This window comes from Platalea leucorodia (genome assembly GCF_965183815.1).
Source record: "Platalea leucorodia genome assembly, chromosome: 2".
In the NCBI taxonomy this organism is placed as follows: domain Eukaryota; kingdom Metazoa; phylum Chordata; class Aves; order Pelecaniformes; family Threskiornithidae; genus Platalea; species Platalea leucorodia.
This window is the reverse complement of record NC_138824.1, coordinates 29,001,610-29,145,334: the sequence shown is the minus strand read 5'-3', so window position 1 is coordinate 29,145,334 and position 143,725 is coordinate 29,001,610. Positions and strand designations below refer to the sequence as shown.

General features: G+C 44.2%; 1 protein-coding gene across 1 annotated transcript; it reads left to right on the top strand.

The window, feature by feature from the left end:
* The first annotated feature begins 22,072 nt into the window (after nucleotides 1-22,072).
* On the top strand, nucleotides 22,073-88,848 carry FOXO1 (forkhead box O1). The gene is made up of 3 exons (XM_082303819.1): nucleotides 22,073-22,852; nucleotides 83,968-85,324; nucleotides 85,722-88,848. The coding sequence occupies exons 1-2, from the start codon at nucleotides 22,247-22,249 to the stop codon at nucleotides 85,309-85,311; spliced, it is 1,950 nt and encodes a 649-aa protein (XP_082159945.1). The 5' UTR covers nucleotides 22,073-22,246; the 3' UTR covers nucleotides 85,312-85,324; nucleotides 85,722-88,848.
* The last annotated feature ends 54,877 nt before the right edge of the window (nucleotides 88,849-143,725 follow it).

Sequence of the window (143,725 nt, the reverse complement as noted above, 5' to 3'; positions counted from 1 at the left end):
TATAAACCCACAAATTATAAGACAAAAAGGGGGAAAATAAAAGGAAAAAGAGGAAAATAAACTAAAATATAAGGAATACTTCAAATATAGCCCAATTTTAAGCTGAAAATGAATGTTTCGGCAGCATTGCTCTCAATGTGATCAACGGCTGTGTTTTGCTCAAAAAGGCCCTATGATCATTGAGTTTAAAACCCTGGGAAACATTGCTTTAATGAAATTTTTGGAAGTCACTTTTTTTTTTTTCCCCCTCTCTCCTGAAAGCAGCTTAATATTGCAATTTTTTAAAAAGGGTTGGTTTAGGACAGTCACAAGATACACAGGCCTGAGTATGGCAGTGCTGTATCAGATTGGCAGTGATGCTGAGCAGTAATGTCCAGACCTGAATCGTGCAGGTATGCTGAGGGTGTAAATTCGAGTTTCCAGTTGCTCCAAAATCAGAAGCAGCTGCCAGGTGCGTGAAAGGTTGGTTGCCTGAATTCAAGACTGAAGTCGAATTCGTTCCTCTGCCATTGCAAGCTGTGTGATTTACTAACCAGAGGGGCAGAGAGGGATGAAGGCTGCCTAAAGCCACTCAAGGCACCCCCACAGCCGGTGGGGCTGACGCAGGCGAGCTGCCCCGTGGGTCCCGCCGGGATGCAGCGGGGAGGAGAGGGTCATCCCAGTGCTCCGCAGAGGCCCGTGGTCCCACCCGCTGTTAATTTTCCACTTCCCGCTCTCTCAGACCTAAAACATCTCCTGCTTCGTATGAAGCGACTTCTGCTTTAAAAGCAACAGGCAAGCCTCCCTGCTGCGAGGGCTGCTGTGGAGGATGCTCAGCGTGTCCTCCCCCTCCATAGGGAAAAGACCCCAATATGAGGGCATTTCCAAGTGTGAAAATTCTTAACAAATGAAGCCAGGCTGCTTTCCCTATCTAATAATTTTTAAAGACCTGGTGAAGCAAGCTCGGTGGTCTTTCCAGGTGCCTGCTGTGCCTTTCCGGCTTGCCCAGAGCCTAACACTGCGGGTTGTCACTCACTCACAGAAGCCATGGAGGCCTGACTCTGTGCGTTGACTTCCATGGGAGCTTTGCCGTTAATGTTATTGCTCCCAGCATCAATCCCCGTGCAAGACAAGACCAACGCCCGTGTTCGGGGTGTCAGGCTGGGGCCCTTTGGCTGCTGGGTTCCTGCTGGAGGAGTCTTTGTGGCTGTGCATCTGCCAAGGAGAGATGTTGGAGGGGATGTGCCTTCTTCCAGGCTGCATCGACTCTCCGGGTACGTGTGTACCATATAATGTGTAGGTTTGGTTTGAGCGTAACTGCCACCCGAGGCAGTTTTTCTGCAGGGTGGTGATAATAGGACTGACTAAAACTGTAACTAAAATACCCAGCCCTGATGTTTTGCTGTTGTGAACCGAGGGGCTGGGAACAGCCGCCTTTCCAAAGCCTTGCCCTGCCCTGGGTTGCACAGTGGTTCATTTTCTGCATGGAAAAATGATGGTAAAGAGGGGAGGGGACCAGGCCTTCCGCTTTTGAAGGAATGCATTTCGGTTCAGCACCAGGCAGCAGGGGAGGTGGGCTTGGGTGGGCTGATGCCCAGCCCGCAGCACCCCAGTCTCCAAGCCATGGCGCACCCAGCTGCACACCCCCCTGGCTTGGGGCTGTAGCTCCCACAGCTTCTCAAGTCCCAGATTCCAGAAAATTTTAAAAGAAACCTGGGTTTCTGTCTCAGCAGTGGTTTTATTTGGAGGCTGGAAGAGGACATGCAAGGCTCATTCCCAATTCTCCACAGCTGCTGGCAATAACTCGTTCCTTGTCTCTTCTACTTCTGCAGCACATCCCCCAAATGGACATTTAATTAGATGCCAATGTAGGAAGCAGACAGCTTTCACCCATCTTACCACCACTGCTGAAGTATTTAAACCGTACTGCGGTGCGGGGGGCATTCTGCATCCCTCCCTGAGCTTTCCCCGGGTCTCCTTTGGTTGCCAAAGCGCTGCATCAGTAACAGGAGCAGGCTTGGCCATGGCCAAGGAGGCCAAAGCTCGAGCTAGCGCCTGCTCAGGGGACGACGGGAGGTGTCTGTGCTCCTCTCCAGGATCTCCAGTGCCTTGAGACCCAGCAGCATCACCTCTGGCCATCAGCCGGAGCCGAGGGGGTGAGCACTGCAGCTTTCCCTCTTGCCCAGCCCTGGGAAAAGTGCTGAAACCTGTTAATCGGATCTTCTCCCTCCTTGCCACCACGTGGAAATGGGGAAGGGAAAACCTGCTCCCCTCCTCTCCTGGCTGGGATGGGAAAGCGAAGCTGTATTTACTTTCCACTGCCTCGTAGCTGGAAGAAGGATGAGAAAAGAGAATGTGGAAAGAGAGAAAGGAGAGGCTTGGGGCACGGGGATCCTCATCAATGCCCACACTGGGGTCTGCCGAAACCTGAAATGGGCAGAAGAGGTGAGCAGTCTGCAGTGTGGCACCCCCACTTGCAGAGAAAATGTTTACTGAGTCGTACAGTAACAGTGCAGGGCAAACTGGGAAGGCGACCCGGAGAAAATTCTGTCCCATCTGTGGCTGTGTCAGGGGTGTTGCTGGATGTTATTTATAACATTTAATTATTATTATTTTTACTTGTCCCAGTTCTTCCCAGCCAGAGAAGGTCACTCAAGCCATTGCTCAGGAAAGAAAATGACGTTAAGCTGGTAAAAAAAGAGCAAAATGCCTGTGGTTTTTTTTTTTTCTTTTCATAATTTTCTCACTTTGGTGGGCACTGAGATTTCCTGCGCACCTCACCTGAACGAGAGCTGAGCGTGGTGGTTAAAAAGACGAGAACGGGTGGAGTGGTACAGAGATATGCAGGTGAGGCTGGGTTAATGCGTGCCAAATAAAAAAAACCCCAAGACTCAATTTCTTGGTGACAGGCACCAGGGGTATGTGCCAGGGCGGTGAGCGCTGGGGCTGTGGGAGGGGGCAGGCAGCCGGGCGAAGGGGAAGCTGGCAGAGGGAGCGCAGCCCCTGCCTGCCCCCGCCTATTTCTGTGCGATGCCTTGAGTGGGATGACACCCTCTTGGAGAAGGAAACACAGCCCTTCCACCCAGACAGGATGGGTCTGGGCACCAGATGGGACACGCTGGTGCTGGAGAAGCTCACTTGTGGCAGCAGGTCTGGAAGCAGCTCTAGGGTTATTGCCGTGGCTTGCCTCTGCGGCGTGTGGGAACGGTCACAGGTGCTGAAAGAGCACCCCATGCATCCAGCTTGTGTGTGGCCTGAGGTTGCCGGCATCACGTACCCAAGTCAGGAGGAGTTCTTACTGCTGCAAGAGGAGGCAGAATCAGGCATAAAATATGAAACATGGGAAGAAATTTAAATCCCATGGCAAGTTTCCCCTACTTTTTTTGCTCTCCCTATACTTAAAAAAGAGAAGCTGAGGGGCTTGGGGCCTTCCACAAGCATTTACCTTGGGCTGTTGGCTCCAAACCTACCCTATTTTGAGCATAAACTCCCTACTTTGCTGTGGTCTGGTGTAACGGTGTCGTGTGGGACGAGCAGTGCCTCCTCTGCCCTGGCAGTGTGACCCTGCCCAGGAGTAAATGACCGCAGCGGCTGTCAAGTAACTACAACAAAAATTAGATGTTGCTGTTAACACACCTCTCCTCACTCCGATTCTCATAATTAGGGCAGATAGAGCAGCTCCTAATTTGAATAGTTTCTGTGGCTCCCCTCAGACAGCCTTTGCAGCAGCAGTCCCTGATTTTTACTGGGCTATGGAAAGACATTACCCTTTTCTGAACTATTTGCTAGACCTGCTCACCCCCACAAATGGTGACACACGATTTTACTGCACAGAAGCTAAACATAACAAATCAACAAATAACTCGTGGTATCTGATAATCCAGGTGACGTAGATGTATAATTGCCTAGAAACTTACAGGAAAACACTCGAATGCTGGGGGTTTTTTTGATGGTGACAAATGAACTGTGAGTATCAGGTTGCATGCTTTGGCTTTTTGCAGGAATGGAGATAAAGATTTGAGTCCAGGACATCTAGGGCTAAATCAGTTCAAAGGTTCCTGATGAGGATTTGTCTCTGGGAGGAATGTGCTTCACTCCCCATTAAAACGGTCCTACATGGAGATAGCGATGCTATGCCATCCCATGCCACCCTAGAGCTCCTGAATCCCCCCTGTGAACAAGACCCATCGTTCATGGATCATGAAGTCAAAGTGAGGTGGCATTACCCTCGAATCCAATATCACGTGCAGCACAAGCTGGGCGGCCTATTAATTTCAGCTAGAGCAGCTTTTTTTCAGAAAAAAAACACACAAACAAGCCAAACATTTGGGACTTAATAATTTCCAGCAATGGAGAGTCCACAGCATCGCTGGGTAAGTTGTTCCAGCAGTTAATTATGCTGATGAAGTCAACTGAGTTACTGTAAACTCAAGTTATACCAGTGTGACTGAATACAAAATTTGGCCTAGTTACCCGAAAGGAGCAGCACTTTGAAGTCTCTGTATCTCTTTAAATAAAATTATTCTCCAGCGGAAGATGCGGAAATGCAAGACTTTTCCTCTAAAGCATACCACAGCAGTCAATCGGTCTCCAGTATACTGCTGGAATATTAATACCAAATCCAAACTGCACCCATGTTTAAGACAGTTAATTGGACTTATTTTATACATAAGTCTGTCTGTCATCGTTAGGGCTATATTGCTGCTGGCTGTGATAACATTTTTATCTGTTAGCTTCCAAGCTGCTACGACTAACACCAGCTACTCATGAAATGAGTCAGCTAACTTTCCTTTTAACCGTTTGTTCTGCTCCCTGAAGGTGTTATGAATGTTGTGGTATGACAAGCTGGTTGACACTCATTCCTTTAAAGCTTATGTAGCAATTTTATTGTCACAATAGGCTTTCTAAAAAATGGGGTCATAGTTTTGCAGCAGCTGGGCAAGAAACAGTTCCTGCTTCAGTGTGAAGACCCGAGTGAAAACAATTGATTTATTTAAAAAGCATTTCATGATGGAAATTGGTGTTACAAGATCCAGGTTTTTGCTCCCACAGGAACAATTCTTACAGGCTATCTGAATTATCCATAAACTGCCAAGGCAGATTTATACTTAAACTGGATTATAAGGAAATACACTGCAAACCACTGCAACAAATCATTGCTAATCACAATCAATGGGAATGATTAAAGCTCTGAAATCTCTCCTGAAGTTGCATTAATGAATGAGAAATTGCATGCAAACGGCACTGTGGTTCTCAGGACCAGCCAGATGTTGTGCCTCTAGTCCCCCTCATCTTGCCCAGCACATTGGAAGGTTTTGCCTTGAGCCGATGTCCCAATAAATGGCTTTTCCATCCCAGGTGAAATCTCCGTGGGAGGACATTTATCCCAGAGGAAAAAGGAATGCTGTAGCTTGTTACACCCTAAAAACATGTTAACCCCTACAGACTAGTTGCACCCTTACTCAGGTAAAATACTTTCAGACTAGCTAACTTATCTCTTCACATGTAAAATGTCTGTGGTATTCTTCTTAACTTCCTGTGCCTAGCTGCTGGTGCTATGGTTGCTACACACAGCCAAGAAGCTACGCTTTCCCACCCCAGATGTGAACAGAGAGCTCCAGCATATATTTTTTTTTTTTTGCATACTTCGCAGAAATATTTTGAAGCTTAAGAAGTCTCTCGGATTATGTTTGTTCAGTGTTTCAATAACCTCATTCGAAAACGCTTGCAAAGGATTATTCTTCTTTCTGGTCCGCGATGATTTACTTATTCCTCCAACTCAATGTTTGCTTCACGCTGATTATAAGGGCCATAAAACTATGGCACTGAAATGCATCATTTCTAGAGGCCTCTTGCTCTCTTTGCTGGGAGAAAATGAGGAATCACACCCCAGGGGATGCTTCCTGGATGGAGGACGGACTCTGCTCTCCCGGGGCTGCAGAGCGGGGTGACAAGATGCAGCTGTGCCAGAAGCCCACTGTCACCAGCGCTGGCTGGGAGCGGAGGGGGATGGATGCCTCTGGGTATGTTCATGGCTGACAGCATCTGAGGAAGGTCCCATAAAGTGTAATCCTTAATCCGTCTCCTTGGGAGCCCAGAAAGGCTGACGTAGTTGGTGGGACGTGGATGAATTTGAGCCCTTTGAAGACAGAAGAGGACGACAGTTCCTCCGTGCCTACTGCACTGGTGTGAACATGGCCTGCACGACAGAAACCTTTTATAATAGCCCTGTGGTTTATCCTTCACCCAAACCATCCAAAATAAAAAAAAGAAGTCCCAGATTACCCAGCACCTGCCTGCCTGTGCTCCCTGGGAGACAGACATGAACGTCCGCTGCCTGCTCCAGCCGGGAGGCAGAAGATGTGCCTACAGGCATCAGTGCACACGCCTGGAGAGACACGGTGTAATCGCTGAGTGGTGAATACAAGTTTACCATGTTCTGGGATCCTTTCCCACATACACCCACTTTATATGCTTCTTTCCTGTTTAGAGGGGTGATTTTCTCAGCCCATAAACACCCCCATAATGAGATAGCTTTGTGCAGCTCTCCCCTGTGTGACAGAGGTAATGGTAATGATGTCCAATGTAAAGAAACCTGTGCACCACAAGACCTGTCCTCTGGGCTGCTCTGCTGCTGAGCGGCCTTTTGAGGCCATCTCCTCCAGCCGCTGTGCCCCAATAAACCATGTCGACGCCGTGTCTGCAGCACTGAGAGCACCATCAGCGCAGCTGACTTTCGCAGCTGCTGGAAGAGACACTGCTGGGAAGAGATGTCAACACCTGCTTTAGGATGCTCCCATATCCCAGCACAGCACGGATGTCTCTCAAAGGCTGGGAGAGGTGACCCAGATCCAGTGCATCATACCTCCCCAAAGGGTGGTGCTGCAAAGTGGTGCTTCGTGACACAATTGCTTCTTAGTGACAGGAATGAGGTAGGTGTGTTTTAATGAAGAGCGGCTTTAGCTTCACCGTGAGTCCCCGTGTGGGAGGATTGCTCTGCTGAGGGTCAGTGCTGTGGGTGGGTTCACCCCGCTCCTCCGCACGGCCACCGGCCCCAGGCGCTGTGGGATCACCCCTCTGGCTCTGGCCAAAAGTCACCTGAAACCTCTCCTTGCTGGTGGTGCCGGTGTTGGTTAAGGAGGCGATGAGCTGGACTGATAATTGTGTCTTCTGTAGAACAATAGATAAGCAAACATTTGAGGAGGAAGAAACTAGTGAGGGGAGAAAAAACCCCTGTATTTCTCATGGTATCAGGAGACTAGTGCTTGGCTAACAGGCCGATGTGAGCTGGGGGTGTTTCAAGCCAGAATGTTCTAACAGAGCAAAAGGGCCAGCTGGTCTTGGAGGCTGATCATCTTCCTCCTTTTGTAAAAGACGAAGAAGGCTGTCTCCCCACTAGATCTGCTTTGATTTAACACTCACCTGAAAGGAATCAGGAGTGCCTCCACAAGCACCTTATGCTTCTGTGAGCCTACAGTTCATCGCTACAAATGTGCACGTGGTTCTGCATGTGCCAGAGTTTCAGCTCATGGGGTATCACAAAGCATTTTCTGCTTAATTTTTTTCATAGTCTTTGTAAGAATTCCCTATTTTTACCCTTAGCTGTTACCTACTGAGTTAAAGGGATGCACTTGCAGAGGATATTCACCCCTGGCATTCATCCCAGGTTACCTGGGCGGCTGCCTGAGAGCCTCCATGTTTGTTCTTACCTTCGTGAGCCCTTGTCCCATGCTACAGCTTCTCTCAGAGAAACCTGGCATCTGACCCTAGCATTGCTCCTCCATTCCTGTGAAGAGTTTTATGGTTTGCATGTTCGAGGCTGTGTTCTGCTTTTCTGTCTATATCTAGTTCACAAATACTCACTGCCGAAACGATCCTCTAACTCTGAGCTGACCATGAGATGCTGTGTTCGGCAAAAGCAGGTTCGCTCTTCAAAACCTTTCCTGCTGCCTCTTGGTGCAGCATCGCTTTGTGAATCAGTGTCTCACTTCTAATGGCGAAGAGTCCCATTCATAGTCCAGATGTCGTCTCTGGCACTGAACATAGCTGTCTTCTGAAAGGTCTCTCCTGCTCCTCTTTAATCTTTCCCTTTTTAACTATGCGGGTTGTGCATGCTCCGCTTCTCAGTAGGTACTAGAAGCCCTTGTCTGAAGAAGACTCTTGCAAAAAGGTTTTGCTTCTTTTAAGTGAAACAGATCTTTGGAGAGCCAGACGCTGCTAGCGTGTGTTTCTTTCCATGCTTTAGACAGTCTTCCATGCCATTTTCTGTAAGTTCATTCTCAGTGCGTCTTGCCTGTGTCTCCCTGGACCCTCAGCTTATACCCCCTTTCTGCACACATTGCTTTAAAGTAGTTCTTCCTACCTTCATGAAAAGACATGAAAAATCCTCTCACCATGTTCAGTGCATTCCTGGGATGCTTTGATGCCCTGGAATCCCTGGTTGCTGCTGTGAGGTTCCCACTCCGCTGGTCACCCTGCCTCCCCATCGCTCTTTGCTCTGCCTTCACTTCTGATACGAAATCAGCATTCTCTGCTGGTAGATAAGGTCAGCCCTGTGGCAAAGCAGCTTGAAGACGAGTCTTTGTTATAATAACAGGTTAACAGGTGTTAAGGGAGCAATCTGAGAGGGGGAAATCTACCTTACCCTGTAGTACCAGTACCGGCTGACTCCATCCGCAGCTCTTCCAGACAAGAATATTCTGATCTCCTAAAGGCCATTGGTAATTCTGAGTATAATCCATGCAGGCGGATCAGACTTTAAAGTCCTTGTCAATCTTCTCTCCCTTTCCACTGACACCAGACCATTTTCAGGTCAACATATTAATTTTTAAGTTGCTATTAAGTCTACAACACTGGCATGGCATTTTGAAGTAAATTCAGTAGCAGAGGTTGAACAACACTCACAGATTACTAAATTATGTAGCTTTTCTCAATGCAAAGTACAAAGATGCTTTTAAATAATAGTCTTTTATTAATACCATCAATACTATTATTACACGGTACTATCAAACATACAATTTTACATTTAGCTGTGAATTCATTTTCCAGAAAAGAAGATGGTTTGCAGTTCCAGCTGAAGATCTTTCTGGTTAAGAAATGGTGTTGTATACAGCATGGCTGCTGCCTTTGATTTCTTGTCTGGAATGATACAATTCACCTTTGTATAAAGAAAATACATGCTCTCTCAGTCTTCACTGCCGTTGGGCACCTGTAAGCCATCTCAAAACTTAGCAATATGTGAAGGTTTTCCTTCCAGAATTGAAGCGATGGTGCTAGCCAACACATTGTCTTCAAACACAGAAATTGCCTCAAGAGTATCAGTTGATATTTGACCGAGATTGGATCAAACATTTGACAGGCCTTAAAAAAAAAAGGTAGTTGATCGACAACTGTGAAGGCAGATTACTTTTTTTTAATGCTGCTTTGAGGGAGGGCTTTCTTGGTCAATGTCCTGTCAGTAGTATGACTGTAAAGTTGGAGCCAGAGCCAAAGCTTACCAACTCTTTTGCTCATTGATGTGCTCTAATGTCTGATTTTGTGAGGGTTGGGATTACCCTTGGAGAACGAGCACAGGCTATTGAAGCAGCTGCACTCTTATCTCTAGCAGCCTTCAGGAAGGGTGGGCTTTGCACCCAGCTGTAGAGGTGTGAAGGTGACTCATGTCCACGTAAGCACTAGCTCCTCTACGTTGTTCCCATCAAGTCAAAACACAGGACCGCTCAGCTCTCCTGGCTTTCAGGCCAGGCTTTAAATAAGTGAACTTTCTCTGTCTGTTTTTCAACTGTAAATGGAGCTGAGGATGGTTGGCAAGGACCTAAACATTAAGTTTTAGATGCCTGAGTCATAGCAGGTGAATCTTACCCACACGTTGAACTGCTAAACGAAGCCACACACAGGCTCTTAAACACCCATCTCCCCAGAAGCCTTGGCCAGCACAAAAACGACTTGAAAGCTGCTCTTCCACCTTATGACTGGGAAGATTGCAGGTACTTTCCCCTTTGCCTGGAGATATTGTTCGAAGGCAGCAGAGGCCCGTTTTACCGCCATAACAAGTTAATTAACTCCATTTTCCCCCAACTAAGCTGAGCAAAGGTTTTGTGCAAGCCACATGCACTATATTGAGAAACAAGGCTTTTCTCCCACATTCTTGCTGTGCCCGCAGTGATACGGCTAACAAAAGCTGTTGTCTTCTCCAAAGGAAAATCACACTTCTGAATTGTTTCCAACGGCCCAGGTTGCTCTTTTGGTTTCTAACTAAACTCGCTGCATTAGAAGAAATCCCTGTCGCAAATTGCCTGCTTCCCTCACCAAGCTCTTGTGAATCATCCATGAGGGAACAACGCAGCGCCGCTACCGTGCTGAGCGCAGCAGCTGCCAGGCTGCTCTCCTCGTCTGCTGCAAGACGATGCCCAACATGAGCATTCAACAGCTTTCGTGGGTCGTTCATATGACTTTCAGAATTTTTGGCCTTTTTTTTCCCTCAGTTGATTCAAACAAGATATGCCACCAAGGCTTTGCAAAAGAGGTCTCCAGATACTTTTTCATAGCAGGGTTGCCTATGACAAGAAGTGTAAAAAGCCTCTGCAAATCAGAAAACTTATTCTGCGGCGCAATCTGTGTAGGAAAAAGTTCAGTCGCCACTTTTTGTGCTTGGCTCTGCCAGTGCAGATTCAACATCTCTCAGCTTCCATTCCTGTGAAGCACTCTCAAAATATTTGTCACAGACTGCTTTTGCTCGAAACCTACGGGAGCAGAGCAAGCTGTGCAACACAGCATGCCAGCATGCTTGTGAAAAATCCCTTCTGGATGCCTGTCACTGCTCTGCTTAGCATTTACCTTTGCACTCGCTATAGCCATTTTCTTGACCTTGCGTTTACCTCCATGGCACTTACCCACTTCCTTGCTCAGCTGCAGATCTCGTTGGCTGTCTCAGACATCATTGCACTTGCAGCAGTCCGTCAGCTAGACAACAACCCCACTGAGGAAGAGATGTGCTGATTTCATCTGAAATTGGCACATGAATTTGGTTAAAATATCAAAGAAAGAATCCATTGACATAGGTGTTTTTGAAGACCTGTTTGCAGGACTTCACAGTCGTTACTCAAATAGATGTTTTTTCTGACCACCATAAGAAAATCTTGGGTTTGATGATGGAGGAGGAGTCGCTACCCATGCTGTAACAGCGGTGCTTGGGATGAAGAGTTGTGTAATTGATGTGCCAGTGCTCCACAGCTGATGTTTTGCAAACTACCCATCTGGCCGCTGAGCTACTCTGGCTGCTGCTTTCACAGCACCAGCAACCACTGGGTCTCCTTTCTCACCTGTGGCTGGATCAAGCTGAAAACCAAGGACTGGACAAAGCTGATCTGGATGACTGCTTCTGCAGGGACTTTCCTCTGGGCTGTGTTAGGCCATAGAGTACTGTCTTGTCCCTGGAGAAACAGGGAGAATCGAGGCAAAAGATTATAATGCAAACCTGTAATGCTGCAAAACTGCAGTAGGGCAAAGACATATTCCTGATGATCTGTCAGAAAAGCAAACAAAAATGAGAGCTGTTCTGGTGAGTCAGAAATATTTGACCATCACTGTCTGCAAACTACTACCTTTGATAACCAGTCAGCTAGTGAGAAATCCGATGTACTCAACAGTGAGTTTTATGATCATGTCCCCTCTCAGCTACCAGGTTTTGATAGCTTTTTAGGAACATGATGACATCTTTTTGGGCTTCTTTGCCCTTGTCCTCTCTCTTTGTTTTCTTCTCCTTTTCTTATCTCAGCAGTTAGGCCCATTCTTGAGCTACCTTCCCACCCATCACAGAGACCTCCATAAGATGACTGAACGTCACCGTCTTCACTCTTTCTCCCTCTCTTCAAGCTGCCAGACGTTCAGCACTGGTTAAAGTTGGTGCTCTGGAGGGGTCTGAATGATGTAGATACCAACAGTGTAAGGTAAGAACTGTAAAATGCAGTTATTGTCCATTGGTCAGTCTCCAGGGTGACAAAGCTGGAGACTGTTGGTGACAAACCAAGTCATCTCCACAGCCCTGGGGCTCTGGGGAGGGTCAGTCCTTTCCTCACCTCTGTGCTTTTTGGCAGACGAAGGCATGGAGCCTGCCTCGTTTGGGGAACTGACTTTGAACAGGTTACACGTTGCTGTACTGGATTTCAAGTGTTGCTCTGGAGGAGGCTGTACATCCGCTTCACGCCCTAAGTGCCCCTCTGCTAACAGGGGGTTGAGGAGGAAGGGTCTAGACAGGGCCAGACCGGTGCCTGTATTTGCACTCCTGATTTAGTTCCAATATTTAAGAACCCCCTCATTAGATTCACATGATGGAGCAGCAAAGAAAGTGCCTATTTATGGAGGCTGAGGAGAACCCACAGAGATGTGGGTTGCTGTTATTTGAATGGTGCCTCCTGACATCACGAGTGGCTGAAAAGGCTTGTTCAGGAAAGGCTTGTTCAGGAACGATGGAGAAGGCAGCTCTGCCTGGCTGTGTGAAAGCCTTAACACAACGCTTTCAGCATCTAGAATTGCATTTCTTGTCTTTCGTGATAGAAGTCTTATTTTGCAGGAAGTTTCATGTGCAGAGAGGGTAATGCTTTTTGAGTCTTGTGAGAAAAAAGTGACTTTTCAACCACACCATGGTGATTTTACAAAGAGTAAGATTAGGTGTACACGTAGAAGAGAAAAAAAAGAGCTGTAAGAAAAGGTTTCGCTAAAAAAAATTATAGGAAGATATCAATTGAAAGGAAGACACATCTGGCAGATCTGGAAAAGTAACAAGCAGTTCTGCTTTTCTGCACTGAATTTCCTGTAATGTAAAAATGCAGTTTTGCAACAAAACTATACAAGGCTCAAGTTTTTAACAAATCAACATACATTAAGGAATTTTTAAAAATTCATTTTTGTCCCTTGCCCATTTTATTTTGACTCCTGAGTCCTTCTTCAACTGTGTATCCAAATGCTCAGCGGCCATCACTGCTGGGTCCTCCCAGGCAGAACGCTAGCAAGAAATGCTGAGAGTGCCTTGGCATTTATTCAGGCGGGTCAAGGCGAGAGCAGCTGGCTGCCTGATATACCACTTCATCAAGAGCTGTCAGTACCTGGCATCCCTGAGCCCGTCAGTTGATGCGTCATGCCTGGCTGTTTGGGACGGAGCAGTGCTGGGAGAGGGCTCCTTTGCTGGCTAACTCCAAATCTTGAGTCTTTTTGCAGCACTGCCTGGCTTTGCTGGAAACACCGCAGGGGAGTGCAGCCTGGGGGTGCTTACTCTAGACTTGTGGGTGCTGCAGGGCAATGTCAGCCGTGCCCCAGGATTAAAGGGAAAGGAAATGCTGACTGGCTGATGCATGGCAGAAAGCGAGGCGCAGGACCAGCTTTGCTCGACCAGGTGAACTTCACTGCAGCGTAAACTAAGGAGATGCAAAATTACTTCTGACCGCATCAGGGGCAGGAGCTCTGGATCCGTTCACCCATTAAATCTCTGCAAGGCACACTGTGGTGGGGGCGTCAGTGTGGCCAGGGTGAGCCCTCTGGGAGACACCCCTGCAGACCTGCCCTGGGCACCTGCGGAGGTTGCCCGTTGTCCCTTGGAGGCACAGCTCTGGGATGACGGTCCTTCGGTGCCTTTTAAGTATTCTTGTGGGTTCTTTGTTTTTTCAAAAACTCCAGTTCAGGGTGCTTTGATGCACGTCCTCTTTCTTCATACATGGGCCAAGTCTCATTTTTCTCCTTGCTTTGTGCTCATTTTCCTCCTTTCTATTTTTTTCCTTTCCTTTCTTGCTGTTTTTTCCCTTGTTTTGACTTCTTTTTGTGATTTCCTTATCTCCCCCCACCCTTTCCTTCTTGTCGTTTTCCTCTCCGCTCACTCCTTCCCTTCTGCCCCTTCATTGCCTTTCCCATTCTCCAGCAGCTCTGGCACCCATCGGAGAGGGAGAGGCATCCCTGTGAGGCTGTGCCTCAATGAACCGATCCCCACCCCAGCAAAGAGGGGATTCCAGAGAGTCCAGTTGCTGTCTGAGACTCTGGTTTTTGTTTGCTTGGGGGTTTTTGGATTTTGGGTTTTTTTTTGTTGCAAGCTGCTTCATCGCCAGCGAGGTTGGTAGCCACAACTGGAGCAAAGAGTGAAAGTGGGTGGCTTTCAGGGAGCCACTGCTGATTTCTTTGCAGTTGCAGCAGCATTTCTGTAACGTGTGGGTGGACGGATCTGAACAGCCCCACCATTTACCCTTTGCACCCAATGATTTTCTCCCCCGTCGAGCACCTTCCTAAATCTCATTGGAGAGCCCCATCTCCTTCTTGGATAAGAAGAAAAGCCACCAAGCTGCCGCCTGCCATGTGCCTTCCTATTACTGATCACATGGCGTGAGCTTTTCTGATCCTGGTTGAGGTTCACTATTCGGGGTTCGGCAGCTGCAAATGCAAAATTGAAACTGCTGGTTGCTCTTATCTGTTTTCAGGCTGGTACGTGGTGTGCCTGTGCCTTTAGGCAGAACCTGCTGCTGGGACCTGGCTGGTTTCAGTTTCATCAGTATATTCTTCTCGCAGGCCAGGCATAAGCAAGGTTTGCATTTGCAGCACCAGATCTCAAAGCACTTTTAAACTTTTAACTAACAGGGTTGCAATGGGCAGACATTTTTTATACCCATTTTACAGAGAGGTAAAAAAAAAGCACAGACTTCTTGTGTTTCACAAGAAGAAAGAGAAGGTAGCTGCCTGGGGTTGTCGTCCTTCTGCTTTGGACATTTACACCGTGGACAGTATTTGTACACTACAACCCTTACCTATTGAGCATCCTGCCCAAACACTGCCTTCTGTAATGTGTTAGTCACCAGCAGCGTAGGAATATACACATATATGTCAAAATACTGTCTTACTATTATTGTCTAACCACGTGTCCATTCTATATAAATCTAGCGTAAAATGTATATAACGATACCATACATATGCATTGGTGTAGCGTATACATAATGCACTCATTTGTATGTAAATACAGTTGCATACATATATAAACATGCTTTTCAAGCATGAATTCAACAATGGCAAAATATATTTGTTTTTAAAAGTAAGCCTTTATTATGCCAGAGCCTCTGTGCTGATTCTGGCTATACATTCTTTTTCTCGTTGATGACAGGTAGCTATCAGTTTTCCAGTGAAACAAAGGAAAAGAAGATGAAATAGTTGTCAAGCATTGCATTGTACCATGCCATGAATTTTCCTTCCTACAGGCTGGAGAGAAACCACTGATTATACCGTAACTGTCAAGCGTCCTGTTTTTAGTTTGTTGCTCAAACACAATAAAATTATTTAATATACAAAAGCTATCATGCGAAGCCAGTCAGTTTTTCCTCCAGCAATATATCAAGGAAAACAAGAAATGAGAAACGCACCTGAAAATGTTGAAACATTGACCGTAGGATGTGGGAGAATATTGTAATAGATCATATTTACGACAAAACAGAAACCCAACACCCTGGAAAACATACATACCACTTGAACTGTGTTTACTTCCAGGCACATTGGCCTTTGCATAGGGGTGGGCCGGGTGATTCAGCTGAATCTGAAACCTGATAAACTCTTGCCTTCTGTTTTTACATCACAGCCAGTGATTGCACATGACACATTAAAAACAGATATCGCTACGTAGACACTACCTTTGGTATTTATCGTATTGATCCTGGTAAGGATCATTTCTCAGGCATACTGTACTTCAGTCTTTCACTTATGGATGTGTATATGTGGGTGCAAGGGGTATATGTTTAAATGGGAGGTCTTGAGCCTAGATTGTGAGAGAGTCAAGAGGTGAATTTGTGTCAAATATTTTCTTCAGTTTACCTTCTTCTTCTGTTTATGAAATGTGGCAGCAGACTGTGGTTCCCACTAATGTACGCCTCACTTGAGCTTGTTCAGTGAATATGGTTTTGACCAAATGCTGAGCCACACTTAGTAGGAATTTGAGCTGCATTAGTTGCACCAACCAGTAAAGTCGTATTATTGTTTCTTTTCTTTGACTGGAAAAGCATACCGGCACTTTTGACATGAACCCTTGCACAGGGAAATTTAAAATTAAATTCCTATTCCTTCAAATAGTGTGATTTAGAAATGGTTTCCATGAAACCTTGCCCTGAAATCTCAATTGTTTACATTTTTGCAGATGCTGAGGACAAATGAGTTATGAACAACATCAAAGGAAATTGTCCAAAAATACATAGTAAATATTTTTGCTAGCTATTTTTAAAAAAAAATATACTTTTTTTTTTTTTTACTAAATCCTTTTAAAATTTATTTAACTAAATATTTATTGTGGCATTTCTTTTAAGCCAGGGTTGTCTGACCTCAGCAGCCACTAGGTTTGCACTAAGATTTTGGGAACCCACCCCCCAGCAGCTCCATCTGCCAGTCTGGAGAGCACAACCCTGCCTTCGCCCCTCTTGTTGGATCCCTTTCGCCCTTCCTCCTGGCAGCAGTGCCCGCCGAGCCCTGCGGCTGCTCCCTGCCACTGAAGCTGCTATAGAGAAATTGGGGAAGGAGGAGGAGGTTGGCTCTGGGTTGTTGCTGTCCAGTTTGGAGACTTGCCGCTGATTGCTGGCAGTGAAGAAGAGGAGGAGGAGGAGGAAGAGAAGGAGGAGGAGCATGCAGCGGCTGCGGCAAGGGCCCCAGTTGCAGCAGCCCGGCTCCCCGTGGCAGGCAGCGAGGAGGTGAAGGAGATGGCGTTTGGCTGTTTGGGCAGCTCTCGCATCTCCAGCCGTGGTTCCCCATCTCCTCTGAGAAGGAGTGGGCTGTGTGGAGACTTTCTGGGGGCTGGAGCTGCACCACATTCTGCAAGGATCTGGCAGTTCTCGGCTCCAAAACACAAAATACGTCCAGTGAGGCGGGCAGGCAGCGCAGCCAGCATTTACTCAGCTCTCCTGGCCCTAATTTCAGCCATACAGATGTAAATCCAGAAGGCCCTTGCTGCCTCTCCTGGGAGCATTCTGGATTTTCACCTGTGTGTAGCAGGAGGTAGAGCTGAGACAAGGTAACTTCAAACCCTTCACCAGCAAGGACCCTGAAAACTCTTGGGTGACATGAGTTTTTTTAACCCTAAGGACTGGGACTTGGTAGACCTGGCTTCAAAGTCTGTCTCTGCACTTTCTTCCCCTGTGTGGTCCTCTGCATATTATATGAGTTCACAGTGGCCCAATTTCCCCCCTGCAAAGTAGGACTAATCATTTTGCCTTTCTTTTGCCATCTCTTTGCAGTGCCCCATTAGCCCGACGCTGTGTGGCACGGCCCTTTTCTTACTGTTGAGCTCAGGAGGGCTGCAGCCCTTCTGGGGCGTATAGGTACTGGCATACATTGGATAACAAGAAATAATGTAAAAGTTTGTGCCAGGCAAGGCTGAGCGCCATTTTTTTTGCTCCAGCAAGTCATCCCTTGAGATCAGCATTGTCCTGCCTGTCACTTCTGGCTTGCACCGAGCCACCAGACACTTCTGGACCCCTGAAAATCCAAGGGACATAGAATCATAGAATCTTTAAGGTTGGAAAAGACCTCTGAGATCATTGAGTCCAACCATTAACCTAACTGCCAGGTCCACCTCTAAACCATGTCCCTAAGCACCACATCCACATGTTTTTTGACCACTTCCAAAGACTGTGATTGCACCACTTCCCTGGGCAGGCTGTTCCAATGCCTAACCACTCTCTCCATGAAGAGATGATGGCAGTGATTACATGTTTTCCATGTGCTATAAAATGTGATGGGTGGGATTTGCTGGCCTGAAGGCAGCTGGCTGAAAATGAGTGTGCACTACTCAGAGCGAGAGCCTGGCATCCCCGTGGCCGGACAGCTCTGCCATCTGGGGTGGCACATCACCTGTGGGGGGGACGTGTTTCCCTCCATCGACCATGGAGTGACCCTAAATGTGACACCCACTTCTCCCTGGGCCAGTTGGCCCCGAACCTGCCTGTGGGTGCTGCTGTGCAAGGTGGGAGACGAAGGGCAGGATGGAAAGGGAGTGGGGGCATTAGCACCATCAAATCATGGCGATGAATTAGCAGATCCTTAAATTGCCTTTGTGGTTTGTGTGGTTGATGGGGAGAGATGTGCACTCCCAGGACGTAACTCACAGCAGTGAAGTTAAGCTCCTGCTCCGAAATGCGCTGCAGAGGGTCTGCCTTTCTCCAGTGGCTGTATAAGAAGCCTCAGACTGGTTGGGAGAGCGCCAGGCACCTTGAACTCCCTCAGCTGGGCAGTGCAAATGCCCTGTCCACCCAGGACATGTCCAAACCCTGCTGCGTGGGTAGACCTTCCGTCACCCTGGGCTGGGAGGAGATGTGCTTGAGGTGCCATACCACCCCTCCGATACCCATGCTCCTCGGTAAGGCGGACTACAAACCAAAGTCAGTCTCTTCTGAGAGATGTGGGAGGAAACTAGAGGTGCTGAACTCCCCCATCCTTCCTCAGAAAATAAGCTTTCTCCCAGCTCTGATGATACCAGGCGCACACTGGTATTTCATCGTTGCTTTTTGTTCTGTTAAAACGTTTGTACTCTCTCACTGTGCACATACATGTAGAAAAAAGAGCTGTACATAGAGTATGAGTGGTTTCAACTTCATTTAATCTCCTGCTGAATTTGATCAAAATCTCAGAGAGTGAATTATACAAGCAGTAGTAAAAAGACAGTATAGATCCTTTATTTTGGCTGCCTCGAACCCAGAATATGAATAGAAGGCTGCGCTTTATTCCAGTGATGATAAAAGGCAATCTTCAGGTCTTTAATTTGAAAAAAATACAAGTTGATGTTAAGGATGATAGGAGATATTGTATCGTAGAGGAGTGGAAAACGGGAGCAGGAGTAGGAGTAGAGAAATGAAAAGGTGGAGTGTAGGAGGAGGACCGTGGGAGTAGAAAATGAATTGTGGTGCATCCATCAGCATTTCGGCATTGTGGGAGATGAGATAAACTTAATGCTGTCATCTGTAGATGCGGTAAAATTTCTTGTACTGAGCCATCGCTGTGCTGAGCTCTTTTAGGAGGGGGAAGCCCCCCTTCAGCAGCTGAATGGGCAGTTTTGTTGGCGGCAGCATGTCCTAAGGATGGTCAATGGTGTTGGGGTGCACTGGGAGAGCGGTGCAGGCGAGGTTACAGCACGCAGCTTGCGTGGCCCTCATATTGTGCGTGGCATGTGTGTCACTTTTTATTGCTTTGGCTCTAAAATTGGTTGACGTGAAAGGATTCAATCCCCAAATACTTGACAGAGAGAAGAAATCCTATGAGGAAAGCAGAGGATGGCGTATGCGTGGACCGGGGCCTTACGGAAGGACTCACTCACCCAGGTCGTTTCGCCGATGTCTGAGCAGACTGCCTGGATTACTCATCCCAGGAAAGCGCACAGCACCGTCTCCCCGGCCTTCATCCTTCCTCCAGCCCTCAGCAGACCTGGGCCCAGCCGATAGCGTGCAATAGACAAAACCCTCGCGGCCAAGCTAAGCTCTGCCTGTTGCGTTGTGAGTCACGGCGCCCCGCTTGCCGAGCAAATGCAGCATTTTGAAGGCTCTGGTTTTATCGCTCTCTACCTCCGTGTCCCTCACCCCTCACTGCAAACTGCTCTCTGTATTCACTTGCTAAGGTTGGAGCTGCAAGAACATCAGTGACATGGGACACAAATGTGGCAGAGCCCCACCAAGGAGGTGAGGTGAGCAACGGCAGCGCCAGGTAGGGCCAAGAAAGGGCAATACAACCCTCATCCTGCAAAATGAGCCAGGCTGAACTACGAACACACCAGGGCTTCCTAAAATCTCCCAGCAGCAGCTTTCTTCCCAGTTTTCACAGTTGGCGTCTGACAAAGGAAAGCTATTTTTTTTCAACATCTGTGTGTACCAATATAGGTCAGGGAATAACATCTCTACTTTTGACAAAATAAAAAAGCAAGGAGTGCAAGATTTAAAAAAAAAAAAAATCCTTAGAAGAAAGCCTGGGTAATAAATCCATTTCCTTTAGCAGGATAGGTGCCAGTCTGGCTCTTAAACTTCTTTTTTTTTTTTCAGACGCCAAGGAAAGAGAAAGAAAATGTTTCAGTGTTCTCGGGCACTTCTTTTGTTTTGTCTCCCATTTAAACATGTCCATTCGCCGCGCGTCCCTGGCTGCTTCTCACCATTATATAACCTCTGCTTCTCCAAGGCAGGGTGCTCTCCCTTACTGCAGGGCAACTACTGTAGCCGAGTTGTGTAACGCTGCCGGATAAAACTGTTCCAAGCTGAAACGTGGCATGCAAGTTATTAGGTTGAACTGGGACTATTTTGCCTTTTTTTTTATTTAACTGAAAAAAAAAAGGGGGGTTTCTAAAATCCGTGGGCTAAACAATATAGATTTGTAGGTTGAATCCTTTGCAGGATTTGGAAAACATAGAAATGACTTAAAGGCAAAGCAAGTCTGAAATTTGACGAGCAGCTAACCTATAATAAGGTATAATCACCTTTGGCATTTGGGAAAATAAACATGACAAAAAGAGTGCTTTAAAATTCGATCAGTTACTATGCACTTTTGCATACGTTGCACCAACTATATAGTTAGGTGCCATCGCACGTCTTAAAAAGTGTTTTCATAATAGACGGCATGTGTATGTAGATGTATGATCTGCCACTAAATTACACGCTGTGGGCCTAAATCGACTTACACTCTCTCTCCTTCATTATTGTTACTCATTTTCAGAAAATATTTTTATAGGAACAGTGAACCACATTTAAATAACATTAACGCTCTGTGCCTTGATGCAGAGAGGCGGGAAGAGTAACAGGTTTGCTGGCTCAACGGTGACAGTTACCCCGCTCCAGTGGTTCTTTGACAGGCAACATCAAATGCCATGGCTGGTTGTGAGTTTTGTGACTTCCTAAGCCGTGTCTGAAGTATGTTTTTTAAAAGCACTCCTCCTACTGAAAACAAAACAGATTTTCTAAAATAAAGTAGGGTTTGCCAGTTTGAACAAGGTGTTGAGTCGTGCCTCATCCCTGGGATCATTTCCCTAGCTTAAGCAGCCGTCGTCTTTTTAATTTTAAACAGAATAACACTTATGTGTTGCCTCGAACATGTATCTCTGTATGTTTATGGGCTCGGAGGCAGAGGTGGCATGTCCTGTAACTGCTGCCTCTTTGGAAAGGGGGAATACAAGCCTTCCTTACTAAATTGTGTGGCCTTGGGGTTTGCCGGGAAAAATATAAAGCGTGTTTAATAGCTGACTTAAAATGAAATTATCCCGAGTTCCCGTGCCTGCCCACGGAATAAAACACCAGCTCACGGTATGCAAACACGCTCAGCCGAAGGGCAGGTTTATCACTTCGGGAGGCACAGACACTTTCTGGCGAGGAGCCGGCCTGGGAGGGAGGGAGGGAGGGCGGGAGGGCGGGCAGCTGTCGCAGCCCCCGGTCCCGACCCCCGGCGCTGCCAGGGCCCCCACGGGGCGGGCAGACGGGCGGCAGCGGCGCTCCGCACCGGGAGCGGGGAGCCGCCCGCAGCCCCCCCAGCCGCCCCCCTGCAGCCGGGGGACGCCCGATCGCCGGTCCCCGGGGGCGGCAGGCAGCGGGGCCGTCGGTGCGGGCGGCCGGACCCCGCCGGCAGCGGCCGAGGCAGAAAACCACCGGCGGGGGCATTTTCCGTGGCAGCCCCCCCCCGCAGCTCGCCGTGCGAGCGGCTCCTTCCTTCGCACCCCGCCGCCGAAGGGCGCTCGCTCCCCGGCGGGGCAAGGGAGCTCCGGCACGGCCCGCCCAGCCCCTCCGCGGCGCCCAGCCCGGGGCTGCGGGGGGCACCGCCGGCCGCTGGCCGCCTCTCACCCTCCTCCGCCGCCGGAAAACAAAAACCACCCAGAAACAGCACGGGGGCACCGGCACCCTCCTGCCAAACCGGCCCCGCGGCGGGAGGCGGGCGGGCGGCGCGGCGCTGCCATTGGCGCGGCGCGGGCCGTCCCTCCCCGCCGGGAGGAGGAGGAGGAGGAGGAGGAGGAGGAAGGCTGGAGGCGGGCCCGCGCGGGGCGGTCGCTCCAGTCGGTGCGCGCCGGGCGGTCGGGTCGCTGCTGTTGCTGCCGCCGCGGAGGGCAGGGAGCCGGGAGCCGGGCAGGGAGCCGGGAGCCGGGCAGGGGCAGGGCGGCGGGGCCGGAGCCGCGAGGGGTGTTGGCGGCCGCGCCGTCGGGGCCGCGCCGGTCCGCGCCCGGAGCCTGCATGGGGCGGCGGCGCTGAGCCCAGCCGCCCCGCTGCTGCCGCCGCCGCCGCCGCGCTCCCGCCCCGGCCCCGCCATGGCCGAGGCACCGCAGCTGGTGGACATCGACCCCGACTTCGAGCCGCTGCCGCGGCCCCGCTCCTGCACCTGGCCCCTGCCGCGGCCGGAGTTCAACCCCCCCAGCTCGACCACCTCCAGCCCGGCGCCGTCGTGCGGCGGGCAGCCCGAGGGGGCGGCCGGGGCCGCGGCCGGGGCCGGTGCCGCCGCCTCGGGAGTGCTCAGCGCCGACTTCATCAGCAACCTCAGCCTGCTGGAGGAGAGCGAGGACTTCGCGCCGCTGCCCCCCGCCGCCGCCCCCCCGGAGGCGGCCGCCTGTCGCTGCGGGGACTTCCCGGCGCCCGAGGCCGGCTGCCGCCTCCACCCGCCGGGACCGCCGCCGGTGCCGCCGGTGCCGCCGCCCGTGGCCGGTCTGTCGCCGGGCCCCGTGGCCGGGCAGCCCCGCAAGAGCAGCTCGTCGCGCCGCAACGCCTGGGGCAACCTGTCCTACGCGGACCTCATCACCAAGGCCATCGAGAGCTCCCCCGAGAAGCGACTCACCCTCTCCCAGATCTACGAGTGGATGGTCAAGAGCGTCCCCTACTTCAAGGATAAGGGCGACAGCAACAGCTCGGCCGGCTGGAAGGTGAGGGGCGGGTGGGGGGGGACTCCCCGTCGGACGGCGGGGTCCCGGGAGGCCTCGCCGCGGGGCAGCGGGCGCCGCGCTCGGCGCTGCAGCCGCTGCCGCCCGGGCAGGGAGCCGCGGCGCTGCGAGCGGCTGGGCACGCTGCCCTCCCCCGGGCTGCTCGCTGCCCGCCGCGCAGTTCGCAGCGCTCCGGCCCCATGCCTTTTTTTTTTTTTTTTTCCTTCCCCTTTAAAATTTTACTTATTTCACCCTTCCTAAGGGGAAAAAAAAGCGGTTTTGCCCTCCTCCCGGTGGGGCGCAGGAGGGGCCGGGGCCGCCCCCCCCGCTCTCCGCCCCCCCCCCCGCCCTGCCCCGCCGAAAGCAAAAGTTCACGCCGTGTCACGGCGCCGTCCCCGGGCAAACCCGGCGGGAGCACCGCCGCCTCCAGCTCCCCCGGGGCGGCCGGCCGGGGCCGGGGTTCAGCACCCGTGCCGCGGGGGCGGCCGTCGGGAGCTGCGGCGGCACCGGCCGCGTCCCCCGGGGCTGGGGGGGGGGGGGGGTGCCGTGCCGGCAGCCGTCCCGGCGCGGCGGGGTTTGCCGTCGGGCGGCGGAGAGGGAGCAGAAGCAAACAGGGATGGGGAAAGAGCGGAGGCAGGACAAGGGTTGCAAAAATACCGTGTGTTTAATGAGTAAGCCGCTGTATTTGTCTTGATGGCTTTGTTAAACTTGGGTTGCGGGAGCGTCTTTCTGCTGTTAAATAGTGGGACAGAGTTTCCTGCTGCAGCGCAGCCTCTGGAGCCGTAGCAGCCTGGTAGCAGTGACCTGTGGGCGGTCGGGTTTTCTGCTCAGCCCTGCGCAGGCTGGTGCCGAGCGGCCGGTGCTGCTCAGAGCCAGGCCGTAAGGCCAGCTGCCGGAGCGCTGCCTCGCCCCAGGTCCCCGGAGGGACCTGCTTGCCGGGTCCCCAGGAGGCCCCACGGGCACTGGCCGCCCTCCCAGGCAGGTGGCCTCGAGCCTGGCGTCACTTGGCGTGGGGCTGTGTGGCCACGCTGGCCCTTGCCCACCATGGCGGTGGCCACACGGGGCCTGTGGTACCCTCCAGCTGTGCATCCCCGTGGGTGGCGAACGCTTAACGCTCCCGCGAACAAATCCTCTTCTCTGAGGCCTCTGTCGATACAGCGTCACCCACCTGTGCCCCTGCTCGCGGCGGAGGTAGAGCGCGTGGTTTCGTGGCACTGTTGCGTGAGAGCGTTGTCAGAATCAGCTTTAGCCGTCTGCGTAGAGGCAGAGCCTCCTCCGCCCTGCGAGGGATTAAATGATGGCAATAAATGAGTGAGGTGCACGCACCTAGCACGGTATCAGCACGTCCTGGTGTGCTCGTGACTTTGGTCCAGTTGGGGCCAGCCAAACTCTTTGCTTCACTTTCTAGTATCTGTATATTTGGCTTTTTTAAAAAAGAAAGCGTCAACTCAAATCATGTATTTATGTATTTTTAACTGCATAGCTAGGAATGTTTGTTACATCAGACTTCTGTAAATTTATTTTCTTTAAAGGTAAGCAACATCCTGCTAAGGAAATGCACATTAATCTTAAACTCAATTTTTAGCTGAAGGCTTTTCAGGCTTTTAAAAGTAATTTGTTAGTTTCTATCAATGTGTTTGACTAAAAAATTTAAAGGATAATTGTCTGAAGACGTCTTTCATGAAAACCCTTAATAGGAGTTGAATGATTGATAGCTGACAACTTTTAAATAAGGTAACTTGTCACTTGAAAATGCTGTTTTTTTCCCAGTGGTATTTCAGTCTCCTTGAAAAAAGCAAGGTACATCAATTTCAGAATGAGTAGAAGAGAACTGAAAACCAAACAAACCAAAATAAAATCAAAGCAAAGAACTCCCAAATTCAAGCAAGCAAGTAAGAAACTCTGCTAGCTGTGTAACTTATGAGGTGCTTCCTATTTTATTGCTGCTCTTCCTGTGGTGCTTCAGCAAATAAGAAGTCTTGCACTCCTCTTTCTGACAGAGCGAGCTCTTCCTATGCCCACGTACCTCCGCTGTGACAGGGACAGCCGTTAGCAGTATGTTTTTTGGCTGTGGTACCCTCTGGTACAGTGCAGAAGGTACCCTGCCACTGCTAGCGGGTAAATACACATGTACTCTCCTACCATCATTAAGTAGTTACTGTCTTCTGCACTGGACACATGTTGCCCTAATGCCTTCCTTCGGCTGCGTCACTGCCAGGCTGCTCAGAAAGTTACACGCTTGCAGGTTTTACCACTTTAGCCAGATAAATGCAATGTTTCTTAAACACCTTTTCAGGTTTAGTTACTGGCAGCCATTGGGTGTCAATGCTATAACTGCTCTGGTTGAGGCGTGCAGGCTGTTTGCCTCATTTATCACCACTTATCCACGGCTCAACTCGAAGAGGGATATTTTTTTTTTTTCTTTTGTCTCCCCCAGTTTGGGAGCTGTTGGTTTGCTTGTGCTCTGGGGGCCGGGGACCCGCTGTAGATGCGGGCTCAGGGCTGGGAGCGAAGCCCGAGTCAGCCGAGGGCCCCGGCAGAGGAGGAGCATCGCTCCAGCGATGAGCACAGATCAGCGGCGGACTTTTCTGCTGACAGAGGGAGCGCGGGTTCGCATTAGAGCCTGGCACTGACTTAGGGCCGGGAGTGCATTGTGTGCAGTCTGAGAAAGAGAGGGGGGGAGGTTTTTTTTTTTTTTTCACCTTAAATAAAGCTTCAAGACACTTCATCTTGTTGGAGTTTGCATATTTGTAAATGCAACAAGGCACCTTTCAAATTATACACAAAATATTAAAAAGAACGTGCGCTTTCTGCATAGTGGCAAGGCTGTGTTTCTCACCCAGAAGATGAGGGCTAACTGCTCTAATGCTTGTGAATGTGTACTGCCCCAATTTAACATCTGATGTTGAGCTGCTTTTTCATTTTTCACTGAATAAAGAGGTTAAATGGTGTCAGAGTTATCTGTTGGGAGCTCAGCATAACATCCAAGTTCTTCCAAGTAAAAACTTTCAAATAAAAATGGCTTTTTAAATAAGAGTAGAAATCAAAGGTAGTAATGTAAAATTATCGTAGTAGCTTATTAAAGTAGGTAAAATTGTTCTCAGTTACACATACAAAGGAGTTTATTCCAGACTTTCTTAGCACAAACTCTGCTTTATAAACACCCCCCCATGTTGAACTCTAGGGGAGCAAAGTCCGCATGACCCCCGTGCGGTGGCTACCCTGAATGAAGCGCTCGAGGTGCGCTCTGCCAGACCTGCTGCATTGCTGAATGTGAACGCGTGCTGATAGCGACCGGCGTTGCTCAGAGAAAGCTGAAGCAAGACCAAGATCTGTTTCAGAGATAACAAAGAAATTGTTGTGAAAGTGGCATGGAAGAATGAAACTTTTCTCTTAGTAGCAGTCAAGTGAAAGCAACGTTTTCCCTTACCTGTGCTAGTGGGAGACATAGGGCTTAAGACAGTCTCTAGTCCTCCAAAAACTTCACTGCTGCTGTAGATAACTCTTTGTTTACTCAAATCTGATAGCTTTTCGGCTAGTCATCGTGTATAAAATATAAACCATCTCTGTGATGTGCATATTTCATGATGTCTTTGCTTTATGGCAAGATTGTTGAGATTTATCATAAAGGAGCTACCACAGTTAAGCTGCCTTGAATGGTCTTATCCTTTTAGCCTGCTTTTGAAAATAAGTTCAAATCAAAACCCATTATTTTTCTTAAGCAGAAACCACAGAGTTTTGGTGGCATTCATCTTGAGGTGGATGTGTTGTTTATTTTTCACAGTGGCAGGTGTTAAGGTCGCATGGGTATTTACACCTCCTCGACTTCTACTCCCAAGGAAACTTGATCACCTAAATTTATTTGTTGCCATTGCCAAAGGAATGAGAATAGATGATATCTAGCTGCAGAAGGATGAACAGATGTAAGCCTGAAAGCCTGAGGACAAAACAGCCGTGGGACTGGTGCTTTGGGTGGCCTTACTGTAGGAATACTCCGTGGTCATGACTCTATTCTATAGTGCATCGGTCTCCGTGTAAAAGAAATGCTGGGTTGTGGTGTATTTGATTCAAAAGCCACACGTAGTATGAAATGTTTGAAAGACTTTGAGAAATCAAGAATAATCTTCACAGAAGGTGTCCAAAGCTTTTGATTCTAGATCAGTGAACAATTTAAATCTCGGAAAATTATAGTTTATTTAAAGTGGAATGAGTACATCTTTGTGAGGTTTTTAACACATATTTCTTTTTCTACGTGGAAATATCACAATTGAAGATTGCCTTGAAGAACTGCTGTGTATTCCCTCAATGCTGGTTACATACCTATAGGCATTTACCTCTGTCCCTTTAGATGCTTCCCTAGGTGATTTGTGGACCCCCTAGCATCATGCATTGTATTACACATACGTACAGCACACACACATGCATATACGTATATAAGTATGTATGTTTGGTTTTCTATTTCTGGATTCTGCCAGGTTAAATGCAATTACAGTCAAACCTTTTTACACGTGGCACTAGTAACAGCCTCAACAGCTGGAAGCCGTAGTTGCATCTGCTCTGCCGCGACGCCTGATCTCAGCAGAGGCACGCTTGGGGAAACGGCCAGACCAGTTCCAGCCTCTGCCCACCCTGTTGTGAGTTTTACTATTTAGTGGCTTGCCTACCTGCTCACTGCCACTAGAAAGTCCTTCGTAGCAGCCTTCCTTGTCTGTTGGTGAGTCACCAGCTTGCTTTTTGCTTAGTTAGTGAGAAGCTTCAGGTATGAAAGTTCAGCTTAATCTTTGCAGGTGAAAGGTGCTCTCCTCGCCTGTGCCGAATAACTCATGGCAAAGCTGTATCGCAATGCCGGCCGTTAACCGTTTGTTCCTTTTAAACTTAATTCTGTTTCTCCTTTTGTGTTTGCCCTTTTGACCTCAGCCCTTGCTTGAAGGAAAAAGTCCATTCTGGCCTCAAAGCTGTATGTTGCTGCCCCGTTTTTGGGGTGGCGCGTGGTCTCCCTTGCCCCATCCCGCAGCGCGGCAGGCAGGTTGCGGCCAGGAGGCTCAAGGTGCGCTCGCTGCCCATGGCTCGTGCCGTCTGGTGCGATGCGTCCCAGCGTTCGTGGGTGCTTTTGAGCTTCCCATCAGGGCCTTGAGTTGTGTGTTGGAAGTACTCTTTGTTTTCTTTGCCCATTTTCTATTTGCTATGATGTCTGTTCAGTTACTTGTATGATAGGTAAGATTAAACACCAAAACAAAATGCCTGAGCGGCTTTGTGTACTGACATAATGAACTAAATTTTCCTGAAGCGCCTGACTTTAAAGAACTTCAATACAAACCCAAGGTAACTGCTCTCTTTGCCACCATATTCCTTACAAGATGCTCAGCTGCCTCCTTAGTTATCATAATTTTTGTGTCACGCTGTTTCACAAGTTGTCGGTGAAGTTGGTGGTTTAGGGAACTGGGGCTTTGGCTGCCTGGGATAGAAAGGGGAAGCAGCATGGTACAAGGGGATAAAGATGTTTAGGTAAGGTATGTGAGTGGTTTTTTTTTTTTTTTTAATCCAATGTTCAACGATAAAATAGGCAATATTTTTTGTGTTTTACGTTTTTTATAAGAGTCCAGAAATTATGTACTCTTGAGATGTCTGTTCAGGCTTTTTTCAGTTTCCAAAGCATAATACTACCTAAATATACGCTCCTCTGTTTACACAACTGGTGAATATTTTGTAAAATGAGTGCTTGGCTTTTGGAACAAAAATGCTGATACATTTTGCAGCCACAGATTTGTGAAATATGTAGGGCTGTGGCTAGAGAGATTCAACCTTCATCCCCTTCTGTTTTGGGAGAAAGTTAGTATATGAAACAAGGGTTTCTAATGGGAATGATTTTGATAACCTTGAGTAATGAATACAGAAGTATTATATACTGAAGATACCTGGTAAATAGCTTATTGCTTTCCTCTTTCAGAAATATGTAAAAGATGGATATATTTACTTTATTGTCAACTGCTATGAAGAAGGAACTTCAGATTCACTGATGCTTGCTGCAGCTAGTCATAGTTAAGCGTATGGTAGTACATACTAATATTTTAATGAATTTTGTAGCATTTTGTTTGTAAGTCTGGTGTGCCAAAATGGATTTTAAATGTCGGGGAAACACTGCTCTTTGTGGTGATAGGCTGCACTTCAGAAATGGATGAAGTGCACTGGGAAGAGTCACATTTTGAAGAACAGCATCTCTGCTGCTCCACAGAGAGCTTCAGCATGAATTAAATTGAGTATTATTGATTATAAATGTAAGTATTATTTCTAAATATATTTAGTAAATGTTACTCACGTTCATTCATCAAACAAAGGTGCTTCATTCCTGTACTGTAGTTTGTGATATGCAAACGTCTTAAGTTAGCAGTGCAGCAGCTGTATCATGAAGTTTCTTGGTAGCTCTCTGTTCCTAACGAAGGAGGTGGAGGAATAAAAAGAACGAAGTCAGCTGCTTTTACTGGATTGATGATTATCTGCTAAGAACTTTGTTAGGCCTTGTGCTTGTGCTAGATTTTGATAGTGGATACTGATCTTTACAAGATCACTTCAAATAATACCTAAGGAGGCAGATGTATTTAGTTTTGAAGCACTTCTGCAGTAAATGGTAAAGGTTTAGCAATGCTTTGCTTTGTGGCACGTGGGACCAGAAGTGGCTAGGTTTAAAAATGTAGTCACTGAAAAACTCCTGAGACTCTGACAGCTGCCGCATCAGACAGAGATTAGAAATTTGCTGGCGGAGCGGAGGGCAGCACTCGATTTGCTCAGACAGCTTACTGTTGTTAAAGGCATCTTGCATCACTGCACAGTATCAATGATGTTATAGTTCTGTTTGAAAATACGTCTTATTCTAGAGTTAATTAAACTTAAAGGTACAAGTCGTCTCTTGTTCCAGCCTTAGAAACCTAATTTTTGGGAATGCTAGGAATCCATGCAGCTGGAAGTGCATTCAGTCCCATTGCCGCTTGAAGCCAGCGTGCCCGGCATGGCTGTGATGGCCTTTCTAAGCAGCCCGTGTTTCCCCGAGTGCTTTGCTGGTGGGTTAACTGCAGCCCAGGCTCATGTTGGTGTGAGCATGTGGGGCTCCTTTTTTGTCTTGTCAAGGCTGTTTTTGTTGCATAGGTCTAAGGGGTGTAAGTTCCGGAGCCTAGCACTTGCGTACTTGAGAGGATGTAGTGTGTATGTGTGGGACATGGTCTCTGAAATAGTACATATTCAGATTTAAATTTGGATTGATTGCCAAAAAAGTGCTTGCAAGCAGAGGTACCCTTAACCCATAGTACTTGCAGACTAAATCATATCTTCTAGCTATGCTTTGTAATATGTAAGAGCTCTTATTTCATTAGCATCTTCATTTTTTTTTTTAATATCTATCATTCAAAGGCCACTTCATGCCAGGCCTCCATGCTTCTCCTGTGTCAGGATGTGAAAGGGTGAAGTGGGCTGCTCTCTGCTTCTTGAGTGTTGGCGTCTCCCTCTAAAAATGTTAGAGATCACCCCCCTCCCCCTTTAATTTAGTTACTACCAGAATGAAATTTTCATCATGCACAGAAATCAGGAAATTAAAAACTTTTTTTAATGAAATAAGCGGTGTGTATACGTGAAGGAGTTACACATGTAAGCAGTCTTTGTGCTCTCCATGGAAACTGGTTTTGGGGAAAGACGAAGGTTCACAAAGACAGGAGATGCAGAGGGCAGCCGCTTGCTGGTGAGGCTGATCCACGGCTCTGCAGCGCGGTAGCTGAGCAGCTGGGGCACCGCTCTCTTGCTCCGCTGTTGATGTTGCAGAGCAGGAGGGCAGCAAGTGAGCAAAAGTGCTGTATCTGGGGGGACCTTACACTGCTGCTGATCACCTGGAGCTGGTTTTAAATCTCCATGCTGGAGCCGGCCCCGTGGAGATGGGCAGCAGCGGCTACGTGCAGGCTGTGTCCCCGGGTGCCCCGCTGCCCCTTCTGCGGGCAGATCCGCCTTCTGGGGAATCCCTGTTCTTGCCGATGGTCTCTGCTTTAATGCTGCAGCGATATGTGCCTCCTGGCACAGGCAGAACTTGTGACCGCTTTATTTATATGCTGACCTATTTAAATTTATACAATTTAATTCAAGTTTTATTTGTTTTCTTTTTTTTGTGTGTGTGTTTTATTTTGTTTTGTTTTTTTTTTCGTTTTTGGTAGTTACCGCAAACGGGCAGCAGAGGGTCTTCGATTTTGCTTTTTTGGGCAAGGGGAGCTCTGGAGCATTGGAATATGAACATTCATTTTGTGGGAGAAAATCGAAGTGCAAAGTGCATGCTTTTTTTCCCTTCCTGAATAAGGGCTATACACATAGTTCAGAATATGGACTCTAATTGTCCAAATACTGTTGGCAGTCTCGCTTGCAATGAGAAGGTAGCAACTTCTTCAGTTTTCTTATGCTTAACTCCAGAAACTGTGACGTGGGTGGTTTCACTTACCCATCACTGACTTTTCAAACTACTCAGTTAGATAAGACTGAAGCAACTTGCTATAAATGTGGTGACTTGTTAGACCGCATTTATTGTGCAAATGAGCTTACATCCTGCAAGATCAGCAGAAACACTTAATGTTTGCCTGGATGGAAATTAATTAAAATTTGGCGACTGAAATTAAAGGAATGGATTCGTTGCCCGTTGTGTTATATGAAGCTGCCTTTCAGTTCCCACAGTGGGAATTAGTGCAATTGTAAATGTTTTTTTGGCATGTGTGAGTTTCAGGTCCGAGTCGGTGCTAAGTTCTGGCATCTGTAGCCTTCTTAGATTTAGACAAAACTTGTTTCACTTTGTTTGCTGCCCTTTAATATATGTTAAATGTATTTGAAGCCGCTAACAGGAGCAAGGATACTAACAATTCAAAAATACACTGTTGTGGTGGTGGTGGAGGCTGATTTGCTTGTAGCTTGCATTTGCTTAAAACTGATTTGAGTCAATCTGCTAATTTGAATGTAATTGTTAGAATAAAAAAAAATACCTGTGCCATACATATCTCGGATATATATTCAGATTTAAATTTTGATTGCCAAAAGCATACTTACAGACTGAGAAATCTTTAGTGTTTGCCAACTAAATTATATCTTATAGCGCTGCTTTGCAATATATAGAAACTCCTAATTAGGTATTCAAAAAATGAAGATGCTGTTATTCAGAGATGCTTCATAGCAGGCCTCCGCAGTTCTCCCCTGTCAGGATGTGAAAGGATTATGTGCCCCGTGCTCCTGCTCGCTGTTAACATGTTGATTTCTCTTTCCAAAAATATTCTCTTCAAATGTGAGCCTTCAAATTAAATGTAATTGTTTGCAACCCCCACAACCCCTTCTCCCAGAAAACCTGGCTCTGAAGGCATCCCAGTGACGCGCTGAGAGAAGCGGGATTATTCCTGCTGTTGTCTCCCCTCTGGAAATGCTTAATTAGCAGGTGTAATTTGTAACTGTTTGGTTAGTCCCCCTCTTCTTTCCTTTCCCCCTTTGCCCTCTTCCCCTGCAGCCCTGCGCTGTGAGGCTCCAGCATCAGAGCGCTGCGGGGCTGGGTCCGAGGGCTGCCCTTATCAGCAGTCCTCTCAGATGCAAGCCTTGGAAGGTGCGAAGAGGTGGGAAGGCGTGAGCAGAAGGCTTTTCGGGAAAGCCTGGCGCCTGGCTTCTGCCCCGGTGCTGGCGGGGTGCTGCTGTGCAGATTGCCCTGGGCGTTGGAGCCGTGACCCAGCGGCTGCTCCGCACCGGAGCTGAGCCCGCCGGCGGGGCCCTGCTGAAACGCTGCTGTCTGTCGGGCCCGTTTGTGCGCGCTCCTCTGTTTGCTGCTCAGATGTGAAGAGGAGGTCAGGGAAAGGAGTCACATTTCCTCTTAGCAGTTACAGGGAGAAGTTTGTAGTGATTCACCACCACATAGGTTCCTCACTACTTAAAGCAGTTAAGGTACATCCCTTGGCCTCTCTGGAGGATACCGTGCTGCTGCCTTTATTCCTCAATAAGGTCTTGCAGTGTCTCTGGAGGTTCAGGTGAGGAAAGAAATGCTTGTGATGAAGTGAAAGATTCATGATGGAAGCGTTGTTCCAAGATAAATGTTTATTGATTAGATTCATTAGTATTACTACTATTTTTTTTTCTTTAATGAGCTTTGTGGTGATGTTAAGGAAGGTTAAGTTGCCAGAGCCAGATCTGGCTCAGGTATTTGCAGTTGCTGTTTGTCTGTCGCCACTGCTACGCTTGTCCTGCTTCAGCCCGGCCTCTCTGAGCTGAGCTCTGCTCAGCTGACGGATCTGCAGCTCAAACCAGAAGCTATTTGAAATTCAGAGTCAGGATACAGCCTCACGTGCGATCTGATCAAATTGTGTTATGTAATTCAACCATAAATAAAAATGCGCTACATATTTTTATCTAGCTAGATGTATTTAGATCTTGATTAATATCTAGAAATCTATAGTGAAGGAAGCAATACCAAGAAAAGGTGTAATTTCTTCTTAGATGTGAAAACCCAGAGTGTGACTGCATGTTTAACTCAGAGCAGCTTTACTTTTTCGTAGTTGTTATGGTATCTTGGCCCTGCCATCCTTGGGATGGCATTAAGGCAGAGCTGGAACGCACTTCTGCATTTTAAGTGCAGGTGGCATGATGCTTGGAAACCTCGGAGAGGGATGGAGAGGGCCGAACCAGGAGCTTTCTCTTTTGGGTCAAGTTGGGGGATTAATTTTTTTTGCCTTATTTCCCCCTTTTCCTTGATGAATATACACAGTCTCTGAGTAAAACTATGGTGTCAAGTCTTTATGGCTGAGGGTTTGCCTTTGCTGCAAGAGCTAGGCATCTCTCCTAACGTTGTGTGAGTGTATATTCTAGCTGGTGGAGTATTAATGCTGGCCTAGGGTCTGGTCCCTGGTGCCGTTGGTGTGTTGCACCCTTATCCACAAATGTAGTAAATCCAGTAAATGCCTTCTTGAAATAAAAATGAGGACGGGAGTTTAAAAGCAGTATTTTAAAACACAGCCTGTTGCAATTGATTTTGGGAAAATAGAGAGATGCTATCATAATGCAGACTTTTCCATGCTTGTTAGGAAACTTGAGTCACTCTTGAATAATCCAGTTTGTTCAGTCTATGAAAACCTGATACTGCACTCTTGCCTATTTCTTCTTTACAGTTCTGTGGCAATGACATAGTAATAAGTATTAAAAGGAGAAACCATAATCTTCTTTGCTTGCAGTCCAAGCCAATGCTAGTCATTCCCTGATGCTATGAAGTCATCCTTTGCTTTGAGGTTTCTAAGACTTTGCTCCAAACGTCTGCTCTGGGTGAGCAGTAGTGGCATTAGTGACGGAGTCCTGGTGCCCTCCCACTGCCTCCGACCCCTCTTTAGACCGTCCTCCTGCGGCAGAGGAGACCGGTTCTGTGAAGTCCACCTCGTCCTTTGACAGGGATCCCTCCTTCCCCCTTCTGGAGCTCTGGAACAAAAATGAAGATGTAAATGAATTTGCAACGATTGCACAACCCGGTTATGCAACAAGGCTGACGTGGTAGCGTATACATATGTAGAAAACGCCTTTTTGAAGAGATGACATTCAACACAGTTTCACCACCTTCTCCCCAAAGATGAGGGCAACTGCATTATGGGCTTCACCCCTGGCTGGTTAACCTGCATATTAAAGCACATCAAATATTCAGTTTCTTTTGACTAAGGATTATTGTTGATGGGGAAAAAAAAAATTGGTTCTTGTGGACTGTTTATTTGGGAAGGAGTTTTTTAGCTTGGAGCCCAGAGTCCAGGCAATTAACATTACAGTAGTCAGTCCTGGGGCAGTGTCCCGCACTGTAGTGAGTTTTTGTGCTGTCAGCATAATCTGAACCATCTAAGTGTGTGTTTTGTTTCTTTTTTTCAACTGAATGATGGAGTTTCAGTTAGAGGCATCATGTGCTAGTCCAACAGGTCCGTGAGCGAGTGCTCAGCGTTCCTTGCAGCTGGGAACCCAATTCCTTACTTCTATGGTTTTTAATTTCCCTGGAAGAAGGCGTGCAGCACCGCTGACTCCTGTCTTTTGTGTGAAGGAGGAGGACTGATGGCACGGTGCTTTAACTGTGTTTTCAGGGCAGGCTGATTGGTAAGGCTGCCTTGACATTGAATGTGACGCAGGCATTTGTTTTGTCATTTGTCACCTGGCGAGTTACCCTGCGTGTCACGCGGGCTGGCGGGCAGTGCTGCCCTGGGAGCCTGGAGTGGGACTGCAGCCGAGCAGAGGCGTGATGCCCCCTCGGGGCTGTCTGCTGGCTACCTGTGTCCTCTGTGGACCTGTGAGTGAGCTGGGGGGACTGCAGCTGGGGCTAGGAGTGGCTCCCTCGGTGGATGTTATTACCAAGCAGCTTCTTGCAAATGTCTTGGACATTGCAAGACATTGGTTTTGTCCCTCAGTTGCTTCCCTTCTTGCTTCTGTATTAATTCCTGGTAGGTAGAACAAATAAATGATGATATCTTCATATGTAAGGCTTATTGCTGATTGAAAGAAAAATTCTGCAAACTAAGCAAGCAGACTGACCTGACAACTCCTCATGACAACTGCCTAGTTTAAGTTAACATTCAGAGTATTTTTATCCTAGTTTACTCCTTAGAGGCTAATAGAGTGCTGCTAGAGTAATCGTCAGATGAATCATGCCATCTGCCATGCATGCTTTGCTGTTTCAGCAGTAGGGGAGGAGAGGGAATATATACATACAGTGGTCTGAAACAGTATGTTTGCATTCACTGTAAAACTAATTTAAGTTTCAGAGCTTTTTTTTTTTTTTTCCTAGCAGGGATTTTACATTTCTTGCTTTGGTTATCAGTTTAGCATGCAGCTCCAGCACTGATATTGCTCTGTTGGATGGTCAGTGCCAAACTTTGCAGAGACTCACAAGGCACAGGGCATGCTTGATCTGGCCTGGTAGAGAGTTGAAGTGGAGCATTGCAAAGTCCTTATTTGAAAACACAGTTCAAATGTTGACCCTTGGGTTTGCCAAACTGAGCCAGCTGTAATTTGCACCCCCTAAAAATAAAAAATAATAATAAAAAAGTTGTAGACAAATGAAACTGGAGTGGGTAGCCTGGCAGTGTAGAGGAAAAGGTCACTTGTGGAATGAGTTCTGTAGGGCTGATGTTCAAGACTTGTTCTTCCAGGAGCTCTCCTGAGCCAGGGGAGGAGCGTCCTCAGCACACAGCCGTCTTACCTGTGGGAAAGAGCAAGCTGGCGTTTGAAACCAAAAATTCATAACCACAGTGGAGCATTGGACATGTCATGTCCCATCTCATGTTTTGTCCAGAAGCCGTTATTTGGGAGACTAGCCAATCTGTTAGTAAGGTTCATGGGTTTGGATTTGGGTTTGGAGAGGGCTGGAATCATAATCTCAAGGAGTTTGTACTTCAGCCCTATCCCATCTTTGAGAACAGGCTATGATATTAGATAATGCTTTAATTATTACCAGGCAGAGTAAATTCTTCTGTTCTAATATATTAAAAATCTTCCCTTGCTGCCTGTCCTAAAGACCTAATTTTCTCATAAACTGATTTGGCTGGTGAACTGTTGCACTGAAAAGTATTAGTAGATTTTGTGCTTTGTTCATGTCTTCAAGCTTTTTATGAGAATTTTGTTTCATGTGCTTGGTTTTAGCACCCTGACAAGCTGTATTTGAAGAAATTGAGAGCAGAATATTGAAGTGCAGAGCAATTAAACTGTTTTCCTCCCTTTTCATGCGTTTCACCCCTGTCCCTCAAGGGAATGATATATCTGGTAAACTCCAGAATTAATTATGTGAGGTCAGTTGAAGGCCTGAACAATAGCGTGCTCACTTTTTCAGGCAAGGAAGACAATTTTTAAATGCCAGGAATTAAAAGCAAAGATTGCTTGCCTATGGAGAGGAGTTGTTGCACCAGATATCAAGCTGACATGCAGGCAGATCTCTGCTACCCTTAGATGAGGATTAGTTTATGCCCTGAAGCAAATGGGTTATTAACTCTTGTAATTTTATTTTAGCATGTTTAACAACAGATACTGTTGTTTATAAAACCCGTTTAATCCCTTTTTAATCACTGTAAGTTATTTTCCAGTAGTTATCCTGCAGCCAAGGGTTCCAATGGTTAGTTATTTGCTGAGCAAAACATAGCATTTATCTGTTTGTCTGTGTATTTTTTAAGTCATTCTTTAATGACTTGGATTAGAGTTTATACAGAAAAAAAAGGGGGGAAAAAAACCCATTGGACCTCTACTTCTGTTGCCTTCTCCTCCTTCTTCATTCCCCAACTCGTCAAATACCTGTAGCAGCCCCTACCTTTTGCTCTTTACTCTTCGGACTCTCTCTGCTGCATCCTCATTTCCTTTCACTTTTCCCTGGCCATCCCTGTTGCTGATGTGAAACACCAGCAGATAATCCTAGCAGATTTTTATTAGCTTGGGCTTTGCGCTGCACCTCAAGGGGTTTATTGATAAATAGAAGCCTTGTATTATGGGATGTATAAACAGGAGCATGTGACTGCCCTCTGCATTGGATGTGAGAACGTAGGAAATAGCGGTGGCGTCGGTGGCGTCATGATGCTCTTAAAGGAGGCAGTGCCTTTTCCTAGAGCCAAGAGTACCATGGGGGAAAGGCTGGCAAGCTTTCAGGTGTGCAGGAGGTTCTTCATGTGTGAAATAAAAGCTGTCAACTTCAAAACTATATAGCTGAGAAGAAACATTTTCATTTTCAAAGGTGATCAGAGCAAGAGCATCGTCAGCAGCTGTAGAGAAGTGGCACCAGGGGAGGTGTAGGGCTGAGTGGCTCTCCCAAGGGAGAGAGAGATGGAAGCTGTTGGAGCTTGGAGAAGTTGGTGGGAGGGGAGGAAGAGAATAACCCACTGTAGTTATCGGCATCGTTGCTTGATCTTTTCCCCATGTTTCCTGTCTCCTCCTGGGGCAAGAGCTGGTATTTGCTGTGTTTGTTCACCACCAGCCAGCTGCCGTGCCATACAGCACAGATAGCCAGCAGACAAACTAATGCTGCAGCCTGTCCTTTGGAAATCAGGCTAAAGCGAAAGTGCGCCAAATGTCTTAATTTTCAAGTTATAATCCAGGTTGAGACAGAGGTGAGAAATACTTACACCAAAAATCATTTACCAGGTTAGGTAGCAGCATGTGTAAAATACAACTCATGCCAAGGTCTTCAGGCCTTTTACATTAGCCCATCTGTGACCCAGGGCAGTGCTGTGGCCACCGAGATTTCTTCTGAGGTAGACGTTTCCAAACTGCTCCAGTTGTTCTGCTGAACAACAGGGTTTAGTAACACACCAGCTGAATTTGCAGCTGTGTCCCAGGGCGGCATTCCGTTTTTGCGAGCCAGCTCTCAGGGTGGTATCCCTGCGGTGGCCCAGCGGCTGGTGTCCCTGCCCGACGGCAGCGTGCAAGGCTGGGGATGCGGGCATGATGGGAGACTTTGCTGTGCTGCCCTCTGTAAACTTTTGGGGTGACTGACTTGAGTCCTGTCTCCCTTCCTTGCTGGAGATCAAGGAAACTGGAAAGGAGAATTTTGCTCTTCGGGACTCTGTATGTTTTTTTGGTACACGTGGATGGCCCATCTGCTCAGAAAGAGGGGTGGAGAGCCTCAAGCCTTTTCAGTTGTTGCTCAGTCCCAGCCACTGTGCTGGGATCTTTCAGCATCTTGCAAAAATCCGTCGTCTCCGTGCCAGCCCCTGGGATGCAATGTAGCAATGCTGCCTTGCGCGTGCAGGTAATTTTGTGCTCTGTCAAGTGTGTGTCTGAAATGGGGTGCATATATATGTATATAAGCCACTTTCCAACACAGCATGAAAGATTAGGAACAAGAATGAGACAGTGATAACATTTATGCCTTTCTGACTGTAGGAGCTTTGCCTCTTGGCTCTGATTAAGCCAGTGTTTAGCCCGTGAACATTTTTTTCTTTTAACGTTGGGAGATCTGCTATTACAAGACATTTTGCCATCGGGGCCGGATGGCATAAAGCAAATACCTGACTGACTTGAAATAATTTGATTAGTCTGTCTTTCACTGGGAGAATCCCTTGCTCAGGCCTATCCCAGGGATAAATGAATCATGCAGAGGAGAAATTGAAATTGCCAACCAAGGCTTTAAGTTTGTTGCTGTTAAGTGACTGTTAAATGAGCTTTGCTGTAGGAAATGTGCCTTTTCCTAGAAATGTCTTTAACATGGTCTGAATTATACTGAAATGTGAGACTTCCTTCCAAATTTAAGGAAAAAAAAAATCAGAGGGTAGAATATGCTTTTATCGTCAGAAACTTCTGACCAAGTTTATTACTTGTGCTGCTGATTTGCTAAAGTACCACTTACATTGAATTTTATTACATGAGGAATAGAAATAGAGTAGCAAAACATGTCTCCACTGACCTGATTATTCCCTCTCCCCGTTAACACCTTTTTTCCTCTGCCGTGTAAATCTTGCGTTAAGGTTCACGTAGGTAGCACCAGTAAGAAAAGTAGATCTCGCTTACCATTTAAGATTTGACTTTTCATCTTGTACTGGCAACCTAAAAATCATGTGTGTAACTGCTGATGGGAACTGGTTGTGCAAGAGTCTGATGAGGTTCTGAGGTTCGTCTGCAGCATTGAAGCTTCAAAGTAGGAAATAGAGGTTTCTTCTTTGTCCCTGACCTATTACCTGGTGCGTAGACCACAGTCCCCTTCTGAACTCTGTGTGAGGTTGCCTGAAGTTAGAAAGCCTAATAGTTGCCTTTAGTTAAGCCTAGTGGTTCCTTTCCATGTGTTGACTTTTGTGATTCAAAGCACCTCTCGGTGTTGCAAGGAAAGCCCTTGGGTAACAGGAGAAGGGAAAGAAGACAGCTAGATATGAAGAGGGTTACATAGTCTGCTTTTAGCTTAGGAGGCTGGTCTGTTTGGGATCAGTAGTCAGTGAAGGAGAATAGGTTCCTGCTCTAACTGTTCACAAGGAGAAACTTCATCAGGCATGGTGAATAACTCCCTAGAAAGGAGGCAGCCCTTGTGAACATCCCCAGAGGTCCTTTTAGACTCAAATTATGAGACACCATCAGTTTAGGGAAAATGCCAAGGGACAGTTTCAAGTGTTGACTAAATAACCTCATCAAATTCAAGCCTGTAGTCCTGAGTGCGTGGGACTAAGATGGTATCTCAGACCATGTTGTTTCCAGCTCATGTAAGGACTTTGTATTTTGGCTGCTTGAGGGACTGGCCCAGTTTGCCCTGTTGTGCAGACATTGAAAGTTTAGGGACCTCTGGGTTTCTCTCTGTACAGGCTATATTTTGGCAAACTGATTTGGAAACCAAGCTCTGGGCATCTTCTTTTCCATACCGCAGTCGGCACTAAAGGACTGGGAAGAAGGTTCTCTAAGAAGAATTAAAAAAGCAAGAATCTCGTAGTCTGTAGAGAAGTCACGGGTGTCACATGCAGTAGCAACAGTCTGCTCTTCCAAGGAGGTGGAAAGGTGACAGTCTTACGTGGTGTTTAACCAGTGCCTGACCTCCTGCTTGCCAGCACTGGGAAGTCTTAACTCTGGTCTCTTAAAGACTGAGCACAACCACACAATTCACACATAGCGTAGGTGTGTTTTTTCAGATAAATAGCATAACTTCCATGCATATGCAGTCTGAGAGGGTTCTCCCCCTTTTCTGTTTTGAAAGCAAGACCGTGGATACAGAGTAGTATGCAGTGTATCCCGGCTGCGTATGATGAAATATGCTCTTTGAGCCAGAGGTGGCCATGACGTCCGTCAGTCTTCGACTTGCTCACTCCCAGGACAGACGTAAGAAATATCTGAACTGCAAGTTGTTTTGTGCTTCCTAGAAAGTCTGCAAAGGCTGGATGGTTTCGATGTGGGGACAAAGACTTTAACATGCCAGTAACCTCAGCGGGTTGCAGAGAAATTTCCTCATATTTGGGAGTAGTAGAGTTTTGAAAATCAAAGCAAACAAATGTGTTTTGGTTGTGGTGTTTATAAGAAAAGGCGAGAGAGGAAATGAGAAGACTTTGAAATGTGAGTTAAATCGTGAGTGCCATGAGTTGTTGTGTTTTTCTCGTTTTTTGCTTTGTAAAATCCCGCTTTCTCTTGCTGAGGCTTACTAAGGAAAGTTTTACTTTCTAAAGAGAAGACAGTGTGTGTCACAAAGAAAAGGAATATCTTAAAGATATGTAATCTGCTACGTAATGGAAGGGTTTGTTATGGAGAAAAACTGCAACAGTAAGACCTTATAGGATTTCCTATTAGTTCAAAAAAACAATCTTTACCTGGAAGCATGAACTCTTCAATAGCATTGTAAATGCAGATGAGAATAAAAGAAAAGGATACGGCATTAAATGAATGTTATAAACAAGCTGCAATTAATAAGGAAGGTAACTTGCTGTGAATTGTATGTAAGAAAATGGCTATTCCACTGCAGAAAATTAAAATAATAAAAAGAGTTAAAGGAAGAGCTAGTGTAATTCAAAGCTTGTGTGCTTTTTGCAACTTTGTTGTCCAGTACAAGGTATGATGTCTGTCTGCAAGTCTTGTTTTTAGACACATGTATTCTTTTCCATGATCTTTGGGTCAGAAGGAAGAGATTTTTTTTTTGCTCTTACTGGTGTAGGATAGAAAAGAGCAGACTTTTGCTTTCAGAAGCAGTGCTGTGTAATGTCATTGAACAGATCTGTTCACATCACAAGCCAAACCGGAAATAAATGAAAAAAAAAATCCAGAAGCTTAAAATGAACCATTCTTCCTGCATTTTTAAGGGTTGAAATCCAAAGTGTGAAAGGGATTAAAAAATTCTAAATGTATCTGTGGGATATTTATAAATCCTGATTTCTTGCCATTTCAAATGCCGGGTGCTTGTGCTTCCCTGTAGTGTTGTCATCGACATTGTTTTGATTTGTAACGCTTTTTGAAGTGTAGCTCTGATGTGAAATGTGGCCCAAAAATTATGGAAACTTTACGCAGTTTAGAAAAAACCTTTAGTGAGTCACAAGGCAGTAATGAATCCAGCTTCTGTGCTCATCACTGTAATATTCATTATTATGCGTAACTGTCATAAAACATCACCAAAAAAAAAAAAGAAGGTTCAGTTCAAGAGTTAAGTAGCCTTGCTTGGGATCTCCTGGTGGGTAGCAACTTGCTGGTCAGTCCAAGCTCTGTCATAGACCTGGTGGACCCCCCGAGGGATGTTGTTTAGGAGGGTCTGAAGGGTTCTGTGGAGTTTGGGGGCCATGTACTGGGGGCTTGCAGTATTTGGGGGTTGCAAAAGATAAAGGAGTGAAAGTAGCTAAGTTGGAATGGGGGTGGAGATCGTGGGGTTGAGGTTATGCCCATGGGAAGCTGTGTGGGACACGGGTTTGGGGGGTGGTGTAAATCTGCAGGAAACCATGGCATGGCTTGTTCTGCTTGCATAGGTTTAGTGTATCAACCTTTCATATGCCAATATTTTCACTTATTTTGACATGTATTTGTATTGAGGGCAGCTGAGAGGAGCAATTGCAAGCAAAGGCAACCCTGAATGTATCAGAAACCTCCACAAAATAGTCTAAAGCCTAGGGAGGCCGAAGAGGAGAAGGGTTTCGGTGTCCTCGCTGGCGGTGGTAGGGCAGCTGAGGAGGAGCACGGGGCAAAGGAGAGGGCTGGGGCTGCGTGGGGGCTGGTGGTGGAACCTGGAGCTGAATCTGGGACTGTGAGTCAAAGTCCCATGACTCCATTGCAAGACCATTAGTCCTTTTAAGTAGCTGCTTTAAGGGCTGCCAAGAATTAGGGCTGATGGATAGCACCAGAACAGAACTCGAATTATTCGGGGTTTTCAGCTAGAAAACAGCATGGGGTGGAAACCAACACTGCAGTGTGTCTCACAGGAAAACTCTGGCATGGTAAAACGTGCATGGGAAGAAAAAGTCTGGCCTGCTGCAATTGTGGCTCGGAGTCCTGACCACTCTTACCCAAAGGATCTTGAGGTTTTAAAGGTCATGATAAATCTGAGTTACCAAAGCATGGATAAGAAGCTGCAGAAAGGATATGCAAGAAGTGGAAATTGTTCATTTGTACATTTAAACTGTACGTTTAAAAAACTTGCAGTCAAGAGACACCACTTTAAAGGCAACTTTGTACTCTTATCTGCATTTTTGGTACCGTATTAGACTTTTGGTCATAAATAACTTAGTAGTTACTGATTACCAGTTTATTAGCAGTAGTACTCTGGGAATTAACATTTGCTTTTCATACTCCAGTCTAAAGCATTAGTTTACAATTTGTTATTCTACATACAATGTAGAAAAATGTCACGTTTTTGTCCTACAATGAAATACTGGAGGAATTTTATATTCTCTGTGCATGTTATTTTAATTCAAAGAATTTTGCATTCTTTGTATGTCTAATGTCAATTACTGTATATTTCAACTATGCAGAGTCATAGAGCTTGCAATTCTTTGAGACAGATACTTCCCCTGGAAACAATCAGGGCTGTCTTTGTGATATTCACCCCAGATTTCTTCCTTCTACAGTTTGTACAAATACTGGTCTATTTGTGTTTTTACTATTTTAGGTATTTTTCTTTCTTTTTTAAAAATGTATGCTACTTAAGACTTTTATATAAAATTTGCTTATAGATTTTTCTATATTATTCTATTTTTTTTCTGTATTATTCTGTTGTTTTAAGTGCTCTGTGTATATAAGCTGCTCGGTGTGTGTGTATAAAAGTATACGTGCTCCAAATTTGAGCTTGAAATAGCCATTTTATATGTCTGTGCTTTTTGTCTAAGTCCATAAAATAATGATCCTTATTTTCTTCTACTTGTTACAGTTCTTTTAGTTTGCAAATGGTGTAAGGACTGATTGTACCTTGCTTACAATACTTCTGCTATTACATATTTCTGTGTTAGGTAAAGGATGAGTATTTTTGGGATGCTAGTGTTTCATCTGTCTCTTAATACTTTTCAATGGGACAATTTGTGTGGTTTGTATGTAGTGACCTGTCACAAGTAGGGCACTGTTTGCTTGCTAGCAATGCACGAAGGAAGAGATAGCACCTTTCCTCTGGAGTTTACAGCCAGAGGTCCTGAGTGTGCAAGCACACGACTGAGCAGTTGTGAGCATGTTGTGAGCACTGGAACCTGATTAAAGACAGCTTCTTGGGAGCAAAAGTGCAGGTGAGGTTAGAGCCTAGACCTTTACCTCAGCTCAGGCAACACGTTGTTTACAGAAGCGAGTGGTGGAATCACTTTGGCAAAGAGGCTATTTGTCACAAATTTCATATTCTTTGGTTGTTTGTGCAGTATTTTTTCTTCTGTGTTTTTCCTAAGGTATTGTTTTTGCAGACCATATTGAAAACATGCTTCTTTTTCTTTTCTAATTTGATTGTAATAAGGGCTTTGTTAATCAAAAATAAGTGCAATAAGGCAGAATGACTTGGTTATTTTTACATTTTCCTGTTTAAAAAAAAAAAAAAAAAGCCTCAGTAAGTGAGCCACAATGAGCCGTGATGTATTTCCTCCATCAGGATGGAAAATAAGCCATTTATTATTTCAGCTCTGACTCACAGTGAACCTGCTGACACTGAGACATTTTATAATCATAAGGAACAGGTTAGGGCAGTAACTTGGACGCCAGGCTGGGGATTACCTACTTATTACAGTGTTTTACAACCTGGATGCTTTAGGTTTTCTGGCAGAATGTCCTAAACCTCACACTAAACACCACGTTGTTATTGTACAATTACTGCTTGCAGGTCTTGCTGTAGGTGGTGCCAGCTAGACAGATGCCTTCATTATAATTATCCTTTTTACTATATATAAAGATTTCATCCCTTTAATCCATGTAAATTTTACTGCTCTTGAAAGTGACACTAATCGTTATACTTCTCGCCCTTCCTCCTTGTCCTGCATTGTTCCCAAACCGATCGGGGCTGGGCTTGCTCAGTCCAGAAGTGGGAGATTTCCAAGGAGAACCTGGGTTCTGCGGGAAGCGGCGCTGATGACTCAGTAGACAGCGCTGGTGGTCATTGCATAGTCCCCCGACACAGTCTGCAAGAACAGCAGTGCTAACTCCAGCGTCCTGGCCAAACTCCAGCTGAATAATTACTTTCTGCCTGCCTTGAATTCCTCTGCAGCTTCAGCTGGAGAAGTTGAGCTTAGTTTCCCTTCTTATAAACAATCCCGTAGTGTTCAAGTGGAGCAGCTGCTTCATCACACCTTGGAGGTAACTGTATTTCGACATCGGGTGAGTGACTTTATCCTTGCACTTGTGTATAGCCCGAGAAATACTCTGGTGCGTTTTTGAATGATAAGTCCTGGGTTTTGTTCTTTGCATTTGTGAAAGCATCTGTCCTGTCATGTTTGGTGCTTGTATAAATAATTTCAAAATATATGGCCTGGGAATAAAAATAACCAAAATTTGAGTGTTTGGCCAAGCCAACTCATAAAATGCTCCTTTTACTATGAAATGTATGACAGATCATCTTGTACTCTACTTTTTCAGTAATAGGTTGTGAATACTATTGCATTTACTGATAAATGAGGGCATCTGTGAAATTCATGGCCTTTTGATAGCTAGATGACTAGGAAAGGGATATTGAGATCCTCATTGGAGGATGAGCTAAGACGACTCTTCCCACATAGCTGTTTAAGCATAGCAGGTGATCTCTTGCTCTTTGATAAGCATCACAGTGGGCAACCTGTGACTGGATGTCTCTAGTGTGCTCAAACCCACATGTGTACAGTGAATCAGAGAAGTTGGAAAGTCATGTCTACTTTGAGCGTGTCTTCAAAAACAAGAGTGTAGCCAGTGCTCTGCTCTGGGCCTTGGTGTTCAGACAACCTCATCCCAACACGCTGGGAGGAAGACCGGCTTGCTCAGGCGTGTGCTGCACTCCCTTCCATGTACCGGGGCTTTGCCCATATTTCATTGCTCTTTTCTGTAACAGCATTGACTTGAGGCTGGATGCTTCTTGGGGAGGAGGTGGCCAGCGATCCAATAGATTGGATTTTGCTGATCAGTTGGTTTAATCTAGTATCTGGCTAAATGTGTTCCCTGAGCTGCATAGCTGATTTTCACTTGATTTTTGTCAGTGGGTGAGAAATGTGATTCAGATGTGCCCTTACATATTTAACGCAAGCAAAAGTTACTTGCAAGAAGCAAACTGCAGGTAGAAGCACCGGGTGACATGGCTGAAGATCTGGGCCCTTTGATTTTGTGTTGGTGCCCATGTGCACAAGAGCTTGAATTGCTTTCTTATGAGGAAGATGGAGAAGTTAACTTCAGAGTTAAGCTCATGCTGATTTGCTGTTGAGCTCATCTGATGGAGATCAGATAATCATTTGCTTGCCAGGTATTGAGTACATGTTTGACTAAAAATACTAAATCAAGCTTCAGTGAGACTTCCTGTGCATATAAGAGTTACCTTTTTGACATTTATTCTCCTGAAGAAGTTAGGCTTTGCATGATCCACTCCTAAACTGCCCTTTAATTGCTTCATCCCATCTCTTCCTGATGAGGAGTCTACTCGTGTCTTCTTGAAGCCTGCTACTTAATGGGATTCTGTAGTTAACCATCAAATCCTCTATTCAGCGCACATTTTACTATTTTGTCTCTTCCCTCCCTGGGTGCTCAGAAAGTACACCAGCGTTACAGCATTTGCGCCTTGCAATATTGGATGTATGCAATATCGGATGTTTGATCGGAGTCAAAATAATTGTTTGCTTAACCAATGCAGGTTATCCACTTAACTGTGCAGGGTAATTTCAGCAAGGCATCAAAAAGACTGCTTAGTAGGTTTCCATAGCAAATTCTACTTGGCGATTCGTTTTTAAATCATCCTTAGGGAGTATGTGGTACTTAATGTGTTGTCAAAATCAGGACGGAAGAAAGCATATGGATTAAAACTTAGCAGAGTCTGATAGTTTCAGGCTCCTTGGAAATGGCAAAATGGGAGGTACAAGCAGTTTTTCATAGTAGCCCAGGAGCTTTCACTATCTGTGTTGAAGCTCTAGTGTGTGTAAGAATGTATGACAGCTGAAGGCATAGACTTCCTGAGAAAAAAATGTGATGATGAGCATGCAGTTTTCTTAATAAGTAAATGATAATGCCAAACTTCATAACTTATTGTTATTGGTCTCCTTGCTTTCCTTCTTTTCTTTTTTATGGAGGCAGGGAAGCTCTGTGTCTGAAGTCTGTCTTTCAAGCTGCGTTTTCATAAATGCACAATCTCAGCCTATTTGCATGCAGAAGAAACTGAAGTATGCATTCAGTGTAGTTCTCCTTAAATTGTCCAAGGATCCAGAATCTTACCTGGTTTTCTGTAGGCTTGTCAGCTGCCAGTGCCATGGGTCTGCAAAGATTTTCCAAGATGAAGAGGAAATACTAGATTCTAGGCTAAAATACTCTCATATCTAATATGAAAAATCACAATATGGGAAGAGGTTATACAAAATAGACAAGTTGAAAGGCGATGTGGGCCTGAAGGCAAAACTTGTATTACGATCCCTCTATTTTTCACATGAAGCATGTTGGTAATCTGTCAGTTACTTTAATGAATGATTATTATTTTTTTTATTTAGCCTGGACTTGTGTTGAAGGGAAAACTGGAAGGCACAGGTTTTGACCAGAGTTTGGCTATGCTGTTTGCAGAACCGGAGAACCATAGAATCATAGAATCCTTTAGGTTGGAAAAGACCTTTAAGATCATTGAGTCTAACCGTAAACCTAACACTGCCGAGTCCAACCATAAACCTAACACTGCCAAGTCCACCACTAAACCATGTCCCTAAGTGCCACATCTACACGTCTTTTAAATACCTCCAGGGATGGAGACTCAACCACTTCCCTGAGCAGCCTGTTCCAATGCTTGACAAACCTTTTGGTGAAGAAATTTTTCCTAATATACAATCTAAACCTCCCCTGGTGCAACTTGAGGCCATTTCCTCTTGTCCTATCGCTTGTTACTTGGGAGAAGAGACCGACCCCCACCTCACTACAACCTCCTTTCAGGTAGTTGCAGAGAGCGATAGCATCTCGCCTGAGCCTTCACTTCTTCAGCTTAAACAGCCCTAGCTCCCTCAGCCGTTCCTCATAAGACTCACGCTCTAGAACCCTTCACCAGCTTCATTGCCCTTCTTTGGACACGCTCCAGCACCTCAGTCCTTGTAGTGAGGGGCCCAAAACTGAACACAGGACTCGAGGTGCGGCCTCACCAGTGCCGAGTACAGGGGGACGATCACTTCCCTAGTCCTGCTGGCCACACTATTTCTGATACAAGCCAGGATGCCATTGGCCTTCTTGGCAACGTGAGCACATTGCTCGCTCATGTTCAGGCGGCTGTCAACCACCACCCCCAGGTCCTTTTCTGCCAGGCAGCTCTCCAGCCACTCTTCCCCAAGCCTGTAGCGTTGCATGGGGTTGTGACCCAAGTGCAGGACCCGGCACTTAGCCTTGTTGAACCTCATACAGTTGGCCTCGGCCCATTGATCCAGCCTGTCCAGATCCCTCTGTAGAGCCTTCCTATCCTCCAGCAGAGGAGGATCAACACTCCCGCCCAACTTGGTGTCGTCTGCAAACTTGCTGAGGGTGCAGTCAATCCCCTCATCCATCATTGATAAAGATATTAAAGAGAACTGGTCCCAATACTGAGTCCTGGGGAACACCACTTGTGACCAGCCACCGACTGGATTTAACTCCATTCACCACAACTCTTTGGGCCCAGCCATCCAGCCAGTTTTTTACCCAGCGAAGAACATGGCCATCCGGGCCATGAGCAGCCAGTTTCTTCAGGAGAATGCTGCAGGAGACGGTGTCAAAGGCTTTGCTGAAGTCCAGGTAGACAACATCCACAGCCTTTCCCTCATCCACTAAGCGGGTCACCTTGTCATAGGAGATCAGGTTGGTTAAAGCAGGACCTGTTTCTCCCAGAACAGGGTTAACATGTGAATGACACTGGAGCTCCTGTGAGAGAGTCAGGTAGCAGGTTTGGAGACAGAGTTGTAGTCCGTAGGTGCTTTCTTGGGGGTCATGTGAATGTCTAAGTAGGAAGAGCTGTTTGATTTAACAAGATATTTAGAGTAAGGAATTACACTTTTATGTGTATCAATAAAGAATGTGTAAGTAGGTGTTCTTTGGGAGTCACAAGGTGTTTTTTTAGTAAGATTGTTATGTTGTCAAAATACTTTGTATTTTCTCTGCTGTTGTTACTTAGTCTGGCTGTAGCACTGCATTGCATGCTTGTTACCACAAGTCCTTTTCTAGGGAAGCTACATATCCAGCTAAGAGAGTTTCCTGCTTGATACTTTCCTTTAAACTTCAGAAGACTGATGCAAATAATTATTTATGAAATGGTAAAGATGTTATTGCACATGTTTTGCAAGAAAAAGTGTTCAGATAAAAATGAGAGTTGCAGGACTAAATTCCAGATACTTAAATCCAGGTTAATAAAGAAAAATATAGGGGTTACATCTTCCCTTAGATGCACAGTGCTGGATAATGAGCAGCTTTATAATCATAAAGCAGGAATGTACTGATGATTAACTCTACACTTGCCAAGCGTCTTTCTACTACAGTTATTTGATATTATTAGCTTCACACTTACTATGAAAGACTGGTTTAAGGCTAAGAATGAATTAAATCCTACCAACGCCATATTCCCATCAATTTATCAAGCTATGTGGGCTGCTCTCAAGCCATTTGCTTTATGGTAAGAATTTTTGTTGAGAAACTCTAGCTGAATATATATGTATATTTTACCCCATATTTCTGGGGAAAACTTGGGAGCATTCATTAATAAAAATTTGAATCTTTCCTCTAAGAACAAGTATTTATAATTGGACCACTTCTGGATTTGTCCTACATGGAGACTGAAAAAAATCTGTGAGCAGTATTTTGCTAGAGCCTATTTGTGGTAGTTATTCCAAATATTTAATATGAAGGGTGTTTCTAGGATGCATATTATTTCATTAAAAAGACTACAATGAGAGCACTTGCTTACAGTGCAGAGAAAACCCAAACCATAACGTGTCAGAAACCGTGGTGTGGTCCTCATTGCCCCTGTGTCTCCACTCACCTCATTTCTTTGAGCCATTGCTTGCTCTGTGAACCCACTCCTGAAAATCAAGCTAAGAACCCTCTGCCTCCCAAGGTGATATCCATGGAACGTCAGAGAAGGCAGCAAAGAACTCTTAAGGAGTTGCATTGTAGGAAGTATTTAAGTGTGGTTTTGCATCTTCTTTCTGGAACATGGAAACAATCCCTTTTTTTCTTTTTTTAAGTGTATTGCCTGCAGACAGTGCTTTTCTTGGGATGGAGATCTCCGTTGCCTTGTGCAACTGTGCCCCCTCCCTTTTTTTAAGTTTAAAATTGGCCTGTTCTTCCTTGCTACAGCATTCATGTTACCTTCCCTCTGTTATAAAATATGCACCCTGAAAAAGTTGCTCCCATAAAGAGGTTCTGCACTGCAGTTAGTGGCATTTGGTCTGGGAAATGGGCCTTCTAATGGTGGTCTCTACAGAGCCAGGGGAAAAAACCTCCCCGTCTCCTGAAACGCCAACCCTTGCACAAGTCACACGGGGATGCTGAGGACCGCTATGGCACAGGTGAAACTTGCAGGGTGATGGCTGCCAGTGTTGTGTGGACCAGAGGCTGCAAGCACCGACCTGATGCCCAGATCGCTTATTTTACTTCTCTTCCGCACAGCCCTCTGCTGCATCAGGAGGAGCAGCCTGCATTTTGGTGGGAGGAAAGCCCTCTTCAGTAGCATCAGTCATCACTCCAGCTTTGTCACACTGCAGGGAAGTAAGAAAGCCAGATTCTCAGTCCTGGTGCTTTTGCCTTATCCCACTGCCTACTTTCCCCAGGGCAAAGCAACCACCAGCCTAGTGCTTCCCTCCCTGCAGCAACCCGAAAGTTGCCTGACCATGATTAGTGATTGCAGCATGGCAAGGTGGAGGATGAATAGCTTTTGTAGAAGGAATGAGGCTTGGACAGATGCAGTTAGTTGAGTCTGTGTTTGAGAAGACAGGCTGGGCATGCTGCAGTGGGAATGTGTATGAGGTAGATGGATGGAGGATGTCATGCTGCAGGGAATGGAAAACACCTTTTTGGGGCTGTTCTCAGCTTCCCAATCTGGTAATGCCACCAGATCCAATTTTGACTACGCTGTTGAAAAACCTTGAGCTGGTCCTAGGAAAGTATCAGTCACACGTATTTTGTCTGGGTGAGGGTTTGATGCCAGAATTGCTAATCGGATCAGGAAGTCTGGGTATGCTTTTTTTCTGCAGCAATGTGTGGGCAGAATGCTGTGCCTCCCGCTCCCGTGGGTGATTGAACTTGCTGGGTTTTATAGCTTTGAGACTTTGGCCTCTATCACATGTATCAGCATGAAAGTGGTGCCAGGCTAGAGCTTCTCAAAGAGGCGTTTATGTGGGGAGGCCGCGGTCAAAACCACCCTTGGAGTCACTGGCTGCAGTAACACGCTAGAGGGGCTGTAAAATATAAGGGAAGCTGTTACCAGAAGTATGGGACTATGCACAGCCAAAGCCCAGTGTTTCTGCTGTGAATGGTCTGGGCAAACGGGAGTTTCAGCTGAAATGGGGTAGGGAAACACAAGTGAGTGAAAGTTGTATTTTTATTCCAGTATGTACAGGTAAACAAATCAGAAACTCTGCTATTGCCAGAACGGGCAGCTTTTAGAGGATTTTAAACTCATGTTTATATTGGAATTTCAAAGCCTATAAATAAATGGCATGAAGTTAGAACTGTGGAAAATGGGATAGACACATGACTGAGTGTTTATGAACATCTATGCCGTCCCAGACCTGCAGCGCAGCATGTGATGTTGTTGTTTCTCCTCCAGCAGAAGGTGAGGGGAGAGAGAGCACGGTCCCAAAACGGAGCGAGCATAATTTGGGTTAGCGTAACCTGAAATCCCTTCATAAGGATTGCTTTAATTTAGAGCACACAGTACTCAAATGATCTAAACCAAATGTATTTATTTTTTAAAGATCCTTTTTAGTTCATTCCTTATTGCACGATTTCTGTTGTAGCCAATGTTTAATGGTGTTGGAGACTGCAGCAGCTCTCGAATGCACCCTAGTCCCTTGGAAGCCGCAAGTCTGTGTTTTGGTTTGGCAGATGCTTTTCTTTAAAGGACTAACTTGTTGCCACTGTTGGAAGTCATCTTGGGAGCCAGAGAAGTCCTTCCTCTACAGGAGGTGGTGCTGAAATTTTTCCCAACTCGAGCGAGAGAGACGTCTGAATTCCTCGCGTGGTGCTAAAATGCTGCGGAGCAGAGCCTGCCGCGAGCTTTGCAGCAGTGCAGAGCCAAACCAAGCTGACTTTTGTAAGTGCAAATCCTTGAGATCTTTTGTGAATGCAAACGTCCCACAGCCTGTGCTGTACAGCGGCTCTTCACACCACCGTGTACTTTGATTCCTTTAAAATGGTTAAGAGCAAGGTACATTTCCTCCTTCTCTTCTCTCCACCCTCCGAAACTTGTAGCCCTGAGAGGCCCGTTGCCGGCCAGGGCAGGGTCCTCGTCTCAGCATCGTTTCCTGCGTGAACCTCTGCCCTCCCGTCTCGGGGCACCGTAACTCTGCGGCCAGGCTGTCACAAGCTCTCTTCCTGCGATTGTTATCCCAACATCTCCCCTCCAGTTTCTTTTACAGCACAATGATAGTGAACGCAGGGAGGAAGGAGCGGGGAGGAGCTCATGTCGTGAAGTGATTTCTCCCCCCCTGGTATTGCTGTCCTGTCCGGGGGATGCTAGGCCTTGCTTTCTCACCCGTTGGGGGAAGGACTGATGGATGGAGGGGGAAGCAGGGGATCCATGAGATGGAGCTGATGGGAACGGGAAACATTTGACCCATCAGGCCTAATCTCAGGATTAAAAACAATTCATCTGAGTGCACTTATGACTGTCTGCCTGCAGGCTCTGTTTGCTAGCTGACCAAAGCCAAATGCTCTTTTTAAAGTGAATTTCAGAATATAAAAATGGCCTTTACTGAATTAGGCCTAAGATCCTTCTACTCCAGTCTCTTCTCTGCCTGGGACCTAGTGTATTTAGAGTTTAAGGTGAAGGCGTGCATCTATCCAGTGAAACACCTTCACAGTCAAGCAAGGGCTTTGAATTTATTTTGTGGAAAGCGTAAAATTATAACTTCAAGTAGATGGATAGCTGGAACACACTGACCTTTCAAGTTACACATGCATCTTCATAAATATTGTATTTTAATTCTCTTAATTTGTCATGTTAGATTAAATGAATAGCAAATAATGCTAATAGTGTCACATTGGGCTCCTAAAATACGATGTAGTATTTCTTTCATTGGTCCGCATAAAATGCTTGTTAAATTTTACAAGCTGAGAATCTTCATCAAGAAGGTACTTGCTGCTGTTGAAGCTCAGTCACATTTCTTAAGAGGAAGAAATCACAAAAATATTAAATGAAGAAGTGAATCCCATTGGCTATCTTAAAAAAAATGCAGTAAGGATCTCTAGTCTTTTAGAATAACTTTCACTAAAACCATTATAACTTTCTTAGAGATGATGTCTTGTGTATACTACCTCAAGCCCTAGAAGCAAGAAGGCAGAATAAGGCTGACCTGCATGTGCAGACATGTCTGCAAATAGCAGTAAGGACAGAGTTCACTTGTCAGCTGTGAACAGGACTTGTGAAGGCAAATTAAAATACTATGGGTTACTTAATTTAAACCTTTGGTTAAATATGAAGTCGGAGCAAATGTGATACACAAAAAGCAACTGAAAACACATACCGGACAAAAATATTCTAGAATTTGTGTGTTGGTATGAACCTTAGATGAAAGTAAGTTATCTGAGTCTGCCCCTGCTTGTTCCTTTGGGGGTGGAGAAGGGGAAAAGGAGGTGTTACCAGCTGTTGTGCAATGTAAGTCTGCAGGATGCCTCATCGAAGCATCTAAGAATATACATACACACACATACATAAGGGTATATATGTGTGTATATATATACAAACAGTGTTTTGTTGCTAATTTGTGTATGATGTGTTTATATTAAAAAAACAAACAAAAACATGTAGAATGGCCAATACACAAATAATGGTGCTGCTGCAAAGGCAAATGCTTTAATTGCATGCAGCCTTTAAGAGACATGTACCATCTATATGCTAAAATCCTATTTCTCCAGCAGTTATTCTCATGTTGTGGATGTAAAAGTGGAGCAAATGCGTTGTGTCATTGTCTAAAGATTAAGGTGAATCAGACTTGAGATCATTTCTACTTGTGATGAGCTCTTTCACTTTTGTAGTCTTGCTGCTAAGTTTCCATGCATACAGTTTCTTTTTGAATAGAAACTTTTGTTGCTCTCATCTTTTCTCCATACCACGGGTCATAGTTATTTTCAGTCTCCTGGCACATGGTTTAATAAAGCCTATTTTCATAGGAAATCACTGAGTAGGAAATATTGTTTGAAGGGTAAGACTTAGACAGCTGTGCTATACAGGGGATTGTTTTCTGTTCTTACGGGGTTGCCACTGGATTTAATGCACAGCCTAGGAGAACTATTTTCAGTAATGTCCACATAAATAACTTGGCTTTAGCAGTGTGAATGGAACGAAGGTATCCCAAGACCCAATTTCATGCTTAATCCATTTCCTCTATTCACTTTTCACTCGGTCATTAAGGATAGAAGATATTCTGGGAACAAAAAATCATATCTATGGAATTGGAGGGAGGAAGAGGGATTTTCACTGGATCATGGGCTGTAAATAAGAGTACACTATAAATTTTGTGGGTAGAACAATCTGTGATGCCAGGGCAATGTTCACGTGCAGTATTTTAAAGGAAACTTTGTAGGAAACAAAGCTTCAGTGTGTAGTGCTGTTAATGAACCTGCTAGCTGTTATGTCCAGAAAACAAATGCCCACTTTGATTTTGCCTTTGAAGTGTGGTTTTCTGTTGCATAAAGAAGAAAACGTCTTGAAGATAAACCAGTCCTCTCCCCCATGAAAGTCACTGTGGTTTCTCAGCATGGTGAGATGTTGGTGCAGAGTAGATCCTTCCAATTTCTGTCTCCAGATCAATTATGACTTGTAGGAGAAACCTTAATGGGTAGGTATAGGTGTATTTGAGAGGAAGACTTGTTTCCAGTGTAGTGCATGTAGTACATCTCCTCCTCGATCTCTTTTCGTAGCCTGGTTGTCCTGGGCTGTCAGCTTTTTGGGTCACTGACTCCGTAAGCCTCTCTGCCTGGCACAATGAGGCCCCTTTCTGCTCAAGGTCTCTGGGTGCTACTGCAGTACAAATATTTAATGATAAAACATGCTTATCTCCCGCCAAAAATCTGGCAACATCCTTATCGAGATATTATTAAATTGTCAGTTCAACCATATGCCGAGCATTTTAGGCGAACAAATGTTCATGCTGGCTCTCGTGCAATACGTGAAGACTCGGAGAGAGACAGGTGGCCGTGTTTACACCATTGAGTACTGCCCGGCTCCTTACAAACAAAAAGTTGCATTAAGTGACCCTTGCTTTATAACAGCTTAAAAATTTATGGACTTGATACGCTTGAGACAATGTTAATTTGATTACACTTAAGATGTTAAGTGTAGGTTGGTGGAACCTGTACGGTTTGCATATTAAAGATGTCTCTGTATTTCCTATGACAAAGAAATGAGAGAAGTAAATTTATCAGACCCTCCCCACAGAAAAAAACCACCCTTGGCAATGAAAGTATGGTTTAAAGTTTAATAGTGTTTTTTTCTTTCAGAGTGATTAATAGAAAAATGCCTTAATCCATAACTTTCATTACTTCTAATATTTGCCATTAATAAATGCTCAGGAAAATCCTGGTGCTATTTTGGACAGTATGTTCTGCCTTTTCATCCACTTTCTCCAGATGACATCACTTATTATTGAACCCTGTTTCTTGGAATACATGAGCTCTAAGATCTACCAAGGAATTGTCAACTCTTTCATTTTATCTTCAGTTTGTCTCTTTTTTAGGAGTGAGAAGTGGGGATGTTGTTCTGTCACTGTACTAGCATTTTTTCCCACACTTTTATTCTTGGAAGGTAGCCTGTCTGGCAAAAAATCAAAATAGTCTGATTTTGAGAACATGCTTGGAATTTTCTTTCAGAAATCTGTAGTAATACTGCACAGTCTTAGCTGTGATTAATCAAAATGATATTTTGATTCATTTCAGTGTTGAAGATTTTTTTTCTCTCCTATGGTGTTGCTTTAAAAATAAATTAATAAATTACTCTATTGTGAAAGCTATCTACTATGACAGCTATTTGCATTTCTTTCATTAAGAATTGTATTCTGTTCTGGGGGTCTGCTACAGCTTGTGGGATTTGATTCCTCTTCTTTTTTTAAGGACAGACTTTGTACCAACTTCTGTAATGATAAATGAGAGAAGAGGGAGATGATTTTTCTTCTTTCTTGTCTTTATCTGTTGATGGCATTTGAACGAATCGGGAGGTAATGAGCTGGAAAGGAATTAGAAATTATACTGAACATTTTCTTCAGAAAAAGAAATGCTTTCAGAATGCTTAATGCAAATGAATTTAAAGGAAGTTGCTGATCTGTCTATACTGATGGATATCACTTTGCAATAATTTTGCTTTTTTTGACTGTAATTTCTTTGGGAGAGAAGTTCACATGCCAAAAAGAAGTTTATAAACATCAAGCACATTAATACTTGCAATCTTTGATGCTGTTTTAGGTGAACTTCCCTTACCCAAAACACCAGCTGATTTTCCAATGTCTTCATTATTTTTCTTACCCACGTATTACTTTCTCTGCAGTCTTTCTTTTGCCAAAATGAGAGCCTGTGACCATAAAGCTGTCCTGCAGCTCAAAAGTACCAGGAACAACGTCACCCAGCCCTCAGTTGCCTCCTGATGCCTTCCTTGCAGGTTGGAGGTAGAAGATCTGGGCACTCCCATTGACAATGCACCCCAGATCCTCTCAGAGGAGCCTTGCGGCTGATGGATGTCCCTGGGGGCGTAGAGGGAGTGAGGAGAGGCTTGCTGCTGTTTAGAGCAGAGCTTCTCAGATGCATGCTCATAGCTGTCTGGGCTTTTTAAGGTGATTTAAGCTTTATTCATACAGTAGCTGGAATACAGCTTTTAGTGACTGCATCTAAGTAGAGAAATGGTACCATCTCCTCAACCCACCTGCTCTTCGATCCATCCTGTGCTCCATGGAGAGGTCGTTGTTTGACTACTGTATTCTTCAGGGAAAGTCCATTGTCTCACTGAAACCTGCTCCAGAGCAGTGTAAACCAAAGCTGTGCTGGGCCAGCTCTATTTCAAGGGGTGGATAAAGTACATTGGAGCCACAGTGACATGGTTTTGGAAGGCTCGGACAGTGATGAGTCAGTGTCCAAGATGGTTTGGGAACATGAGGCCCCTTGTAATTTTCCATTTAAGTATTTGAAAGTCTTTTATGCTTTTCATAAAATATAGAGAGTGCAATTGCTTTGGAATTGCTATGGGACAAGTTGTCAAAAGAGCACAGAAGCAGTGTGGATCAAAGTGCTCTTTGAGATAGGGTACATGGCCATCCCTCCTGTGGCAGTGCTAGAGTCTCCAGGGTATATAGGAAGACCATCAGTGGAGATAGACTAAGGGAGAGATCATAGAATTGCAGAGTAGTTGAGGCAGGAAGGTACCTCTGGGAGATCGTCCAGTCCAGCCCCTTGCTCACAGCTGGATCTGCTAGGGCTGTGCTCAGGACCAGGTCCCGTTGGGTTTTGAGTATCTCCAAGGGTGGAGACTCCGCAGCCTCTCTGGGCAACTTCTGCCACTGTTTGACCACCGCCACAGTAAAGGTGTTTTTTCTTAAAACAGGGAAATCATGATCCCCTAGGGAAAAAGGGAGATAGTGCAGGGACCTGATGAAGTGGTGTTATGAACGCAAATGACCACTTTCAGTTTTGCTGAAGGATCTGAAGCACATTTCAAACAAACTGGCGATCACTGTTGAGAAGCCAGAAGCTGCTCTGTGTTTGCACTGTGTCTTCTAACCATGAGAAAAGCACCTTTGCCATGCTTGCGTCCCTTCATGGTGTGATTGCAAAGATGGCACCCCATGTCCCTTACTGGGCCATGCTGCATCCTGCCTAACCACCTCCTCCTCCCTCCTCTGTCTATCGCATCAGATCTGAGTGTCTCATCTTCACTTTCAGGGCCTCATTCTACCTACTGTTATTTTCCCTTCCACTTTTACTCACTCCTGTAATGTTCACACAAGCCTCTAATTTGCCTGTGGAACCTGTCTCCATTGCCTACTTGATGCACCTGTATAAAAACTATTTTGATGGTCTTTTTTGTTGGAGAGAAACCTTCCACAAAACTGCTTCAGTATCCTCATTCAAAAGCTCATTTCAAGACTTTGTAGTATTTTAAAGACCTTGGTAACAGGCTGAGTTGCTGGTGTGCTCCTACTACTCCCTTGTAGATGCATGTTCCCTCACTGATTCCTTGTTATGCTGCTCCCATATCACTGGTTGTCTGTTGCTACATTCTCCTATCTCAGGTTGTAGCTGCCTGCCTGAGAGGCCACCATTTTTCTTCCTCTGCAGAAGGCCCAGTAGAATGGGACACAATCCCTATGTTGATGGGATAATCCATAACACAAGAAAATCACAGTAGATCTATGATGTAGAGACCTGATTTGTTATCTAGGTGAACTTGGATGAATAGCTCCCTTGTGTAGAGAGCCCTGTGGTCCAAAGGATACAGCCAGGTTTAAGGATTAAAGTGAAAACATACAAAAGGGGACAACAGAAAAATTTAAAGTAGTCTTGTAAGGTGAACTCTGTTAGGTGAAGAGGTCTGAACTCCTAAAAATGCTACAGCCTGGCCTTGGTTTGGGTGGGAGGGGAAGAGCCGTGGGGTGATCTGATCTCTGCAAAGCTACTCTGCATCAGTTTGGGCAGGATTATCGAGGAAGATCAGCCACATGAAGCCCACAGAAAATAAAATAGAGCAAGGTGGTTTGCTGAAAATTTTGGTATAACTCCATATGTCTGTACTCCAGAGTACTCCATCCCTGGCTTTTGGGCAATACACTGCCCAAATCATCCTTGTGCTTGTGGTGGCAAGAAGCTGCCTGTGGTTGGGCTGGAGGCAGGGAAAAGTAATGAAGTTGCTGACGGGTTGATGCAGTCCTGTTGGCCTCGGTGTCATGACCAGCTGAATTTGGGGACCATTGGTGTTACCCTGTCTTGTCTGTGGTTGTGTTCGTAATGCAAAGCACCCACCAGCTGGCAAGATTAGGTGGCTGTGAGTTCAGTGACTGCTGTAATAAAGTTTCTGGAAGACGTTTTTCCCCCTTTCAAGAGATGTAATATAATTAACATCACTATATAGAGAAAGTGAGTGGTCTTGTTGCATTAATATAGAAAAAGAATTTTTCCTTCTTTCTTCTGATAATGTATCATCTATCTGTGGCCTAAAGCAGAAGTGTGTTCTTGCCGTGATTGAGATACTACAGAAGTAAATGACACTGAAGTTAAATGAATCAATTTAAAAGTAAAGTCACCTTTATAGTTGAATGACCTTTATAGTGGAAGAGACATCTTCTAGAAAGATGTCTCTTCACAGCTATGCATAAGAGTTTTACCAGCAGTAAATCAAACTTTGGGATATGTTAGTAGTTGCACAGACACAGCGACAGTTAAATGTTGGCTTTGAATATCTAAGCTCTTTTTAAAGGGTTGCTCTCTATTATGAAATAACTTCTGACTGAACTGAGGGTTAGTAGTGCTTTATCATTAAGATTACTCTTACACTGATGGCTCTAAAATGCTAGCTTGAATGTATTTAGTATTTTTAAAAGGTTGGAATTACAACCAAAGAAATACATTTGTTCTTGTTATTTTTTGTTCTTATTGCAATGCCCAGATGCAAAATTGGGAAAAGGGGTAGAAGGTGATTCTTTTGCTGTTAGAAGTTAAGCACATAGGAGCTCTCTTGCTTGTCTTCAGCTGCTCTATGGACAGGAGGTTTCAGGATGAGTGTGAAGCTGCCAGTGTCTTCCTACAGCTGGTATTTGCATGCACGTGCGTGCTTCGGGGGTCTGTCTTCTCCCTGTCCCCGTACCAAAGGAAGTCATCTTCAGTTTAGCAGTTTTTAAGCTCATCCAGTTTTGCTGAACTTTGGCCCCAGGTGAGACAGGAAGGGAGCAGGATGCAATAAGGTCTTATTTGGTCACGTTGCCGTCTCTTCTCTTTAGCAAGGAACCTTCTTCCCACCTCCCTTGAAATCCAGAGCTTCTGAAGCAGAGTTTGCGTTTCCGTGGAGTCCAGTAGGACTGCAGGCTTGTCATTTGATTTTGGTTTGTCACTGAATAGCCCTTCCCATGCTTCTCTTCTAAGGAAAAAAATATCAGGTGGAGTTAGGGCTGTTTGTTTATCACTGGCCTTTCAGTCCCTGCAAGTCGTCTTGTGCTCATGTAGGTAGTTCCCTTATTCCTTATTTGAACCGTGCAAAGCTGCATGTTTTGTTTTTCTCATTTAGTCTAATTTTTCAAGACAGAAAAAAGAAGATCTTTAAAGGAATCTTTTTTTTTTAACTGTGATAGAAAGTTTTGACTGCTTTTGTTTGATAAAACTTTGAATTGGCATGTAATACTTCTTGTCCTGAGTAAGCAGGTTGTTTAATAGATCTAAAGAATGCTTATTTAGATACAGTAAGTATTTGTGGCAGAGAGCCTTGCCTGTGAATTCAGGCCTCTCTCTTGGCAGCAGTAATCTGTACAGTCATCTGCAGATTCTGTCCAGTGATTTGACCTGCTCAAAACAAAGTTATATTAGATGTGCATTAATTCAAACCACCTTGTGTGTGTGTGGTTTTTTTAAGAGAAATTTGCAGTGCAGCTTAAATAAGCCTTAAATGTGTTGAAGCAAGAAAAATTGTGCATGACTATCCAATGCAAATAAATATATTTGGTCAAAGTAAGATGAATATGATGGAGAGCTAGTAAAATGCTGGAAAGTGGTTGAGTTTCTAAAGTCATCAGCTTGATGCATTATTGTTGACTTTTTGCGGGGCAGAAACTAAGTTTTGGTCTAATTGTCATTTGAATGAATTATATGTTGAGAATAGTGTATACTCTAGATGGCTGCTGTGGTTAACACCAACAGCTTTGTTTTTTCTTGAAAACTCAGGATCGTAAGTTGGAAGCTTACACTATGTCACAGAATGAATAAACTTCAGTGAGTGGCTTTGTAATTTTGATAACCCAAAATATAGGTGTGTACTGTATCTGCTGATGTTATGAGGTGCCGAGTTTGTTTTCTGTTCCTCTTATCACATTCCTTTGGGCTCTATTGAGTATGGCCAGGCTTTTAGTTTAGGCCCTGATTTTTATGTCATCTCTTAAGCTTAAAAAAAAAAAAAGTGTCATTAACTTCATATATGTATAGAGAGAGAGAGAAATGTGGAGGGGAAGAAAGGGAAGGGAGGACACTGTTTGCTTATGTGCACCAGACTGTAATGCTCTCTGTTATCATGAAATGTCATTATCCCATTCTTGTTTCACTTCTCCTTCCCCCATATCCATATTATGTTTTTAAGTCTTTTATGCAAAATATGTCAAACCAGTTATTTAATCATCTTAACGGAAAAGTTTGGTCTTGGTTGACTGCCGAATTTCAAAAAATTTGTATTAGCTTTTTCATTTCAAGCTAGAACTGTTAATGTGTGCCTGTCTCCTACCAAACATCACTAGCTTTGCATAGCCTTTATGAACAGTATTTATATATATGAAGTTGGCCATTGCCAAGGAAGACAAGCTAGTGGTGAAAAGTTTGTGGAATGCTCTAGATTCTAGGGATCGGAAATATATTGACTGAATATGTAATTTAAAACAAGGATCCATTTTCTTACTCTTCTTTCAAAATATCCTGGAATTCCCTATCAGGTCAGTAGTTATTGACTTTAAAAACAAAAAAATGCAGTAAACATGGTTGTCTGGCTGAGTAAGGTTCTCAAAATCAAACAGAGTCTTGGAAGCAGTGCATCCCAAACCCCAGGAATCGTTTAAAAAAAGGTCAGTACTGTCCAATGAACTTTGCTTCTGAATCCCCGTAAAAAAGGGGAGGAGGAGAAATAACCTGCAGTTTTTAAATTTCTCCATCCCTGTTTATAAGAGTAGTCTCAGACATCTGTTTCTGCCCTGGTGCAGTCACACTCCGGTGCTCCCCACACCGAGCCGTGACATGTCTCTGTGCCTCAGTTCACACAGCGCTTGCCCCGGTGCTTTGGGGAGGGTGAGCGTTTTGGAGGTGGTCCCAGCAGTGCCTCGGCAGGCTGCGAGACCCGACCAGCATCCCCACATCCCTGATCACAGACAGGGATGTTCCTGGCCCTGCTTGGTAGGATGGTCCCTCTCCTGCTGCAGCTCAGAGCCCCTGTAGATGGTAGTCATGCAATTTTGGGGCTGCCCCGATGGTCAGGTTTGAGTCCATTGGCAGTAAAATGGCTGGCCACACTGTAGCGTGCCATTTTCTGGGTTACGCGGCCAGGACGTTGGACTTGGTTGCATTCCCCCAGTCTCGTGTATTTAGCTGAAGCTCAGACTTCAGAGACTTGTGGTTAGCAAGTGTCTCGTGTGTGTGGAGAGGGTGGGACCCTGGGGAGGGACTGCAGTGCCCTGCTAAGTGAACATCCAGTTTTTGTTTGAGTTTAACTCTTATTTTTGGAACCATGGGTGACTTATTCTTGGAACCCCGTTTTTCAGAAACCCATCTGCACGCATCGTTGCCAGGATTTCTGGTACAAATATTTTGTCATTTGCTCTTGAGACAATCTGTTGTTTCAGTCCTGGATGAAGTTTTGTAATATGTTGCTTGAGATATCATGGAAAAATATCTAAGTGGTGGTGTAATCTTCTAGGTGAAAACACAAGGTTATAAACTTTTTTGGTAGAAAATTGATTATTTGATTTTATCAATGAACAAAGTCTATAAAATCTTTTTTAAAAAAAATTAAGCCTCTAGTACCCCTCTTCTTTCCATATCTGATTGCAGCAGTTGGGGTAGATATGAACCACCTTTCTTTTCCAAGGGATATTTGGAGTTCTCACATTTGGTGCTCATTTTGCTCCATCCTTTCCCACCAATTTCATTTGCTCAGAGCATTGTGCCTGGAAGCCCGTTTGTTTTAATCTGATGTTTCTCCTCTAGAGACAGAGCTCATTCCTTTCACTAATACCTCCCTTTAGTGTACAGACAAAATCCTGCCTTTGCTAGACAATGGTATAGTAGAAGAGTTAGTAAGAACTTTTAGAAGTTGGAGGTTAAAACCAAGGCTCAATCTTTACTTTTGAATGACAATTTTAATTCTTTATCAGACTTGTGTGTAGCTGGACAAATCTCTCCATTTCCCCCATACATATGTGTACAGAGAGAGATGGTGCTTTTGTGTGTTTTAATGACAAATGGCAGTGTGCTACAAATAAATTTCTTAGGGAACCTAGTCTGAATACTCTTGAGTCTTAGAACCAACAGCATTGGGTTGTCAGTGTTGACCCTTCTGGTGCTGCCAACAACGTGCTCTTCCCTTGGGTGATCACGCAGGGGGCAGAAGAAGGTATTGTAGCCTGGTTGCTCATGGTAACACCATGAGTAGCTACATCAAGGGGTAACTGGTGAAATTCTGTTTATTTGGATTTTTTTTTTTTTTTACTTTTCAGTCTTCAGATGTTTGTATTATCCTTCTCTTTTTCTTCCAACCCGAAAGAATGAAATGGAAAAGTTCCTTAGTAAGGGAGATGTCCGGAGAACTGTTTTTTTGTCACTGAGTTGGAAAGAAAGAGGAATAAATGCACTTGCCATGGTTGATAGTGGAGTGTATTTGCTTACCTGTCCTCATGGCTCTCCTATTTAATTGGCAGTCTCTGAAAAGTTAAATCCCCAACCTAGCAAATGGTTTAAGATTTCAAAAGAATGGAAGAAAATTCTCAGTCTTCCAAAATAGCCTTCTGGAGGTGAATCTTGTGCAACCTGCAGACAGGCAGGTCCAAAACCTTGGGAAGCAGCTCCAAGATGCTATGGGAGAAAACTCTAATTGAGAATTAGGTCAGCTTTGTGCATCTGGGAAAGCTGTTGCAGACGAGGTTGCTAACTCTAAAGAGAGAATGACCTCCTCCTGCTCCAAAACTGGAGCATGAGTTGAGTGGTTGCCAGTTTGTTTTGGCAGAAGAAGCATTAGAGGTGGTGGCTGATGCTAAAGGTGTGCTAAGAAAAGCTCCTTTCTGCAATGAGCAGCTTTAAGTTTGAGAAAGCTTCGCATACTCACAAAATTCATGTAGAGTCCTTATGAATGTTGTGCCTTTCGGCACTCGCCCCTCTTCCCATTCCTGTAGCTGGGCCTAGAGGCAGGCAAGCGGTGCTCCTTGCTCAGCCATTGCCAGGCAATTCTTTCTCCTGGTGCTTTGCTTGCTCTTGTTTTGCTCTCTGGATACCACGTGCCTGGCAAGCTTTCAAGTGCTGGTAGCTCCTCCATGCAGGAGAGGTGGGCAGGTCAGACAGCACGTAGCTTTGCTGGTGTACTTAACTTTCACTTGTCTTCTCCCTGCAAAATAAATAAATAATTGACGCGTGAAGGGGAAAAGCGTGGGAGGAAAAATGTCAGGAAATTCAAAGGTGAAGCTGTTTCCTCCCTCAGTAATATTTTTCTTCTGCATGTTGTTTCTTCTCTTCAAACAATGGGGTGAGTTTGAATCCATTCTTAACTATCAGCCTTGCCATTGTTTATTCATAAATCCTTTCATGTGTGTGACGGACCTCAGGAAAAGCCCACACTTCCATTGTGAGTCCTCTGGGCTGGCTCTCTGTAGTACAGTGCCAGTACAACAGGCCTTCAGTTCTTTGGGGTCGCCGTGTGCCAATGAATTAATATTGACAGTGAAGTATATAATGTGTGTGATTTAAAGGTGTAGGCTGTGAGATTTGATAACTCTGTCAAAGCCTAGCTTTTTAAAAAAGCAAATAAATAGCTCAGATACTCAGAACAAGGATTTCTGATGTTAATTACTTAAGCATAACGGTGTTCGCTAGCTTTTTGTGTGTGTTCGTGTGTATGCACACACTTGCATTTGGGGGAAGGGGTGTTTTGCTGAAACAGGTGAAAGTTAGTTCTGTAGTATAGAACAGGAAGCAGATGGGTACTAATTAAAGCCTTGTTGATGATAAAAGGGTGACTGAGCTTTTGAAGCAGCTGCTTTCCTAATTTTATACATAGCTGGTACGTACTTAATGTAAGAGCCGGCCTCCCCACACTTCATTGTTTTCGTGAAGCCGGAGGAAGTGCGTGTGCATGTGCGTGCGTGCTGCCATGGCTGAGGGATGCTGCTTGCAGCGCTTGCTGTTTGCTTCCTTCTCTGTGCTAGAGAAAATGGTGTTTTCCAAATGTCTGACAAAGGTGCCAGGCACCTTTTCGTCTCCCTCCTCCCTTCACCTTTCCACATGCGAGTAGGCACCGGGCTGGCAGGAGCGCCTGTTAGCAGTGGTGCTGCAGATAAGGGAGGGCAGCTTGCTGTGTGTTGCAGGTCCGTGTGTCTCGACTCATCTGGGAAAGAAAGTTATTTTTCATGGCTGTTCGTTATTGCTCTGTTAGACTTTTGCGAAGTGGTTAAGAGAGTTAACAACCAAAATACCAGTGAGGGTGTCAGCCTCCTCTGTGTGTGACTCGTGATTGTCATTATGGTCTTTAATCTTCACAAGTACTCTTTATACTGCCTTTACTGACTTTTCTCTTATCTTGGGGCTCGTAGGATGGATAATAAACTCATCTTCCAAAAAAAAGGAAACAAAAAGATTCAAGCATGTTGTATTGAAATGTAGGCGAAAGAAAAATAGCAACAAAAAATAGCAGATCTTCATACAGTAGAAGTAGCAATGTTAATTGTAGTATTTTAATGCCCTGAATAGAAAATGAGTGTCAGACATTGAGAAATAAATGGTAAAGTTTCTGTTGACTTGAGTAGAATAAGTTTTTTTCTGCCTTGGAGGAGCCAGGTGACCCAAAGTGTTGAGGGAAGCGTTGCCTGGTTCTGTGGCTGACACTCCTTACCTCGGTGTCGCCGAGCGACTGGTATCTACTGTGACTCATTGAGCAGCTACGATGAAACTGCTGTACAATACGAGTCATAGTCTTTAAATCCTTCTCTGTTAATGCGGTTAGTGGGGGTTATTTCCCCCGTATCTTTTCATTCTTGTGGGAAGATGACCACAACCTGGCAGAGCTTCCTAACCTGGGACCTGCTCTTGTTTGTTCCCTGCATGTGAGAGGCCGACAGGTCTCACCATAGGAATAATCCCAAAAGCCTCTTGGCCCTCATGGCAGGAATGAGAGGATGCAGCTGATGAGTCTGCCTCTTTCCCTGTCCCTTGTTAACATTGCTGATGGGTTTGTGAATGTCTCCTTCTAAACTGTGCACTTCTCTGCTACTGCATCTCTCCCTGGCTCACGGCAGCCGAAAGGAGAACCATGAGGTCCCAAAGTGCATGGAAGAATGGCAGTGCCACCTTCTCCATTGGACAATATGTCTCTCGGAGGATCTTCTTACTCTGAAGTCATCTGGGATGTCTGCATTTCTGGTTATGGGCTCAGTGAGTTGTGCTGCATCACTACAACCAAAACCATTTGTTGGAGTTTACCAGGTGCCAGAACCTGGTGCGGGAGAGCTTTTCTTCATGCACAGACTGCAGGGTTACGAATTCTCCTCTACAGTACTGGTTCCTTAAATGTTCTGGTTTTTACGACCCCTTGTTTGTCAAGAAGCTGTTGCTGTTTGAGTGTACTTTGACATCGTACTTGTGTTAATCTTCTTTGGCCTTATCCTTTAAATTGGCCTTTTGACAAAGTCTGGGGGCTGGGTTTAATCTTAGGTGGCTCTTGCTCTTTTTCTAGAGTCAGCAACTTAAAATTGTCTATTTTCTTCCTGTGGTGCAGGTGTATTTAAGCCAGGATTACAGGAAAGCCAGCGCAATCAGAGAGAGGACATTTGACTGTCACTACCTCCCATAGCTGCCTTCTGAAGGATTTTTAAAGTATTTTGGAGGCCTGAAGAATCTGTAGGCTTCACGCTGAGAACAGCTACAGTAAAAAGGATGCAAGTTTGCCAATAGACTTCATTAAAAAAAATTAAAAATCTCTATGGTTAAGGCTGTTTGAGAAGTGGGCAGCCTCTGTGGCAATGCAGAGGAGTCATGCAAGCTGATGCAAAGGTTGTGGTGTGCCCTTAGCTGTGCCAGGAAGCAAGCACCTTGTCGCTGCTGCTCTCTGGCAAGCTCTTTCTTAGGGTAAAAAGCCCTTAAGCCTGCTTTAGACGTGTTTCTGTGGCTTTTATTAGCCAGCCATACTGTGTAGAAAACACTGCAGTTGGGGGATCTGTACGAGTCACAGACTTCTCTACAATTCTCCTTAGGGGTGAATGTGTATCTTAATGCTTTGGTTGATCATGCTCAATCTTGAATATTTTCATGTTTGAATACTTAACACAAAAATAGACAGAAATAGGTGAGAATTGCTAAAAAATTAATCTTTTCTGTTTAAAATATCACTTAATTTTTTTTAAAGAGCTGTAGAGCACGGAGATTTGTGGTTTTGTTGTCAAAATTACTCAGCTACTACTCTCCTTGGAGAAGCAGTCAAATGTGTTGAATGTATATGTGCGTGGGGGATGGTTGCTGTTGTTAGGCAAACTTTGAGCAAGATAACTCTGAGCTTCCTTATCAGATGCCCCCGAGATGCCTGGCGCTGAAGGAAGTAGGCAGCAGTGGAGGAGTGAATAAGGGGTCCTTGAATAATTGATGGAGGAGGAAAAAGGAGGATTGAGCCCACGTCCGTTTTGCCATTTTCCATTATTTGAGCCTGACACGTGCAATGTGTTTTTAAGTGGTAGGTCCTGAACTCAGCTGATGCCTTGAGATTTTCATTAAAAGGAGTATGTAAGGGGATACTAGACTCTGGTAAAACAATAATTGCTGCCTAGATATCTTCAAGGTACTAGGTCCAGATCCATCGCTCACTGCTCCAAAGCTGAGTTTTGAAAGTACCTTTTTTACAGAGCCAGTCTTGGAAGAAATGTTCTTCTTTCCTTCAGCTCCCTCTCCTTCCCAGATAAATGAGGAACATGTAGTTAAATCAGAGTTGTTGTTAACTGTAGTCTTTTTAAGAGATACAAACTTAATCTTGCAGCAAACAACAACTTGCTTGTAAATGTTGAGGTCTAGACTCTGCCTTGTGAGCAGATAATTATTCTGTTGTTATCTTCTCTGATTTGGTTACTTTTATTCCGGGGGGGAGTAGGGAGTAAGGGAAGAGGAAAGAATGAGAAGGGGTAGGGTAGGTAAGCTTTTCTGTTATTATTTAAGACCAAGCACTGTGAAGTGCATACATTCAATATTGCTCAAGTGTTAAAGCAGATAAACTTCAATTATTTATGTTTACTCTCAACTTCTGCCACTTTTTTTGAAGCTTCAGTTACCAACTTTGTCATACAGAGGCTCCACTACAGCATTGCACTATTGGAGAGGCTCCTTTGATGTAGCTTTGTCAAGCTGGCATACCTAAATTGAATTGAAAATAAAAGTAGAGAATGGTGATGCCTGTGTCAAGCCTGGCATATGTACAACTGGTGGTGGGAGAGAAAGGGAAGAAAAATTGATTGATGCACAAGGTCTTATCTTTAGGAAGACTATCTTTGCCCCAACTATTATTGTTTGGCTGGCAATCATTTGGCTCAGCCCAATCCCCAGTTGCTATGTTTCAGGGGCAACTTTGGAAGTTTACAGCTAGAAAAGGTCCATGAGCTCTTCTGATTTACAGACATGCTGATCTGCTTTTTCTTGCATGTCTCCTTGTGCTTTTATTTAGTTACACACCTGAAATTTGGGGATGGGGAAAGTTCTTCTGTTGTTGCTGATTTGCCAGAAATGTTCTGTGGGTAAGTTGGTGAATGTGTTCCACCTCCAAAAGAAGGATATTTTTGGATGGCTGTAGCACACTGAGGTTTGCTTGGGTAGCCTGTAGATATCTGTGGGGAGAGGGAGTTATCTTGTCAAGCACCTTTATTTTTGAGTCAGAAGTCTATTTTCCTAGAAAATGAGATCTTTCAAAGTTCATGCTAGGGGGATCCCAAATAAGGTGGGGTCATTCACTCTGCCTTTTGAGAACAGAAAGAGTTGTTTTTTTGAGCCTGTGTGCTTGGAAGACTTGAGGCATGGATGTGATGTTATATCAAAACTCAAACTTAAATTTTGAAGATATATTTTTCACAAAGATGGCCAAAGGAAAACACATAGTGAAACTCTCATGTTTCTTCTCTGTTATTTATTGGGATTCCTAAGACTTCTCTAACGGAGGAGAGGAGGAAATCCTGCTGCATGAGAATTGAATGCTTGAAAGATAATGTCCAAATTAACCCTGTAGAAAAAACCCTTGAGAAATTCCTTAAATGTAGTTCCGTAATTTCTATGTTGGCACAGAGACTGTTTTGTATGAATTGTGTGACTTTTGGAATGATGTCGTTCTTTTTGCTAATCCAGAGGGCATATTCTTAGGAGTCACGACAGGTTAGTAATCGTGTCCACAGCAGACCATGATCCTGATGAGCAGTGGGGATGGCATGTAGTTCAAAGTCTCTTTTCTAACTGTCTGCCTTAGTGTCAGGGTGAACGTAGGCAAACAGTGCCTTGCTGGGGCTCTGCCTCTTCCAACTGTGTTACCTGCAGTGCCTGGGTACGTGTGAGCTGACTCCAGAAGAGCTTTGTTGGTTTTCCTATGATTTCAAAACGAACCTTCAGCAAACATGCATGGTTACTTTATATTCTGCTCTTTTTTTTTTTTTTTTTAATGTCCTGTTTCTTGCTCCTTTGTGTTTTGTTCTGGCCATGCTTGTGAGCCAAATCATAGCTGTGTTTACAGGTTGCAAGGCTGTGTAAAATTATGAATTATCTTCTTGCTGTTATAAGTCAGCAGCGGACAGGAAGAAAGTTGAAAATACTGAATAGGCAGCATATTGCTGTGTAGGCACTTAATGTTGTTACAGTGTGATATAAGTTAAAATATTGCTTATTTCCTCTTTGCTGTTCAAAACAACCTGAAGCATGTTATGACCAGGATCTAAACAATAACTGAAAAAGTAAAAACAAACATTTTAACAGAGAAAGGCATGGCCTGCCAAATACTCTGCGTAATTTATGACTACATGAATAATCAACAAACAAAATACTTGAAAACACCTGACTTTTCAGGGGAACACTTTAATTTCTTTTTAAAACAAAATGAAAATGTGGAAACATTCCCTGTAATGTATTCAAAACTGAAAATAATAAAAAAATTAAACAAGAGCAGCAAGGGCTGCAGTGTCTGCTGGAGTTTGCCAGCAGTTTAACAAATCTGTGGACATAAACCCCTAGATGTATCCATGACAAATTATTATAAAACTTCATAAACAAACATGGCTAGAGAAATAATATTGGAAAACAAACCTCAGTAAACATGCTTGCTTTTTTCTGTTTCATCCTTGTTTTTAAAAAAGCCCTTATGTGATCCACAGAATAAATAACTTCCTGTGTCTTGATAGCTATTGCAAATGACAGCTCCTACTGCTGACATTCCTGCTATTTTTAATCTGATGTAAGTTTGTGTCCTGTGATATTTTTTTATTATTATTACTTTTTGAAACGAGTGCCCCATTCTGACCTAGGAAGCCAATCCTCTCAAGAAAAGAGCTTGTGCATCTTTAGAGCTGTGCAGGGCGCTGTGTTGTGTGAACATCTGCGAGAGGGAAAACTAAACTGCCGTACTTAAAAGAGGCGAAAGTGGGCAGAAGGAAGCAAATACTGAGCAAGTCCCTGCAGAATGTCTTAAGACTTTCTTGTTGCAACCTTTTGAATTGAGTAGGGCATTTTAGCTTGCTGTCTCAGCTGTACTTTTGCCATAGCACTTTAGTGCGTGTCTGGGGAAAGCTAGAGGAGAGCTCCTCTGCCTTCCCTGTCTTTGGGCAAGGCACGGGAGGGATGGGAGGCCTATGGCAGCCTTTGTGATTGAGAAGTTGGATGTTGCAGTTCTTAAATCTGAACCTAGGCTGCCTGGTTACCCACGGGCTTTTCATTGCAGGAGGGTGGGAGCAATGATGGTGAAGTTTGCACCAAGCAAAGACCGTGACCTTCCATTAGGCTCCGGGAGGCAGCCTAATCCGAAAGCTGCTAAGAGCTTTTTGAGTTTGTGGGATTAATGAAGGGGGGTGGAAGACTTTTCAAAACAGTGTTTTCTTCTCTGAACTGATGGGGCTGACGGTAACATCTTTCCTGGGACACCTCCTGTTGCACCTGGCAGTCCCCAGTGCGCCCAGAGGTTCCTTATGTCAGGCTCTGTCCAGGGGGATGGGAGAATGAGTGAGGTCTTCTCCAAGCAGCCACAGTGAGGACAGTCTCCTTGCGTATATCAAATGGAGAGAAATAGTAATGAGGGGAGATAAATTAGACCTAATTAGCAGGAGAAAAATAGCACGTAAAACGCCTAACAAAGCTCATTTTTGCATAACAGCATCCCACTCTGAGAAATGGCTTAGTTCGTGTCCAGCATGGTTCTGCACTTCTCTAGCACCAGTTGCATATGTAAAAGGTCCCAAGCCACAACAGTGTGGCTTATGTTCCTTTTGACTGTCCTCATTGTAATATTTTTCTTTTTCTTAAAAAAATGGGCGTTTGAGTATTGTGATGAATGCTGATGCACCAGAGCTCGTGGGCTTACTCTATTAATTCCATTCTTGTCATTAAAAACATGCTTTTCTCTTGTCCTTTTTACTCTTCTTGTTTGGGAAGGAGGAAAGCAAGTAAATACAGAGCTGATGGTTTAAGTCACTGTTGCCAGATGACATTCTATGGGAATGTGGACTTGCCAGTATGTAGATTGTAAATAGTCCTTTGATTTAGTAAGGGTCTGTTAAGTACAGAGCACAGCCTACAGTAGTGAGGGAATAGGAATGCTTCCAAAACTGGTGCGAGGGAAGAAATTACCCTTTAGGTTTCCCTCCTCTATGTGCCCAGCTTGCTCTGAGAAATAGTACTCAGCCTCCTGTAGCCTACTGAAATTTGTGAGCATGTCTAGGGGTAACTTGGTTCAGAGTTGGTGCTTCACGTTTTGCAAGATTGGGCGACTGTGGCTTTATAATGCTGAACAGATGTCATAAAACCCAGTGATGAGCGCCAGCGTTTCTTGAAACTGCAGCCTGGAGAATGTCACGGAAAGCAGCATTCAAGAGGAAGGCGCTGGCATGAACAGTGCAACCACCCGTCAGGAGTCCTCTGAGTCCTGAGACCCTCTTGCGAGAAAATAAACTAAAAGCCCTTGAAGTATAAACCACACCTTACGTGAAAGAGGGTGGCTGCAACTGGCCAGACGGTGGAGAGGGGCAATGCGCACATGGAATATAGCTCAAGGCTGTAATGAAATTTGGATGAGGGCTTTTTGTGGGCATTGTAGTGGTAAATCATGTTATATAAAATCTACTAGGCTATGGGAGCAGGCTTGAGTTGGAAAGAGCTCTCCCAAAGAGAGTGTGCTGGTGGTCTGGTATGCTTCTGTGGTAGGGGAAAAAAGTACTAAGAACTGTGTTCAAAGGAACTGAGTAGAAACACAATACCTAGTATATGTGCTGCCTCTTTAGGATGTACAAAATGGAGTAACTGGAAATCAGTACTTGCTTCTTGTGACTCTGGAAAAAAGAATGAGTATGAAAAACAGAACACAAAGAAAAATGAACAAATATTGGCTGCATAAGGCAATATCCTTTATCTACGTATTTGCAGACGATGCAGTAGTTTAAAGAAATCTGATCCTGTTTAAGCTATTTTAATAAAAACTTAAAAAATCTATTTTTTCTGCTAATATTTTGTAAACAAGAAAATGATATTTTCTTTTCATATGTGGGAAAGATAAAGGGGGAACTGGCTAGTGGAAAAATAAATAGTAAAACCAGTGGCTCTATAGACTGGACCCTACTCACGTACCAAAGAAACTAAAGGAAAGCGAAATGTCCCTGTCTTCTTTCCTCAGTTTCTCTTGGTTACTACAGCAACATCAGATATTTACAACATCAGGTGAAATCCAGAGCGTTGTTGTTATTTTTAAGCTGACACTGTCCCCTTACAAATGTGAAACCTTCAGCATATTTACCACTAGATGCAGTAAAGAATCTCTGAGGATACACTAAAACAAAAAAACCTGCCACTGTTTTATTTTCTTTTCTGTATTTTAGGGGACTATAGTTAAATTTTGCTAGCCTATCCTTGCACTTTCTGTAGTCAAAATAAAGATCAAATGCATAGTGAGATGTAGCGTAAGATATCGTTCAGCCTGTAAATGGAAGGCTTTGCCCTTCTCTTTACAAGACTTGCAGTTTCCTTCAGCCAGGGATTTCCTGTGGGGCACAGCTAACCCTGCTGCAAAGGAAGCTTGCTGCTTTCATTGACTCTTTGTTTCTGACAAACTGGTATTCAGTGACACCCATGTCCGGAGAATTTGGCTCTTTTGCTTGCTAAAGGAAAAGGCTTCCTCTGCTATGCTGGTACAAGCGGAATAAGTAGATATATTTCTTTTTTTTTTTTTTTTTTTTTTTTTTTAATCTGCACAAAGACTCAGTCAACTCAACTTTTTACATTATTGCATCTGTACATCCCCCTTGGTATGTTACTCCTCAAGGTAAAAAATACAGACAGGCTTGGTGGCTTTCCTGCAAACAAGCAAATGTCTTTCTGCTGCCCTTGTCAGATGAGTTTGTGCGTTGTAGGAGTGGCGGGCGCAGTGCTGCAGGTGTGCTTGGCTCTGTCCGTGGATCCACAGCTGCAAGCTGGCAGCTGCTCCTTCTGTGTGTCCCTAAGGAGAGGTCTATGGTCAGGCAGTGGGCCTTGTTGCAGGTGAAGTAAGTCCTCGAGCCTCTCCAGCCGCACCTAGTCCATGTGCAGCACAGCGAATGGGTCAAGCATCGTGGACTTAGCCCATGTCTCCAGTGCATCCTGCTTTGCTCTATCAGCCTCAGTTTTAACTTATTTTCCACTGTTATGGGTAGCCCATTGCTTGTAAATCCATCAGGTCGTGACAATCATTCCAGCCCTTTAGATTATTAGTGATTTTGTGAAAGCAAATAGTCTTGATCCATGAAGATGAAGAGAAGATGTGTGGCTCCCTGGTAAAGCATCCAACTGAAACCAAACACTTAGGGTTAGGTCTGCTTGTGCCTTTACCTAGGCAAGTGGCAAATGATTACTTTGGTTGTTATGCAGAACTTTTAACAGTAAAGCTGATGTGAATCCTCAGGCAGGGATCTTTCCAATTGTTTCACTTATCCTATTAAAGCTTTTGGAAGAATCATATCTATTTTTTTCTTTCTTTCTTTTTTTTTTTTTTTTAATTTCTTGGATGTTCTCTGCATGTCCACAAAGGCCAATGCAGAAAATGAGCCCTGTTTTCTGACTATGGTGTTTCTCACCTCTGTGGTTTACACTGAAACTTTGGCCTGTTTCTCACCTTATTGCTTCTTATTGGTGAGAACATGTTTCTAGTGCTCCTTTTAAGATGATCTGCTGGTCTAATTAGTATTGATATATTTAGCATGCATGCACATTTGTACCTCTTCATTAGAGCTAACGAATGTCAATAAAAGGCAGCTTAGTTTTAGAAAGAAAAAAAAAGGGGGAAGCTTTCTATAAACAGTGCTGTAGTCTTTGTGATGAATTGGGTGTAACCGTGGAGAGTGGCAGAGGTGAAACAGGCTGTCTGTTAAACAGGAAACGAGTGATTAACATTTTTTGTCCTACTGATCATAATTATTCCCACTGGCTGAAAAAAAATAAACACCCTTTAGTCGCTCTTTACTATAGTCGCAGAATAAAATTTTAAGCTATTAGTCATTCTGGCATTGTATGGATGAACTGCTACTGTATTACTCCAAATTTTTATTTATTTATGTTAATAAACTTTGCTTATAATTGTGATTCCTGTTTTCCTTGCAATAACCTGCTTGTGCTCTGTATTCAAGGACAGCTTTGCCTCAAACCGTTACTGCTGCTGTAGTGCCTGCCTCCCCTCTACAGTTGCATTCCTGGTTGCTGCGTTAGAGCCTGCAGTGAATAATTGTAAGAGAGCTACCTGCCCGTCATGAATAGCAGTAGCCTTCCTCACGGTTTATTGCACTACAGATAATTTAAATGGTTTTAATCCTTCTGATGAGCACACATTAGCAGTGGTGCACGGTGCTAATCTTGGCTGCACTGTCATTCGGTGTGGCATTGGCATGTCTGCAGGTGTTCCCTCGCTTACCTTTCTTGAACAAAAGATATATTCTTCTCGTACACGTGATGGCCTATATTCTGTGGGACTGTTTTGAAAGACATTAATTATATCCCTGACCTCTGATGGTTTATTAATTGAATCCTTTATCAGCTTTTCTATGATAGCACCTGGGACTGATGTCAGGGCACCCAGGTTATGCATGTGTCCTCCTGCTTTGCTGTTTTTGCGTTACTGACGTAACCGCAGCACAGGCTGCTTGCAAAAGCCAGAGGTCTGAGAGTGCTTAAAGAGGGAGGAGAAGAGGCCCCAGTTATAAGGGCATCCTGACTTTGAAATGTCAGTAGGGCCTCAGTGTTGGCTTCCTGTGTCACTAGTGAACTTGGGAAATGCTTCTTCATCATAAGCTATATATATACATATGTGTATATATATGTTCCATATTTGTGGAAAACAGAACTGTTTATTTACAGATACGGAACCCTTATATTTGTCAAACACTTGTTTCCCGTCTGTTGGAATAGAAAGCTTACAGCATCAGTTTTGTAAAGGCACTATTAGGATTTGTCTGGATCACCAAATACATAGTTATCCCTGCTAGCTTTGAGTTTTTTTCATCTGATATTTATTTCTTCCCTTATTTTCTACACTTCACAACTTTTGTTTTATCCTGGTGGCTATTTGCTTTTGGTTTTTTATAACACTGTGCTGCCTTCTTATTGTCGCCTTTCTTTCACCCCTGAAAACCAATAGCTTTTACACAAACCTGTTGGCTGTCTTGGCTTCCCAGATGATTTTACCAGAGAGGGAGGAAGTTCCATTTGACAAATCCCTTTTAAAAATCTCACAATTTTCATATGCATCTTCGTCTGTTGTTTTTCCTAATCAGTGTCACTTAGTTTCCTCGGCTTTGAAATGCTAGCAAATGTTTATATATTTGGTGTATGCTGTGTTGATATTATATCATGCCTGTATTGTGGTTATAGAAATAAATGTAGTTATAAAAAGGAGTATTGGCACTGATATAGATGATCGTTAACCCGGTTGTGACTCTGTCTCTGTCTTGGAGGTACTGAAAACATAAGGGTGGTCATAAGAAGTTTTGACTGGGGGCCATCACATCTGAAGTATCCAGGACTGTGCTTGCCCTGTGTGTGTATACTTCCCATTTTATGCTTTACCTTTTTAATGGTTTTTATGCTCATTCTTTCTAAATGCCCGTGTAGAGGATGTAGGCAGGTGTTATCATCTCATTAGAAATGTCCAAACTGCCATTATGGAAAAGTGCCTCAAAGGAGTCTGCCTAGAATGAAGAGGAGGATGTCTGGGGATAGCAATTGGGAATTAATCAAATATGTGTCAGAAGAGTTGTCATTTCTGACACATAAGTATGCATAGCCAAGTCCCTTAAACATCAATGTCTGGAGCTGTGCATGTGTTTTTCTGTTACTACATACTGTGTTCCAGAGGAGAAAGCTCCAGTGGTTGTGAAATTCTGTCCACTCCCTGGTACCATGTGTGGCAGCAGGGTACAACCTGAAGGATGGCCAAGCAACCTAACCACTCATCCGTGACAGTGTCCGAAGTTTTTTAGTCTTCTACAGCTATGAGAAGGAAGCGTAGGAGAGTATAAATCTGTGGACTTAACTGCAGAATGTGCAGGACTTAGATTAATGCCACTGACATGGTCACAGGAGACCCCCCTCCGTGCAGGAGACACATGTATAGCAACTGTATAGTGATAACAGAGTCTGTCCCATTCTTGTACATTCATGAAGGGAACAAGGGATGCATTGCTGAAATCTTATCAAATGAAACAGTCTCTGAAAGTATCTCCATGTTTGGAGATGGTATTTCATGGATAGTGTTCTGGGAAAGACTCTCGCTATGCCACCACCTGTAATGAAAAGCGCAGAGAAACAGTGCAAGGTCCCTCTAGTAAGACTGACGTGTTTCTGCACTTTTTCCAGCTGACACTTAACCGTATAACAGCGCAGGACAAAAATGAAGTAAAACAAAAGCACCCCCCCCCAAGAACAAAGGACCCAAAAAAGCATGACCTGTTTAGGAGGAAATCCTGCCCTTCCACCTTCATGCAGCTGCAGGTGGCAAATTGCCAGCATCTTCTAAATATGACTCTTTGACCTGAGGCTAAGTGTCGTGCTTTCTGTCCATGCTCTTATCTGACAACAGGGAAGGTTTCTGAGCTGTAATCAAAGAATGCTGCAATTGCGTGGCAAAGATGGCTATTTCATTAGCATTTGAAGCGTCTGACACCTCAGCCAGATGTGCAGTTGTGTTGGTGAACGTTGTAGTATCAGGAACGCTTTTCAGAGAGAAATGCGGCTGAGGTGGTTTTATGAACAATTGTGCTATCTGTTGACCAAACGTTTTTGGGTGTCCAACACTAGCTTCGAGGCAAACTCAAGCTCTATGTGCAGCATCTGCATCTGAACTTCTTGTATCTTGTAGTCGTTAGATAAGACAAAAAGGATTGCCTTACACTAGACTGTTGTATCAAAGAAAATTCTGGTACATCTGAAGTTTCCAGAGTTCTCTTTCCTTCTTGGCCTCCTCACCCTGCCCCTGCAAACTTGGCAGGATGGTTGGAAACCACAGCAAAGCGGGTACAGGCAGCGTAACTATTCCCAGCAGACCTGCCTGTTTCACCAGGCATGGTCTAGCTTAGCCTTGGATAGATGCTGTGTGGTGCCACTGGCCACAGTTAGCCCCTGCTGCTGCTATCTGGCTGTTAATGCTGAAGGAACCCTGAGCAAGTGTGGTGGTGAACTTCCTGTCCTTTGCGCACTTTCCTAGGAGGTCTTTTCATGATTTCTTTTTAGAGTGGTGCTTGCCACTGAAGCTCCAAGAGGAGGGTGATTTGAATATCTGGACCTGCTGTAGAGTCCCCATACACAGACCTTGAGAGACAGGTCTGATATCCTCTGTAACAGCACATGGAAATCCTGGGGTCTTCCCTTCTCTGCTGCAAAGCTTTTGCTTTGGTGGTGTCTCCACAGAGGGACTTTGCTGGTTCTGAATCCTGCTGTAAACTGTCAGTAATGTGACACGCTAGCACAGCTGACTCATGCGCCAGCCACCACTGATCACAGCAGACACCTCTCAGCAGTGATGATGTTAGCTGATGGGTCTCTGAACTCCTACCAGTCCTCAACACCGACTTTCTTGCCAGGCAATGTTCCTATTGTAATATTCTCAAACTATCAGTTAAAATAAATAAATAAGCAATCTCCCCCCTTCTCTTTTTTTTTTTTTTTTTTTTTCTTTTTTCAAATTGTGATTATCTTAGAGGGCCATGGCAGAATCATAGAATCATAGAATTGTTAAGGTTGGAAAAGACCCTTAAGATCATCGAGTCCAACCGTTAACCTAGTACTGCCAAGTCCACCACTAAACCATGTCCTCAAGCACCACGTCTACCCGTCTTTTAAATACCTCCAGGGATGGAGACTCAACCACTTCCCTGGGCAGCCTGTTCCAGTGCCTGACTGCCCTTTCGGTGAAGAAGTTTTTCCTAATATCCAACCTAAACTTCCCCTGGCACAGCTTGAGGCCGTTTCCTCTCATCCTATCGATTGTTACTAGGGAGAAGAGACCGACCCCCACCTCGCTACAACCTCCTTTCATGGAGTTCTAGAGAGCAATAAGGTCTTCCCTCAGCCTCCTCTCCTCCAGGCTGAACAACCCCAGTTCCCTCAGCCGCTCCTCCTAAGACTTGTGCTCCAGACCCTTCACCAACTTTGTTGCCCTCCTCTGGACATGCTCCAGCACCTCGATGTCCTTCTTGCAGTGAGGGGCCCAAAACTGAACACAGCACTCGAGGTGCGGCCTCACCAGTGACGAGTACAGGGGCACTATCACCTCCCTGGTCCTGCTGGCCACACTATTCCTGATACAGGCCAGGATGCCATTGGCCCTCTTGACCACCTGAGCACACTGCTGGCTCATGTTCAGGTGGCTGTCAACCAACACCCCCAGGTCCTTTTCCTCCAGGCAGCTCTCCAGCCACTCCTCCCCAAGCCTGTAGAAGCAGTCTTTAGTGTTGTATTCCCTGAAAGTTTCTCTCCAGCTTCCAAATCGATTTCAGATGTTGTTTGGAGAGGTCTGAGAACTACAGTCAGATACTGTGCCCCGGTCTGTATTTGCAGCCAATTCAGCTGATGGTAGTGCAAACTGACTGGCAACACGTGTAGACTGTCCCCTTGGATGAGGTGTACGAAGCAGTGGACTGCTGAGGTGTCTCCTGAATGAAAAATTGGTGGGCAGTCATTAGACTGTTAATTTTAATAGAAATGTCTGACCTGTGTATTATGAAAGCAGTCTTGCTCTTATGGCCTCTTAGGACCTCCCACTTTGTTACGGCTGCATCTGCCTCCAGAGGCCAATTCCTTCTGCCAACTAGTTACTGTTGAATCTGTTTTCCAAGATGCCATGGCATGCTTTATTGCAATACCATCAGCATATGCACCTTGGTAGCAAATCCACTTGTTTTTGTAAAATGCACCGTTGCGTCCATTCCTTGCTCTCCCTTTTGATGGCTATTGCAGCACTCTGGCTGAATGGGTACTGTCTGTGCCTGTGTGTATGAGGGTGGGAGAGACCATGGGCACTCGTAGGTGCTTTTACAAGGTTTGGGTCTTGCAGTTCCCTGGATACTCACAAATCCATAGTTAGATCCTGCTTGGAGAGGTTTGCGGTGGGGTTAAACAGGAACTCTGCAGCAGGAGCTCTACATTGCTTCCCTCTCCCTTGCATGCTCAAAGGGCCGGGGTGGAGGAAAGATGGCCAGCGTGCCTGTATGGTCTCTCTTCAGTAAGTACAGGCCTACAATGTTGTCAGGTTTAACAAAGCAACTCTGGTTTTGGGTGTTTCTCTTAAGTAAAACACCAAAACAATTTGCTGAAAAAAATAATTAAATACCTCAACTTTAATTGGAATAGGGGTATGATTTTTTTCAGCAATACATCCGGTTAAACTTAAGTTGCATGTTTTAGTATGACTATCTCTTGGGTTTAAATGCAGTGTTAGATATCAGCAGAGCTACTTGCACCCAAGGATTTTAATGGCTGAGACATTTATTTCTTTAATTGTTGTAAAACATTTGAGTTTATTCGTTGCTTAGAAGAGCAGCAAGCAGGGCTGTGTGGTTTGGCTGTAGGAGATGTTGGAAATGCAGCTGAATGATATAAATGTGTAGATTCAAAGGAATCGTTTTCTTGGCTTCACGAGTTTTATTAGCTGGTATGTGCTCGTCACATTGCATTTAACAGATACTGGTTTTGCATATTTTGGCTCTTAAATCAGTGATAAGCATATCCACAATTCCCGGTCTGTATGCTGAAGTATGGCATGAAGTCGGTTCGCAGACAAACAGGAGCAGAGGCTCTCTGTGCTTTATCTCAAAGGCAGAAACTCAATCCCAGGAAACACCCCACAGGTGGCAGCAGCCCTGCTGCGGTCCTGACAAGGTTTTGATAAAATTCCAGCGCGGATGCTCTCAGAGCGATCTGGCATGCTTTGCCACTGCGCGGAAACCCGCCTCAAACTGTGGCCGCTTGCTTTTCGCGTCATTCAGGCCAGGTTTTGGGAGGCTTTGCTTCCAAGTCCTGCCGAAAGCCACTGCTGGAGGCGTCTCACAGCCTGCCGGGGCCGGCGGGGCCGCCGAGCGCCCTGGCCGCTGACAGCCGCGCTGCTCCTCTGGCTGCCAAGATCCACTGCTGAAACTATACTTTTTTATCAGGTCATGTTTGCGTCTGGCAAAGATTTGTAGACACAACATCATTAACAGCAGTGCATATTTTCACAAGATTTACCTCTTCAACACTTTTTCCAAGTTAGTAAATCATAGCTTCTTTAATGTCCTGCTGGCTGCGTGAAAAACAGGAATTTATGTAACAAGCTCTGGGCCGCAAACCTTTTCCTGTTAGGAAAAATTTTTTTTCGTTGCTGGCAGAGTTAGGAGACAGCTCTGTTACTCAAAGAGCGACCTCAGATGTCCTCAGTACAATAATACCAGATTATAACTTTTTTGATGACTAAGGAATAGCAGTGATTTCTTAAATATTTAACACTTCTGTTGCAGAGAAGAGAGAATTGAGCCTTAGCACGGTATTTTCTCTGCCTGATGTTTTGTGTGTTTGATATGCCTATTTTGATAGTAAACAGTAAGCCTGAGCCAACGGGGTATGTTTACAAAATACAGTAAAAAAAAAATGAACTGGCGCAGGAGGTTTTTTAATCAACAGACGTTCAGAACAACTTTCTTGCGACATTTCTAGAGCTGGACTTGTGTCAGCCGGGGATTCGGCTGCGGCCCTCGAGTGAAAACAACGGGCTGCGCTAGGCCGGCCTCACGAGGCTTCTCCATAGGCCCTTGCGGCCACGGGCAAATCCAAAGATGGATTTTTGGGCTTACCCTCCTGACGTGTTACCTGCGCCTGGTGAAAATAAAATGTCAAAGCCTTCCCTAATGCCCTGTAGCTAGAGAGAGGATGAGATTTTGATTGCAGGGTTACCTGCAGTGAAGAGATACAGTCCTACGTTAATTACTTAATATGACAATGGATTCCTTTCAGAATTGAATAAGGAAACGCTCAAATTGTCGCTGGTGTTTGTTTAACTGGGATAATTTGTTAAAGATGGTTCTTTGGAGGGGAAGGAGAGTTTGGAAAGGTTTCTGAGGTTAGGCACACGGTTTGACTCCTTGCTGTGCTGGTTGAACAGTGAGCTGCCATGAGGCCATGTTCTGCCATCTTCTGCTGTCAAAGCGTGCCTTGTGCCCCTGTTTGGGGAGAAGCTGCCCACCTGGGGGGTAGCCTCAGGACACTGCTGTCTGTAAGGTGTTACACGACTGTAACACTTCCTTGCTGCCCACATCTGCTGAAGGTCTCCTCTTTGACCCCAGAGTAACCATTCTTCTTGAGCTCTGCAGGTGGCCAGGCCTGCTTTGGCTGGTTGGCTTTCCGCGGTCCACAACGTGTCGTGGCCCTTGCAGGGAATTTGAGCCTGTTGTCTCTGGTTTGAGCCAGGCCCCATGAGATGACTGTTTTCACCTGGCATAGTCTTTGCTCATTTTCTTCTGTCAGCTGGATGTATAAGCAATGGGGAAAGACGTGCATCTTTGAGAAAGCAGATGTACACAGGAGGAGAGGTAGAGTAGAGAGGGTGAAGGTACACGTTTCTGGAGATGCTGCTGTCACAGGCAGCACTCTGGGTTGGGAAATACAGCAAAAGCAGCCAGAGACCAGAGCAGTGGCTGTGTCCCTCGTCCTCTGGTTTGCCTCAGAAGGCATGCAGAGCTCCATGAGCTGTGTCATCCTCATGGTCTGGTGCTGTAGTGGGTCTTGGGTGTCAGGTTAAAAACTTCAGAGAAGATAGATTGGATGAAAAAGGTCAGAAAACAGGAAAGACAGAACAGGGGTTTTGTAGGTCTGGCGGCCATTTAGTGTTTTGCGATAACTGGTCTACTGGCCTGCTGGTCAAGATCAGCCTTACTCCTGCTTTCTAGAAACAGTCTTTCCATTTCTGCTCCCCCAAATTTTTCTTTAGACAACCTGCTAAAAATGACTATGAGTGGAAGGCCGCTACTGCATAATTGATTTCTTTACCATTGAGGTCTAATTTCTGGTGTACCCATTTCATGTGTTGTTTTGTGGTTCCCTCCTACTTGTTCTGCATGAATTGCAGTCCTAGTGTGGACCGTGGGTCCCCATGTAGACTATGCTACTGTCCCACCCTCCTACCAACATCTGTGGCTGCCTATTTCAGCACTCTGAACTTGTGGCCTTTTGTTAGCAATTATGTCAAAATAGAGGACAGCTTTTCTGTTAATATAATGTTCTTTACATCTACTCAGCAGAAAATTACATGAGGAAAAAGTGTTTATCTACAGCTTGGTAATGCAAAGCGTAGTCTGTTGTTAACAGGTCAACCTGTGGCATTGGATTTCGGATTTTTGGATTTTTTTTCTTCTTTTTTTTTTGATTAAAGAACAAAACATGAAACATGACTTGTGGCTCAGGAGATAATGAAAATCTTCAGTACCTCTGGTCGGTCTCGGCACAAGATATCTTGTGCCCTCAGGTATTAGAAGAGTCAATTTTGCATATTAAAATGTTGATTTTGAAAGAGAAAGATGGTTTTAAGGCTGAGGTTTTAAATGCAATTTTGTCTATGCTGTTTGCATTCCCTTCTCCCTTATGATTTCTTAGGCAATTTTCTGATGTTTATTTATAAAAATTAGAACTTAATCCTCAACTGTTTTTCTATATGTGTTTTCTCACATAACACAAGTAATATAAACCTTACTAATGTTCAGCAGCAATACTCACAGGCTGGCGTGTTTGCAGGCTTTAGGGACGTGCATGATGAGATGCCATTATAAGGACCATAGAACAGGATCTAGCATTCCTGAACTTTGCTTAAAATGATAAAAAAAATAAATCCCTAAATGCAATCAGGTTCAACTCATTAGAGTGAAGCTGATAATGAGATCTTCCGTCATCTTCTTGGTCGTCTGGTATATTTTGTCCCCTTTATGAGGAATTTGTATTTCAGAACAGCTCCTTCAGTATTTTATTTAACTTTTTATAATGTCAGATGTGATCGGGCCACATGACAGACAAATGGACATGGCAACTCTCTGCAAGCTCGTTTCAGCCAGTTCTGAGTGCTGAGCTGATAAAAGAAGTTTCCAGACTAGCATGTTTTCCCATTTCATTATTACCCCATGTTTTTTAAGAAAATGAGAGTATGTTTGCAAAGACAAATATTAGTACACCATAAAAGAAGCATATTTTCTCCATTTCTTACACCTTATTTTTTTTTTCAGAATTCAATCCGTCACAACCTGTCTCTGCACAGCAAGTTCATCAGAGTGCAGAATGAGGGAACAGGGAAGAGTTCCTGGTGGATGCTCAATCCTGAAGGAGGGAAGAGTGGCAAATCTCCTAGGAGGCGAGCAGCATCCATGGATAACAACAGCAAGTTTGCCAAAAGCAGAGGCAGAGCTGCCAAGAAAAAAGCATCCCTTCAGTCTGGTCAAGAGGGAAATGGTGACAGCCCCGGATCGCAGTTCTCGAAGTGGCCTGCAAGCCCCAGCTCTCACAGTAATGATGACTTTGATAACTGGAGTACATTTCGACCTAGAACTAGCTCTAACGCTAGTACAATTAGCGGAAGACTTTCTCCTATTTTGCCAGAGCAAGATGATCTTGGAGATGGGGATGTGCACTCCATGGTATACCCATCATCAGCCACCAAAATGACTTCTACTCTACCCAGCCTTTCAGAGATGAGTAATTCTGAGAACATGGAAAATCTTTTGGATAACCTTAATCTCTTGTCACCTAACACGTCAATGACTGTGTCAACCCAGTCTTCTTCTGCTACCCTGATGCAGCAAACACCAGGTTACTCGTTTGCATCCTCGACCACAAGTATAGGTTCACCAAATCCAGACTACAGGAAATTTACTTATGCTCAAGCTAGCATGAACTCTTTGCCCCAGATTCCTATGCAGACTCTTCAAGACAGTAAATCAAGCTATGGATCGATGAGCCAATATAACTGTCCCGCAGGACTTCTGAAGGAGTTACTGACTTCCGATTCTCCGCCACACAATGATATCTTGGCATCAGTAGACACTGGTGTTTCCCAGGCTGGTGGCAGGGCGCTGGGCCAAAGTGTGCTGATGGTCGCTAACTCGGTGATGCCAACTTATGGCAGTCAACCGCCCCACAACAAAATGATGAACCCTAATGCCCGCCCTCACCAAGGACATAACCAGCCAACACCTGCAGTTAATGGTCGTGCCTTGTCACACACAGTGAACACCATGTCACATACTTCAGGTCTAAATCGCTTGTCGACAGTGAAGACTTCGTTACAAGTGCCTATGAGTCACCCGATGCAGATGAATGCTATGAACCCGTATGCCCCTGTTAACAGTTGCAATGGCTACGGAAGGGTGGGAATTGTTTCCCTCCACCAGGAGAAGCTTCCCAGTGACTTAGATGACATGTTAATTGAACGGTTGGACTGTGACATGGAGTCGATTATCCGTAATGACCTTATGGATGGAGAAACGTTAGATTTTAACTTTGACAGTGTATTGCCTAACCAAAGTTTTCAGCACAGCGTAAAGACAACCACACACAGTTGGGTGTCAGGCTAGGATGTAGTGGGAGGTAAGCTGTGCTTTTTATAATAAATCTGAAAAACAACTAAAGGGAAAAGAGATGTCAAAATGCTTAAAATCTGGGTGGTCTTCTGTGTTGGCATGTGAAGTGCCTCTATTACAGTCCGTCACTTTCCAGTCCTTTATTAGTTTGTAAATCAAGTTTGCACCGGTGCGTTAGGATTGCCATGTACCAACTTCTGTTACTTCATGTGGAGCACTAGTGTTTTCCCATTGATATTTTAAACAAAAAACTTGCTGGTAACTAACAATTAAATGAATAATTTTTTTTTTCCCATTTAAGTTATCTTAAAGCTAGTTTGAGCGTATTTTAATAGATGTAACCTTTTGGTGTGAATGTTAATTTGTTCTTTTTGTTGTTTTTTTTGTTTTTTTTTCCTTCCTAGGCTACGGTTAAATTCTCCAGACTTGTCTGACAGCAGGAACTGAGAAAAGCAGTACAAAGATGTCCTTCACCTTCCTTTTTCATTTTCTTGACAAAGCTGTGCGCATGCACTAGCTTTTTTTTGGGTCTTTTTTTTCTTTTTTCTTCCTTTCGTCAGAGTTGGCAGCAGACAGAGTATTTTCCTGTACAGGATGTTTGCCCAAGGTTTGCAGGTTATGTGCTGCTGTAGATAAGAACTGTGCCATTGGAAATTTCATTACTCTGAAGTGCCAAATTCACTACACCATATAATCACAGCAAAGACTCTTACTTACATCATGTTGTGCTTTCGGTTTTGTACAGTATGATCTGTAGAAGAATTGTTTTTTAAGACTATCTGTTTTGGTCCAAGAAAAGTTTATAAACTTTTGTAAGAATACTGTGATGATCTCATGCCCTAAGTAAGTTTAACCTTCGTTGATGTTACCTGTGTTCTTATGAATTGAGATTACTGTGGACTTGCCTTGCAGCAGTACGAACTGCATTATTTTACTCAAAATTGCCACACATTTCACATGGGAACAGAATAGCCTGTTAAATATGATCCTACTAAACTCACTGACTATTCAGAGCAACCAGTAGTTTAAATGCCGTTTGATAAGTTACTTGTATTCGTGTAAATTTATGCAAGAATATATCTGGATTTCATTGTCAGACTAATGACTTTATTGTTGGACTTAAGATAATTTTTTGAATACTTTCCAAGCTATTTTTCTTATAATTAAATTCTACTTTTGTTACATAGGCAACTTAAAAAAAAAAAATAAATCTGAGATCTGGCAGCATTCATAACCTCTTCGTTTTGTACAGTATTTTAACTAGATTAAGTACATGTTTTTATAAATTTCCCTAGCACTTGGGAGTGCTAATAAAGGAAAAGCTTAATAAGTATCTTGAATACAAAACATTTCTGTCCCTTTTATTGTTTTGTGATGTATAAATATAGACAACTTTATGTTTAGGAAATATTTAATCAGTTTTATATATGCATTTTTAGAAACGTCATCTGCTTCTACTATCATTTTAACTCTGACTACCACAAAGTGTTAAGTATTCATTGTTAGACGCTTGTACAATGCTTCACATTTATATTTATTTCATGGAGGTCTCATAATGTTTGTGCGCTCAAGAGCAGAACGTTTTGGAGAAAATCCATAATTTTAGAAAAATTAATGGCAAAATTGTCATTTGTCTTAGTTAGCACTAGTTTTAGGGTCTGTCAGTGTTTCTGTTGTAATGCAGTATGTTTGAGGAGGCAAAAGTGCTACTTTTCAGTGGGATGCTGAAACTTTTGTGACCCCCTATTACAGGGCAAAACATTACTGTTTTTTTTAAATAAGGAAGATACAGTAAGTGGCAGAATTATACAAATACACAAGCTTTAGGGTAGGGGAGAGCATTAATGATAAAGGCCTTGTTCCTGTGGAAAAACCTGCTCTTGTTGGAGTAGGCACACCGACAGCTACCTGAGCATTTTCAGGATTGGGTCTTGGATAAATGATTTCTGATTTTTTGTAATTGCATGATGCAGTTTTCATGGGTGTGTGGATAATGGGCCTCACCTGTCTTTTCACTGGTTGCTACACATGGTTTGTGTTACAGATATCCTTAGAGCTTTTTTTATGCACTGACAGGATGAAGTTTTTGTGCTAGGGCTGGCTGTTGTGAAGAAGGGGAGAAATAAATATTTTTCACTGATTTTTGTTTTGTCTATGCAGCCCACAACTGGAAAATGTTCTAATTGAAACATATGTTCCCTGTAGTGATGGCGTGTGGTGGAGAAAGAAATGGGATGTGCCAAGAAAATGAAGTTTAGTAACAAGCCATATATTTAATGATCCTGTTACGACTTTCCTAAGGCTCTGCAATGTATTTATTGATGTGCTAGCATTTAGCTCCCTGTTGGGCTTAAATCACTACTAATTACAGCTGGTCCTACATTTTTAGATATCCTATTACGGTTGTCAGCAGTTCCAGAGGTTGATGTTAAGCTATCCTGTGATACAGGATCTCCCTCAGCATGAAATTGGTCTTTGAACTTTGGTTGAGCAAAATGAAATGTTCTTAGTGCAGAAGCCTCAATGAAGCCTCCTACTTTTACAGGCAGATATCTCCAGTAGCATCTTCACCATCAAATTCATAGTCTCTGAGACTTGATGGTAAATCCTGGCAGTGGAGCAAGCAGGAGGGGTCACATATGGGTTTCTGAAGATCCTTCTTTCTGCTGCGTGTGCAAAAATGTTTGCTCCCAAGTGGGCACTGATATGCATAGGCCAAATTAGTTACAAAATTCACCTCTGCATGCAAAGAAAGCAGTACTTAATGCTATATACTCCATGGGGTTGCAGCTGAACATGCTACATTTAACAATATACCTCCTGTTTATTATTTACTGCTACTGTATAATTTCCTGTATACAGATATTTTTGTCATTTCCTTTTATAACTATGAATAACATAAATGTAGCCGTTCCTTAATTATGACAGTCTGTAGGAAGCCTCTTTTAATTATTGTGAGAAAGCAGTTGTAGATAATCAGAGGTTTGGGCTGTGTGGTCAAATTTTTTTTTTTTTTTTTTTGTGGTGCCATTCTAATATTTTGCAATTGTAATTCTGGTATACTGTGAAGTCTGGTGAAGGGGCATGTTGTCTGCCTTGAAAACAAACATTATGTGACCTCTAATAATAAATCCTTTTTTAGTAAAAGTACCAAGTTTCTGGAGTAACTTAGTTTGTCAGAATTGTTGTAAATGATTGGTTTGTGAATTGTGCAGATGATCTTACCTATGCAGCCTTGTTTTTGACTTTTCTCTGGTTTGTACTGTTATTAAAAGTTTATTGTATTATAGAGCTGTTCAGATATTTTAAATATAAAGATGTATTGTTTCCATAATATAGCTATATGATATTTGTTTAGGTAGTAGATGCATTAATTGGAAAGCTCTGCTTTGATAAACTGACAATTTGCCTACACTTATAAGCAAAAGTCATATTGCTTATTATCGGCTTAAGTCAACAGAGCATCCCTAAGAAGAGAAGTTAAAATTGGACCAATTATAAAACAGTATAAAATTTGCACTTGTTAAACCACTGGATGTATGTTAGTACTTTTTTATTTTTCTACTGATTTGAAATTCCTATTTTCATTATGAAATTGCTAGGATCTTTAATTTATGACTGATTTGAATAAGGTATTCTCATTATTATTATTATTTTGGTAATCATAATGTAAAATACAGCATGGTTTATGCAAGCAAAAAGCAAATTACTTGGCATTAAAACTGGCCTCCTTTTTGAAGGTGTTCCACAAACCAGCAATATCGTGAGAGATTGGCATGTACATACTGCTAGTTCTACTTGTGAGTGGTGTGACAGCTCTTCAACGCTTCACTGCTCTGACTTAGTCACATTGCAAAATTAAAATTCATACGTGGATATTTTCAGAAAAAGTGCCTGATGTACTTCTACAGACACACGAGAACAATCCCTGACAGTTTGTTGTATAAAGCCATAAATGTATATAAATTATGTTTAAAAGGTTTTGTGTCCTTTCTTGTATACGGAGAATGAGATTTGTACCAGGATTCTACTTGTGATTAGTAATCCTTCTACTCAGACGTTGTCGTAATCACTTTCCTTACCGCGTAATCTTTTTAATGATGATGATCCCATTTGGACAATCCTGATGGCATTAGCAATTTTATACGGAAAAATACCTCATGGTACCAGGTCTTGCCTGGCAAGATGATACCATACTAACGAGCAAACACTAACTGCAGAATAGTTAACAAATTTTCCATTACTTGGTATAAAGGAATTTCTCTCTCTTGGCATTGCTTCTGGAATTGGAACTGTAGCAGGTACAGGAACCTAATAGGGCTTGTGTTACCAGTGTTTTGTCACAACATAGTGTGCTAAAAGTAACTTGTTTACAAGTCTTTGAGACTAAACGCAAGAAGAATCCATGCCTGACTCTTAGGACTCGTGAGAGATCTTTGTGTAGAGATGCTGTGTTACTGGAAGCTGCATTAAGGCAGCATCAGACCATGTTGCCAGTGCTTCAACAAGCCTAGTTCAGAGAAAATTACAAAAAAGTCCTGAAATCCTTTCAGAATGGGTATTTGTAAGTATAAGCTCTTAATAAAATTGCTATGACATGAGATGGTAATTAGTGTATCAGAATGTTATGTAATACATTGTTAAAGAAGAAAAAAAAATGGGACGCTAACATCCATCAAACCGCAGGAAAGAATTAGTCTTTTAGTCCAAATTACGTGTTAGATCCTAATGCTATTAAATGTGGGAGGGAGCCGGCTCTGGAGAGACATTCTTCTCTTCCCTCCGCTCCCCCTGTTAAAGCGAGATGGTTCACAAAGTCCTCTTGGCCCTCTTTTCCCTCGTTTTTGTCTCTTGCCCTCCTCTGCCCCTCCTGCCTTCCTGAAGTATGTACCTTTTCTCGGAGTAAGAGTTTTTTCTTCACTGAACATTTGGGCTATATAGGCCAACCTGCATAGTGCTGCTCCTTTTGCAGCTGTGCTTTACGCTGCGGCAGCAGGAGCGCTGATGTGAGCAGAGAGAGCAGGAATGTCTTTTTTTTTTTTTTTTTTTTTTAGATTTAGATTGTGTTTCAAAACAGAGCTGGAAGAAAGGAGGAGAGGCTGCCAAAACAGACAGCCAATAACACCCACGCCACAGAAGTCTTGTGAGGCCCAGATCCCTGCTTGCCTGCAGGTGGGGAGGGAGAGGGGTGGCAGAGAGCAGGCTTTTAATGAATTGCTGGCAAAAATGCCAGTTTGATCTTAAAGTGAGCAGAGGTAGACCTAAAGAGCACGAAAGAACGTTGCACATAGAAATAGGAATATTTAAAGACATTGGAAAAATAATTTTCCCTTGTTCTTTGCAGTTCCATCTTTATTTTAGCTTTGTCCTTTTATCTCCAGTGTACGTTTTGGAAGGGGTTTTGCACGTTCGCGGAAGCTGAGGGTATCTTCACTGATGTTTTGAAAAGCCTGGCTTCTGGAATGGGAGGGTTGTAAGATCCAAAAATACTCTCTATGGGTGTTCGCGAAGCCGTTGTTGGAAAGGATGCGCATCTAATTGGTACATGACTAGTTACTGCTCTTGGGAGAGATGGTCAAAGCTTGTCTCTTGGGAAGGGACCAGCAAGCAATTTATGCCAATCTGGCAACAAGGGATTTGAATCTGCTGATCAAGCACAGAAACCTCAAAGCATCTTGTGCTCTGAGTCAGTTCTGCATCAATGTAATAAACACGTTTTTGTGCAGAAACATCAGCTATTATGTCACATCAATTGATAATCCAATTAAACGTACAAATAGCATGAGATGTCGTGGCCATTTATTGTGCAGCTGGTGTGCAAAGATGGGTATTGTGAAGACCCTGAGAAGGAAAAACTTGCACTGAGCAGCGCCTGTGGTCATGCCCACTGCTGGAATTGCATGCAAATCCCTGTTCATAACCTGGTGATGTTTTGCCTGGGGTAATGTTCTGGCATGTGCCAAAATGATAGCTAAAATGAGGAGGCAGGGACAGCGCCCCATCTTATTTTATTTTATGTTTTTCTACTTGCTGTTGGACCCTGGGGCATTCAGAAATTTTGCATGTATATTTTGCCAGTAAACTTCTTGCGTGGGTGTTTATCACTGAGATGATGGGAAAAGGGATGAGGGCTTCATGCAGTACAACTGAAGGAGCACTGCAGGAAGCTTCTGATGGGTATAATAGGGCTGTGGAGTGAAGAATCTGTCAAGGAGCTTGTTCATAACTTGGAGCCTCAACATTTTACATCCTTGCTGTGTGCCCATCTATCGTCTCACATACCATCCTTAAATGAAGAGGCCTTTCCAAGTGGTTGCATTTCCTTCTCAGTGCCCTAGAGTGACACTACCTGAGCAGGCAACCGCCCAGAGCTTGCACAAGAGCTTTGCTGAGTTTCCAGGGAACTGTGGAGTTTGGCAGGAATATCTAAATTGTTTCTGAAATAATCAACTTCAATTTTGCTGAAGTCGGAGGAGTTCATGGAAAAGCCCATTATAGAAGTGCATGTATATGCATTGGAAGGGGGGGGTGTGAGAAATTCTGCAGGTATAATGAGCTGTTTCTGGGATGATGAAACAGGGCAAGTGGTTGCTTTGAAGGGCAAAGGAGGCTGGATTTCTCTGGGGTAAGGGCTCAATGTAGCAAAAAAAGAGCTTCCTTTTTGTTGGATTTTGAAGTTGTGTCCAGTAGCAGCCACAGATGGCACAACAGCCTGGGCTGATATGTTGCTTGGGTCTTCTTCCCCAGGTGAAAACAAGTGACGAGATGTGAAACCCTGTGAGAGCTGGAGTCTCGTTTCAGGAGTCCAAATAAGTTACCACTTCCTGCTCCTCCCTTTCTTCCCCCTTCACCCCATCAATTTACAGCACTTGAGAGGAGTGTTACTGTTTGGGTTTTTTTTTTTTCATCTTTCCACCTTGCTCAGAGGAGTTGGGCTAGGTCCAACTTGTGGCTTGTGTCCTTCTTTCAGCCCCAATGGTGATGGCTGAGCTGTGATAAGGAAGTTCTTTGCCTCCTCCTCCTCCTTCAGCCCATACAACAGACCTCTCAAATTAACCCCCAAATGAGCCCAAAAGCCAAAGCTGATTCACTCCATGGATGACTCCAGGAGCCCTTTGAGGTGGGAAGTCTCATCAGCCTATGACTCTCCTGCTGGGGGGCTTCTAAACTGAAAACAGCCTGGGGGTGGCAGGGGAAGTCCTGGGGAAGGGGCTGGGCATGGAGCTACGCAGCTGCTCCACCACTGGCCCTCTCCCACCCTGCCTCGATGTCCTGTAACCCTTGCACTGAGCCTTGTTGGTCTGCAAGGCAAGGCTTTTCACAGGAGGGCTTTCTGAGCAGGGTTTCCACAGCCCAGATGTCTCATTCTGCCACAAGCAAACTCTGCTGGTGTAAGCCCATGTGTCTTGAAGTTTATTTTCAGCATAAAATAAGGAGTGCCACCCTCCCACCTACAGTCTCCTTGAGCAGCTGACTGTCTTCATCTCAGTGGTCCTGGTGACCACACCAGGTAGAGCAAGCCAAGAGCCTGCTGGTGACTGAGCAGCATGCCACACAGATGGGGCTAGTATTGACTCCAAAAAAACCATTTAAAAATAATAATATAATTATATTGAATAATTAATTATATATATATAATATAATTATATATATATATAATTATGTGTATATTATATTGAATATGCTGGACTCCAGTATAACTGCTGGGAGACCCGTTGCTTAAATAGGACTGAGTGCCAGAAAAATGAAGTAAAAAAACCAAAAGATGATGCTGATCTTTGCAAGGGGTCCTAGCATGATCAGAGCTGGCTTCGACTTCCACACAGGGTAACTTCATAGAACGTGTAACACAGGCTCGGTAACAGCATGGAGTGATGGGGGAAACAGTGGCTGTGTCCCTGCTGGAGGGAGCTGTGCTTCACAAATGTGGCTAAGTCAGCAAGCGTGGGGACATGGGTGATCAGTGTAACCTGTCTGGATTTTCAGGGGCTTCAGAAATTTTCCTCATGGAAGTTCCTGAGACAACTGGGATGTAATGGAGGTCCTCTCAGTGCCTACACTGCTTTAAAGGGTTGGCCATCTGAGTGTGAGTAGTACTTAGCTTTTCCAAACTAGGGAAGCTTCACTGCCTTCCCTCAAGGACCTGTGCTGTTCAATGAGTTTGAACAGCGATCAGCAGAAGCGGTTGATGAACTAAATCGCTGAGTGCATCATTATACAGGATAGTGATAGGATTTCTTGCAAATCTCATCTCTCAAGTAGCTGACAAAAAGACACAGTAGAAATAACAGTAGGAGAAGAGAATGGAAAAGCTCTGTTGTGCTACTGCTAACATGCAAGATGCACCCATATTGTAAATATTGCATGCTGTTTGGCTTTCAAAGAGGGTGTTGCAGGGCTACAAAGAGCCAGGAGCAGAGACTAAATAGACGAAGGAATGAGTGGGGGTGGGTATAGATGAGTGAGGTGATAGAGGTTTGTAAAATTGTGGATGCTGTGGAGAAGGTGAATAGGAAATGATTAATCAGTATTTCTCGTGACACAATTGGGGGCACCCAATGAAATGATCAGGCAGCAGGTTTAAAACAAACAAGAGGAAGTACTTTTTCACACAGTACATAATTAAAATTTGGAACTCATTGCCACGGGATGCTGTGGAGGCCAAAAGTATAAATGGATTAAAAAAAAATTATACAAATTAATAGAAGATAGGTCCATCAGTGGCTATTAAATACAATGGTCCGGATGCGGCCTCTAGCTCAGGAAGTCTCTAAATGGCCAGTTGCTGGAAGCTTGGAGCATGTACCAGGGAAGGGATTACTCAGTCCGTGGCCCACTCCTTATGCTCTTTTCTCCTACGCATCCGCTGCTGGCCACTATCAGGGACCGGACATTGGCGTAAGTGGACCTTTGATCTGACCTTACAAAGGTGTCTTCAGATTCTTAGTTGTGCTGGGAACAGGTACAGCCAGAAACAGCTGCCTGACACCCTTCTGCAAGGAGGTTTCAAACATCCATGTGTCCCTTTTCCAGTTCTCTGTCAGTGGTCATGGACTGGCTGTGTCTGTGTTGGGAGTCTTACTTGATACCTTTCACTGGGAGGCATCAACTGAGATTATGTTCTCACCGTAATAAGCTGTGATGTAACAAATGCAAAATACCTGGTTAGATTTGTAAGCTTTTAGGGCAGAAAAAAGTGCACAAGGAAGAAAGAGCAGGGAGAAACAAAATCTGTTCTTCCCAGCCAGCTCTTCCCTAGCAGCTCTATGGAGGCTGTGCTCAGGGCAGGGATAAGATAGTGTGTTACAAATCCCAGCCTCCCTTCCACACCCATGACTAAAGCACTTTTTTTTTTGCTTTTGTTGGCAGGTAAGGGGTTAAAAAGTCATTTATGTCAGCATGTGAAAACCTTTCAAAGATAGTCAACAGTGATACTGGACAGTGAGCCTAGCAGAACCGGTCTAGAAGTAATTGTGTGTCAGTGGTAGCAACTTCTCCAGTGCTGACAGCTGAGGTCAGCCAGAAGAGAAATGTGTGTGAAATATGCAGTTTTATCTCTTTCTAAATATTTTAATGATGTAGAATGGAGTTCTAGTGGAGGACAGAACAGCATTTTCTTGCTGGATCCACAGTTCGAGCTCTTTCCTTTGTATGCTAACAGAATGACACCAGGCTTGTTAACTCACCGTAACTGATTAAGAAATGCTGACCTAAAGATGCAAGGAAAGGTAAGGCTTGTTATCCTGCCTGTAGCTGAGACAGCCCATTATAGGACTTCATGTGAAGAGACACTGAGTAGACATCGCAACTGAGTCTTGAATGCCAGCAGCTATAAATACTGGGTGAGAGTGAATTTATGCTGTAGCTTACCAGTCAACATGCAGGAAATCACAGACTTCAGTCAAGTGTTGAAAATATAATGCTAATGGACTACCATATGCATCGCAAACGTAGCTTTCTTTCCTTAGATCTGTGTCCAAAGCTGCTTCCTCTGCGAAGCTTTGAAATGTGAAGTCTGATCAATGCTGACTCTTCTCAAAACATTCAAAAAGAATTTTTAAGAAAGCTGTCAGCTCTGTATGTTCCTCTTCAAGACTGAATGGTTATTTTCTCTAAATTTCCACCATTAAAAGAAAATGGAGATATCTAAACCTCCATAAATGCAACCTGTAAGTTGTTTAAATTAACTTAATGTTTGGCACCTCAACTGACTGAAACCTGGACTTTTAAATGTATTTCAAATTGAATGATACAGAACCATGCGTTTTATAAAGCACTGGTTAGGCTTTATTATCAAGCAGATCCATTCCCTCTTCCCTGCCTTTTCTCACCCACCTTCTCCTTGGCCATCGGTTTGGCAATGGCTTAGTGACACCCAAATCGTGGGTGCAGTGTCACAGACTGGGCATCCAGAGCTCCTTCCTGTTTATATTGGCATCTGTTATTATTTAGCAGCTTCTCTTTTACTCGCTTTTATTAGTAGCGTTCGCAAGGTGTGAAGCACTTTCCAAACGTGATGAAAACATTCCTGTTCTGAAAAAGCTTGCAACTGACAATTTGTAGTAAGTAATGGTTTTTGTATGACCAGTTTTAAAGGCAGCTATGTCCCTCCTCAAAGTTTCCTGGTTTGTCCTGAACCCTGTTCTGGCCGCATTAGCCATTAGCAACGTTAAGATGTGTTGAGGTCACTATGAGAGCTTCAGGAAGCTCTCTGCCACCCATCCCAGCAGCTGTGCAGATACTCTGAGGCTATTGCCAATGCAAAGTGAAACGTGAGCCTATTCCCTCTGCATATACTTAATTTGGAGGTGGTTTGTATCAACTTTTTAAAATTTTTTTTTATTTCCTCACGTGCCATGGTCTGGTAGTATTTACACCGTCAGTTACTGCAGTTGTGTGGAGAAGTGGTAACTTCTATTCAAGCAGAAGTTACGACTTTTTGCACCTTTGGCCACGTAAAGGGAACCCACAACCCAGCTGACCATGACAGCTCCCTTATTCACCGCATTTCTGTGCGTCCTCATAATTTGACTGAGGAAGGCCTCATAATTCCCTAATTTAAGAGGCAATTGCATACCAACATTACAGTTGCCTTTTGCGCATTAGTTAACTGAGTGATGATACAAAGCTGTTTCTGGCAGCCAAGGGGATGAAATCCAGCTGGCAGATCTGCTGGCGCGGGGTCTCAGTCAGGCAGCCCTGCTCGCTCTGCGTTTCTGGTGCTGCCGTGCTAATTGCTGGAATGTGACTCCTACCCGCGGCGCGAGGGGAGAGCATGAACCCTGGCAAACGAAGGCTTGCCTAGCCCACTGCCAAAGCCTTAGCTGCCCCCAGCTCTGAAGACTGCTCCGCTTAGGTATGTCGCTCCTCCAACGCAAGCGCTTGGGAGCTGCCCACCAAGAGCCCTGAGCCCTCCCTGCCTGTTGCTGCCTGAAGGGAGCAGTCCTTGCAGGGCACACGATGGTGTTGATTTTCTGTTTCCTTTTTCAGGATTTAGTTTACCCAGTTGGAAAACACTCATCAAAGGCAGTAGGCAGGATCGTCTCCGATTCTGTGTGTTCGGGTTCTCAGGGACTCCGGTGGTGCAGATGCAATAAATCGTGCTCACCAGCTGCGAGAGCAGCCTCTAACTTCAGTTGCACTGGAAACCATGGGAAGACAGCAGCCGTATTTACTCAGGGTGCTCTCTATCTGTTGAAAAAATGACCCACTTCTCCAGGTGACTATCATTTTTTAGGGAAGTGCTGTTTTAAAACTTTAAAAGTATGATTTTTAAGGTCAAGGTGTGTTTCCCATGTTTGAAAATTATTTGCTTATTGCTCAGATGAGAATGGATTCTGATATATTGATAGGAACAGGTTTAATGAGAAGGGAGGGGATTTTTGACTTATTTTTCTCAAGATAAGACAAAAACATGTCTCTGATCAGTGAATTCCTGCATGCTCTTTTGGATTATAGACAATTCTGAAACACATATTAGCTATATATTTGAACAAGGCACATCTTAGTTATTAGGTTTGTGCGGAGAATTAGTCAACTTGCCTTTAGTATGACACAGTCTGAAAGAAATCCAATAATGTGGAGAGCAGATATGAACATAGTCCTTGACAGATGATAGAAATCAAGGGGTGCTAGGCTTTTGGAAGAGATTTATACTGCTACTTATCACCATTGTATATGGCAGAATGGGGCCCCACCGGGCTGGGTGTTGGAAAAACCTGCTCCAGGAAATCATCTCTGATTTGCAGCCTTTATGGTCTTTGTTGTGAAAAGGGAAGCAGGGTGGGAAGAGGGAAAACAAAGAAATGGATTAAGTAGCATGCTGCCAACCAGTGTTATGGTCTAACTAACTCTTTCATATTTGATTTTGATGTATTTAGCAAGAGAGAAGCTAAAGGGAAAGAAAACCAAAAGGACACAAGTTGCAGAAAGGAATGGAGGGAAATGAAATGGGATTGGGAAGGAGAGGTAAGGGCCAGGTGGAGAAAGGCATAAGAAAGAGCAGACTCAGTTGCTGGTCAGTGCAAAACAGAAAGAGCTGGGGAAAGTTACCAGGCATTCAAACCAGTGGCTGGGCAAGACGTCCCTGGTCTGAGAGTTACTGTGGTGCAGAGAGACAGCAAAAATTGCTGGAGGAGCATGATCTCAGTCACACGTCCAGGCGAAGCAGCTTCTCAGTCAGTATGTCCCATGTGGCAGTGTATGCTCTTTCTGCCAAAGCTGATAAAGTACCCAAAACAATGAGCTTAATGGAGGTATTCATAGCTGAATGAATACCTGTATAATATAAATGGAGTGTATTAACAGTCCTGTATAAAATGAATAGTCTAGACATGGAGAGTGTTTGGCCACCAGGCTGCTGGCAACCATGGACTCCCAGCTCCTGGAGGAGTCATTAATGGTATTTGTGTGGCTAATCAGGTGTGAACCATGAAAGTGAACACATTGTCCATCGCTGGAAGAGTCTGACACCAGGTAGATCCATTCTCTGTGTGAGCGTGGTACCAGTGGAATTGAAACGAGGCAGATGGCAATGGCAATGGAAATTATTCACAATTGAAAGCAGTGTTTGAAAGACAAAATGTTGCCTGAATCCCTAGGGCAACAAGCAGGGATATATCTTGGGTTTTGTTTCCAAGACATCAAATCTGTTCTCAGATTTTGCTAAATACTTCTTTGCTTGCTATATCAGCTTCTAATCTATCACCTATTTGCTCACATGATCAGGGTGAAGCAGCTGAATTTGTGGTGTCTAGGGAGAGAGTCTCAAGAAAATGGTGTGTGCAGGCACTCCTCAAAGACCTGTTGTCAAGGCTGTGTGGGGCTGATTTTCTGCCAGTCTTCATGGAATCTGGAATTGGGATTCATGTAGTCAAGTGCTGAGTTTTGGGATGGGGCTATTAGTGGTCTGTGCAAACTGGCGCTCACCTGCAAAAACAAATAGCTGAGGCACACCTTTTGGCTCCAGCCAAACCCAGTGCCGTCTGTGGCTCCACACGAGTGACTGCAGAGCATAAGAGACGCCGGCTACTTGTCCTGGCCCTTTTTGCTGACCGTGCAGGGCAGCTGCTCAGGGAGCTGATTCAGCCAAAACATAATTTGCTAAAAAAGAGGTCCTGGGAATTAAGGAGCTGGAGAAGAGCAGCTGTGGCTAAGAGATGGATCTATGCTAGGTCAGCGCTTCCTCCAAAGCAAGGCACAGGGAACCCGAGGCATTACTATCTAGCCTAAAAGGCAGGTGCCGAGACCTACACCAGTGACTGTGCTCGTGAACACAAGTGAGAGAGTACTGGCCAAACAAGGAAGCTTTCACTTTCGTGAGAACCCCAAAGGACCATGCTTTAAATATTACTTCACCCATGCCCGCTGCATCTTTTTCCTCTGCAAAGCCAGACCCATTTAATTAAGATAACTCCAAACAGTGCTCCTGGTGCAGGAGCTTTGGAGTAATTTTTATCCTTTTACCAACCTATTTTGGTTGAGAGTGAGCTGCCTGGAAGCTAAATAAATGCTGAAGCTGAAACCTTAAAACTGGAACACGGTTGTGAATTTAGCAGCCTAAATTTTCCAATGAATGTAGTCAGCCCTGCCTGACTTGGGGTCTAAACTTACTCCTGGCATGGAAACTCCCCAGTGCTTGTTCTTCCAATGCTGGTCTGAGAAGTCTAGCCCTGTTTATGGTGCTAGCCACCCCATTCCAATTTGTTTGAGAGAATTCATGATGATTGACATGCCCTCTCCACCCACCCTCTCACCCTCTGGTGGCTCTAGTCCATAGTTTAACCCCTCAGAGAAATTAGTAGAAACTAACAGATGTGTACTTTTCAGTATAGAATGATTTCTAGGAGGCCCTTTACTCTTAGACATGGATGGATCTGTGCAAAATAAGACTATCCGTACATAGTCCAATGCTCAAATTTACTCCCAGCTCCTCATAATTCTTTTGGAGAAAAAAAGTCTGTTTGGAGGAGAGGACTGAGGCTTTTTCTTCCTCCTATTCCTTCTCCATCCCATCTTTAGACTGTGCAGTGTTGTTAATTTTTTGGAGCCTGTGGTTGGTGTGCAGTGGATTTCACGTTCAGCTTCTCCTTGCAATGGTCAAGCACTCCACAACCAGGTGTAGCAAGCTGCTGTTTCCAGTCTAACAACTTGTTCAAACATGACTTTGTGATAAGGCATGAGCATGTCCATAACACGATACTTGGAATAGGTCACTGTTGGGATATTTTGCTGTGCTTTTATTAAACTGGCTGATGTCCTCAGTTTGAACTGTCTGGTTCTAGCAATAAAACTCAGCAGCTGTGAAGTCTATCAGGTGCGGAGGGACCTTCGAGCATAGGTTAAGCCCAATGTCTTTAGGTCTGAGATGTTCAGCTTTGGAGACTTCATGCTATAAAACTGCATTTGTTGGAAAATTTAAGCTGCTAAATCCACAAATGTGTTCCAGTTTTAAGGTCTCGGCTTCAGCATTTGTTTAGTTTCCATCCAGTTCACTCTCAACTGAAATGGGCTGGTAAAAGGAAAAAAAAAAAAAAAGAACAAATGACTCCAGAGCTTCTACACCACGTCCCCAAAGCCATGGGGGTGCCTACCTGTTTTACAGGAGATTTTAGGAGCTTAGTTAATGACAGTTTCTGAATGCTTTGAGTTCTTCAGATGAAAGCATATATATGCCTATATATTGTTCCTACAGAGGCCACTTAGGCTAGAGCTTCCCTCTGACCTTCGTGCACACAGTAGAGAGGAGATCTGTGTGTACAAGCGCCTTGCACAGGAGAACTGAAGGAGCCCTTCGGCCATTCCCTGATATTTCTGAGGAACTGAGTTAATAAACGCAGCAGGTGTTTGAGCTAACTTCAGGTTTTGGGCTCAGAGCAAAGACAGGGGAAAAAAAGTGCCTGAAAAACTCCTCAGCTTGCAATAAAGTATTTTTTGTCACCTGGCAAAACACAGAAAGCAACCAGACGTCCTCTGTTCTGAGCAACTTTTCTTAGTAACACTATCCTCTCTCCCTGTGGTGGCTCGACCATTTGTTAGTGGATTGGATTCTTGTTCGGCAGCTGTTCTGATTTCGCATAACAGTGACCCAACAAATCTGAGCTATGTGCTGTATGGAAGCACAGATTTCACTTGGTAGTTTGAAAATAGCCATGTCACTTTCTATTTCTTTTCCCATTGCTTTATTATCTTTGTTCCTAGGGCTGCTGGGACAGTGAGAGTCCCAGACCCAAGCTAGCATGGACAGGTTAAGCTGATTGTTTGCTTCTTGGTCACACATGGGACTGTAATAGCCCTTGGCTGGGTTTCAGAAAGCAAAGGTGTGCAATTCTGTGGCAGCTCCACCCCAGCCAGAGATGAGGGAATTATTCTCCCTAATTTACAATAGCGAGAGCAAGCGTTCCCTCCCACAAAGTTGCAACACAAGATGTGAACTGGCCTAGCTAACTCCTGCTTTTCATTCGGCCTCTGCTTCGTACCAGGGCGGAACCTGAAGAGAAGAAAAACAAGAAACTGGTGTGAATGTTGTTATTAGAGATGCTAGGCTGGCCTTTGTAGGTATCTTCTTTAAAAATGTCAGTTTTTACCAGGAGCATGGACAAACCAAGAAGGAATTCTGGCAAGACCTTGTGTCTAGTTACTGAGCCTAAACTGACAGTGCTTGCAAAATAATTTAAATGGTCTTTTTTGATACATTTCTGCTGTTGCTCCTGCCTTTCTGGGTTGAGGGAAATTGTCACTGCTTCACAGGGGATCAATAAACAGCATCAACAAACTTTGCCTTTTTTTCTTATATTGTATGTTGCCAAACTGGTGACTCTTCGCCGCTGCAAGTGTCTAGGTGGAAACTGCTACTGTTCTAAAGCAAGGGGCTGTTTGGTGAAGAAAGACACTGACAGCCTAGACCCAAGTGTACTGGAGTGAACAGGTATCTCTGGCTTGCTCATTGCTGATCAAGATCCAAGCATAAATGTAAAAACTCTGTGTGTGTATACATACACACGTTATACACATATGTTTACAGATGTGTGCACAACCACACGTACAATGTTTATTTAAGCCTGCATAGCATAGCCATTGTTACATCACAACAGGCAGTGAACAAAGACTGATGTGTAAACAAATGGAATTGCTCATGTGGAGAATTCAAGCTGCCTTGCAAGAAATTTAGCCAAGCGTAGATTGATGGAAGGCCAGAAGGAAGCACTGCAACAGCGCTGCCTGACCACCTGCGTAATGCAGGCCATGGGACTTGTCACAACAGCAACGCACCTTCAGACCCTGATTTAGATGCCGTTGCTGAAGGAAAATCTGCTCTGCCTCTTGCTACGTTGTCCCAGTGCTGTCAAAAGTGAATCTGACTCCCAGTCAGGCTAGGTGGGTTCTCTTCCTCCCAACTTCAGATCTCTACAAAAGGGGTATATAGATTCAAGCTTGTTTCCCTCCACCCCAGATTCTCTCTCTGGTCAGTGAAGAGATACAGGTACTTTTGGGGTATGATGTGTTGCATCCAAAGTTAGACATCTAAAATGTGTGTAGATAAACTGCATCCCGTAAGACCCTATTTTTGTCTGTTGACTGTAAAGGGAGTCTGAAGTAACCAGCCCTGCTGAAGATGCTGCACCAGTAGCCTAACCTCTGCCTTCAGCCTTTGAATCTTGTCCTCATATTTTCTGATACAGTGAATGAATTTCTGTTCACTGATAAAGTGCTCTAGTTTTCTCTCTTAATCTTATTTGAGGAACAAATTGGAGTGATTGGCTGGAATCTTCATAAGGCACATCTTTAAAACCCTTTAGTCATTCTTTGAGTTCCTCTCTGATTTCCAGTGTTCCCCTTGACATCAGAGCTGGGTGCACTGAATCAGCAGTGGTTCCCACTGTGGATTTAGTACAGGTCTGTTCACACATCCAAAGATTGCATTTGTGTTTTGGCCAAAGTGCAGCACTGCAAGTTTTCTATCAGATCATTACCCATGATCTGTCGGAGTCATGGATGCCTGAGGGGATTCTCTGCCTATGGAGCATCCCTTACAAGAGTTGCTTGATGATTATTGCCATTGCTTGTTTGACAATACCGGTTTCGATTAAACTTACCATGCATTTTATTGATTTCTTCATCTTCTGTCTTCCTGGTCCAAATGTTAGTGCCCATCAAAATACTTTATACATAGTTAAGCAGTTCTACAATCTCTATTACTGCTATGAAAAACTCTGTCATATTAGGACATCAATTTGATTTGATATAGGATTTATTTTCCATAAATCCATGTTGATTATCATTAGCTATATATAATTCTACATCATTCTCAATCCTTTTGTCAATCACTTTGTTATCTTACTAGGGTCAGTATCAGACTGATAGAATGGGGTTGACCTATTTATTTACCTTTTAGCCCGGGGTACTAATATGACATTACAGTTTGTCCATGCTCTTCCTCTTTTTCCAAATTTCTTCCACCTTTGAGTGTTGACGGGTTTTGAAGTCCTGATGCATCTCTGTCTTCAGCTTGCCTAGTACCTTGCCTAGTACAGCACTAATATTCTGAGTGGAGTCACACAGAAGTTATGGCAGGAAGGAGATGAAAAATAAGCATTTGGACTGTCCTGATTATCTTACTCCACAAATATCGTTGTTGCTTAAGAGTTATAGTGTTAAGGGTTTTCTTCCTCTGGTAACATGAAAATGTTTGGTAGGAAGCTTGGAAACTAGGCTTTAGAACGGGAGAAGTGATTTCAAGAAAAGTTGTTGTTTGCAGATCCATAAAGGTGAATAGTTTTGACAAAAATTTAAGCCATGCATGGACTGTCTGTATACTAAAGCCTAAGTTAGTGGTTCCTAAATTGTAGTTTGTGGATCCTAATGATCTCTGAGGCTGTGGTAAGAACTCTTTGTATTTCACTGGCACATCAGATTTGTGTGATGTCTGACATCACAGTCACTTAGAGGCACTGAAAGGCATTGCTGTTTGCTGTAAAAAAAGGGTGTGGACCAAGACATACTGCTAGACTTGTGGAGACAGAATTAAGAGGCCATCTACAATGTAAACAGTCTCAATAAAATTGGCAGAGTCACTGCCAGAAGCTAGACAGCGAAAGCCAACCCAGCTTATGTTAGCCCACTGACTACCTTAGTTTATTTTCTTGAAGTTAAATCCTTGCAAAGGATTTAATGATGTTGTGGATATTGGCTTTTTAGTTGTGCCTTTGGGTTAAAAGGGTATATAAGGCTAAAAAGATTTTGGAGACAAAGGAATAAACCTATAGACCTGTCTGACTGGTTAATCTTGGAGATAGCACAACTATATAAATGAAAAATATCCTTCTAAGGATATTTTATGATGGAAATGGAGTTGTTTAGTGGGAGGAAATGGATATTATCCGGTGGAAGCTATTGCCAAGGTCCTTCCATTATTCACAGAATCAACATATTCCTAGCTCTAGGGAGAGGTACTCCACCAAGCAGGGTGATAATCCAGGAGGTATTTATCTGGGAACAATAGGAAATTCAGAAATGTTGAGAAACCTGTATAGGGAATTAAATATTTGCTCTCCAGGACAGTTGTTTGTGAGCAGCTCGGGTGCTCTCCGTGGGAGGCTCCAGGCGTGTCTCTGCTGGCAGGATCCAAAGCTTGTGTCACCCCGCACACCTACGCAGCAGGGTGCTCTTGCCAGCTGGGGACTCCAAGTCTGGAGGTAAGCCACTGAAGTTGGACCTGTGTTGTGTGTGTGAATCAGGTGGACCATTCCCTCGGTTCGTCAGAAAGATTGAGGGCTAGCAGAGAGAGCCTACTGGTCCGGGATAAGGACTTGCACCACCTGGATCACTTCTAGTTCACAATGTATAGTGTTGATTGTCACATCGACATCCCAAATCAGCGGAGTTTAGCTCTGATGGAGAGATGATGGAAAAAGCAAACCAGACAATGGAAGGGGTCATTCAGGGGTTCCAAGAATCTGCTTTGAAGAGCATGTTGGTATCTGGCATCTAATACTTTGAAAGCCTTCCTTCACTCAAAGAGAGGCTTAAGACTACCTTGATGCTGATTTTCAGACAGAGTAGCAGCTAATAGTGCATGTTGGGAGAGGCAAAATGGAAAAAAACTCCCAAAACACACAAACTCTTTATAAACTGAGGGCTTGCTGGTGCACACGCGGCTCTGCTGTGAATTTTATGTCTGCCTGTAGATCAGAACAGGAAGCAAGGCTTTGAGAGCTTTTGTCAGAAAACCTCAAAGCTTTTGATGGTATTATAAATGTCAAGTATATTTTAAAAAGGAGGAAAGTACCAGACTCTGTTCTGTACAAGACAATAGGGACTTTATAATTTTACAGGAAACTGCATGTGAGAATTACAGAGAAGTTAAGGTCTGTGGTATCAATGCACTGTAGTAACTGAGCTCTCAACACATTCAATTTATCCCTCTTTCAGTATATTCCCAGGTACAAGCAGTTTCACACTGGTTGAACTGTGGAGTGTAGACTTGCCATTTAAAAAGCACTTTTAAAGAGAATTTTTCCCCAAGTTCCAGTCCTCCTAAGTGAAAAGGTTAAAATAAAACAATATCAAAACAAGCTCTTATGCTTGATTGTACATCAGATAAGTTGGTCAGTAGACAGCATTGTCTTTAGCTGCTGGTCTTGAAAAAATGAGAGAAACAGAGATGTTAGGAGGATGGAGAGTGGGAAGGTAGACTATTTCTGGACCCTACACAAGAGGGGAGCTGGTAATTGTTCATCTCAAAGACATTTGAAATAAGCAGGGAAGTAAAAACTTCTATCTCAGACCTGGATATTTGCTGAACATAAAAAGCTAAGATTACAATATGCTTGGACACACTGTAGGAAGCTCAGAATAAGAAGTGACCCTGAAAATACTTCAGCAATCTGCCACTCCTTTGCTGCTGGCTTCGTACCAACCATCTATGATTCTGTCTTGGCTGAACTGAAGCAGAACCTATTATAATCCACCCAAGACTAAATTGTCTGTAGATAATTGGACAGTGGAGAAACTGAATTATAAAGCACAAATGTATCCATGGGAGAATATAAAAAACACATTAAGGAGTCCTGAACAAGTGTTCTATCTACCTTATTCAGCAGCCTTTTAAGAGCATTTTTTTGTTCTTCATTTCTTACCATAGATTGTCGTGGGGAAGATTTCTGAACTGATAATGTACATGGACCAGAAGCACTATGTTAAACCTTTCAGAATTTCTTCCTATTTTATACCAGTAGGCCAATGTTGAATGTGTATAAAGATGGATATGTGAAATTTAAAAACATATCCAAGTTGCCTTTGTAAGCTGAGAAAGAGAGTATAACAAGTGGTATGGACTACCAGAGCCCACTGGGGCTGTTTCTAGGCTTTATTTTTTTGCTGTGAAATATGTATCCAGTCTAATGAGTAGGAGGGGGAGAAGATAACCTGTAAACTTAAGGAAGATCTTTCCATTTTAAAACATTTATGAGCTCAAGAAGAAAACCCCCTTTGTCACTTTTTTGAAGTATTATCCTTTCCCACTAGCCTTGCTAGAACATGCCAAATTTCCCAGGCCAATAAATATGAGAACGGTAGATGTGGTGAAGATAAAATTTCCTGAATTAGTGGTAAGCACAAGGCTGAGCTGTTGCTTACAGCTGCCTTGTGTTCTCACCACAGGAATAAATGGCAGGCTGCATGGCAGGCTGTAGCATGGCTCAGGCCCCCCAGTGCTCCTTTTCCTTGCATAAAGATTGTTTCTGACCGTTGACTTTTTTTCTGATCACATCCCTCTTTGGAAGAGAGTCATGGGGGATGTCTCCTCGGTGGGCTCAGTTACCTGATCTGCCCTGCTCCTTGGGCACTTGTCTGTCCCTCTTGCTATTCCCCTAGTGACTGAAGCAATGCCCAGAAGGGGATTTGCCAGCCTTTTCTGACAACTCTCTCAAAGCTTGCTTGTTTCTGCCTACATTTGTGGTAATTTATAGTAGAAATCTTCCCAGGTATAACCCAAAGCCTCCTGCAGCCAGTAGCAAGCCTGTGAGCCGGTGGGTCTATTCCTGCAGCTAAACTGAAGCACGGGCTTGACGGGTCAGGGCCCAGGGACTGGACGCGGACATATCAGAGGGAGGTTCCTGCAGATCAGTAAGGATGGGACTCTGCGAGAGAAGCAGTCAAAGGGGTAGTTTAGATTGGTGCGAATTCAAATTTGCTTCCCACCTGATGCCAGTGGCACTGAACGGTGTGCGCATTGTACGTGCATGTGTAAGTGCTTCTCTGAACTGTGTCTTTTGTTGGTAGGGAAGGAAGAGCAGGGAGTAGAAAAAAGAATAATTTTAAGAAACTATTTTGAAGCATTATAAATCTAGCCTCCCTGTAAATCCAAGAAGTTAAACTTCACAGAAATATTTTGATGGTTTACACTTGCGGATTGAGATTTATCATGTCAGTGACTTGCACTTGCTTAGCATTACTTTCCTAACTGTGCTGAATCTCTATATCTTTAGGTTTTATTAGTCAGATCAAATTCCTGGTGCCTGGAGTGGGATTTGTGTAGGCAAAGAATGAGGAAGATTGAAGTCTGGGTAATCATTATTATTTCAGCTCTGCTTTCATGCCTTCAGAGGTCATAAAAATCATCCCTTGCTGCAGATATTATTTTTCACACACTAAGAGGAAAGATTAGAGTAGGTTTTCTTTTTTTGTCCTGGACTTAGTGAAAGACTTTCAGGAAGTGTATTTCCCTTTCTCAAAACAAAAACATGGGGTGATTGAAATGCAGGGAATCATTTTCATATTGTTCATTTCCCACTGCAGTGCAAACAGATTGCACTTTGGAGCTCCCCAGATCATAGAGGTTTTGTTTGATAATGTTAAAGATATGCTCAAGATCCAGTCATCCTTGAGTTAAAAGGATGCAAACTGTATCTAGCAAACATGGCATTTCCATAGGAGATTTGAATTGGTTTGCTTTTGTAGTGCTGTTGCAAAACAGGCACACAGAACCACCTCACAAGCAAAACAGAGGCATCAAAAAGACAATATACCTTCCTTCCTGAGGCAGATATTTCAGGAGTTGGGGAAACACGGCTTCCTGTGTTCTCACACGGATTTAGATACCGAAACTCTTGACTGATTCAGAAAGAATAGAGCATTACACAGTTGCTTGAAAATATTACTGTGTTATTGTACAATGTGCCATAGCATTAAACTGCCAGCTGTAGTGAAATCTTCTGTGTACATGTCCTAGAAAACAATCATAACCCCCAGGCTGTGACTGGTCTTGCCACAAGGTACTCAGGCTGGGATGGGAGGAGCTGGAGAAGAGTGGCAGATGGAAAAAAAAAGGTGTAGCAATCATGAGCATAAAGAGGTTAGAAATGGCTGGTTCATGTCTATTCTTTTAAAGATGTGATTGTGGGTGGGGCTGGCAGCTTTGATTATCACGAAAGTCATGTGATACCCGGCAGCTCAGGATTCTGTTTTTAATTATTACTCACATTCTCAAGGCTCAGCTATGTAGGCTGAAATTTTCAATGCGGTGTGCTACCATAAGGTAAGTATAATAGGCAAATGAGACCAGAATGGCTTTCCGCAAAGGAGAGTTCAAGGTAAAGTCAAACTTTTTTAAAAATTAGTTATTACTTTAGTGATTTTTCTTTTTCCTTTTTTTTTTTTTTCCCTAATGCTCTCATTTCCATGTTTCCCTCTGTTTTGTAGCAGAGATTCAAAATACACTAGGAAATCGTTGCTTTTCTATCAAAGAAGGCTCTTTTCCATCCCTGTGAAAAAACTCTCCAGGCTTGATCAAATTATAAGCCCCATGAAATCTGCATTTTGCACAAATTTGAGGTAGAAACTTGCAGGTCTTTTTAGAGTTCAAATCTCCTGAAGACATTTTCCTCACTGGCTGTCTTCCAGCCCTGGCAATGTCCTCATGTGCACACTCCATCCCTGCAGAGCATCTTAGTCTGTGGCGGGTTGGAAAACATCTCCTGTAGCTGTGTCTTGAACTACTGTGGGCTGAGCTGGAAGCAGCTGCTGGAAGTGAGAACGGGATGGAAAACAGCTCTCCTGTTCATGATCTTTTCCTGGTGCCACGGTAGCATGGAGGAGAAAGTTGTCTTACCCAAATATGGGGGCATAAAATGAGGACCTCAGTTGGTAAAGGTGACAAGAGGGGAGAGAACCAGTCTGGGAGGTTGAATGGGGGGAAATTTAGTTTAGGTGGATGAAGGAACTAGTAAAGAGGGAGGTGGATGGGAAGGCAGTTAGCATCAGATATGTGGCTGAAGAAAATGGGAGGCTGGGACTGACTGAACAAGGAAAACTGGAAACAGTGAAGGGAGGGAGCTGGTCTGGAATATAGACTAGGACCATTGGGATGCAGAGGCATGAACTGGGTAGGTGAGCATGATGTAGCTTGAGCCAGGGGTAAGGAAGACAGACCGGGACAGAGGCATTTTGGAAGGGTTTGGAGGAATTATTGGCCAATATATTCACACTCCCCTTCAAATCCAGAATTCCTGCATTTTATCAGCTCTCTTGCTACTGGCAGGTCATTTCTGTGCTATCCAGTCTGCATCATTTCCACTCTGTCACAGTTCTTTTAAACAAGGTATGTACTGTTCAAAAGGAAGAAAAGTTCTACAAAATTTCAGACTTCCGATGTCTTGAATTCTAAATGATAATGATGTTATCTGAAATCTCTTGGTGTGTAATTCTCTACCCAGCATATGCTATACCATACAGATAGATGGGTCCATCTCCAAATTTCTTTCACTCCAAAAGCAAGATGGCTAATGCAATAAAAAGGATCAGGAAAGTATGTGGCAGCAGTGGCTACACACATGGTGACGGCAGAGATTGCACAGGCTAAGTCTGGTTTCTATGCATAAAGAAACAGGCAAATATATTTTTTTTTTCTTCCTCCTGAATTTCTGCAAACCTTTTTACCCCTGTGAGGCAGACCTGGAAGCAGCAAAGAGCACAGGATGGCCATGAGTCTTTGAGTCAGAGCAGAATTTAAAACTTGCTGTTTGAGGTCCATTTGGCCCCGGTGCGATAGAAATGTGCAGTGTCCAAGGTTGGATGTGTTCTTCCCCACATGAATGAGGAGAAGGGCGAGAGCCTTTTCTCTTCAGATAGGAGCCTGACCTGGGAAATGTTAGCTCCCTCTCGGGGTCCTGATGAAAGATCCACTAAGCAGGCATGCTGTGCTCTTTCTGCTTCAAAATAGCCACCTTTTTTTCCAAGCATGTGAGAACATGGAGAACCTTAACGACTCATGCTAATGTGGATTTGGCAGTATGCTCTCTGAACACCTGAGGATTTCTCTGTGCAAGATGGCAATATTGCAGTACTTTGGGAAAACAGCAGAAAAAGCAGGCTCTCACTGGAAATGAATTCCTAGACCTCATGAAATATTTTCATTACTGCTGATGCATCTGTATAAAAGAAATGGGAATTTTTATCTTTCACTTACTTCATGTCAGAGCCAAACAGCTGTTATCAAGAGACTCGAGTTCATATTCAGTTGAAACATTTGATGTACGTGGTGGCAAGCAGTGCTGAGCAAGCATTGCATCAGTGGCACTGCTTGTCGGGCTTGCCCATTGCCTTTCAGCATCAGGCCCGAGACAGCTTTTGGATAAACAATTTGTTCTGTCTTTGAGGGCATTACCATGTCATTTTTCTACCTGAACAAAAACAAGACCTTGCTGAAAAGCAGCTGTTGAACTTGGGTTAATGGCAAAATCACAGAATTTTAAAGCAATTACAATCAAAAGATTGCCTCTGAACAAGCCAGCCAAGGTAAGGTAAGGCTGCACCAGTGATTTGCTAGTGGGAACGTGAGTCTATGGAGGATGAGGTACCTCTAATTTTAATGGGGGTTTCTGCTAGCTAATTCTGCTGTAGAATGAGGGTCCCTGTTTAAATTTTCTTCTCCCATTTCCTTTTTCTCAGTTCAACAGAATTAGAACTGATGTGTAAAGTGCTTATATTACTAGGAACAACAGTAGGAAACCCTTTGTTAACCTTAATTTCCCATCTAATATTTCTCTGCAGCGTCAGCCAGTCTCCAAGGAGATAGGGTTGTTGACAATAACTCCAAATTGCTGTGTAGCTGTCAGATTGTGCAGCTTCTAAAGAGCAATTTGTTAATTTTGCCACTGCTCATTTGTTGGTGGTTGGTGTTTTTTTTTCTTTTCCCCAGAGATCGTGCAATATCCAGAACTCCTCACATCTCTTGAATGTTAAGTAAACGACAGACCTGAGTTTCCTACCTAAGAAACAGTATATTTCTGTCATGGGCTAAATCCAGCTGGTACTGTAAAGCACTGAGAATCCTGCACTTTTTAGGAAGCCAAGGGAAGGTGAGAGCACTCAGTACCATAGGAGTTACACAGTTAGTTGCAGGATCTAGAATTTGTCTTTTAAGATGAAATCCTAAGATATGCAGAAACCCTACTTACCAGCATGAAAACCTGAAGGTATCCAGCATGGTACATGGTCCCATTTCTGAAGGGCATGGAGGTGGGTTTGAGAGTCCAAGTCTCTGGAACATACCCAGAAGAAGCGCAGTATTCTGTGTCTGAGAAACTCTCTTGGTAATTACAACACCCCAAAGTGTTTGTTCGGTTTTGCTGTTTTACACAGTCCCGTTGATGGAACAACCTCAACAGTTCATGAAGAAAAAGTTCAACTCAGTGAAACGCTGACTTTTCTAAATGTATTTGGTTCAACAATTGTATTCTTCCAACAGAGCCTGTGTCTTTTTCCTCACCACCTTTCTCTCCTACCAGTGGTGCCTGCTCTCCAGGGCTGTTGGTGTGACTTTCATTCTCCTGGCAGGAGGGAGTGTCAAGACTTTGAAACTATCAATCAATCATATTTATTTTTCATTCAGGAATGGTAAGAAGGTGGTCTGCTCAAGATGGTTCACCCATTGCTGAGGTGTGAAAACAAAGCAGAGGCCCAAAATAAGAACAGGTCTTATCTCTGTGGCTGAAGAGGTTTTTTACCCCCTGAAAGGTGGCAGGTGAAAGAGGAGTAAAGCACGGGTATAAATTGTGATTCAAGCTCCATCCAACTCCATGAAAAGAATGTAACTTCCCAGGAGCTACATTTTATGTGAATGAAAACACAGTTGGGTTTAACATTTTGGTATTTTAGCTGCTCTTAACCATTAAATAGATTTCTGAAGGCTGGAAAATTCAAACATAAGTTTTGGAACATCAACATACTCTTGACACGGAGAAATAAGATACATAAGAACATGAAAAGAAAAAGATGCAAGGTAAGGAACAAAACAATGTTGAAATATTCCTTTGCTTCACTCCTGAAGGAAAAAAAAATGAGGCAGATCATAGAAACAGTGACTCAGAGCAGTAATGATTAGTGAAAGAAATAATTAGTTTATGATTAGCCTTTTTTCCTGTGTGTTCTCATGTTTGGGTAAAGCATATTGTTCTTACAAATGTTGAGCGGACATTTATCACATCCTCTGTCATAATTATTAGTGACAAGTCAAGTCTGAATGAAAACAAATGAAAGAAGTAAGTGTTTATCTCACTGTGAATTCTTTCTGATAATGTCTCGTGAAATTCTTTCCATCTTGTACTTGCGGGAACTGAAGGAGCATTTTGGCCTGCCCTGGGACATACTGGGTGTATTGCCATCGTTAATTGAAAAGAGCATCCCCTTTAGTTCCTCTAATGGTAGAAGAAAGAGGCCAGTTTCATTCCTGGGAACTTTGCACTTCTATTGTTTTTACACATTTTTAAAATTTGACTTGTACTTAGTTGAATCATACAAAACACCCATTTAGTCCCTCTGACACGCTCATAAAACACCCAAAAGTGTTTCCAAGTTTCCTGCTGGGGGAGTTAAGCCTGAGTTTCATTCCAGTATGAACTGGTTTTCCAGACGGCGAAAACTAAGAGAGGAGCTAGGATTCCCTCTGATGGGTACTCAACCTAGGAGGTGTGGGACCAGCATTTTGAGGAGTACGCCATTGTCCCAAAAAGTGAGAACAGATGAAGCCTCTGGCACTACTGCTCATTCACAACCTTTCTTACTAGTGGTGCATTGGTGTTGGGAGTTGTACTGGGTATCAGCAGAGGAAGGAAACAAACCTGTTCAACAGAGAATGGGATTAATGCTATTACCATGTATTTGCTCCCAGAGGCTAGCTGGACTAAGACAAAGAGGGCTTAAAGGGGGAGACCTTCAGAAGAGCCTTGTCATTGTCACTCCCTTTGACTCTTGGGGTAAAAAGCCTGTGGATTGCAGCAACACCTTTATCCTAAGGATCCTGAACTGATCCTTCATTTCTGAAGCCAACTGGCTCTGGGGCAACCAAGATCTCACAGAAAAGGGCTCCAAAGTTACCTGAAAGAGAATGGCTTGTTTTTCTTAACGTTTGGATAAAATGTTTGAGGAGTTGTTTTTTTTTTTTCATTAGGTACAGGCTGAATCAACATTTCCTGTGAGTTTAAGAAATACAGTACATGAGCATTATGTAGTGTGTCTGATAACAAAGAATGGACTTGGTTGCTCTTCATGCTGTTGCGTGAGAACCACTGGAGACCACTGTATGGAAAACTGGGACGCTGTAGGTGTTTGACTACAGGGAGATTAGGTGAGTTCAAGCTGATCATGTGAATCCTCCTGGGCTTTCATTACCTCTTCGTTGCAGGGCTGCTCTCCAGAACATGTCTGTTCCCCTGACTGTGGGAATTCAGAGATCGGGGGTAGAGGAAGCCATTTCAGGGCAACAGGTCACAGTTTGGACAACGAACCCCAGTGACTAGCTGTTAAAGGCAGTCTGCTTGGAAGGGGGAAGGACAATTTCACAGGCAGGCCCAAGAAAGCTGCTTTTCACCTACAAAATGTGCCAAAAAGGGCAGTTATCTTTATTTACTTTGAAACCTACTAATCAACGTGAAACAAATCACCAAATCGACAGATTGCTGTGGCGATTGCTCTAAAGCCAAGTGCCTTAAACTCTGCAGTTTTAAAAGTCTCGGGAGCTTGGTTTAGGCTCCTAAAAGTTGAGTGCACCAATGGTAAAGAAAGGTCTCTTTTTAAGTGATTCTTTGCTCCTTAGCATGTTAAGAAACGTCCTTGATGTCCTTTTAGACACCAGCAATGCTGACTTTTAGATGCCTTGTTAGGGGGTGAGGTTGTTGAGATGTGGAGATGGGAAAGTTGGGAGCCTGAGTATAAAGTCTGAAACTTCAGGGAAATCAAGCCTACACTGCAAGCTTGTGATTTAGAGGGCAGTTAGAGCAGGTTAGGTAGAGATTATTATTATTATACCCAGAACATGAACATAAAATCGGAGTCCTGCCCAGCACAGTGGGCTGTTGTTTAGCAGCAGGATTGGGAAGGTCAGATAGTCTGCAGATGATTGTGCTTGGACCCAACATGTCTGTGGTAAAAGGAACCACCTCTGGGACTTGGTTGCTTGTCTTGCTGCCTTAGGACCTCTGTATAACCCTATCTATAACATTGTTCTCTGGTTTGGAGGGGGCACTTGTTTGCAGAAATTTGGTGCCAGTAGTATGCAAAGGCAGTGGGAACATTATTGGAGCTGGTTCCAATATCTTTTCTTGCATGTTTTTTTTTTTTTCTGGGACTTCTTCTTGTGACCTTGCTTGAGAGCAGCTCAGAGATTCCTTCCCCTGCATTCATTTGCTCCCCTATTCAGCGTCTTAAAGGTGTATTTATGTGACTGGTCATGCAGCTTTGCCAAGCCAAGGCCAGGACGTGCCTCTGGCCCATACAGAAGCTCAGGGGGAAATGTATGGACGCACCCCTGGATGCTGGTATGGAAAGGGCCCCTCAAGGCTGGCAGCCAGCAGTTAAGAGAGAGGTGCCAACCAAACTCCCAAGGAGTCATGTGTACACAGGGATGAACAGATCTTAAGCATGAACCTTTCGTCTTTAAAAGCCAGCTGCTATTTAGTTTACTTGCTTTTGAAGAGGTTTCCTCAGCAGATGAGTTGAATTGGGAAAAGAAAGTAAAGTCTTCTGGTTTTAGGCCACAGCCACTCTGGAAAAAATAGGAGAGAGGACTATTTGATGGTGAACTATGTGAAGCTGAAATCAAAGGAATTTGGGGAGAAATGAATTTGGCCATAGCAGTGGGTGATCCTTGGTGAGTCTATGGCATTGCACCAGTTTGAAATGGACAGACCCATATTTCAGATAATGTATTACATAATGGCCCTTAATCAGACGACTTTCCTGAGGTGAATGAACTGACATTACTTTCAGGTCAAACTGCTTTCTTTTTAATTTTCCAGTCCTTGCTGAGCTGAAACTACAGTAAAAAATATTTTTTTCACGCGGTATTTCAGTATTTCCCTCCTGCTCTGAGCAGAGGAAGCAGAGAAGAATGGGAAAATAAATAAAATCAAGTAAGTTTTTCTGGAGGATTGAAAGAGTTTAATTCGAGTTTTTGGGCAGAAGTTTGAATTGCTTTTTATTTTCTATGAGTTTATTTTCCTTCCACTCTGTCTCTGAACACTGTGTACTTTTGTCGTGGTTTAACCCCAGCTGGCAACTGCGCACCACAGAGCCGCTTGCTCACTCCCCGCTGGTGTGATGGCAGAGAGAATCGGAAAGGTAAAAGTGAGAAAACTTGTGGGTTGAGATAAAGACAGTTTAATAGGCAGAGAAAAAGCCGCACACGCAAGCAAAGCAAAACAAGGAATTCATTCACTGCTTCCCATCGACAGGCAGGTGTTCAGCCATCTCCAGGAAAGCAGGGCTCCATCACACATAACAGTTACCAGGGAAGACAAATGCCATTACTCCAAACATCCACCCTTTCTTTCTTCTTCCCCCGGCTTTATATGCTGAGCATGGCGTCATACGGTATGGAATACCCCTTTGGTCAGCTCGGGTCAGCTGTCCCAGCTGTGTCCCCTCCCAACTTCTTGTGGACCCCCAGCCTCCTCGCTGGTGGGGTGGTGTGAGAGGCAGAAAAGGCCTTGACTCTGTGTAAGCACTGCTCAGCAATAATGAAAACATTCCTGTGTTATCAACACTGTTTTCAGCACAAATCCAAAACATAGCCCCCTACTAGCTACTGTGAAGAAAATTAACTCGATCCCCACCAAATCCAGGACATTCTAACAATGAAAACATCAGTGTGTTATGAACATTATTCTCAGCCTAAATCCAAAACACAGCACTATACCAGCTACTAGGAAGAAAATTAACTCTATCCCAGACAAAAGCAGCACAACTTTCAAGATAACATTGTTCAAAATCCTATGAATTTTATACATAAACTGTCTTAAATGAAAAGGAATATTTATGTTTGGAGATAGTTGTAGAGTTACATGATCTAATTACAATAGTATTTTTGAAGGATAACAAGCGTCAAAAGAAATAAACAGAATGTTATGGAAAATAAAAGTAGGGCCAAGAATCTAAAGCTAGCCAGAGAAATTAAACATTGAGGCTTTTCCTTTGGAAGGTTTTAAATCAATTTAGTCTTGGTGAAAAGTGCCAGATTCATAGCAGAGGAAAATGATGCCTTTTATTTATTTACAGGTGAGGCTGGCATGCGCCAGTGGCAGCATCTCTTCTTTAGACTATCTCTGTACTTTGACACTCAGCTGAACTGACCACCAGGAAAAGCAGCTGAAAAGTCCTTCTGTCTCTCTTCTCTTCTGTCCCCTGAGCTTGCCAGCAGCCTGACTACACTTTACTTTTGAAAGTGGTTTTGATCATGTGGATCTATCCATCAAGAGCTACACTGAGACAAATGACTCCTCGCATTCAAGTCCAGGAACAGCTGTCAGACAGTTAAAGAAAAATCACAACTTTTTTTTTATTTTTTATTTGCACGCAAATTTGAGTGCCTGTGGATCAAGAGATGGACTGGGGACAGAGTTTCTTTTTTTGGAGCACACAGTTCATGCCTTGGTTTATTGACGATGTATTTCTACCATCCTTTGGCAATAGCAGGCAAAGAGACCCTCCACAAATATTAGCTGCCCTCCAGTGAGGCAACATGGTGAGGCGGCTAGTGAAAGAAAGCAGCAGTTTTCAAACTGATTGTGAAGAGAACAGATTTTTGATTGCAATAAGTGTGTCTTTTCTTAGTTTGTCAGAGCAGCTTTCTTTCAGGGCTGAGCCTTCAAAACTGGCTGATACAGTAGTAGCTGCAAACTTTGTACAGTCCCTGTGGGACTCCCTGTGGGAGTCCTCAGGTGGTAAGTTAAGTTGGAAGATCAGGAACTGTTCCATAAAACATAATTTTTTCATGAGGTTTTACCTCCTACTGAATGTAGAACTGGGGCTGAACAAGGGAATTCATTTTTTGTTGGGTGTTCAGTGAGTAGCTGAAAAGAGACTCCTTTCATAGGGCCCTGGTTTCAGTGGTGGGGCGATTGCATGGTGAGGGATGCCTGGCTACCTGGCAGCTCTTTAAAGCCCGTCTCCTCTCTGAAACATACAGTTCGAAGCATCCTATGGCTCATGCAGAAGGTGTTGAGGTATCAAGCACGTCTCATTTTGAGGGAGATTCCCAAACTTTTTGGGCTCAGACTCTGTGTTGCTCCCTGCTGAGAAATCAGGCCAGAGGTGCTTAATATCTTCACGCCATTTGGAGAGTTGCACGCAGCAGAGGGGAAAAAGGCAGTGCCTGTCTGCAGCTGCAGATGACACAGCTTTGAATCACCAGGGCTAATGGGATCCACTGACTAATTGGGTGTTTCCAGTAAGCAGCCACTTGCCAAGGAGGTGAGGGAAGGGAAGGTGTCTGTCAGGAGCTTGTCTCTTTCTCTCTCTGGCATGTGGTACCACGGATGCTGTGAAATTTGGCCTGGGATAAGGCATGGCAGTTGCGCAGAGCCCGTCTTGTGTCTCAGAGTCCAGGGCCTGGGTATTAAAACAAAGGCTGAGAAGGAAACGGTGATCTGGTTTGAAAATGAAACACGATAAGGCATTGCAAGGAAAGACCGGAGGGGAAACTAGTGCTCAGAGGGCTGTTCTCAAACGTCTGAAATCCAATGCCTAGGAAAGGGACAAAAATAAACAGCAGGGTGAGGGAGTTCCAGGAGCTGTTGCGGCCCCGGTGTGGGTGAGGGAAGGGAGGCTGGGGTTAGGTTTTGTGCTGCCTGCTACAGCCAGTGGCAGGGGGATGCCTGCTCCCCATGTGAGCATCCCCCTCAGGTCGCAGCCCCTTCACAGAGAGTTTCTGCGCTGCAGCAACCCCAGCAAACTCCCTGTGGCTCGCAGCTTCAGGGAACTGCTTTGCCCTCTTGAGCAGAGAGGGAGATTTGCTGCAGGCAGCCCCTGATTCCCGCGGGCACTGTTGCTGGCTCAGGACGCTGTCCCAGGGCGGCTGGCCGGTAAGGGCTGGTGCTGGGAGTGAGAAGGGCTGATGGCTGGCAGGCTCCAACAGGGGAAGAATTTTCACACAGAAATGTCACCGCTGGGTCTTTCAGGAGAGAGAGATGGCTCCCTGCAGAATTCAAGAGGAAAATGTGAAAGTATTCCCCCGCCTCTGATAATAAACTTGAAATGGCCAAAGGAAGAAGTACTTAGTGCTCGTGAAAATGTTTGGCTTATTGAAAAACCCTGGAGACAACAGCACTTCACTGGTTTGTACAGAGGCTCTACACTGGTAAAGGACTTGCCAGCTTTTCTGCACTGCCCCACCAATCTAAATTAATTTGAGATCTTTGGGACTGACTCCAAAGGTGATAAAGTCGGTCAGCTTTCATTTCCTCTCATTCTTTGATCTCTCTCCTGAGGCTGCCTTCAATGGAACATAATGAATTGATTTTATTGTTGTTCTTGATGATGAGATGACATGGCCCCAGTGGGAATAGAACAGAAATCCTGAGGGGTTTTTTGTCCTTTTTTTTTCCAAACAAGATTTCAAGAATTTTAATTTACTGGGACTGTATTTTAGGGAGGCTGAGTTACTCTCTGCTAATCTCTCTTCATTCACGTGGAAGCTGGGGTTTCTTTGTGAGGTGTCTATACCTGGGTGGTGTGAAGCTGGACCTCTGAAACTCTGCAGCCACTGTTATGATCCATCCCTCCTCTACTCTTGAAAGAAAATTACAGAGTGGTTATCAAACCTGCATTTGTGTGTTTCTATGACGGACAAAAGATAACTTTGTTGAGAAAAAAAGTATTTGTGAACTGCCCATATACACCAAGTAATCAGATAAATAATTTTAAACAATCTTTACCTGTATTTTTTTCCATGCACCTTATAGAAAACTTGCATTACTTTTTCATATTTCATGTTTTCATGTTTTAAGATTATTTAACAAGATCTACCTGTAGTGAGCTCTAAATCTTTGCCCCTCTGGACACTGGATTTTATCTGGATGACTTTGGTACTAAAGCACAGCATTATAACCAGTGTCACTAGGCTGAATCTTCTGAGACTGTGAGTGACATTAAAGAGGCTGGCAGCTGTTTCACAGCTGAGGTAAAGAGACATTTACAGGACTGGTCTCACTCTTTTGAATCAGAGTTGCCATCTCTACCGGCGATTTAGTAAGGAAGAGTTTTACTGTTCCTGCCTGTGAGACAGGATCTCTTTGAGCATAGGAAATGTCTCCTCCCAGTTTTCTGACCTCCCAAAAGAAAAGACATCCCTTAAAGTTGCCTTACACTTCTCTGAAATACATGCCAGTGTATACAATGATACCTTTGACTAGTTAACTCTCCAACATGTATCCTCTGGGGATTTGGTCATATATCGAATGATAAGGGAAGAAGTGAGCCTGAAGACTTCTGGAGGGTCTTTTTTTTTTTTTTTTTCATTTTAATGTGGTTGTAGTCTGAGGTTTTATAAATGCTGAGGCTGGTGAAAAAAAACCCTACCAAAAAGCCCCTTATCCTAAACCAAAACAGTTTCTTTGTCCATCCAGTGCCTAGTTCCACACTGCTGTTATCTGACCTACTATAAGCTCAGGTATTTGCGGTAATGGTTACTCTGAGATTGTCTACACAAGGAGCAATAAATGAGGGGATTAGTCAGTCCATAAATAATTGCTTAAATGATTTAAGTGTTTAATAAGTATTGAATTATTTAAATGGTTAGGGATTATGTAACCTGCTCCTCCTACCACTTTGCTCTGAGGTAGAAGGATTAATGTAGGTTTCCTACTCCCATGTACCTGCCCAAGCTAATTCTTCATCTGGTAATGGCTCGTGACCCTAACCAGCAGCAAGCTTTGCAGCCTGTCTTGCTTCCTCTGCCTTCACTTCTTTGTGGATGCTTTCAGTAGGTTTCTAGATGTCTATGTGCAAAGCAACATACTCCATCCTAAGAGGAAAGGAAGCAGCATCGCCCTTGGGAAGGCCTAAATGGAGCCGCAGAGGGAGCCGGTGTGAAGCACCTCATATGTTATTAAATGCATACCTAGGTGGGGCCTTCCTGTGTTACGAATCTCCTGGTACTGCAGGCAACTGTCCTTTCACAAACTGACTGTGCCCCATCTTGCAACTAATTTCATTTTTTACCCCCTTTCTGTTGAGAGGCTGTTCCAGAGTCAGTTCCCAGCTTTCTTCTAATCACCAGTCTGAATATATCCAAGCCTGATTTACATCCAAACCCAATTTATATCTTTGTCCTAACACCGCCTTTTATCCTCAATAACTCTGCTCCTTGCCTGGTGCTTTCAGTGATATGTACAGACAGAAATCATAATTTTTCTTTTAAACAACCCATATGACGGACTCTTCATGTCTCTCATTATCTTAGCCTGAATTTGTATGTCAGTACCTCTTCAAGGTGAAGCTAACTTTTCTTGGGCATGGATGACTGAATTAGACATGCAAACATCACTTTTCTACCCATCAGAAAACAAAAAAGTCCCCATCCACATCAAATGTAGGAACTATTAGGAGTAGAATAGAGAACACAATATCTTTATGCCACTGTTTAAACCCGTGACTTGACCATGCTTAGTGCAGTCCTGCTCTCCTTAGCTTAGAAAGGATATACTGAAACTGAGAGTAGGGAAGCAGGGATGATCAGGGATATGGAGTGACTGAATACAGGGGGCTTGTTCAGCCTGGAAGAGAGACCGTTTGGGAAGATATGATAGAGGTCTACAAAATTTGGGAAACGGTTGATGTGGATTGACTGTTCCTTGTTTCATCCCGCACAAGAATTAGGGGCCACAAGATGAAATTACTGGGAACCAGGTTCAAAAAAAAAACCCAGGGTGATTCTTCATGTGATAAACAGTAAATGTGAGGAAGTCCTTGCTGAAGGACACAGTAAATTCAAGGAATTTACACTGACTTAAGGGTAGGTTGAGAATAATTTGGAAGAAAAATCCATTGTGGGTTGCTTAATAGTCAAACCACAACTAGTGAAGGAAATCCCCTGAGCTGAAAAAGTTTCGAGGCTGTAAGAGTATCAGAAGGAAGTCTTACATGTGCTTGTCCTATTCTTATTCTTCCTGTTCGTACTCTGGCGACTGCTGAAGAAAGGGTAATGGGCTAGGAAGACCCTTGGTCTGAGCTAGTATGGCCATTTTTATGTTGTTGCTTTTCCATGTTGCACCACTTCTTTATGGCATGACAACAATTATCTGTCTCCTCTGGAAATACCTTGACTGACATATCCTAACATCACATTTGCTTTTTCTTATAGTTGCATCACTTGGTAGCTTAAGTCATCTTATAATTAACTAATGCTCCCTGCTGCTTCTCCTCCTCAGGCATCTCCAGTTAATGAGCTCTCACCTTATGGTAGCAGTTCTCACTATTACTCCATCAATATATGATCTTGTGTTGAGTGTCTTTGAATTTCATCCCTTTTTTATGTCTCCAGTCACCTTGCTCCTCCAGTTCTTGGCTTTGCAAGCCTCCCCTAGAAAAATGGGACCTGTCTCCTTTATGCTATGAGCAAATATCAGCAGCGCACTGGCTTTGTATATCAAGGTCACTTGCAAAAACATTAAACAAGACGGGGCCAAGGCCGCTCCCTGAGTAATTCTATTAGTAGTTTCTCTACAGACTGATACTTCCCTTTTCATCAAAACTCACTGCTCTCTTCTTCACCTACTTCCTTCCCACTTTAAAGTTCTGCTATTTGGGCCCTGATTTTGCACAATCTGTGCATGTGGAGGGCCTTCTGGGCTGGGCCTTCAAAGGCAGGTAGCACTGGGTTAACACTGCTCTACTGAAATCAACTGCAGTCTCCCCATGCCTTTAACTTCAGTGCTGATGGTGATGGGCTAGCATAAATACAGAAAAAAAATGCCACTCAGGTCTTTCTTGAAAGAGCAGATCTGCTTTCATAGCCAAATATTTGGTTTCTTTCATGAAAAACATGGAAAACTACCTTAGATTCAAATTATGGTGTTCACTTCTCTCCCATTTAGAAAAATGACACAGTAGCACTTCTAACTTTGCTTTATTTGCTTCTGAACTACATTTGCCTACGCAACATTAATTGGCGGGCTGTGGTTAAAGCCAGAAGGCTTTGCTATCTCATTGCTATGGTCGCATGTAATGCATGTTAAATTACAGGGACGCTGCTATATTCCTGCAATTTAAGAGACATCTTTAAGGAGAACACGTGACCCTTAAAAACAGGGTGAGCAGAACCTGATTATTTTGCAGATGAAGATGAGGACAGCACTTGTGAAGATGTCATCCCCAGGGACTGAAGTTCATTTTGGATCGGAGTTGCAGAAGTATCTAGCACCTGAAGGTACACTTTGGTGTTGGAGACAATGGTTCCGGGGACCTGATTTCACGGAGAAGGGAACTCCTCCTGTGCTTGGATACCCATTTCCTTCCTTCTAGCCTTTTGGATACTTCTCTATGTTGTGACAGACATTTGAAATTGTCTAGTAGGTCTGTGTGTAGATCCTGTGCAGTTATTTCTGTGCACAATGAGTAGTGCTACTCAGGCACTGGCAGAGCAGGGGTTTGTGTCAGAGGAATGTGGCAGTGTAGGCACTTCCAGATGCTAATCCAAGTTTTTCTGGATGCTCATTTCCATGTTCCTCTCTTGCAGGATTGCTCCTAGCTAAATTGCAACCCATCTTTAAGACTTGGTTTCTTAATCTGCAAAACAGGATGAAGAAGTACTTTCAATATAAAGAAGTCAGTCAATGTCACTCTTCGTCTCAGCAGAATGTTCCCTGTTTCTTGAAAAGTAGTGCTTTAAAAGAAGAAAGTTTGGCAGACCTGGGGTCTGCAGCCAGGTGCTCACTCCCCAAATCCTTATTTACAGGAACTAGCCAAAGAAAAATTCACTTTCTATGGAGTTGCCAAGAGAAGTAATGCAGGACAGGACAAGTGCTGTAGTCAGAGAGCAAATAGAATTCTTTAAAATTTCATCATGTGTCAGCTGCTTTTTTGGCAGGAGCATGTAACATAATTGTAGCTTTAAAAAGTGAGCTCAGTGGAAGCGTGGTTAAGGAGGGGAATGTTCCAGAAACTCTGTTTGCATGCATGAGCAGAGCTGCAGGATAGCTGCCCTCCTGGCCAGCCCCTCACTGTCTTGCCGGCGCTGCTTACTGTATGGACTCAACAGTGTGGCCCCAGGGAAAACTAAATTACTTGGAATTTATCAAGAGGTTGCTCGGTTACTTAAGCATTATAATGGCTCACTTGTAATTTCCTCCAACCTGTGGTCTGTGTTTTTGTGTTTTACAGAGACTTGAACAGTGATATTCACATTGATTATAATTGGATAGACTTTCCATTGGCAGAAATGGACGGAACGCCACAGGTCTTAGGATGTGCACCTTCAAGTAGCGGTGCAGGATCTATAGTTTAAACTATCTGCCTGCAGAGAAATGGGATTTTTCTACTGTGTATGCTCAGTAGTTAATTGCCCTGTGGCTGTTCATTGATTGAATACAAACCCATCCCTTTGAGAACACTTGCATTTAATTTCATAGAATCATAGAATGGTTTGGGTTGGAAGGGACCTTAAAGATCATCTAGTTCCAACCCCCTTGCTGTGGTCAGGAACACCTTCCACTAGACCAGGTTGCTCAAAGCCCCATCTGACCTGGCCTTGAACACTTCCTCATCCAGCCTGGTCTTGAACACTTCCACGGATGGGGCATCCACAGCTTCTCTGGGCAACCTGTTCCAGTGCCTCACCACCCTCATAGTGAAGAATTTCTTCCTTATATCTAATCTAAATCGACCCTCTTTCAGGAGTGTGATAGAAGCTGTTTAGTTACATTATCATCTGTCATTGCTGATGTGCATGGCAAGGACTGTAATTTTGCTGTCCCCAGTTTAAAAATAACTGTTTGGAGCATTTAGTGCTAGTTACACTGATTTCTAAACAACTTTAGAAACAGCATTTCTTCCTCTCATGTCACCTGGTCAAGGGTTGATTTACAATTATGCTTTCAGTGAGTGAATATTCCTCCTCTACTCATGGCAATGACTTTTCCTCATTGCTAAAGGAAGTTCCAGCATGGTGGCGATGTCTCTTTGAAGTGTTACAATCCCTCAGCTAATACTTAGCACTTATCTTGTGCTTTTGTGTTTGCAGATTTCCAAAGAGGGTAAATATTTTCACCTCTGTAAATGAGGCTGACAGAGACCTAGTCAAGTGAAGTGATTTGTGCTGGAAAGAAAACACACTCTTCCTGGTGTTTATGCACTTGCCATTACCTCCAGCTTATTGCGAATCACAGCTCAACTCCTTGTAACTGAATTAAAGTGAATGGAGCTCAGCAGCCTCCTTCTAAGGTCCTTTATTCTTAGCTGTGGTGAAGCAACATCTAATGGAAACAAGCTTTGCAAGCAGGTGTAAAACTAAATCTTACATGTAAGATAATACATAAGGTTTATGCATCAGACAATTAGAAAATAAACGGGGAACTTTAGGAACAGATGCAGTCTGTCAACATGCTTGAGCTGTAATCAGAGAAACAATGGCCACACGTGCACTGCTGGTTAAGGTGTTCCTAAGGGCTGTTGCAGTGCCTCTCCTCTCCTCTCCTCTCCTCTCCTCTCCTCTCCTCTCCTCTCCTCTCCTCTCCTCTCCTCTCCTCTCCTCTCCTCTCCTCTCCTCTCCTCTCCTCTCCTCGATGGCTCTAGGAGACACCTTCTAAGTCCCCATGGCAGCCCCTCTGGTGATATCTGCTGAGCTGTCTGAGGGCTTGGGTGGATCTGGGATCATGCTACTTGTGAAGGGTAATTCCTGCTATTTATTGCCTGATGCAGCTGAGGGGCTGGGATCCTGCTTGTTAGTTGTCTGCTGTGTGGATTTTTTCCTGTAACAAGTGTCCCTCAGCATATCCTTTTATCTAGCACAGTCCCCTCTCCCCTCTGTACCCCACTGTGACACATGAGTAATCGCTCTGCAACACCATGGTGGCTGTAAAGGGCCTTTCCAAAACTGTGATCCTATCGATATCTCTTCCAGATGAAGAAGAGGGTATGGGATTTCTTGCAGGTCTATGTGACTCCCATAGGTGATGGGCTGCCTTGGCATGGTCTGAGCAGCTTGCTAAGGGTCTGACACTAGAGAGTTGCGTGTCATGAGAAACGACCTGAGTGTCTGTAGGAGTGAGATGAAAGGTAGGCATGCAATTCTCCCCAGCAGGCTCGGAGTGGGCGCCTAAGGATGAGGATATGAAGGGTAAGTGCACACTTTCCTGGGAAAGTTTTCCCAACTTCCAACAGTTATCTGTCTAGGCAGTTCCCCAGCTGGGAGGGAGGGGAGTCACCTTGTACTTAATAGCTGTCAGTAGATTATTTTTTTTTTTTCCCAAGCTCTCAAAGTTTTCACAAGTTTTGTGAACTTGTTCAGTTGCTTTTTACACTGTTTAGCATCCGCAGGAGCCAGTTGTGAGGAGCACAGCTGAACCCTGTGTGTGTGTGAAGTATTTCCTTTCATTTGTTTGGAATCTGCCATCTGCTAGTTTTGTAAAAAGCTCCCTAGTTCTTTGCACGTGAGGGGAAAAATGAAGAAAAGTTCCCTGTTTTCTTCATATGACTCAGGGTTTGATACACGTCATTATATACGATGTTATATTCCCCCTCAGTGGCTGTTTTTCTGGACTGAAGTGTTCCTATCTCCTTGGCTAGTTCTTATACAGACGTTGCTTCTTTTTTTTTGCCTTTATGTTAGTCCTTCACTCTACCCTTTCCAATTTTGCTATATACTTTTTGAGATGGAAGGGCCAAAATATGACACAGTATTCAAGATGTAGCTATACTTTGATCATGTCTAGCCTATGCTAAAGATATTTTGCATAGGCCTGAAGGCATGGGATTCCTTTGTGTGCACTATGCTGCACAGCTTTGCATGGCCTCTGTTGGCTTTACCTCTCTGTTGGAGATGCCTGTGTGAGAGTAGATGTGACCAGAGAGCACAAATAAGAGAATAGTGCTTGCAAACTTTCCCGCTTGGTGAAGTAAGGGACATGCTCACTTGGTAGGCTTAGGAGTCCCCAGAGGCTGGGTAAGTAGGTGGTGGCCGGGGAACGAGGCCTGGAGGATGCTGCTGGGGGCATGATAACAGGAAAGTGCAGCCCAGCCAGGGATACCTTCTTGCTCTGAGCAATTGCGTTTGATATCATCAGCAGTCTGTAAATCACTGTGGGTGCTGCTCCTCTGCTTCCATTTAATCCGTTGGCTAAGACAGATGAAAACTGTGCTGAGAAGCAGATAAAACAATTTCATTCTCTCCACTGATCATGATGTAATGAACCTGAATTCTTTGCTGTCCCTGGCTGAAATATAGTGCTCATTGATGTGTCCCGCTATGGAACAGCTTCCTTATTCTTTCAGTTAGTTAGAAGAGCATGCTGGGTTTTCTTTTCTTTTGAAAAAGACAGGATAAGAGGAAGAAAACATCTCGTGCCCATGCACGATGCTGCCAGCTCGTCTTGCTAGCTTAGATTTTGCTTAATAAACCGGACATTACTGTGCTCTGCAGCTCTGGCCCTGGAGATGGGGACCAGACCCACTGTGCGCTGATCTCTTTAAAACACCATTTTCATAAATACTTCTAGTAATAACACAAATTAGGCACACCATCTTTTCTGCAAAGCATAGTATTAACTGGGAAAAAAAAGATTAGTGATTGAAAGTAAAGAATGAGCTTTGTGGTGAATCAGCCGCAACTATTCAAGGACATTGTAAGAATTATTGTTCCAGATTAGGTCTATGGCAAATAGTTGTCAACACTGGGATCATTAATGCCTATTGGACCTATGCAGCAAGAGGCCTGTGTATGCAGAAAAGAACATGCCCTTCACATTTCCTAGTTATGCAAAGGATGTATTGTATGGAAAGCTTCATTTAATCAAGATTTTGTTTGAGTATTTCAGATCACTTAGCAGAGCCCATTTGGTAGAAAATCTGCAGTTTCAGGTGCTGAAAAATGTACATCTGTACACATTCACAGAGAATAGCTCCTGGCTGACAGTATTAAAATTGATTCTGCTAGTGTATTCCCTTGAAGAGAAAGTGTTGGATCACGGGAGTGGATAGTGCAAGCTCTTGACCAATTTGGATGGGTGCTAGGCCTGACTCTAGGTCAGGTGGATCACAGCCCTTTTCTGTTTCTTTGCTTCTTAATCTGTAAAATGGGACAAATAAATTTCTGTGCAGGAGAGAGTGAGTGCTGTTGCTCATAGCAGCAGGAAACGACTTTTTTCTTGACAGTTAAATCCACCCAGCTGAGGCCGTTCTTGGGTGATTCTCACAGAGCTGCTACGGTGAGCAGCTGGCTGAGGTGGAAAGCCTCCCTCAACCCTGGGGTCTCTGCTTTCTGCATGCCTGGGGCATGCAAAGGTTGGTCATGCAAAGGCACTGCAGACACATCTTCAAGGGTTGTTTCCAGAAACAGGCCAGTCCATTCCTCTGTCACTGCAAGGAGTGGGGTTTTGTGTGTGTGTAGCTTCAGTTGCATGCTGCCTGCCCAAAATAATATGATACTTCTTTTCCCTACTATCAATCACATATGTTCTCTAGACATACATGTTTCCATATAAATACAACGTGCCTTCCCTCACTAACGCAAACCTTGAAAGTCAAAGCAGTAACTAGGAATAAGTCACTGGGAGCTGCACTTTATTTTTCACCCCAGATGACACCTGCAGACCATGCCCTTCCTGGGTAAGAGGCAGGAAGTCTTCATAACCCAGCACATCAGCTACATGCTCATCCGTTCTGCACACTATTAGTGTGACTTTCCTAAAAACACGTTGTACAGTTGTTTTGCACGGAGATGGTGGGGAGGGTCTGGCTGTAGACTGCAAACAGCAGCTGTGAGATGGGTTTGTCCACAGCGTTGAGGTTTGCGCTGGTGAGGTTAGCAGTCTTGCAACCTCACCTCTAAGTTACGAAAGGTTTTATACAGTAAGTTGTCATATGAGTTTTCATCGGAACTGATATTCACACAGATAGTGTACCACACGTAGAAGCAGGTCCTTCGCCAGACGTACTTTTGTAACAGCCTCATCTCTACTGCTTTTCCCAAGCATGGGATTGGCCTCTCAAGGCGGTTTTGTTTCAGCATCATTCATTTCTCTGACTAGACCTTTTAATTTGGCAGCGTCAAACAGCTGAGGCATTAATGGGGCCATTTTCTAAATTTCTCTTATTGCTGCATCTCTTTTTGCTACTGACAGCAGCAAAGGTGCTTCCCTCATGTGTTTCCCGTGGTAGAAGTGGCTTATTTGTATTCTCAAGAGATACAGCCCCTCAACAACTCATGGAAATACATCTTTTAAGTGCCCTGTGTGATGGTTCTCACAATGCCCTGTGCAGGAATTTCAGTTTCTACCAGATGACCAGGGTAGCAAAATTTGCTACCGCAGGCTGCTGTCATGCCCCCATGGCCTAAAACCCCGAGGCAGCCACTGGCATTTTGATGGGGCAGAGGACAGACCTGAGAACTGGGATCTGCACCAGTAATAATTTCTCAGGGGGGGTGAGCCCAGTGTTATCAAAGCTGCAAGAGCACAGACCGCTCTGGCAGAAACTTTTTGGCCAGTACAATCTCTCTCAGGAGGCTCTTGCATCAGGCACAGATGCTGGACCACTCTGTTATGAAGAGGTTGCTCCCACAGCCCCTCCCAGCCCCGTGGTTTGTGGTTTTTCAGGTCTGCTGGCAGCGAGGGGAGGAAATACACTTGCTGCTCCGCCTGCCTCCCCGGAGCTTGCAGACCTGATCCTCAGACGTGAAAAAGTACGTGTGCTCCAAACAGCACGTTAGGGGCTGGGTCTTCCAAAACTGGCCAAAGGACCTCCCCAGGCCCTCGGTGGCTGCTCCTGCTCACCCAGGGGTTGTATTTCAGCTCTTTTTAGCTCTCTGTTATCAGCATAGCTGTTTTTCAGAGACATGCCAATGGGAGTTCATGGTGGCAAGAGGAGAGCTTGTCTTTCCAGTAGCTGCCCTTTGTGAGATGAAGCTGGTTTTGTCATGCAGGGAGGGCTGGAAAGTGTGGCACAGACCGTCCTGGCAGCTTGCAGTGTTTGCTCCTGAACTCCTAGGATGCAATGTCAGGAGAGGCAAAGGCATGATCTTAATGTCAGGATAGTCTCCTGCTCTACTGCCCAGGTGCTGGGGAATCTGTATTCACAATGCATTTATCCTCTCCCTTTCCAGATCCCTAAAGTTACCTGGAAAGCTTACTGCTGCTGGGGAACCTTTTGCTTTATCATCTGTGGGGTTGCTGTGGGTTGGGGAGCAGCAGTAGATGAGGGGTCCTGGACTTCACAGGGATATAGGGCTGTGCCTTGAGCACTGTTGGGACATAGGGCTGCTCGGAGGTAGGGCTTTTCTTCGTGTGACCATAGCCTCCCACGGGTCCACAAACACCACATTTGCACTCAGGCTCCTAGTTTTACAAGTGGAGAGGAGATCTCTTCCTTCTACCTGTCCCCAGCAGAAAGAACCGTTCTGTGAGGAAAAATCTATAATGTGCATGGTAAATTTCAGTATACAGGGTATGGCGCAGATATAGCTTCACCCACAATCATTGGGTACCAAAAGGGTTTGTTCACCTATTATTTAATTTTTATGTGATATCAATGTCCAGAATCAGGCTACAAAGATCAAGGAAGGGAAGGAAGAATAGTGATCAGGACTGGAGGTCTATTACATTGCCTGTCCCAATTATACTGAGGAAATCTGGCCCTTTTGTAACAAGTGGTGCCTTTAATCTGCCCTGGTAGAAGAATCTCATCATTAATTTTTATCTAACAGTGTGAGCAATGTGGGGTCTGGGACAAAATGGGTCTTCAAACTGGCCTGCCTCATGGCAGCAAAGAGAGAAAATGTCACAAATCAGAGGCCATAAAGGATGCTTTCCTAAAAACTGCTGATGTGAGGGGTGGACAGAGATCTTCTCTCTGAGCTGGGAACAAACACCTGCAGTTGATGGGATGGAGGAAAGGGAGAAGGTAGGTCATTTAACTAACACAATATTTTGTACTGAGCAGATTGCTTCCACGGGGGTACCATTTGCCATGATCACTAGGCTTTACCATACTCTTGCTGTAGGAATGAATGGGTATGTTTATGTTAAGATGCTTAGCATATTCTAGCAGCTCTTTATAAAGATCATTATCTATAATTAGGTAAGTGTGCATAACTGTTATTGCTCTTGTGCTAAAAATTGCTGCAAATGCAGCTGAGGAGGGAGAGGATTATAATTTAGACATCAGATAATTGGACTTAATTTGCTTAAGAGAACTACTAGTTGTGGCCACTTGAAAAGTAGGTCTTAAGTTCAGGAATAAAATGCTTTTCTAAAAGTATTTAGTGTTGCTGTTCATATCTGTGTCAATATTTCCACTAGAGATAAGTGGTTTTGTGACTGAAACTTAGCATATGAAAATGTCAGTCAGTGCACCGCTGAACATAATGGTCCTGATTTTGTCTTTTCTCACAGACATCTGAAATTAGAAACAGGCTGCCATTTCCTAAACTTTAGTCAGTTCTGCTGAACTATGGTGAAGTTCATTGGTGCCTTTCACACTGATCAGATTTTCAGGCAGGGTTTAAAGGTGCATTTGCTGCTCCTGTGGTCACAAGTGTGGTAGTAGTGGATTCAGATGTGGCTAATAAAGGTACCTATGAAGTTAGTGCCTGTTCCCTAAAGGCTGAACTTCATCTCTGTTCACAAGCCTCGCCCTAGGTCTAAATCTCACCAATGGTTTTGTGAAAGGCTGTGCTGCCTTTACTTGCTTTTGGAAAGGAATCACTCAGTGAATATAACCATCCACAGTATCATCTGCTGCACTGCATTGGTACCCAGCTGCCCTTACATTTCCTGAACCTGCTGTGGGACCAGCACTGCTCCTGTGTGGGGTGGCTTCCACAAGTGTGGAGTGCTAGCGTTACAACGTGTGTGATGGAGAGTACTCGGGACTATGTGGACTGTGGGCTTCAGTGCAGCCCAAACTTGCCATAGACATCTGCATATGGATGAATTTTGCCCTTACTCTCCGTATCCCAGGTCTGTAACCTGTTCAAATGTCTTTTTGTGGATCCTGATATACTTCTCCCTTCCAGAAAGAATGGACCCAGCTCCCATGCTTTCAAAGCAATTATATTTAAATGCCTGTACTGCATTCTCAGTTTTGTCACTGAAAATTTAGCTGGTCCTTTTCTGCTTTCTGTTTTGTTCTGGCAAGTCTGGAGTTGGAAATTGACTGCTTTTCTTAGTTGTTATGTGAAATAAATAAAAAATGAGCTATGCTACTTATACAGAGATGACAGAGTGGGGCTTAGTGTTATCCTCCGGGTGTGAGTCAGTGCCGACTAAATAGTTGTTCATTTTCTTGGGTTCCTGCACTGGAGCCTAACCACTGGAGTGTGTGGGCAGCACGGGCTGATGGGTTCCATGGACAGGCCAGCAGTAGATGCCAGTGACTCCCAGGGATGCTGGCCTGCTGCAGGCTGAAGCCTCTGCAAGCCTTGTGGCAAGGGCACGCTCCTAACGCCAGAATGAGTGAGAAATCCTGTGAACATGAACCCAGAGTTTTCATGGGAGATTATTCCAAGGAAGGGGCCTATATGGACCTGGGCTCTGTCACCAGATAAGCAGGCAAGGCATGGCATAAAAGCCATGGAGAGAGGAGAACAGTACTTGCCATGGTGCCTTTCCCACCATTACCGCAAATATGCACAAGGCCTTGAATCTAAAGGTATTTCAACAAAGTTCTCTTGGTGTCTTGAAAATCACGGCTACTGAACCCAGAAAATCAAACCCTAAGCATGCACACAGGATGGGTGCTGAGCTGGCTCCAGTCATGGGGCAGATGCTCTCCAGTCAAACCTGAAGCGTGTGCTCCGACTGTGTCTTGGTGAAGGCTACTTGCCCAGCAGGCAGGAAGAATGGAAACCTGGCAGTCAAAAGCATCCTCCCTCAGGTTCAAATCCTTCTTTTTGATCTAAGTAACACGGTGAACTGTTGTCTGTGGAGAATTATGGGGTGAGGCTTCCTTAATCTTGCCTGTTGAACGCTGTACAAATGGATTATGAGGAGGATCTGATCCTCAATCTCTTGTATCTCAGATGAAAGCCCTGTTGAGCAGATTATAGAACCAATCAACAATTGACATGGAATAAGGGAAGAAGAAGTGAAATAGCTCTAGCTGGAAGCCCACCCCAGAATGTCTGAAAGCTTAAGAGGAGATGTGTTTAATCTGCTCCAGCTCAGGTAGAAGAATCTCCTACAGATCACCAGGTAAGTAACCAAGGAGATTTATGTGCAAAGATAGTTTTTAAAATACTGTCTTCTGAGAAAATTACACAAAATTCTTCTGAGAGTATATTCTGCATGTATGTTCGTGCTAGCTCCCCCCGCTTCCCCCAGCCCCCAATAAGTTTTAAATCCATTATCTAATTTCAGCCAAATTCAGCAAATGGAATGAAGTCTCAGAGATACCAGATTTCTTCAATGAGCCTTTACACTGTATAGCCTGGAGACCACGTGTGGCTCCTAGAACCATTTGCTCCACAAGAACAGGCTGATAGGCTCAGGTGGAAGTCACAAGACAGCAGCTGGACAGCTAGCAAGTGTGTGAATGCTAACTGTCCAGCAGACACAAACTGCTGATCCATGTAGCCTCTTAGGCTACATCTGTCCTGCTATAACTGTGTTCATGTTTTATCTTGTTGACTTCTACAAAAAAGATCCCAGGTGTGAAGTAATATACATGCAGTATGGGTGGCAAGGAGACCAAGATGCAGGAGAAAGCATGGGAGCTAAGCTATTAGATAATGGAAACAACCCTTATATACATTAAGCACCATCTCTTTCCTTTGTGGCTTTGCTAACTTAAGGGAAACCCAACTTGGCTGGTTTCCAGGACCTCTTTCTTTAGACAGTCCAGGCTCCCTGGGCATCACATGGGCTTGGGGATAAGGATTCCACCAGAGAGTGGGGTGCTGTGGGGTCAGACATTACAAAAATAACACTGAGTACCTTTGAGGACATAGTCTGAAGTGAGTGGTGGGATGAAGGATGTGAACACAAACATTTAATCTAGAAAAGATGCTGCATAGTCTTTTTTTTCAGCAATGATTTCATAATGAATCTTAACGCCCTGATTAGGTGTGGCTGTGGCAGGGAATGCTTCATCAGCCAGCCTGAGCTATTGCAGCCTAGCAGAGAAATGACTGAAGACATAACTGTCTGCTCCAGATCCACTGTATGTTACCATCACCTGGGGAGAAGGGAGATCAACTGAGTATCCTTCTGAAATAGTCATTGTTGGCTTATTGGCTTGATTATTCTCCTTGGATATGTATTCACTCAATAGATCACAGCAACCCCAAAGAGATTAATTACGTGTATTTTTAAATTCCCTAAGTGCACATTTGCATAACTAGCATTTTAAAATATTCATAAATACATATTTGCTTGATAGATTGTAGCAGCATCACTTGCAGCTTCAAAAGGGACCTTCACTTAATCAAACCAGAAATGTTAATCATGTCTTGAGGCTCAGACATATGATCAGCATATTGTGGCACAATAAATACATTGAGCATCAGCTGGGGCACAGTAATTGAGTGCATGTTCCTACCCTATGGCACATGGGAGGAAATCTGACCCAGCTTAACCCCCTATCACTGTGGTTTAGCCGAGCCCTCTTTGCATTTACTACAGACAGAAAGCAGACTCATACATAACTGCCATGGATTAGCTCATTTGGCTTAAGTGGATCCTACATCCTTGCTAGCTCCTCTTTCCCAGTGACAAAAGCCTTGCAAGCATGCCACTGTGGACATTCCTGGAGAGGGTGTGTGTCTGCATGGCACCCTGCACCCTCAGCCTCATAAGGTATGTCCACAGCATTAAATAGAAAAGGCCAGGGAAGAAGCCTGAGCACTGAAGCCATGACTGACTCTACTGCTTAACTCATTCCCTGGCTTTCTTTTGAACTCCTTCAATGATCTGTCTCCAAGACACAGCCCCGGCAGAGTCCTGGGAACAGCTCATAGTGCGTACAGGGAGGGCACCAGGTGTGCATGCCTTCACCCTACACAGTCGTCCAGTGCTGTCTCAGAGGGCTAGGTATCCTCAACATGCCCACATACCTTCTTGCCACCCCAGGAGTATGCAACATGGACTCTCGGTGCCATAACACTGTGCCCCTGGGGTGGAGCCAAGTCTTCAACTACTTCAGGTATTTTGAGTTAAGAAAAGCATGAAAAATAATAATAATACTGTTATAGGGGACCACAGTGACAGAGATCCAGGGTCATGTGCTGTGTAGTACATAGCCTGTCTGCCATCGAGGGGCTAGTCCCAAAGCATCGTGAGAGTGGGCTGGTCTGTACCTCCTGCCACTGCAGCAGTATAGACAGAGCTGCTGAAGCTGAGAGCAGCTGAGGGGGCTTGTACCTCAAACACTGACCAATGTGCAGTTCCCCGTTCCCCACTCCGCCTGGCTGTATGCTTATTTAATTTTGGTTGCAGGGAAGTAGTCCTGATTGTCTTAGACAGAAAGGGGAGCGTAATATTTATTCACACAAGCAGATCGTGACCAGGTGTTACAACCAGAAGGGCTTTTCCCCCCTGCTTTTCCTTTGCATCGCTATATGAAAAGCCCTTGCAGTATCAAAGCAGGAAACCTCAAAGCAGGGTGACAAGGAAGTTAACTCTTTCTGGGCCTGCCTGCGAGGTGGTGAGTCAGACATGAAGGGTGGTCCCTTGGTAAGCAACCGAAAAGAGAAAAGAAAGATGACAGCTGCCCTCACCAGCTGAGTTTTGAGCTCAAGTTCAGGAAGAGAGGAGCACCAGAGAATTCATTACACACAAGAAATGCCAAAGTTTGCACTCACATGTAACATCTCGTGGTTGGGAAGTGGGGCCCCCTGAAAAGGATTAAGACGTGACACTCATGACATGAGTCTGGTGGGAGCTGGGTGCAGGGGGAAGGCAGGGGCACGGCGGTTTTGGGGGAGGGAATGAATAAACCAGAAAGAGGGAAGGAGGATGATTCACATGTGTCAGCATCCCTGAGCTCACAAAGAGGGTCCCCAGTGTCTGGGCTATTGGTCCCATACCCACGGGTGCATTTTGGGGGCAGTAGTGGCTGGGTGCCCGCACATCTGCTGTGCTGCCCTGGACGTAGGCTACATGGCACCCTGAGGAGCTGCCAGCTTGCGGGGCGTTTGCCTGGGAGGAGGAAGGCCACGAAGGGGGAAGCAGTGACCTGAGCTTGTGCGTGATCCCTCCTCACCAGACCACATCCCTGTAACCCCGTTCTGCTGAGTCAGTGTGGGACATGTGCATTTTAGTTTTCTGCTCAGTGATATTGCATAAACTGTGACATCTACACCAAATCAGATCCTCCCTGCCTTGGCAAGTGGGAAGCGAAAGCCTGCTTGGCAGATTGCTCCAAAGCCAACCTTATGTCCCAGTGTTTGTATTTTGAAACACTTCATAGCATCACATCTTAGCAGAAGTGATCTCCTGACTAATCCTTCAGGGCAAATTAATTTTGGGGTCTAAGTTTGTTGGAGGCTCACTAGTTAATATTTGATTTTTTGGTTGCAAAATTATTGTGGTTTGGTCCATTGCAAATAAAAGCCAAATTACAAGTATATAATTTTATTTAAAAATGCATACTCCTTTATGGCTGGATACCAGCCCCCTGCCCATTAGAGCATCCCATATAGCCAGTCATTTATTTTGGAAACTTGCAAATTCCAGGCAGTCATAACAACAGTTTGATCACTGAGAAATAAATAAACTTTTTATAGTAGCTGAAAGCCAATCTTAATGGGTATCTGTGTTTGAATACAGTTTTGTCAGGAACCCGCTGGCCTTTTGAACCTTGCAGCAGAGAATGATGGAAGATCCCGAGGCATCGAAGTTTTTGTCATTTGTATTTCATTGCCAACAGCTCCTTTTTAGAAGGATAAAGCCACCTCTGTTTTTAATTGGAGGTGTAAAGAAAACCTACCCCTGCAGTTTTGGATGAGTCAAGATTGTGGTGGCAATGAGTGATTAATATTAATTCCTGCTTCAGTGGTACTGAAATAAGCACCTTATATCAAACAGGGAAAGCAGCCTCACATGGAACAAGCTTATCTGACCTGCCTTCAGCAAGGAGCAAAGGGAGAAGGGGATACTGAAGTGGATTTTTTCTCTGTACAGGTTTTGTATCTGCAGGAGGGGAATCTGGAGGCTGAGAGTTACCAGACCCATTAATTAATCTTTGAGTTCCCACTGACTGGCTTCCCTTTGGATTTATCTTTTATAATTTTGATGTGGCTGAGCTCATAGGGGACCATAGAGCTCCGACCCACCTCAAAGTGTCAGACCTGCAGCTGGGCTGGTTTCCACCAAGGATTTAGGAAAATAACATAATGTCGGTTATTCAGCATACCCTTTCAGGAAATTGTGACTTTTTTGGCCACTCTAAACCCTCCTAAGTTCCTGCCTGAACAGATTTACTTTTATCATTAGCAAGTAATCATGGTGCAAGATGAAAGTGTGCATACTTATTCTTTCTAAAATGAGTTATTAACTAGCCCTTATTAGGATAAGGAACTGGCTCTGGATGACTTCATGGTGGGCAGGAAAAAGAGAGACAACTTTAGTCATTTCTTTTTCTTCTTTTCCCACCTATTAGTGCCAGGGCAATTTTTGCTGTTCAGTACCTGGAAGACAGACCAATTAACAGCTCTAGGCTTATAATCTTTAGTTATATTTTCAACCAATAAAATTTAATATCCCTGTCTAACCATAATTTCTAGGTCTCTGTATCATTCAGAAATAGGATCTTATGACAATGTACATATTGGTAATACAAAGCTTTTCTTAATTACTAGTCATGCCCAAACTAAGATTAAATAATTCTTCTTTCTAATTTTTTCCTTCTTACAGACTCAGTGGTTTGGGCAAAACAGCACCTGTGGAGAGGTGAGGACCCTCTCCATTCCCTACATTCACATCCAGTTGCTATTCCTTTTTGTGCTTAAAAGTGGTGGCTGGGATGGGACGAAGGATGGAGATGACAGGTAAGGTGCTCCCAGACCTACAGGGATGGGGCTGCCCCAGTGCCTGAGGGGGAAAGCCCTTCAGCTCAGCCGGGTGCTCTCTCCCCAACCAGGCAGGGGCCGCTTCAAGGCCAGGCTGCCCAGCTGCGGCAGCGGAGCCTGCTCACCAGAACAGCGGCTCTCCTGCACCCCAGGCTGTGCTTCCTCCCAGGCCACACTGCCCCAGGGCACGCAGGCAGCCACCCCCTTTGCAGCCCTCTGCGAGGTAAACACCAGAGCCACCGCAGCCTGAAAGATCAGCCTCGGGCTGGGGACAGTGAAAAAGACGTAGTCTAATGTGCAACTGAAAAAGCACAGGATGAACCATACTGATCCTGTGACTGCTTGTCCTCCGTAGCCCGGAAAGGTTGAGTTTAGAGGATTAGGGGATGCTGCCACAGCCTCTCCAGGACACAGCCTCAGTGCTGCAAAATGAAGGATTCTAACAGGGAGTCTTGGCTGCAGCCAGCCATAAGCCTTTTCTAATGATCATGTCTGCAATGTGTGAACACTACCAAAATGCTGACTAAATTCCTACTGCCAGAAAATGAGAGGTTCAATCTAAAACCTGGGCTGCATTATTTGGTGACAGTCTTGACTTCAGTTTTTTAGGTCCTTGGTGAGGAATCCACAGGGATCTGTGGATGCAGACATGCGTATATGCACAAACACAGACAGAGCCAGAAGGTAGACCCTTAGCGAGGTATCAGTTCAGTTTTGCTCTTGGATATTCTGATCACATCTACCAAAACTAACTGATCTCCCAGCCTACCAAGATGATGACTATATGGCCAAAACCAGACAGAGCTCCTCTGAATGCCCCATGCCTTTGTGGTTACAGCTGTCTTGTAGGAGAAGTGGTCTGAAATACCCTCAGGCAGGAGGAAGGCTTGCCCAGGGATTCTTGTGTCCACAGGGAGTACTCTGGTCAGGGGGCTCTTGCATCGCCTTTCTCCAGCTGAATCTTGAGGAGACAGGATTGCCATGTTGTCCAAGTTCTGAAGAACCTGAGAGGGGTGAAAAGCCCTTTCTGTACTCTGGAGTCACGCTCTAAACTTTCTTAGAGGTTATTTCTTAGAAAGGCTTACAGGCCTCCCCACTCTTTCATAGGTTCCTGTAATTGCCATCATACATTGCACAAGGCATTAAGTTGCCTGGCTAAGATACCCTGGTTTCATCCCACCATTCAGTAAGCCCTGATTGCATCCTATCTAATTTTGAACACTTAAAGGAAACATTTAATTTAGGAGCCGGGATGCTCCAAACTTCCCCTGTCAGCAGTGGTGGAAGAGTGAGACCTCTGAGAGCAACGCAGGTCCCGGGTGGGCTGGAAATATCTGTCTGCCTCCACTGACTAATGAGGTCACCAAGGGTGAAGAGGCACTTCAGTTACATGCCTGAGTTAAAGGGGCTGAATTCAGGCACAAGTCCCCTGGAAGTCCTGTGTGGAACCACTGAAAACCACTGCAGTGTTCATCTGCTCTCACATCTGGCTTGCTTTATGTGCCATCCAGTTCTTCCTTGAGGTCGTAGGATTTTCCTGTACATTGTAGCCCCCCTGCACATGTTTGAGCCTTCACACAAACACAAGAGCTTGTTGATTTTCTTGACAGATAATGGAAGCGAAAAAAGTAGGTGGCTCAGCGGGATCTCTCAGCCATCATTTGGATGAGGACCAAGTGAGTGCTAGGATCTCAATAGAATAAAATTTTAATGGAGGGCTTGCGATTGAGACTTGGAGTTTCTGTTTTTGGTTTTGTTTTTGGTTTTTTTTTTCCTTCTTTTTCTTTTTTAACTCTCATTATCTGGTTTCCATGGAAAGCTTTTTCAATAGAGTAAGAGAACAGCTTCAATATTTTTCTTACAAAAGTTAATGAAGAAATAAGATGCATCTCTGTCTCTTTCTTTGTAAAGTCAGGAATCTCAGGCACAGAAAATTGAATTAGCCAAAGTGGATTGAGTGATCAGATTCTCCTGGCCTCCATTTTCCTTCCTGAAGTGTGCACACCAAATAAGAGCTGCTGGTCAGAACACCATTGGAAATGCCTTTTCTCGTGCGTCATTAAACAACTGCTCTATTTTTTTGCATTAGAACAACCGTGCACAAAATAAGCATGCATTCACGCAGCTGCCTGTCACTGAAGTGATTTGATTATGTTGCAGGGAGTGCCAGTTTAAATTACAAACTCAGTAGGCCTTCTTGGAAGCTTCTTCTTTTTGCTCATTGGCAAAAGAACTTGGAATATATATTTGGCCTAATCCAGTCTAATCTGATCTGTTTCACAATGCCATCTGGAGCTCATCAGGGCTAGATGCTTTCACTATTTGATCCAGGCACTTTTTTTTTTTTCTTCTTTTTTTTTTTTTCCCTTAATGGCTATTCTTTAAGAATTAAGTATTTTGGAGAAGTGTTGGTCCCAGTTCATTTCTATTCATTGTGTGGAAGATATCCAGGAGCAGCCACTAAGATATTTATTGCCTCTAAGGAGTCAATAGCTAATCAAATCTGAATCGGTTGCTATCAGTTGTTGCCTTGGGAGTGGCTCAAAAACATTTCTGTATTTTTCAGGGATAGCATGTTCCTGGCCAAATGTTAGGCCTAAGTAAGCACCTGGTGGATTTGGATGACAACACAGCATTATCTCAAAGCATTTCTCAGTGACTGATATGTCTTCCAGTAGATGATCCTACATACTGGGAAGAAAAACCTTCTTATGATAAGGATAGTTATGCTCTGGCACAGGCTGCCTAGGGTGATGATGAAATCTCCATCACTGGAGGTTTTTAAGAACAGGTTAGACAAGCAGCTGCCACGAACAGTTGATGTATAGTCAATTCTGCCTTTGGGCACCACTAGATGACCTCCTGAAAGCCCTTTGAATATTTTGATCACTGAGCTTAGAGCTGAACAATGAACCTATCAATCAACAAGAAATCACAACCAGGGAATTGGAACAAATTTTTAGTTTGTCTAAGAGTTAAAAGTATAAATACAATAAAAAGCACACTTTGCATATGACATTTCATTTTAAAAAAAATCTGAATCATCAGAGAAAGAGGCATCTACAAAGATACATACCTAGGAAGTTAGGTGCAAATGTGGAGAATCCTCTTTCCACAAAAACAAACTAGGGAAAGCCTAATTACTGGCTAGAGATTTCATTTATAGGGCATAAGGGAGAGATATGAAGACAGAGAATGTGTTTTGAGATAGCCTGTTCAAGTATATTTAAGTTATGCAGGGATAGCTGCACTTCACCTCTTACCCAGACCTTTCAGATATAGAGGGCTACGTGTTCCACAGTCTTAGACCCATCATTTAAGACAGAGCATGACGGAGACAGAAATTTATTTCACAGCCTCCTATATAGGAGCCCCTCATTCAAAATACATGAAAGAAATAAAACATGATATTGCATCCCAACAGGGCCTGACAGCTTAAGGGCACCAAAGTGTGATACTGAAATACAGAACTGAGACTGTTTATGTGGCAGTTCAGAAAAAAATCACCTTGTGCAGAAAACCAGGGGGTCTCTTGTGCTAGAATATGTTTTTCTCCAGGTCCAAGAGCGTAGGATGACTCTCACCTTTATCCTGTGGCAGCAGATCTTCGAGTGCACGCTCACTGTGCATGTGTCCCATGTGCATGTCTAGTGTGGTGGTGGGCTTGAAGTCTTGTTCAGGAATGTCATACAAATTTCCAGGATGCTGTATTCATAAAGTGTTTTTAGTAATAAACATTAACCACTGGACTAATGCTACAGCCAGAATTGATGTTAATTGTTTAATTGGTGAAGATCTTCATAGATTACTGCATTTATACTATAAGCAATGAATGTGTCTTGCTTTGAAACCTACAAATCAACTTAAGACGAAGACAGTACATTTCAAACCATATATCATGACAATCTTTAGAGTGAATTAAATATCTTCTCTTATCTGAATAGACCTCCAAATGAATTAAGCACTGTGCCTCAGTTTCCTCAACGGGCCCTGCTCTGCTCCTCGTCCTCCCCTGGCCTGACCTGGCTCCAGCTGAGGGTCCCTCCCTGTGCTGCTGCAGGGTATTCAGGAGCAACAGCTAGTCCTGACTTGCCTCTTTGTTTTCTTCCCTTTTATTTTCGTTTTTTTTTTCTTTTTTGCCTTTGTCTCTCTTTTCCTTTTCCCATTTTCTTCTCTCTCTCTCTTCCCCCCCTTCTCTTTCCCTTCCCCTTCTCCCCACCCATGTTTATTTTAACTGGCAATAAATTAAATTAGTTTTCCCCTAGTCAGGTCTGTTTTGCCAATGATGGTACTTGGTGAGTGATTTCCCTGTCTTTATCTTGACCCACAAGCTTTTTCATCCTATTTTCTCCCTCCAGTCCTGTTGAGGAAGGGGAGTGACAGAGTGGCTGGGTGGGTGTCTGGCAGCCAGCCATGGTCAGCCCACCACACTCCCATGAGACATCCAAGCAGAGGCCCGTGGAGGGCTTACAGCATTTGGTGCTATGTGTGGCCACCTGCCTGTGAGATCCCTCATTTTAGCCAGCACCGGATGGCAATCACAGCTCTTGAGTGCAAGGGGGCCCTGAGCAATCCAAGAAGCGACCCAGCACAGAGGAGAGCCACGTGGACTCCTGCCGGTGGAGCAGGGCTGGTGTGGGTGCTCAGGCGTGAGTGTACGGCTGTGCTGAGGTGGAGAAGGCAGAAGTGGGTGCCTGTCCCTGTCACTTTCCTTCCTGCAGAGCAGGTTGTGCCTGCACGATGGACTGAGGCAGTTTGGAGATGCAGACCTCTTCTAGCATGGGCAAACAGAAAGCACTCCCTGGCTTAGGAATTTTGTTCTTTTGCTGCATTCCACTATCTGTACATGTATTTTTTTTTTTAACCTCTAAATAAAGAGTTTAAAAACTTAAATCTTCTGTGAAAAATGGTTATATGTTGCTTGCCTGACTAAAATTGTTAGGTGTGACCAGAATGGTTTTGTCCCGCTTCTTCTCACGCATATCTCCTTGCTCCTCACTGGCCTCAGCAGGACTTCTGCCTCATGCAAAGCACAAATCCACGTTACCAGGACGCAAGCACCAGGTCTCACACTCTCAGGACCGCTTCCCCATTCCCAAGAGAAGGCTCATTAGTGTCATTAGGGCTGCTCAATTATGTGTGTCTTCCCAGGCTGATCCAGCAGCAGGTTTGGGACATATGGGTGTAAATGATGCAAAGGGAAGACAAAGTGAAGGACTGTCATGTGCTAAACACCACAATGGTCATGTGCTAAACACCACAGTTTAAGAGTTGCGTGTGTAATACATAAGTCTTCATAATTCAGGAAGAGATCTTGGTCATTTTTTATTTTAGGTAGCTGCTGTTGCTTGTTTTGTGTGAAGGCCACAGAAGTAGGATGCTGAAGAGAGGTTTGGGTGGCAGGGTGGCTGTGCCCCAGCAGACCAGAATAGGGATGAAATTTGGTGTTTATGGCTGGGGAAGTAAGATGGCAAAACTTTGCAGGGAGAGAAAAGCAAAATTTGGCGGCATTCAAACATCTTTATGTGCTTACCGAGGGGTTCTGTGAGGTTAATGAAAGGTGCTTGACAATACCTGTATATTAATGTTCAGTTACTAAATAACTTTTGACATGCAAAAAGGTATCATCTGTCTCATTCTGACTGGATGGCATATTTATGTTGGGTGCAGTGCCTGCTCACTTGCAGGCACAGCCTGAGCTAAGACGTTTCTGAGGAGTCTGATGGAAGTCCAGATGAGCCATGTTTGCTTCAGAAAGCAGATTTTGGCCCCATGAGACTTCTCTGCCTCTTTCATCCCTAGTGTTCACTTTTTTTTCTTTTAACAAGCAGAAAATATTTGAACAAAGTACCTCGATTCCAGTGCAGATAGGAATATGATCTGTTTTGCTACTCATTAGCATAGGCAAAAAGCTCTGTCTTAGCATTTCTGAGATGGTGGTGTCTCGCCACACAGATTCTTCATTCTTTCTCATATCGGTGCTTTCTTTTTGGGTACAAATTCCAGAAGTTTTTAAATCTAAAATGCTCATTTTGAGGAGCCAGATTCATGACCAAACAAAATGTATAAACCTTTGTTTATAATTTAAAAGTGGAGTAAGAATTCAGAAGCAAAAAAAGAAGTTGTGATTTTTGTTACTGGCTGGATCTGGGCCCAGAGCCTTAGCTCGGGTGTGTGAGCAGGACATCTATTTCACTTAGCAGGTGCATCTCTATCTTGCATAAGGTGATGGCCCTATCCTTTTTGTTTTCACTCAGCAAGTGTAATGGCTCATCTGTAAAGCAGAACAGCATTTCTCAGTCAGGTTTTCCTTTTTCCTCTCTTCAACATAGTTTTCAATAACTTCAAAAGTTAATGAGCTATTGAATTGATTTCAATTCAATAATAATTCAACTAGATAATAATTTCCATTTCAATAAT

What these genes read in the sequence shown, in the direction of transcription:
- FOXO1 (XM_082303819.1), top strand. Translation starts at nt 22,247, where the DNA reads ATGGCCGAGGCACCGCAGCTGGTGGACATCGACCCCGACTTCGAGCCG. An exon ending in ACAGCTCGGCCGGCTGGAAG is followed by an intron (nt 22,853 to 83,967) that starts GTGAGGGGCGGG and finishes TTTTTTTTTCAG; the next exon opens with AATTCAATCCGTCACAACCT.